The following is a 137,356-nucleotide window of genomic DNA, read 5'->3' on the forward strand; positions in this document are numbered from 1 at the left end:
TGCAGAGCATGGGCTCTAGGCGTGCGGGCTCAGTAGTTGTGGCTCTTGGGCTCTAGAGCACAGGCTCAGTAGCTGTGGTGCACGGGCTTAGTTGCTCCGCGGCATGTGGGATCTTCCCGGACCAGGGCTCAAACCCGTGTCCCCTGCATTGGCAGGCAGATTCTTAACCACTGTGCCACCAGGGAAGCCCCCAGCCCTCTTCTTTCAACTCCTTCAACCTCTCCGTTTTGGATGATACAGCTTTTTGCTTCTGAGAGCCTAGACCTTGGAAAGCAAAAGCCTCTTAACTATCCTTAGGGACAAGGGCAGCCCCGAGCATTCATTCATTCAGTAAACATTTACTGATTCAATATTTATCCACTCTGCTCCAAGCACTGTTCTAGGTACTGGGCATACAGCAGTGAACAGCAACAGTCCAAGTGGAGTTTACATTCCAGTAGGGAAGATGGACAATAAACTCGATGAATAAGGAAATTAGATAATAGAAGCAGTTTATAAGTGCTAAGGAACAAAGAGCTCGAGGAGAAGAGGGAAGGAGCCTGCAGGAGAACAAGTGCCCTGAGGCAAAGGAGTGATGGATGATCAAAGGGCCGGGACAGTAGTGAGGCTGGAAAGGAGTAAGCTGGAGGGGGACGAGCTCAAACACATCATGAGATGTCTGATGAGTTAAGCCTTTGTGGGACATGGTGAGAACTTTGGCTGGTATTTTGGGTGACGTGAGGAAACACTGGAATGTTTTGAGCAAGAAAGTGACGTGATCTGACATATTTTTAAAGGACCCCTCTGACTGTAGCAGAGGCAAGGTTGGAAGCAGGACCCATTAGTTAGGAAACTGTCACAAAATCTGGGCACAAGGAACTTCTGGGTTGGTGAGCATGTGGAGGTGCCTGGAGAGGGCAGGGAAACTCTCTCCTCACACCCTGCCCTGTGCATTTTTTCCATCTGACTGTTCCTGAACTATAGCTTTTTATAATAAGCCAGTGATCTAAATCTCCCACTTTATCATCTGTTATAACTTTGTAAAAGAAGGGAAATTTTTTTATACATCTTTATTGGAGTATAATTGCTTTACAATGTTGTGTTAGTTTCTGCTGTACAACAAAGTGAATCAGCTATACATATACATATATCCCCATATCCTCTCCTTCTTGAGCCTCCCTCCCACCCTCCCTATCCCACCCCTCTAGGTCGTCACAATGCATCGAGCTGATCTCTCTGTGCTTTGCAGCAGCTTCCCACTAGCTATCTATTTTACATTTGGTAGTGTATATATGTCAATGCCACTCTCTCACTTCGTCCCAGCCTCCCCTTCCCCCCCTTGTCCTCAAGTCCATTCTCTACATCTGCGTCTTTATTCCTGCCCTGCCACTAGGTCTATCAGAGAAGGGAAATTAAGTTAATAAGATATATATATTTACATATATGGCTTAATAGACAAAACTGGACATTACAAGGTAAACAAAGAATGTTGCCCCCCACCATTCCAGTTCTATAAGGATTAAGTTGCAACCCACTGCAGTTGCCCACCGACAGTACACCTGGAAGGGAACTCCGGAAGGAGAAAAGTAAGATGGAGCTTTCTGTGTTTTGGATGTAGATAATTAAGATGCATATCTAAGGGAGAATGTCAATGACCCCAGATTCTTGCATCTTCCCAGACATAGAAAATACTAAGATCATTGACTTGAGATATCTCGGTTTTATGATTAGATTAGTAATCTTTTACCACGATGTATGCTTGACCACATGTCTTTCCCAGCCAAAAAAATCACATATATACTGGCTCCTCCCCTACCTATTCAGAGCAATCTGAGAGGCTATCTCCCGGGCTATAGTTCTCAGTAAGGTCCCCCAATAAAACTGAAACTCACTGCTTTTATGGTGTGCAGTGTTTTTTCAGTCAACAACAACATCAAGGAAAAAAAAATGAGATATTGACAAATAAAGAAAAGGAGAATTGGTAGAATTGCCATAACTACTCTGAAAGACAATTTATTATCAGGTATTATTACATATTGTCTTTGAAGATGTGTATGCCTTATGACTTAAAATTTATCCTTGGGGTTATACCATAAGGGAATTTATAAAGAATATACAAAAAGACATATACTAGGATTTTTACTGAAACATTGCAACTCAACATCTATCAGAAAAGGAAGACTGCATATGAGCATATCCAAACAATGGAATATTATACAGCTATCAAAATGAATAAACCAGAATTATATATATTCACTTTGATCTCATAGACATAATATTGAGTTACCAAAGTGCAGAACATTTTATACAGTTTTGAAATCATTTTATGTCAATTAAAAGTCATAAATATCACACATATATAGATATATATATTGTGATACTTATACATACTAAAATATAAAAGCATCATTACCCTCAAATGATTGTAATTATTGCTTCTAGGGCATGAGGAGAAGGGAACATGGATTACAGTATTATTTACATTGATACATTTATCAAAAAATATAAAATAATCTGATGCAAAAAAAAAAATCTGGGCACAAGATGGTGATGGCTTGGACCATGGAATGAGCAGTGATGAAGATACAAAAGAGCGTGATACAAAGTCCTCTTTGCTCTCTTGAGTGGAGCAAGAGAAAATTCTCTCTCATTGTTTTCAGATGAACCTACGGAAAAATAAGACATCATTAAGATCGTTTTACCCCACAGAGGACACACAGACTTGAGGCATCCAGCCCACTGGCTCAGTCTTAGTTGCATGGATTCTGTGTAACCTGGAACTTCCCAATCTGAGATCTCATTTGTCACTCCTCTGTGACGTGCCATGTTTGAGTCCATTTTCATGACCTTGTGTGGAACAACCAAGCCATCCTGGAGAGAGCTGCATGTGTTGGGTCCAGTCTATCCGTGGCCATCTTTGCCCCAGGCATCACCTCAGGTCCAGTCAGCCATCACCACGCCAACAGAATCCGTTCCACACTGTTTATCTGATGCAGCCAATATGACATCATACAGAAACCACCTACTGAAGCTGCTTTCCTCAGAAAGGGGTGCGAGTATGGCCAACACTTTTTGTTTCATAAACTTTTTCTAGATGCTTGGTCTGTTTGTCCACTGAGGAGACATTCGGTAGGTTAGATCATGGGGCACAGAGAGGCAACAAGGCCCCTGAAAGCCATACCAAGGAGCTCGGACTCGATCTTGTGTGTGCAAAAGGGGAATCATCAGGGGTTTTAAAGCGTGAGAGACATGCTCAGGTTTCTCAAGGCTACTGTGGTAGTACCTGGGAGGTAGAACCTTCTCTAGGGGGAGGGGACTGAGGGAAAGAAGAGCTGCAGTGGCAATAAATTGTTCAGGTGAAAACTGATGGAGGTTCTAACACAAGGGATGGAATGGAGAGACAGTTCAGAGGATCTGGGCCCTCAGAGAACTGAGTCTCAGTTATGATGAAGGCAGCTGGCGAACATGACTAGGAAGAAGTTGTGTGTGTGTGTGTGTGTGTGTGTGTGTGTGTGTGTGTGTGTGTGTGTGTGTGTAAGGTGCATCCTGCCCCTCAGGCCTTCCCCGTGTGGTCCCAGCCTGAGATCTTTGCAGCCCAGCTCTTCAGGGGAATCACCTGCTCTCTCCTGCATTGGGCCCCTGACTTCCTAGAATCTTTGGGGCTTACTTGTACTTTGTAGTTCCTCAGCCTTATAAACCTTGAAAAGAAGTGGGGGGGGAAATATATATATATATATTATATATATGTATAATTCTTTTGTTTTTTTAAACTGAAAACCAGAACATGATAAATATACAAATGAGTATACCCACCTGCTGAAACATACACATAAACTAATACAATCCAAGCAGTGGAGACCCTGAGATTGTTTCCTGAATCCTTTCATCCCAGGTGTTCTATTCGTTGCTACTGATACACTTAAAGTTTCTATAAACTTAAGCCCTAACTCAAGCATCTAAAATTTAAAGCTGGTGTAAAGGAAAACCCTCACACTGGAGATGGCTAATTTGACTATTAATTCTGGATTAGATGTTCCGTGGTGAGAGGAGAATTATAATTTTTCCAAACAGATCAAACCTGTATGGTTAACTACTAGAACTAATAATTTTTTATCATGAAGAACGTATGGCTCCAAACTGGTAACCATGGTTATTCTAGAGTTTTTATCCTTTTACTTTATACACTTCTGTGATGTTTGAATTTTAAAATGTATGTTCTTTTTGTAATTTCAGAACAAAACGAAAGAATTTGGTTAGCTGTAAGTTGAAACTGCTGTACAGAGAATCAAAGAAATCAGTCTGACTTATCTGATTTTAACTGAATTTGAAAAAGACTGTTTAATATCATCTAATTATCAAGAGCCAGCTTGTCAAATTGTAACTGCCTGGCAGTAGATTATGGGTAATCTGACTGCAAAAGCCTTCTCCAGGGCAGTGACACTGTAAGTGGCCTTGCAGGTTGAGCAGGATTTCCTCACAACAGAGAGAATATGAAGTGTAACAGTATCGCTTTCCCATAAACAAATACACTTCCTCTATTCTGTTGTGTTTTTAATATTTTTATTTTTTTTAATTACCCAAGTTATACGCCCTCTTCCAGATAATGCAGAAATGTGTAATCCGTATTCTGCAGAGGTAATCACTGTTTGGAGTTTGGTTGTGTGCCCTTTCAGATTTTTTTTTTTTTACAAACACACCCATAATTTCAACTTCCATTTTTCTTTCTTTTTTTTCCAGATATAAATCACATACCATTTAGTGTTTTTTAAAAATATATTCAGAAAGTTGTGCAACCATCACCACTATCTAATTCCAGAACATTTCATCACTCCAAAAAGAGTCTCTATACCCAAGAGCAGTCACTCCACATTCTCCACTCCCCCCGTCCTGACAACCACTCATTTATTTTCTGTCTCTATAGATTTGCCTATTCTGGACATTTCATGTAAATGCAATCATACAATATCTGACCTTTTGTGCCTGACTTGTTTCACTTAGCATGGTTTTCAAGGTTTGTCCATGGACAAACATTGTAGAATGTTTGTAGAATGTACAAACATTCTACATGGACAAACATTGTAGAATGTACCAATACTTCATTCTTTTTTTAATGACTGAATAATATTCCACTGTATGAATAGACCACATTTTGTTTATCCATTCATCAGTTGGTAGACATTTGCATTGTTTCCAGTTGTTGGCTAATATGAATAATTCTGTTATGAGCACTCGTGTATAAGTTTTTTGTGAACATATTTTCAATTCTTTTGGGTCTAGACCTAGGAATTGCTAGGTCACATGGAAACTATGTTTAACTTTTTTGAGGAACTGTCAAACTGTTTTCCACAGTAGCTACACCAGCTTGAATTCCCACTGGCAAAGTACAAGAGTTCCCATTTCTCCATATTCTCACGAACACTTAGTTTCTTTCTTCCTTTTTTATTCTAGCCATCCTCGTGGGTGTGAAGTGGTATCTTTTGGTTTTGATTTGTATTTCTCTAATGACTAATAATGTTGAACATTTTCGTGTACTGAGTGGCCATTTTATATACTGTCTTTGGAGAAATGTCTATTCAAATTCTTTGCTCACTTGAAAACTGGGTTGTCTTTTTACCATTGAGTTACAGGAGTTCTTTATATATTCTGTTTTGTTTTGTCATTGTTGTTTTTTTCCTTTTTTGACCATGCTGCACGGCATGTGGGATCTTAGTTCCCTGACCAGGGATGGAACCCGCGACCCCTATAGGGGATGCGCAAAGTCTTAACCACTGGACCACCAGGGAAGTCCCACAAGAGTTCTTTATATATTCTGGATACAAGTCCCGTATCAGATGACTTGCAAATCGTATATCTCCCATTCTGTGGAAATTATTATTTTTTGTTTGTGTTTTAGACTCAAAATGAATTATTAAATATACTGTTCTGTAACTTGTTTTTTTCTTCGATGGTGAGTATTTCATGGGCATCTTTCAACATCAAGAGAAAGCTATATCATTCTTCCCCCCCACCCGATCTTATTTTTTTTCAATCCTCCTTCTTTTTTGTGGCTACATAGCATTCCATTACGGTTGTACCACAGTTCATCTGACCAATCCTCCACTGAGCTTTAACGAATCTTAAATTTGTGTGCTGGTGAAGGACTGACACACAGCAGCTCTCGGGCAGCACTACTGTGCTGCCTGCCCCTGGATGATAAGAAAATGCAAGCAGGCACAGGAAGTGTCTTTAACCTGCTTACACTTCCTCTCTGAACCCATGCGGTTTCACAACCCCTCCAGGCACAACCCTCTCTCCCCCAGTGCAGTGTCACCAGCTTGGCGCCTCTGTGAGAAAGTTCCACTGCAAGAGGCCCCGGGGCATTATCATTTCCCTCTTTCACCCTGTCTAGGTTGCCAGTAAATCCCAAGAGCCCTCTGAGACTGCACCTGGGTCGGGTCCCTCCAGCCCCTTGAAAGATGAATTCCTGCATCATGGTGATAAGGCTGCTGCTGTCTGGGCCTTTTCTCTTCGGTAGGCAAGAGGGGTGGGGAGGGGAGGGGACATGTGTCTGTGCCCAGGGAAACTGCAAGGCTTTGTGGAACCAGAGTAAATGAGCAGCTGTTTTAAGTGTGGGATTGGCCATAGGTAACGTGGGGCCCAGGAATCCTGGAGGGAGAAGGGGGAAAAGAAAGAAAGTCAAAGTATAGGCAAGGTCTGAAGGAAAAGACAGAAAAGGGAGACAAAGGTGGCAGCAGTGAGAGACGGGGCAGTGTGCCCTTAAAAAAGGGGGATGGTTAATGGGTATGGACAGCTGGTCTAGGGTCTGGTCCTACCCATGGTTCTACCTCTCTTTGCCATCTTAGGCAAGTCCCTTCCCCCTTTCTGGGCCTCAGTCTCTTCATCTGAACAAATGGCAGGGCCAGCATCTCTGACATCTTAAGGTGCTGTGAAATGAGCCTGAGGCCTGGAAGGAAAGCAAGGGCAAAAAGGACAGTTTGGGGCTTAGGTGGGGTATGTGATGGGGGAATTTGAGATCTAATGGTTATGGCAGAGACTGGTCCACGGTGGGGTGGGGAGGGAGGGAGCATTACATGAGTGAGGAGGCAGCTTCACAGGATCAGGGGATCTTGAACTTTCACGAGGAGGGAGCCTGAGGCTAATTATCTGAGTTTTCAGGGCGACAGGGCCCCAAGCCCAAGGGAGAAGTGGGTGTGTGTGGGGAGATGCACCCTGCCTTGGGGCATCCCCACCGCCTCGGGGGTTGGGGGGGGCCTTCTGACCTCTCTTAGGGGCCTCCGCCTTCTCATCCTTCCTTCTTTGCTGATGGGCCAATCGGGAAGTTGTGTGTCCTCCCCAGGCCATGGCGCTGCCAGAGCTCTCGGTAGTAGGGAATTGCTTCCACATTTCCTGGAGTCCAGGAGATGGGCTGCCAGCCCTGCCCCGGGTGTGGGCAGCCTCGGGAGAAGGAAGCGAGGTCTTTGGGGGTGAGGCCGCCCACTGGGGGCACGTGGGTTGCGGCCAATCAACGACCGCCGTTCCGGGGTGGTCGTGGGGGGGTCCCTGGCCGGAAGTGGCTGACCTGGTCCTGGTATCCCTCAGCCCCAGCCTGGAGCTACAACCTGGATGTGCGACACGTGCAAAACTTCTCCATTCCACACGCCGGGAGGCATTTTGGGTACCGCGTCTTGCAGGTTGGAAACGGGTGAGCTGTCGCCGCAGGTCCTCCCTGCCCTGGCCAGGACCCTCCTCTTTCGAGGAGTCCGTGGTGGGACCCAAGCAACAGATAGGATGAGGACCATCCATCATTAAAGCACCTTATAAGTGCCTAATAGAAGGGGATATGTATCACAACCCCTAAAACACTTTGCCACACTTCCTAGATTCCAGACTCGTTCCCAGACTAGACAGTGAGCTCCTTGATGGCAGAGATCTGGTTTTTCTCTCTAATCCCCACCCCTCCCTAGTACATACCACAGCCTAGCACATAGCAGGTAGACCATAAATGACTTTTGAATTTTTGGCTGATTGAATGAACTCATAATGTGACATTCTAGCAGATCATTCTCTGGGCCTCTGTTTTTCTGGACTGTAAATGGAAAAGATCCTTAACTTTCTAGAATTCTGTCATATTGGATTATTTATCTGGGATTCAATAGGGACGAGATGGGGGCTGAGGAGTCACCCAGAAGAGGAGTGGCTGAATTGCTTTGAGATATCTTGTGGGGGGTCTGAACCCCCTTAATAGGTAGGAGTGGGTGGTTAAAGGCCTGGGCAACTCCATCTCACAGATGCGATTTCTCATCAGGGTTGTCGTGGGAGCTCCAGGTGAGGGGAACAACATGGGAAACCTCTATCAGTGCCAGCTGGGCACTGGACACTGCCTGCCAGTCAGACTGAGTAGTGAGTAACTGATTTGGGAGCTGGGAGGAACGGTACCAAGAAATCGAGGCTGGCCCCATCACACCTGGATTGCCTAAGTTCCTCCAGACCAATCTTCTGGTGCCTGCAGGTTCCAACTATACCTCCAAGTACTTGGGAATGACCTTGGCGACAGACCCCACAAGTGACAGCCTTTTGGTAAGAGTTCTGTACAGTGTGATATCAGCGCCTGTGAAGCTTGATGCTAGGAAAGGGAGACAAAGGAAAGAAAAAAATGGATTAAAGATCCTATAGAACAGCGGTCCCCAACCTTTTTGGCACCAGTGACTGGTTTCGTGGAAGACAATTTTTCCACTGACCGGGCTGGCGGGGGGATGGGGGATGGTACAGGCGGTATTGCGAGCTATGGGAGGATGGTTCAGGCGGTGAAGGGAAGCCATGGGGAGAGGCAGATGAAGGTTTGCTTGCTTGCTTGCCGCCGCTCGCCTCCGCCTGTGAGGCCCAGTTCCTAACAGGCCCCAGAAGGGTAGCGGTCCGCGGACCGAGGGGGTGGGGACCCGTGCTATAGAAGATTATAGGCATCAGAAAGATTCAGATTCAGTCAGTGTTTATTGAGGACCATCTATCAGTCAGCTATTTTTGAGACCTTAGTTATCTCAGTGTTTTTTCCAAATGTACAATATCTGTGACCGTTAATATACAAGATGATTTGTGGTGGTACACAACTTTTAATGTTTTAATAGTCATATATTTATTTAATGGCTTATTAGAAAAAATATTCAACAGGTACATTAAATTCATGATTTCTTGGCTCGCATTGCACAGGATGAGGCTAAAGTTTAAAAAAGTAAATTTTAAACAACAAGTTCCTCTTGGGTTTTTCTTTTGTTTTTTGTTTTTGTTTTTAATTTTATTGAAGTATAATTGATTTACAACGTTGTGTCAATTTCTGCTATACAGCATAGTGACTCAGTTATACATATGTTCTTTTTCACATTCTTTTCCATTATGATTTATCACAGGATATTGAATATAGTTTCCTGTGCTGTACAGTAGGACCTTGTTGTTTATACACCCTATATATAATAGTTTGCATCTGCTAATCCCAAACTCCCAATCCTTCCCTCCTCCATCCTCCCTCCCCCAATAAGGTCCTATAGTATAGCACAGGGAACTATATTTAATATCCTGTCGTAAACCATAATGGAAAAGAAAATATGAAAAAGAATGTGTATATATATATATCTGAATCACTTTGCTGTACTCCAAAAACTAACACAACATTGTAAATCAACCATACTTCAATTTTTTTAAAAAAGTAAATTTTGGGCTTCCCTGGTGGTGCAGTGGTTGAGAATCTGCCTGCCAATGCAGGGGACACGGGTTCGAGCCCTGGTCTGGGAAGATCCCCCATGTCGCGGAGCAGCTAGGCCCGTGAGCCACAATTACTGAGCCTGCGCGTCTGGAGCCTGTGCTCCGCAACAAGAGAGGCCACGATAATGAGAGGCCCGCGCACCGCGATGAAGAGTGGCCCCCACTTGCCGCAACTAGAGAAAGCCCTTGCACAGAAACGAAGACCCAACACAGCCATAAATAAATAAATAATTTTTTTTTTAAAAAGGTAAATTTTAGTTAAATAAAATATTAAGTAAATAATAGTGTGGATGATATGCCCATATGACAGAAATTGTGAACTGGTACACAAACGCCTAAAGTTTGGGAAACACTGCCTTATCTCTTTTAATTTTTTTATTTTTTTAATGCTATTCTTGTCTGCTTACATTCTTTTTATGTATGTATGTATGTATGGCTGTGTTGGGTCTTCGTTTCTGTGCGAGGGCCTTCTCTAGTTGTGGCAAGTGGGGGCCACTCTTCATCGCGGTGCGCGGGCCTCTCACCATCACGGCCTCTCGTTGCCGAGCACAGGCTCCAGACGCGCAGGCTCAGCAATTGTGGCTCACGGGCCGAGTTGCTCCACGGCATGTGGGATCTTCCCAGACCAGGGCTCGAACCCGCGTCCCCTGCATTGGCAGGCAGATTCTCAACCACTGCGCCACCAGGGAAGCCCTGCCTTATCTCTTTTAATCCTCAAGACACTCAGGTAAGATAGGGATCAGTATACAGATTTTACACATGAGGAAACAGGACCAAAGGGGTTAAAAGACCTGGTCAAGATCACATGGTTTTAAAGAGGTAGAGCCAGAATTTGAATATAATTCCTATTTGATTACAAGTCCATTACTCTTTACAGTTCATCCCAACAGCATCCTTCTGACACAGGTATATGAGAAATAGAAAGCTAAACGAGTGAAATATTTATCCAGTATTTAATTGGAGCTTGATTACTTAGCTACTCTTACATGCCAGGCATTGTGCTGGGTTCTGATGGGGGAAGGGGAGTGAGATGCAAAGATGACCATGACATGAGCCCTGACTTTCAAGAAATTACAGTCTGGCAGGAAAGGTAGTCATAAATGAAAGAAACATCATTGTATATTCTGGGAATAGGGAGTCATTTGATTTGGCTTAAACACAGAATGTGTAATTGGAAGTAGAAGAGGATGGGTTTGGAAATGTAGGATAGTGCCCACTGTAAACTATATGAATGCCAAACTAAGGAGTTTAGACTTTGTCCTATAGGCAGCGAGCATCCGTTGGCATATAACATTGGTAGTGGGGATGGGGAGACTGATACCAGATACCTGGAGGCCGAATTACCTTGCCTTGGTAACCAGTTGGATGATGGGAATGAGGTCGGGGGATGATGACCCTGAAGGTTCTTGTTCTTGGTTGATGATGCCCAAAAGACACACAGCAAGAGGAAGCCCCAACCTTTTTAAAAATCTTTGATTCCTTCAGGCCTGTGACCCTGGACTGTCTCGGACATGTGACCAGAACATCTATCTAAGTGGCCTGTGTTACCTCTTCCGCCAGAATCTGAGGGGTCCGGTGCTGCAAGGGCACCCCGGTTATCAGGGTAAGGAACGGGGGATCCAGTGGGTAAAAATACCTCCAAGTGGTTGCCCATACATGGGAACTGGCATGGGCAGGCCAACCCTCAGAGACCCTTTACCAAGTCCCTCTGTGTCTGGCCTCTGTAGAATGTATAAAGGGCAACGTAGACTTGGTATTTCTGTTTGATGGCTCAAGGAGCTTGCAGCAAGATGAATTTCAGAAAATTCTGGACTTCATGAAGGATGTGATGAAGAAACTCAGCAACTCTTCCTACCAGGTAAATATATTAGTTAGGATTCCTGGTTGTAGGCAATAGATGCCTACCTGAGCTAGCTAAGGGCATAAAGGGAAAATTTAGTACAGAGTGTCTCTAGAACCTAAGGGCATGGCTATTACTGGACGTCTGCTTCCAGGATTCTACCTAATTCTCATTTCTGTTTCTTTTTGGCTCTTGCTTCCTTCTCTCTTTCTCTTTCTCTCTGTAGACTGGCTCTCAGCTTCTTTAGATCACATAGGCCTGTGGAAAGCTCCCAAGTTCACATGTTAAAGTTTCAGGAGGAGGTTTTTTTTTTTTCCCAATCTTCCTCTCAAGCAACCCCTCCCTCTGCAAATTCCAGTTTCTCAGAGAAGAGATTCTGACTGGCCTCACCTCAGTCCCAGCCAACTGTATCCTGTTTAGCAGGGTCACTCAGCAGAAATGTGGTTGCTGGGAGCCATCTCTATTGATGAGGTAGGCAGAACCCAGAGAACCGGAGCCCAGCAGACAGCGCTCCATAAGGGGCTCCAGGTTGATTTATTTCTGTGTTTGTTTATATACAGCCTCATTTTCAAAAGAATGATTCGAGGGACTTCCCTGGTGAATCCATGCTTCCACTGCAGGGGGCATGGGTTCCATCCTTGGGGAACCAAGATCCTGCATGCTGAGAGGTGTGGCCAAAAAAACAAAACAAAACAAAACAAAACAAAAGAATGATTCAAGGCAGGAATGTGGAGTTGGGTTGCCCAGGTCCTGGATAAGAAGTAGAGATGGGTGGGACTTCCCTGGTGGTGCAGTGGTTAAGAATCCGCCTGCCAATGCAGGGGCCATGGGTTCAAGCCCTGGTCCGGGAAGATCTCACATGCCACGGAGCAACTAAGCCCGTGCACCACAACTACTGAGTCTGCGCTCTAGAGCCCATGAGCCACAACTACTGAGCCCGCATGCCACAACTACTGAAGCCTGCGCGCCTAGAACCCGTGCTTTGCAACAGGAGAAGCCACCACAATGAGAAGCCCGTGCACCACAACGAAGAGTAGCCCCCGCTTGCCACAAGTAGAGAAAGCCTGAGCGCAGCAATGAAGACCCAACACAGCCAAAAATAAATAAATAAATTTATAAAATAAAACAAACTTATTAAAAAAAAACGTAGAGATTGGCGCAAACAAGTGGGAAGGACTATGTAACGACATTTTATGTCTTCCTTCCTTTTTCTAGTTTGCGGCTGTTCAGTTTTCCTCAGACTACAAAACAGAATTTACTTTCTTGGATTATGTTAAATGGAAGGACCCTGATATTCTGCTTGCCAAAGTCAAACACATGAGCCTGTTGACCAACACCTTTGGTGCCATCAACTATGTCGCGTGAGTTCCCTTTTGTGAGAGAGCCCATCCGTCGGTTGTTCTGTGTGTACTAGCTTCTTCAAGTTGCAAGGTGTAGGAACTCAACACATGGGTTCAGCAAGGGGCAGGTTATTGTAAGCATTCTAGTGGAGCAATTATATTCCAGGTTCTTTATTATTATTATTATTGAAGTATATAGTTGATTTACAATATTGTGTTATAGTCCAGGTTCTTTTGATTTTTTTAAATTTTTATTTATTTATTTATTTTTGGCCACGCCACGTGGCTTGTGGGATCTTAGTTCCCCGACCAGGTATTGAAGCCGGGCCCTGGGCAGTGAAAGCACAGACTACTAACAACTGGACCGCTAGGGAATTCCAGGGTTCTTTTGATTATAACAGGACTCTACACCAACTAAATCCCAAAGGGGAATTCATGAGAGGATGCAGGGATAGCTCATGAACCTTTGGGACAGAGAATATTTCCAGGCCTCATGAGGGATTAGCACCAGAACTTGAAAAGAGATTGTGAATGATGGCAGCCACGGTAGAGTCACATCTTAGTTGGGGATCAGCTTTTGAAGTCAGTGTATGAATACAAATCTCAAAGAGTCAAATTATTTTTGAATTATTCTTTGAATTGTTCATCAGAGTCAATATATCCAAGTCCCATATTGGAAATTAGCATATCCTGATTTTCTAAACCTACTTACCCAGAGTTGGATCAGATTACTGTGTTTAAATTGAGGCCTAGATGAATGTAGTTGGACTGTGTTAAAGGGCCATATTGTGTATTTTTTAAATACCTGTATTTAAACATTAGAATGGCCATGGAAACCGAGATCACTTTGGGGAATAAGAGAATTACATCTCTTATCTCATGCTCCCCCGGGGCATACGCTCAGATTGAGTGAAATAGCAGAAAGGATCTCCCGTACTATTACACTTATATTTTTCATTTATATTTCTTTGCCAAGCATGTATAGTTGGATTTGCATAAGTTAAACATGCATGTGATGTATCTCAAGACTCTGCATGTGTTTCAAGCTCTTTTCTTCTGGGACTTACTTGACTTGTCATGTCTACTTCATTCTTCTGTCTGTAGATGGCTCTGGTGGGTACATGATCAAACAATGTCCATTGAAAAAATGGCAGCCTCAGTTCCTCAGTTCAGGTGAACAACCTGAATTCTAGCTTCCAGGGGAGGAAATCTGATTGGCTGAGCCTAGATTGTGTGTCCATGGGTCAACCCAGCTAAGGCCTTGTTCTGCTTCATGGCGTAGAGTCACATGGATTCAGGGGTCCCACCTCCATTGGGAAGGGGACAGTTCTTAGAGAACTGGGTCCCCACAGGATGGGAAGATACCCCAAAAGGTGTCAGCTGTGGGAACAAAAAGAAGTGGTCATGGAAATGTATTTCATAAATAATTCTTGACCATCTGGCTGTGTGCCAGGTAGTGTTCCAGGTCAGAACTTGGCAGATTTTTTTCTATAAAGGGCCAGATAGTACTATTTTAGACTTTTGTGGCCACATAACAGTTATCTGTTGCATATTCTTCTTTGTTTTTGTAACTCTTCAAGAACAAAAATATAAAAACCATTTTTAGCCCAGAGACTGTACAAAAACAAGCTGTGGGCTGGCTCTGGTCTGCAGGTTTTTGTTTGCCATTTTCTAGGTGCTAGGAATTAACAGTGAACGAAACAAAGAAAAGTCTCTGCCCTCCTGGAGCTTAACATTCTAGTAGAGGAGAGAAATTTAAGAAATAGGATAAATAAGTAAATTGGATCATATAGTAGAAGATGTAAGTTTTACAAAGAAAAATAAAGCAATGTTCAATAGGAAGATCAGGGAAGGTTACATCTGAGCAAAGACTTGTTGGAGGTGAGGAAGCAGGCCATGTGGATACCTGAAGGAAGACCATTCCAGGCAGAGGGAACAGCAAAGGCCCTGATCCCATGCTTGGAATGTTCACAGAAAAACCAGGACACCAGTGTGGCTGGAAAGAAGTAAGTGATGAGTTCAAGTAGTAGGAGGTGAAGTCAGAGAGATCATCGAAGTCTGGATGAGGCCCTAGTGAGGACTTTGGCTTTTCCTCTGAGTGAGATGAGAATCATTGGTGGTTTTGATCAGAGGAGTGATAATCTGATTTATGTTTTTAAAAGGATCCCCCTGGCTGCAGGGTTGATATTAGACGGTGGAAGGGACAAGGGTGGAAACAGGATGCCAATTTGCAGACTATTGAAAAATCCAGACGAGAGATGATGGTGGTTTAAACCAGGGTGGAAATCCATGAACAGGATCCATGATAGGCCATGTCCAGGTGGATGGAAGTTGGGGAAACATTTGCATCCGAGATAGAACAAGACGTGGTTTTGACCCCGCCCATCAGGTTCCTCTGTCTTTGGCAGCTTCCAAGTAGCTCTCCCGCCCTCCTCTCTGTATCTCTTCACCTCCCACTGTGGCCTCTCCAGGTGAGTTTCAGCTTCTGTTCCCGGTACAGGTCATGCCATAAGTCAGGGGTTGCGGACTGGCTGCTCTTGGATTAATTGTCCATCTTTGGTTAGCTGTGGGGTGAGGAGGGGAGGATGGTTCAAATAGAGCGGCTGTCCCAGTGGAAGCTGTGGGCAGCCTGTCTTGCTTCAGAAGGAAGCTGTGGGCAGGGCAGGAATTTGGAGCCTCGGCCTGTCCAGAATTCAGTCCTTCCTTCTTTCTCTTCTGTCGCATGCACTGAACACCTACTCTGAGTCAGGAGCCAGAGATACAGCAGCAAATCTGGTTTGGGGGAAAACTGACACAGAAACAAGTCTCTTTGATTGCCTAGGAGATTTGCCGCAGCAGAGTTGTACAGGTAGCCTGGCAATGGTAGGGGAGACAGAGGGGGTGTTACCTGAGCTTTCTCTAGAAGAGTGGCCTTCCCGATTTCCTTCTGCCGTGGAGCCCATCCTTCCACTGGAGTCTCACCTAGATCACCAGCATATCTAACTGATTAAAGGGTAGTTGCCACGTGGTTGAAATGAAGAGTAGGAAGCCCAGAGTTTCCCCTCACTGCCCACAGACTCTGGGACAACCTCGTGGCTGCCCAGAATTCGGTTGAAGACCACTGGTCCAGAAGGAGGGATATGGCAACCAGGGTGAGGAAGGAAGTTCAGAAGAGAGCTTTGAAGGCCGGGAATAGCTGTCTGCGAATTGTGAGAAGGGATTTGGCATAATCAGCAGGACAGTGACTTAATGAGCAGGGTGAGGGGGAGACCTCAGGTGATTTGCGGGGAGTCTCTCACATCCCCCCCTTCCGGGACACAGGACCAAGGTGTTCCAGCAAGAGCTGGGGGCCCGGCCAGATGCCACCAAAGTGCTTATCATCATCACTGACGGGGAAGCCACTGACAAAGCCAACATTGACGTGGCCAAAGACATCATCCGCTACATCATTGGGGTATGGGCTCCAGGTCCCTGCTTCTTCTTATGACCCATCTTCCCTCTCCTATTCCTGAACCCCTCTCCCTTTCTCCCTGGGGCCAGGGTCTTGTGAAAATAACAGAAAATTGGTCTGCCATTCTGGGGATGCTAGCTCTTCACTCTTCATTTCTTCCAGATTGGAAAGTATTTTAAGACCAAGGAAAGTCAGGAGACACTCCATGAATTTGCCTCAAAACCTGCGGAGGAGTTTGTAAAGATTCTGGACACATTTGAGAAGCTGAAAGATCTATTCACCGAGCTGCAAAAAAAGATCTATGTCATTGAAGGTGAGTGGCAGACCCTGGAAGAGAGGGTTCATGGGGATGTATACAGAACCTCACCTGGGACATTAGATTAAGGACACGCGGAATAATAATCACGGGAGCTTACAGAGCATCTGCCACTGTGTTAAGAGCTCTCCGGTTAAAAGACCTCAGGTAGGAACTTAGGGGAGGGTGGTTTAGGAGCAGCCTCTATTTCCCTCTGAAAGTCTGTCTTCCTCTTGAAGCTCAGCCTGGTCCAGGATGGGTCCCCAAGCTGACCTATATCTTGTAGGCATCAGCTGAGCCCTGTAGAATGACTATAATCCCTTCCTCTCCTCACTCACCTCCCTCATTGTCACTTGTCCTGGGCCTCAAGTTATTTAAGACGGGCAAGCAGGCAGGGGCCAAGTGCAAGGAGCCCACAGGCCCTCTTCTTTGGCCCAGAATAAGAGAAGGTTTGATTGTAGTCGCCAGATGGAGGACTGCCTATGGGAGAGTATTTCCCCAGGTAGCTTAGTCTGCTGAAAGGTACCTGATTCCCCCAGGAAGTCCATTCACTAGGACACAGCCTTGGTGTTCAGTTCACTTGAAGAGGCAATGTATTATATTTAATGGGACCAGGCAAACCTGCTCAAGAATTCACTCTGCCTGTGCTGTGTGACCTCAGCCAGGTCACTTTCCCTCTCCGAGCCTCATTGTTCTCTGTTAAAGGGGGATAGTGATACCAGTCTCAGAGGGTTGTAAGGTTTAACTGCTGTATTCATTAACTAGGGCTGTTGTAACAAAGTACCAAAAACTAGGTGGCTTAAAGCAAGAGAAATGAAAAAAAAAAAAAAATAGCAAGAGAAATGTGTTGTCTTGCAGTTCTGGAGGCTAGAAGTCAGAAATCAAAGGTTTGACAGGGCCATGCTCCTTGTGATGGTTTCGGAGAGAATCCTTCCCTGCCTCTTCTAACTTCTGGTGTTTGCTAACAGTCTTTGGTGTTCCTTGACTTGTAGCTGCATCACTCTGGTCGCCTGGCCGTCTTCTCCCTGTGTGTTTACCCATCGTCTTGTCTCTGTGTCTGTCCCTCTGTGTCCAAATTGCCCCTTTTAATAAGGACACCAGTCAGATTGGATCAGGGCCCACCCTAATGACTTCATTTTAACTTGATTACCTCTGAAAAGACCCTATTTCCAAATAAGGTCACATTCTGAGGTACTAGGGGTTAGGACTTAGACATCTTTTCTTCAGGGAACACAATTCAAGCCCTAATAACTGCTTAGCAAAGTGCTTGGTACCTTGTAGACTCTTGATAAATCATAGCTCTTATCCTCTATCCTTCCCTGCCCTTACTCATCCTTCAGATTGTAGTTTAGATGTCATTCCCTCTGATAAGTTCTCGCTGATCCCAAGTCTGGGATCCCATGTGCTGCTTTAACCACAGTACATTCCCTGTCACAGCCCGTGACATACATTGTATTAAGAACTCTCTATTAGGGGACTTCCCTGGTGGTCCAGTGGTTAAGAATCCGCCTTCCAATGCAGGGGACGCGGTTTCGATCCCTGGTCAGGGAACTAAGATCCCACATGCCGCAGGGCAACTAAGCCCGAGCACCGCAACAAAAGATCCCACATGCCACAGCTAAAGACCTGACGCAGTCAAAAAAACAAATTAAAAAAAAAAAAAAAAAAAAGAGCTCTCTATTAGATGTCTGTCTCCCACACTAAACTGAGAGGTTTAGTGACAAGTATTGTGCCTGCTTTCCCACCCCTGTATCCCTGGCACCAAATATTTAGTGACTCTAAATGTTTCTTCAGTGAATGAACAAATCTTCATAATAATTGCTACGGTTCTTGAAAGCTTACAGGGAACAGGCACTTTATCTATATCATTGAATCGGTTCTTCTCAGTATCCTTGCAAGGCTGGTGGTATTATTTTCATTTTATTTATTCATGCTGGCAACAACCGTGGAGCAGGCACTGTGAATCAGACTCTCAGGGATATTGCCAACATAGAACTCATATTCAGGTTGGATAAAGAAAGACAGTAAACAAACAGGATGATTCAAGATTGTGGTAAGTGCTATAAAGAAAATGAGTAAAGTGATAAGACAGCTTTAATTGGAAGAAGCCACTTTAAATAAGCTTTTCAAGGAAGGCCTTTCTGAGATGCAATTTTTTTTTGGCCACACCGCGCAGCTTGCGGGATCTCAGTTCCCTGACCAGGGATTGAACCTGAGCCAGCAGTAAAAGCCCAGAATCCTAACCACTAGACCACCAGGGAAATCCCGTGAGGTGTTTTTTTTTAAAGTGAGGTAAAATTCACTGAGATAACTTTTGAGCTGAGGCATGAAAGATGAGAATCAGGCAGCCATGGGAGAAGTGTGGGCAAAGGGCATTATAGTCAGAGAGAAGATCAAGTGCAAAGGCCAGGAGATGGGGCAGGGCTCGGTGTGCTGGAGGAACAGGAAAAAAGGTCAGTGTAATAGCAGTGTGGGGAGTAAGGGAGACAGAAGTTTGGAGAGGAAGGCAGGGGCCTCCCAGCTCCTCATGAGTTTGGATTTTAGTCTTCAGACAAATGAGAAGTTAGGAAGGGTTTTAAGAAAGGGAAAGATGAGGTCTGATGTACATTTTTTAAAAAGAATACACAACTTGCTCTGTGAAAAAAGGCATAGAAAGAGGAAGAATGAAGTCAAAGGGGCTTCCCTGGCGGTCCAGTGGTTAGGACTCTGCACTTCCACTGTAGCGGGCACAGGTTTGATCCCTGGTCAGGGAACTAATAACCCATGTGCTGTGCAGCACAGCCAAAAAAATAATAAATTTAATTTTAAAAGAAAAGAAAAGAATGAAGTCAAAGAGACCAAATTAGCAAGCTCCTGCCTTAGTCAGGTACAAGAGGAGGATGGCTTGGGCCAGTGTGGCGGTGATACAGACGATTCACAGAAGTGGGCAGATGTGTTTTGCAGGTAGAACTATCATGATTTGGTCATGTGTTGGAGATAGAATGGAGGGAAAAGGGAAGAATCAAGGTTGTTTCCGGGGCTTTTAGCGTGAGTCACTAGGTGGGTGTGGGGTGCTATTCATTGAAGAGGGGAAGCCTGAGTAGGAGCAGAAATCAAGAGCTGCCTCTTAGACGTGCTGAGTCAGGGAATGGAATATCCACACCCGGGGCGCGTGGAGAGTCACGGGAGGCTCAGGGCATAAGTCGCTTCCCCGTCTGACGCTAAAGTTCATGCTCTTGGGAATTCCCTGGCAGTCCAGTTGTTAGGACTTGGCACTCTCACTGCCAGGGCCCCGGGTTCGATCCCTGGTCAGGGAACTAAAATCCCATAAGCTGCACAGAGCTGCCAAAAAAAAAAAAAAGTTCATGCTCTTTCTACCTTGCCTACGGGTAGATGCTGTGTTTTTTTCCTCAGTCCTTTCTTGAGCATCACAGTTTTCACTGCTCCTTGGGTCTCGGCCCATTCTCCCTACCTCGTCCCTCAGGCACAAGCAAACAGGACCTGACATCCTTCAACATGGAGCTGTCCTCCAGCGGGATCAGTGCGGACCTCAGCAGGGTGAGCGGCGAGCCTGACGCTACTGGCTGAGGGATGTGGTGGGAACGCAGCTGACCGCACTCATCTCCCTCCCTGGGCAGGGCCATGGCATTGTAGGGGCCGCTGGAGCCAAAGACTGGGCTGGGGGCTTTCTCGATCTGAAGACAGACCTGCGGGGTGATACATTTGTTGGTAATGAACCATTGACACCAGAAGTGAGGACAGGATATTTGGGTGAGTACTTCTCTTTTCTGCTGGGTTCTTTCAGCTTTGAGGAACCAGGGAGTCACTCAGATTGACTTTCAAAATAATAATGAAAGCAATTAAGCAACAACATGAACAAACTCAGTTTAACTATGGTTATAATAGTCTTCATTTTTCCCTTACTAACCCCTCACCTGTGTATTAATCATGTTTTTATTTTCTGTACCTTATGATGCTTTGACATCTTGTGGCCTTGCTAATCCTGGAGAGACTTCTCCTCCCAGGGCCAGCTAATTCCTACAGGTAGGCAACAACTTGCCTGGGAGCAGGCCTTCCATAAGCCAAATGGCCAATCCAGACACTGCATCCCAACCACCCTTTTATCTAACTTTCACACACCAGGCCAGTATCTACCCTGACATAAATCACCCCAGGCCCAGGTACTAGACAACTGAAGACCACCTCTATAGCCCAGAGCCTGCCAACATTATTCAAACCGTCCAGTCCTAAGCTTGCTCAAACTTGTCTTGCCTCCCTCATTCCTTCCCACCGAAACTGCAATAACGGCTCTGGGCCATTCTCCCCTTGCTCCTTCCACCCTGGTGCTTCTCCCATGTGGCCCTGCATGGCCTGCTGTGGCGCCTGCTTTGGGGAGCTGTGAGTGATAAACTTTTTTCTATGGCAGTGACTTCTCTGTGTCGTTACTCAGTTATACCTATAAATTAAATCCCGAGTCCATTTTAAAACAACCTGCCTCATCGGTGGGAGGACCAGCCCCTCTTCCGTGAGGCTTTCTCCCCTTGAATTGTCCAGGAACTCCAGGGTTGATTCAGTCTCAAGGGTTCTCAGATGCCAAGCACAGAGGAAACGAGGCTGGTCAATCCACAACTGCTGTTGCTTCTCTCTGCCTCGTGGTGTCTTGTCCTGCACGGTCCTGGGGATGCTGTCCATCCAAGCCGACGCCAGTCTCAGGAGCAGAACGGCCTCACCCTTGTGCTTGGGGTTATAGCTCTTCTAGTTCACATTCAAAGAGTCACCTGTCTCAAGGCACGAACTGACTCCAAGAGCCCTGGGATAGGAGTGCTTCCAGGTTCTACCTCCTCATAGATCTAGAACCACCACCCTCCACCCTGCCTCACCCATGACCCTTGGCTGGGGATGGGCTCAGTACACAAAGATTATTATTAAACTTTCAAAACACAAGATCTTATTAAATACTTTCCTCGGGAAAATTGGTGCTATTCATCATGCATCTACCCTTACCCTTCTAAGGGGGACTGCCCTCAGTGATTTTTTTCCTTGTTTTCCTTTTCTTTTTCTTTACTGAGCAAGTATTATGTGCCAGGTACTGTTCTAAGTGCATGGCACATATTAACTTATTTTTATCTCATTTTATCCTCCCAACAACCCTGTAAGTAGGTATTTTTATCATCTCTATTTTACAGATGAAGAAACTGAGCCCAGGAGACTTTAAATAACTTCCCCAGCGTCACAGACTAGTAGGTGGAACCCAGGTAGTCCAGCCCCAAAGTCTGTGCTTAGTAGCCACTGCACTTACGCTGCAGCACCTACACTACTGCCTTCAAGGTGGTTTTCTGTTCTTCAGTATCCAGTTGGCCCTCTGCAGCCGTGGTTTCCACGTTTATGATCCATGGTTGGTTGAATCCCCAGATTTGGAAGCCGGGGATACCACGGGCCAATTGTGGGACTTTGAGCATCTGTGGTGGATTTTGGTATCGGGGCAGGGCCTGGAACCAATCCCCTGCGGATACGTAGAGATGACTGTACTGCAAAATAGCTGGCAAAGTTGCTCACTGAATAAGAAGAAATAACCCAAAGTTGAATCTCTAGTTAGGCACCCATACCACTATATACACACACACAGATGTATGTGTGTGTTGTGTATATGTAGAAGTAAATATAATCTTGATTGCCTACTATGCTACTATCCTTCAGATCTTAGTTTAGATCTCACTAACATGGTGCTAAGCATTTTACATCCACGGTCTTATTTAATCCTCAAAACCCCCCTATAAGGTTGGTATTGTCCCAGTTTTTTTTTTAGACTAGAAGACTGAAGCTCAGACACATGAAGTAATTTACTCAAGATTATACAGCCAAGAAGAAGTAATACTCGGATTAAAACCTTGTCTCTCTGATTTCAAAGGGCAAGTTCTTAACCCTTGTACTTCAGGAATATACATGAAGAAACAGGAGAGTGGTTCAGCCTCTTCACCCTTCCTCTCATGGGCTATAGAGTCTCGGACATCTGTTTTTCTCATTCACTTTCAACTGCTCTGAGCAAAGAAGGTCATGCGGAGGAGGGATAAATTGGGAGATTGGGACTGACATATACACACTACTATACATAAAATAGATAACTAATAAGAACCTATTGTATAACACAGGGAACTCTACTCAGTACTCTGTAATGACCTAGATGGGAAAAGAATCTAATAAAGTGGATATATGTATATGTATAACTGATTCATTTTGCTATACAGTAGAAACTAACCTAACATTGCAAATCAACTGTACTCCAATAAAAATTAATTCAAAAAAAATAAACAAAGAAGGTCAAATTGGGTCAATGAGTCATCTTCAGAGCATTCCTGTGAGGTGGCTCCTGGCTCCCCCCCAATCCCTGGTCCAATTTCCTGCAGCATTTCCTCCAGCGTTTCATCAGTGTAGGAACAGAAGGCAGGGAACCTCAACCACAGGAGTTGTGAAGTATGTAGATAACCTCAGTGATATCTTGAAGCAGAAATGTTTTCAAGTCTCCTGCTTTTTTTTTTTCTTGAGGTATAGTTGATTTACAATAACATGTTAGTTTCAGGTGTACAAGATAGTGGTTCAAAAGTTTTATAGATTATGCTCCATTTGTAGTTATTATAAAATATTGGCTATATTCTCTGTGCTGTACAATCACCACTCCTTATGTTTTTTTTTAATTAATTAATTAACTAATTTTTGGCTGCATTGGGTCTTTGTTGCTGTGCACGGGCTTTCCCTAGTTGCGGTGAGTGGGGTCTACTCTTCGTTGTGGTGTGCAGGCTTCTCATTGCGGTGGCTTCCCTTGTTACAGAGCATGGGCTCTAGGTGCACGGGCTCAGTAGTTGTGGCACGCGGGCTCAGTAGTTGTGGTGCATGGGCTTAGTTGCTCCGCAGCATGTGGGATCTTCCTGGACCAGGGCTCGAACCCGTGTTCCCTACATTGGCAGGCGGATTCTTAACCACTGCGCCACCAGGGAAGTCCACCACTCTTTATGTTTAAATTTCAGTATTTTTATTAGGCTATGTCTCCATGCTGATTGAGTTGTACTACCTTACCAAACTTTTTCATTGAAACGCATCTTTAATCTTTTCTACCAAATTTTTCTGCAAAAATTTTCACACTTTGAGAAAAGTTAATAGTACAGTGAATATCCATATACCCTTCACCTAGATTTATCAGTTGTTAACATTTGCCACATTTGCTTTATCTCTCTTTATATATATATATACACATATATATGTAAAGAATAACATACATATGTATATATTATTTTATCAGTCAGGATTCTCCAGAGAAACAAAGCCCATAGGATATATCTATATGTATATCTGTATCTGTATCTCTATATAGATACATAATTCTTTTTCTCTCTTTTCCTATCTATCTATCTATCTATCTATCATCTATAAAGAGATTGGTTTTAAGAAGTTGGGTCATGCAATGTAGGGGCTGCCAAGTCTGAAACAGGGCAGGCTGGCAGTCTTGAGGCATCTGCTGCTTTATTTTTAATCTTCGTGCAAACTTTGCCTTCTTCTTACTAATATATTCCATTTCATTTTACTCTTTAAAAAGAAGGTAGTCTCCTTCATAAACCCTCAGGTGAACTGAGCCTCAGGAAGATGTTTACCCTGCAGTACGCGGCTGCTTCGTCCTGCGCATGCGTGTTGTCCACAGTGTGAGACATGCAGCCTTGGACCCTGACGGCAGGATCTGTACTCCTCGGAGCACGTGGCTGCTCTTCTCGGGAGAAGGCCTTCTGGCCGTCTCAGTGCATCTTTGCTGCTAACCCAGCTTCCCAGGGTCTCTGCCGCCTTTCCCCCTGGGTTTTACCTTCGTTCAGCAGCCGTTGTGTTCCTAACTCCAAGCCCCGCGCTCGCTCTCTCCTCAGGCTACACGGTGACCTGGCTGCCCTCCCGACGGACCCCGTCGCTGCTGGCAGCTGGAGCCCCCCGATACCAGCACGTGGGGCGGGTGTTGCTGTTCCAAGAGCCAAAGGGCGGAGAACCCTGGAGCCAAATCCAGAAAATAGATGGGATCCAGGTGAGCGTGATTGCAGGGGCGTCCGCCCAAGAGGGGGCTGGAGTGACACTAGTTATGCTTCCTGCTGTCTTCCGAACACGCATCCACTTGCTGAGCGCACGCCCTGTGCCGAGCACTGTCACATTTGTTCCCCTGCAAAGCCTCTGAGGTTAGCTTTGTCATCCCCGCTTGCCAACTTAAGATCCCAACTTGTCTGAATTCATACGGGCTCTAAGTGGGATCCAGGACTTGGACCTTCATTTGAGGGCTTAGAGTAGGGTGGATAGGCTGCACTTGATGGGGAGGGAGGTGTCCTGCTCTAGGTTTCTTCCTCAAACGTCTTCCTCTCCCTGCAGATTGGCTCTTATTTTGGTGGCGAGCTGTGTGGCGTTGACATGGACCAAGATGGGGAGACAGAGCTGCTGCTGGTTGGAGCCCCCCTCTTCTATGGCGAGCAGAGAGGAGGCCGGGTGTTTATCTACCAGAGAAAAAAGGTGGGGACCAGGACACTGAGCGGAGAATGTGGGAGAAGGAGACTCCCATGCCTTCTCAGGTCTCAGTTATTCTGAAAGCCTTTCCCTGCCTGATCCTGTGTTAATCAGACCTTTAGAACAACTACAAACAATAGCAAATATGCGGAGGTGGGTAAAATGTGTGCAAGGCCCAGTGCCAAACTTTTTATATATAGGACACCTCGTTTGATTCTCATAATCACCTTCTGGGATACTATGAGCTTTATTTTACAAATGGGAACGTCGCAGCTCAACAAGGCTGGGCAACTTTCCAAAGGCACAAAATCACGCAGATAACAAAGGTGGGGAATTCCCTGGTGGTCCAGTGGTTAGTGCTGAGTGACTGAGGTGGGACCTGTTGCCTTGCTCCTTCCCAGCTGGAGTTCGAAATGGTCTCAGAGCTGCAGGGGGATCCCGGCTACCCCCTTGGGCGATTTGGAGCAGTCATCGCTGCCCTGACGGACATCAATGGGGATGAGCTGACGGACGTGGCCGTGGGAGCCCCTCTGGAAGAGCAGGGGGCTGTGTACATCTTCAATGGGCAGCAAGCGGGGCTGAGCCCCTGGCCCAGTCAGGTGAGGTACCCCGCCTGCCAATCAGAACCCATGCCCAGGCACCTGGCAGCCACCAAGCCCCAACCCCACTCCTCAGACCGACTCTTCCCGCCCTTCCGCCCGTCCTCTCCCCAGCTTAGCATGAATTTCTCTCTTGGTCTCAGCGGATAGAAGGGACCCGGATGCTCCCAGGAATTCGATGGTTTGGACGTTCCATCCACGGTGTGAAGGACCTTGGCGGGGACGGCCTGGTAGATGTGGCTGTAGGGGCTGAGAGCCAGGTGATCGTGCTGAGGTAAGGTGGGACTCCTGAGTCCTACCTGGGGATGACTGCAGTCCTCATCCTTTCAGCAGTTGCGATGTACTGGGCATCGTGCTAAATGCTTATCAACATCGGCGCACTTGGTCCTTGACTCAACCCTGTGAGTTTGGTTCTCCTTTTATACCGGCTTTGTGTCTGGCTCCAGGTTAAACAGCTGCTATTCAGTGACAGACTGGGATTTGAACCCAGGCCTATCTAACACTAAAACCTCCTAGAGAGACGTGGGATGGCTTTAGAACCTGGTGACCTGGATTCAAGTTGAAGCTCTGCCGTTGACTTCTTGGGTGATCTTACCCCAGTCACTTCGCTTCTCAAGACCTCAGTTTCTTCATCTTTGAAATGGTGATGGCATTTCCTGCCTGACCCAGATCTTACAGTCACTGGAAGCCTCATGTAATGTCATCTAGTGACTAGATACTGTCTTCAATACGGAACAAGGCATTGGCTACAGTGTATGGGTGGGGGAACATATAATAAAAAAGTAAAACAAATAAATAGATCATTACAATTGTGATAAGTGCCATTAGGGACATGAACAGGGTTCTGTGAGAGAGAATAGCAGGGGAGACCTACTATAGACTGGGTGGCCAAGAAAGGCCTTTCTGAGGAACTGGGACTTGAAAGATAAGCAAGAGCCAGGCTTGCAGAAATCTGGGGTAAGAGCTTTCTATGTCGAAAGCCCAGGAGGTGCCAAGGCTGTAAGGCAGGCAAAAGTGTGATGTGTTCAAGGCACGGAAATAGGGTCAGTGTGGTAGGAGGTGAGACTGGAGAGGAGGGTCTTCCCTGGTGGTCCAGTGGGTAAGACTCCGTGCTCCCAATGCAAAGGGCCCAGGTTCAATCCCAGGCGGGGAACTAGATCCCACATGCCGCAACTAAAGATCCCCCCGCATGCGGCACCGAAGATCCCACGTGCCACAACTAAGAACCAGCGCAGCCAAAAAAAAAAAAGACTGGAGAGGCAGGTGGTGTGGCACAGACAGTGAAAAGTTTAGATTTTATTCTGAATACCATGGGGCATCCTTGAAAGGTTACTGGCATGGAAGCTCAATATCTTTGTTCCCTGACCAGGGATCGAACCTGGGCCCTCGGCAGTGAAAACTCGGAGTCCTAACCACTAGACCACCAGGGAATTCCCTGATTTTTCTTTTTATAAATTTATTCATTCATTCATTCATTCATTTTTATTTTTAGCTGCGTTGTGTCTTCGTTGCTGCGTGCCGGCTTTCTTTAGTTGTGATGAGTGGGGGCTACTCTTCATTGAGGCGTGCGGGCTTCTCATTGCGGTGGCTTCTCTTGTTGCGGAGCACGGGCTCTAGGCATGCGGGCTCAGTAGTTGTGGCGCGCGGGGTCAGTAGTTGTGGCGCACGGGCTTAGTTGCTCCACAGCATGTGGGATCTTCCCGGACCAGGGCTCGAACCCGTGTCCCCTGCATTGGCAGGCGGATTCTTAACCACTGCACCACCAGGGAAGTCCCGACTTTTCTTTTTAAAAGCTCATTCTTCTGTGTGAGAAATGGGTCAGAAGGCTGCTAGAAGAATTATCATTATGGGGAGCCCTAAGGAATTATCATTATTATTTTTGTTGCAAAGAGACAGTGACATTGAAGTTTGCTTTAGGGAAGGGGAGTCCTCTGGACTCTGCTAGCTGGAGCCCCAGGTCTGGCTGGGGATGGCAGTTGAGGCCGAGGGAGAGCGTTGGTTGTTGCCTTCCCTGCAGCTCCCGGCCTGTGGTGGATATCATCACAGCCATGTCCTTCTCCCCGGCCGAGATCCCAGTGCATGAAGTCGAGTGCTCGTATTCCACCAGCGACAAGAAGAAGGAGGGCGTTAACATCACAGTCTGTTTCCAGGTCAAGTCTCTCATCTCCCAGTTCAAAGGTCAGTGCTGTCTTCCTGCTTCCCAGCTCAGCTGCCTGCCCCAAATCCAGGCTCACGGCCCCAGGATCCGCCGTCATTCAACTCTTGCCTTTCCACCCTGCCCAGGGCACCTGGTTGCCAACCTCACTTACACTCTGCAGCTGGATGGCCATCGGAGCAGAAGCCGGGGGTTGTTCCCAGATGGGAAACATGAGCTCAGCAGGAACACAGCTGTCACCTCAGTCAAGTCCTGCACTGGGTTCTGGTTCCACTTCCCGGTAAGGAGCCAGCAAGGCTGCTCAGGGCAGGGAAGGGGCGGACGAGCTGACCGCAGCGGGAGGCAGCCCCAGTGCCAGGCTCGGCTCCATCGCTGTCCAGCACAGATCACAGGTCACCTTGATCTCCTGGTCCTACCGTTTCCTCTTCTGTACCACAGTAGTAACAATACCTTCAGCATATTTTCTTCTAGTCCTTAATCCACATCCATAGGCATTTTAAACATGACTACAATTGTAAAGTACTTACCATTTTTTCCCTACTCTTTTCACACATCATATATTAATGCTGCAGCCCAGCTTTCAGATTATTTTTAATGGCCACAGAATATTCGGGCCTATGGAATATTCAGGCGCGGTGGTGTGTCACTATTTGCCAGGTACACGTGGTCATTTATTATTATTATTATTTACATATTTATTTATTTATTTATTTGGCTGTACCAGGTCTTAGTTGCGGCACTCGGGATCTTCGTTTGCCGTGTGGGTCTTTTATTATTAACATCTATCCCAGGGCTTCCCTGGTGGCGCAGTGGTTAAGAATCCGCCTGCCCATGCAGGCGACATGGGTTCGAGCCCTGGTCCAGGAAGATCCCACATGCCGCGGAGCAACTAAGCCCGTGCGCCACAACTACTGAGCCCGAGTGCCTAGAGCCCATGCTCCGGCAACAAGAGAAGCCACCGCAATGAGAAGCCCACGCACCGCACAAAGAGTAGCCCCCCGTTCGCCACAGCTAGAGAAAGCCTGCACGCAGCCATGAGGACCCAACACAGCCAGAAATAAATAAATAAATTTATTTTTTTTAAAAATCCATCCCAGAAAGAATTTTTTTAAGTTCTTGTTAGTTTAGATAACTGCCAAAATACCCAAATTCCGTTTGCTTATACCTGTTCTGTATGAAATAAGATTGATATTAAATTTCATTCTGGCCTCAAATATTTCATAAGAGACTGAATATGTGATTGGTATATTCAGTATAAGATTTTGAAGTTTGTGTTCAAGTTTTTATTATGGGACATTTCAGACATACAAAAGTAGAAAAATAGTTTAATGAACCGCCAAATAGCCATCACCCATTTTCAACAATTATCAGCTCCTGATCTCATTTCATGCAGAACCCCTCTGCCTCCTCACACCCCTAACCCGCATTACAAGACCTGGAAATTTTAAACATAAATTTGCCAGAGAAGAGGCCCTGTGACATGATGGAAAGACTTTAGACTTGGGAGTTGGACAGGCCTGGGTTCACTTCCTAGTTCTCGTCCTTAGGAAAGTTGTGTTCCCTTTTTACACCTCACTTTCCTCGTCTCCAATGTGGGGATAATAATGCCTACCTCTTCGAGTTGGGGGAAACTTTAGGTGAGGACAAAAAGTCCTCCAAAGTGAGCGTCTCCAAAGTGTCAGGCACTGGTAATAATGTAAAAGACTGACACCCACCCCTGTTCTCAAGGAACTGGGATATTCTGCTTATTCTAGAGTATTCTTTTCCTGTGCAAACTTTGATAATGGTTGCCTAGAGGAGTTTGACAGAGATTCAGGGACTTCTGTTAGGACTCAGTGGGGAAAAGTGCCGTGGTTGATGACTGATGTCTGCCTTGGGATTGGAGCTGAGGGATGAACAATCGTACTGAGAAGCAAGCTGGGCATATTATAAACACCTGATGTATAGTAAACATATTTCCACTCCTGGTAAGGTCTCAGACAGCTAGCTACTGGAATGTCATCATTTATAAAGTATGGACAAGGTGTGCCTTTAACTGGAAGTGTGGTAAAGGTTAAACTCATGACATAGGGTGTATTCTTATTGCCCTCAGGTGTGCACTCAAGACCTCATCTCTCCTATCAATGTCTCCCTAAATTACTCTCTCTGGGAGGAAGAAGGGACACCGAGGGACCAAAGGGCGGTAAGAAGAGATCAGCTGGAGAAACTGATAGGAAATAAGGGAGAATAGAAATTCAATGTAGCAGGACTGTTACATTGGCTTCAAGCAATAGAAACGAAATATGCTTACTTAAGCAGAAAGGAGTCTATGGGAGTTTGTATTTAAGAGAAATTTGGAAAACTGGGATTGGGAAGATGGAGGACCAGGGTGGGTGGAGGCTCTGGGGGCTCTCGAGAGGAAGAAATAATGGATGGACTTCCCAGGGCACGGCCCCTTCCGTGAATCTGCTCCCCGTCCCTCTGTGCATCTGCTTCAGACCTCATTAGGGTTCTAACATGGGGCGAATTCTAACATATGCAAATTACAGGGAGAGAACACCAGAAAGCCTAGGACCATCCCTTATCTGTGGAAGGACAGGGTATCCTAATTAGCCTTCTCGCCCAAGGGTATTCCGTTGAGGGCAGGTAGTTCCCTCAAAGCCTAATTGGGGTGCCCTTGTTATGTAAAAGAGGAGGAAAACACTCTCTATCCTAGTCTCCTGGATCACACGCTCCCTACCCAGTGCCAAAAGCCTAATTTCCTCTTCTGAAATCCTTGACACTCAGCTGGTGGTTTGGCTTCTGTTGGAAGGCAGCAGGGTCTGATGGAAGGAACCTGGGCCTGGAAGCCTGAAGATGTAGATTTTTTTTTTTTTCTGGCCCTGAAGATGTAGATTTTTTTTTTTCTGGCACAAGCACGTCTGTCTTTCTTCGGGACTGTTTCTGCATCTCTGAAATGAGTCGCAACATTCTGAGGCCCCTTTCAGAGCCGGAGCACAGTGACTGATAAGCACACTCTTTCTTGTGGCTTTTGGCAGCTTGCACTGAGTGCCCCGCCCCCCAACCTGCCACCCACTCAGGATGTATAGGGACAACCAGCAGTTTCTCCCATCGGCACTAATTAAAAAAAAAAAAAAAAAAAGTCAAACTGTGTGGTGCAGCAACTCAGGCTTAAAAAGAGACCTGGGAATTCCCTGATGGTACAGTGGTTAGGACTCCAAGCTTCCACTACAAAGGGCACGAATTCGATCCCTGGTTGGGGAGCTAAGATCCCGCAAGGTGTGTCGCCCGGCCAAAAGAAATAATAATAATAAACAAATTAAAGGGTAATTTTTAAAAAAAGAGAGAGAGACCTGAGGTCACAGTTGTCAAAAAGTCTTCCTTGGGGAAGTGTCATTGGTTCCGGATCTCGCAGAATGAGTAGATTTTGGGTAGGTTGAGAGAGAAGAGGCACGATTTTAAGTTCAGGGGAAATGGGGAGGTGGGCTTAGCTTCTGGCAGCACAACTGAGCAAGACAGAGGCCCTGGATGGCCCTTTGGGGACGGGCTGTGGTCTGGTGGGTGGTGGGAATGTTGGGGTGGCTGCGAGCCGTCAGCAGAAGCTGCCAGGAGCCCCGCCCTTAGGGGAGAGTCTGGAGGCTGCTTGGCAGACGGCCTGGAAGTGGAGGAGGCTGGAGTCTCTCGAGAACATACAGTTGATCACCCATAAAACAATCCTGTGTCGCCATTACCCTCAACTGCCTAATATGGCTTGCAAGGCGGGGGGCCGAATCTGGACCCTGCTTCTCTCTCCTGCCCCTCCTGACACGTGGCGCTCCAGCCAGTCTGAGCATCTTCCTGCTCCTTACACGGGCACAATCCCTCTTGCCTCGGCCTTCACATAAACTGTTCTTTCCTCGTCTCTTGCCATTCTCTTCACCTGGCTCCCTCCTCCTCACCCTGTGGATTTCAGTTGAGATGCCGTCCCATCAGGAAGCTTCCCTGATCTCCAAGCTTAGGATAGGATCCCCTTCTATATCCTCTAAACATACCCTGTACTTGTCCCATCCTCACACTTGAGGATGCCGGGCCATTTCTCCCACCACCCTGGGAGGACGGGCAGTGTGTCTGTTTTGATCTCTGGTGGGGGGGTCTGGCCCAGAGCAGAAATTCTGGAAACGTTGAAAAAACTGGCCTTGATCTGATAAGAGATGGAGAGCTGGGGTTCACAGAGGAGAACCACAGGAGGAGCTAGTCCCAAACAGGCGAGTCTAGAGGCTGCACGGCCAGGAGTTGCTCCCAGCAGAGGCTGGGAGAACCTGGGGGAGCTGCTCGGTCAAGGCCCAGATCTCGTGGCCAGGACAGGAAGTGGACACCCTGAGCCTCCCTCAAGGAACTGCCACCAGAGGAGTGTGGCACAGACAGCCTTGGGCTGAGTCGGGAGGTTGGGGCCTGACCCGGGAAGGCATTGGCTCCTGAGAGGGCCCCGACCACAGCCAGCCCAGCTGAGCACCAAGCTCTGAGCCCCTCCAGCTCTCCTCCATCAGTTCTGCTGCCTCAACTATTCTCTCCTGTCTCCCCCTCCTCCGTGCTCAGCAGGGCAAGGACATCCAGCCCATCCTGAGACCCTCACCACACTCGGAGACCAAGGAGGTAAGAGGGGAAGAGGGGCAGACAGAGAGGCCAGGGTCCAGTCCTCCTGGGTGTGGGGATCTGAGCCTCCTGGTCCTTTCTTCTTGGCCTTTCAGATCCCTTTTGAGAAGAACTGCGGAGAGGACAAGAAATGTGAGGCTGACCTGGGGCTGACCTCCGCTGCAAGGTCTGTAAGGCCTCCTATTTCACTCAATGTTTTCCCGAGGCAGCTCCTGTGTATAGAAAGAACACGGGACTTCAGGTCGGAAGACCCCCACGGTCACTGACTCCGTTTGTCATCTGGGCCTTAGTTTCCCCCTCTGAGAAATGCTGGTGCCTTGCAGCTCTCCTATCAGGAATAGATGAGATCGCAAAACTTAAAGCCTGTGCATAGGAGCTTATTTTTGTGTATTTCTTTTTTCTGGCCTACTGGATCCCTCAGTTCTGAAAGTCCCCACCTCTGATCCTGCTTCCTTTGTTGGCCCCCATAACTTTGCCCTGATCCTCCCCCCAGATCCAGAGTCCTGCGTCTGACCCCCTCCGCCAGCCTCTCTGTGGAGCTGACACTGAGTAACTTGGGAGAAGATGCTTACTGGGTCCACCTCAGCCTGAGCTTCCCTCAGGGACTCTCTTTCCGCAAAGTGGAGACACTCAAGGTGAGCGAGAGGGTGGGGTCTGCCCGCAGACCACGTGCCAGGCTTGTCCTGCCTCTTGGAGCCCCAGGTGGTCAGGACAGCCTGAGGATGTGGGCGGAGGTCTTCGGACCACCTCTGGGTTCTCAGCCTGATGGCCACCCTCGAGCTGTGTGACCTGAGATACAAGGTTCATCCTCTGTGAGCCTCGGATCCGCGACCAAGAAATGAGGCTGGGGACATCACAGGGTTAGAGGGTCGCATGAAATGGAGAGTGTGACAGAGGCTCATGGACCTGATGACCAAGAAGGTGTGCACAGGTTCAGGGAGATCGAGCTACCTTCCTCTTAAAGGTGACCAACTTGTCTTTGAGGGATGGCCTGGGTTGTTTTATTATTTTGTTTTATTTTTTCTTCTAATTTTATTGAGATATAATTGACATACAGCACTGTATAAGTGGAAGGTGTACAGCATAATGATTTGACTTACGTATATCATGAAATGATCATCACAATAAGTTTAACGCATATGCATCATCTCGTATGGATACAAAATTAAAGAAACAGAAAAAACATTTTTGTGTGTGATGAGAACTCCTAGGATTTACTCTCTTGAGCTGGGTTATTTTAAGTACAACTTTTATTTTTTAAATTATTGTTACAAAAGTAATACATGATCACCACAGAAACTTGGAAATTACAGAGAAGTTTAAAGAAGACAAACACCCGTACTTATACAACCCACAATTATGACTTTTAATATTTTGGTGTTTATCCTTCTGTTTATCTATACACATAGGTATAAATTATTGATACATTGTATATTTATTCTGTATTTTAACTAATTGGCATTTTGCTCTCCATATGGTTATTTTTCCTCCATGTTTTTTTAAAAATTTTGAATTTTGAAATTAAAAAAAAAAATGTTGAGCCATACAATATTTGTCTTTTTGTGTCTGTCTTACATCACTTAGCATGACGTTCTTCACCTTAGCATTATGTTTTTGAGGTTCATCCCTGTGATAGCAGGTATGAATTTCATTCCTTTTTTTTTTTTAATTTATTTATTTATGGCTGTGTTGGGTCTTCATTTCTGTGTGAGGGCTTTCTCTAGTTGCGGCAAGCGGGGGCCACTCTTCATCGCGGTGCGCGGGCCTCTCACTATCGCGGCCTCTCTTGTTGCGGAGGACAGGATCCAGACGCGCAGGCTCAGTAATTGTGGCTCACGGGCCCAGTTGCTCCGTGGCATGTGGGATCTTCCCAGACCAGGGCTCGAACCCGTGTCCCCTGCATTGGCAGGCGGATTCTCAACCACTGCGCCACCAGGGAAGCCCGCATTCCTTTTTAAGGCTAATATTCCATCACATGGATATACCACATTTTGCTTGTCCATTCATCTGTTGATGAATCCTTGAATTATTCTTATACAGCAATATTAAATGCTTTCTTAAGGGGCATCTAGTAGAGTGATTGAGAACTTGAGATCAGGGGTCAAACAGACCTGTATTCAAGTTCCTACCAGATCCCTGTTGTGAGACTCGGGGGAAAGTCTCTCGACTGCTCTGAGCCTCTATTTCCTTATCTAATTTTCTTCCCAATCCGAACTGAAATCTGTCGCTCCCAGACAGTGATGAAGATGAAGAGTTTTGTCCTCCTTAGCCCAGGATCAAGTTCATTTTGTAAATGGTTGCTGAATGTGTGGATGTAGCAGCATTTTAACTCTCTCCTGTGATTGTACCATGATTCACTGAACAATTCCCACCTCTTTGGATTGTTGGATCACTTCCAGTTTTTCCCTGTGACAAACAGGATTGCAGTGAACATCTTTGTACTGAACCCCTGGCTGTACCCCTGATTCTTCGGCCCCACCTTTCTGCAAATGTGCCCTGGCGGGGGGCGGGGGCCTGAGGGTTGGTGGCCTCTGGGGAACCCTTAGCCTCGCCCACTAAAAAGCTCCTTCTCTCTCTTCTCACCCCCAGCCCCACAGCCAGATACCTGTGAGCTGCGAGGAGCTTCCCGAGGAGACCAAGCTTCAGAGCAGGGCCCTCTCTTGCAACGTGAGCTCTCCCATCTTCAAAGCGGACAGCTTGGTGAGTGCTTCCAGCCCCCAGGAGTCAAGCAGCCAAGGGGCTGTAAGCTCAGGAGGGGAGGGAGCTCCTGGCTCTGGGAAAGGTGAAGGTGATTGGAAAGGCAGGGCTTATCCCTACCCCCAAGAGAATGTGTGCAGAGGTGTCCTGTGTCGTGTTTGAGAGCCTGGACTTCGGAATCAGAGAAACCCAGGGTTGGGTCATTCATTTTGTGACCTTACACACATGACTTAACCACTCAGAGCCTCGGTATCCTCATCTCTACAATGGGGATAAAACACCCAGCCCAGAGCTTGAGATAAGGTGTCACTGTGACTATGGCAGTGGGGGGCATGGGGGCTGTGAGGGGCTAAGGTGGCCCCCTGAGGGCCAGGCGCCTTCCTTCTTCATTCCCCTCTCCTCCCCTGACAGGTTGATATCCAGGTGATGTTTCATACGCTGCTGAACGGCTCCTGGGGGGACTTTGTCGAGGTGCACGCCAATGTGAGCTGGTGAGCAGGCCCCAGGCAGGCCCCTGCCAGCATCCCCTCCCGCCCTGGCCTCAGACTGTCACACAGTCCTGGCCAAGCCGTCTCCTAACACTGCCCTCTACCTTGCCCCCTGCAGCAACAATGAGGACTCAGGCCTCCTGGAGGACAACTCGGCCACCACCAGCATACCAGTCATGTACCCCATCAACATCCTCACCAAGGAGTGAGTCCTGAGCAGCCGTCCCCCCTCTCCTCCCACCTCAGCCCCCCCACCCAGGGCCCCAGCCTTCCTCCCAGGGCTACCCCTCAAAGCCCCCCTCACCTCTTTCCTAGAGCCCCAGGGTGATTAGAACTGATTCTAGCTACAATCTCAGCAGTTTTCAACACTCAGTAGAGTGAAGGCCCTTGAAGAGCTCTGAGTCAGATCGATACTTACTGACGGAAGAAAAAGTGCACTGAATGCTGACCTGATGTGAGCTTCTGCTCCAACTGCACTGCGCAGCTGAGGGCTTTCCCTGGAGCTTCCAACACCTAGCGAGGCACCTTGCCTCTCTCTGATTTACTGATGAACAATGAGGCTCAGAGAAGGGAGGAATCTGCCCAGAGTAGTACAGCTAGGAAGTACTGACACCAGGGTCTGAACTTAAGTCTGTCTGACTCCAAACCCTAGCCAAGCGCTTGAACATTTCCAGCCATGCTAGATTCCCTCTTCCCCGGGGCCAAGAGTGCTAGAAGAGATAGAAAAGTTTTCACAATGGCCCTTGCCCACAGAGAGTTTACGGTCAGGTTGGAGAACCCAAACACACGGAGTGAGTGAGTCTCAGAATGCTGTGGCAGGAAGGACCCATGGGGATCACTAGTTGGGTTTTCTCATTTACAGAGAAGAGGATGAAGCCGGAAAAGGGAAGTGGCGTTTTTAGGTCGGCTCAGTGACATAAGGGCGGGACCGTGTCTGAGCTGGGGTCCCCGGTGCTTTTGAACATAAATGCCAAACACAATATTGTCTGAGGTGTGATATGAAATTAGAGCCAGGAGAGATGATGTGAGCTGGAGGAGACTTGAAAGGAGTCGTGCAGAACAGGGGCTTGAACTGGGGTCTGGAGGGTGAGGAGGTTCAGATAAGGGCTAGGAAGGAAGGCAGCCGTTCTCATCAGAGAGACTAGCAAAGGGGAAGGCACGGAGGCGGCAAACAGTGGGGCAGATCTGGGGAGCAGGGAGTGGGCGGGCCCAGAAGATGGTAGGTATTTGTGGGGAGCAGTGGGCAGGCAGACTAGGAAGCGGGCAGGTCTGGATATGGGGGAGCTTTGGACCTGACCCTTGTGGGCAGCAGGGAGCCATTGATGGATTCGGAGGAGGTGCGTGGCAGGATCAGAGAGTGATATTAGGAAGGTCATTAGACGGATGGGGTGGGAGAGCGAGCCAGAGGCTGGTGCACTTCTCGAGGAGATGAGCAGTGGGGCCCAAGGACAGTGGAGGCCCCGGCGAGGTGGCGTCTAGTGGGGAGAACACAGCTCCAAAAGCCATCCACTTGTGTTCCAGTCCTTGTCCCCCACTGCAGGACTTTGGGCAAGACTGACCCCTTCAGTGAGCCCTAGCTTCCAAAGGGCAAGAGCAGAGCGATGTCAGGATGACACGAGATCGTGCCTGCGCCGTCTCTAGCACAGTGGCTGGCAACTCCGAGGCTCCCCCGGGCCCAGGGCCCCCTGGGTGACTGGGTTGCCGTCTTCTCCAGCTTCTTCAGCTGCTCCTCTCTCTCCACAGCCAGGAAAACTCCACGCTCTATATCAGTTTCACCCCCAAGGGTCCCAAGATCCACGATGTCAAGCACATCTACCAGGTATGAACCTCAATGTGAAAGGGTCCTTAGAGGTTTCACGTTCAGCCCCATCCTGAGGACCAAGGATGCAGAGACCAACTGGACCCAGTCCCATCCTCAACGAGCCCAGCCCTCCACCTCGTTCTGTGATCCTTTCCCTGAAATGCTGCCAGTGGCGCATACTCACCGGCTCCTTTCCAACTCTGGATAAATTATTTCTGGAATCACAGAACTTGAGAGCCAGAAGGGCTCTGAGAGAGAACCTAGCTTTGGGGTTGTTGTTGTTTGAATTTATTTTATTGAAGTATAGTTGATTTACAGTGTCGTGGGGTGTTTTTGTTTTTTGAAGTAGAAAGTTCCCATTTATTTTAGGATTCAATTATATAGACATTTGATCTCCTAATTGTGTTCTCAGTTAGGTACAGAATCAGATTCATGTTTTCTGGAGAGAACCTAGTTTGGTTTCTTTTGCTGCACTGTGAGGCTTTTGGGATCTTAAGTTCCCCAACCAGGGATTGAACCCGGGCCAGCAGTGAAAGTGCCAAGTCCTAACCACTGGACTGCCAGGGCATTTCCGAGAACCTAGTTTTTATTCAAACATTTAATGAGCTACTATTCTAGTTCAGGTACTTTCCTAGGTGGTGGGGCAGCAATAAATAAAACAGGGTCTGCGACCACTCACCAAACCCAAGTTCTGAGCCTGGACCTCTATACATGCTAGCCCTGTAATTCACACCCAACTGTGAGAGCCTGTAAGACAGGCAGTGTCGTTTCCATTTTACAGATGAGAAATCTGAGGCATAGACAGGTCAAGTAACTTGCCCTGGTTACCCAGCTAGTAAGGGGAACAGGTCAGATTCAAGCACTTACTTGTATACAAAATCCATGTGTTTAAGTTAGTGGTCCTCATTTCTCCTGCAATGCTTGGTGCTGTAGTAGAGTCTTCATTATGGGAACTCAGAAGAGGGAGGCCGCCCCCTGAATCTAAACCTTGAGGCGTCTAGGGCTTTCTTGAGGTAACCTCAGAGAGGAGCAGGTGCTGAACAAGCCAAGAGCATTTTCATTTTACCGTGGGGGAAACAGAGGCCCCAAAGAGGCGCCATCTTCCCCAAGGCCACACTGAAGTCAGGGCCAACTGGGCAGTAGCCAGAGGGGAAGGACCCCGGGCAGTTCAAGCCCCTTCGGAACAAAGGTGGAAGCCATCTCACCTTGACACCTCAATGAGGGAGAGGGGCCTTTGGGAAGGTCAGATGCCCATTTGCATTGAGATAGAACGTTCTGAGTGACCAGTGGAGTTGGCTTCCACTGTCTTTCACTGGGGTGGCTCTGGGCTCCCTACGGGGGTCGACCAGGCCAGTCCTTTTACCACCAGAATAGTGGGAAAGAGTCCGACAAACCCCAACTCTGTCGCTTGCGCTCTGTATGACCTTGGGCCAAGGATTCACCTGTCCGTGCCTCAGTTCCCCACTGTGACAAGTGAGGTTTGGGATAAGAACTTCACAGGTGGTCGTGAGGTTTAAATGGGTCACCTGCTTCCTCTAGAGTGCTTGGCACAGTGCCTGGGGACGTGGAGGTCGTTACAGGGGTGAGGTGGGTGTCGTGCTGCAGCCCTGACCCTCCCAGCTACTTTGGAAACCTTACATTCTTGCCTCACTCAGCCTGGAACCAGCTCAACCCCTTGAGCACGCTCTCGCTCTCTCTCCGCCTCTGAATAGTCACCAGGGCTAGATGCCTGCACCACCTCACCAGCCTCCAGCATCTTCAGCCATGCATTTGCCTCGCTACTGCCTGGCTTGGCAAGCAGCCACTCTTGCTAAAGGCCCTAATGGTCTCCGTTTTAGCTAAACCCAACACGGCATGAGTGATCCTGTCCCTCCTTCCTGAAGCTGTCCCATTAGTCAGGCCCTGTTTGCCTCAAGGAGGTCAGCTCTAATAACTAAGGTTTACTGTGGGCTAAACAGGCATGGAAACCCAGTGAGAGCTGGCCAGCTGGGCCACCGGATCTCCTTCCTTGTGGTCTCCTGCTCTCCTGGCTGGTTAGGAACATAGGCTTCAGCCAGACCCGAGATCTTTTTGAAGCTCTGCCACTTAAAGCTGTGTGACCTTAGGCAGCTTACTTAACCTCTCTGAGCCTCGGTAAAACAGGGATAATAGCACCTACCTTATGGGGTTTTCAGGAGGCACAAATGAGAAAATGCAATTTAATTTTTTTTTTTTTTGGCCATGCACCCGCGCCCTCGACAGTGAAAGCGCAGAGTCCTAACCACTGGACCACCAGGGAATTCCCAGAAAATGCAGTTTAAGAGCTTAGCACAGTGCTGACACAAACGGTATCAGTCAACGTTGGCTGTTTTTAACATTATTATTTTCCCCATCATCCAAGGAAGGTGATAGAACACAGTGGTTCCAGTCTCTGGAGTCACAGCCTGGGTTAAAATGCCAGCTCTACTACTTGATAGCTTCAGACAAGTTAGTGAATCTCCCTGAGCCTCAGTTCTCTCATCTGTAAAATGGGGATGATAGTACTGCCCACCACATAGGAATATTGAAAGAACTAAATGAGATCATGCATTTAGTGAGACTCAGACGAGGCCTAGCATGCTAAGTGTTCATCAGGTGGGGATAGTTACCACCTACGTGTTCTAATCCTCCGTCCTCTGCTTTGTCACCATTGCCATTGCCTCCTAGCAGATTCGGGGCTCTGGGCTTGCGCTACTGATTGTTCTGTTGTGTCTGTTTCCACTAGGTGTGTCTCACTTCCAGGGTCAGTGTCCCCCTTCCAAATGACAACTCTGAATTGTGTCCCTCTTGTGCCTCCAATGCACCTGTGCCTGCAGCTGGTCACTGATCTCCCCTGGGGTGTCTTCCTAGCATCTTTTTTTGTTGTTGTTGTCTTTTAATGGCTTATTGAGATAGAATTCACATACCCATTTACCCATTTAAAGTGTACAATTCAATGGCTTTTAGTATATTCACAAAGCTGTGCAACCATCACCATAATCTAATTTTAGAACATTTTTATTACTCCAAAAAGAAATCCGGTACCTAGTTGCAGTCACACCCCCTTCCTCCCTCCCCCAGCACCTGGCAGCCACTACTTTTGTCTCTATAGATTTGCCTATCCCGGACGTTACATATAAAAAGAATCATACAACATGTGGTCTTTTGTTACTGGATTCTTTCACTTAGCATAGTATTTTCAAGGTTCATCCATGTTGTAGCATGGGTCAGTATTTCATTCTTTTTTTTGGGGGGGGGGGAAATAATATTCCTTTGTAAGACAGGCCACACTTGATTTATCCATTCTTCAGTCTATGGACATTTGGGTTATTTCCATTTGGGGCTATTATGGATAATGCTGCTAGAACATTCCTGTACAGGTTTTTGTGTGGACATATGTTTTGTTTCTCCTGGATATATAACTAGGAGTACAATTGCTCCTCTTGAAGCTTTGGTCTCAGGATGTTCGAAACCAAATTTATCATCTTCCTGTAAGCCAGCATCTCCTTTGGTTTGCTTAGAATCCTTTAAAAGCACCACCTTTTCCTCAAGCAAAACTTCCAAGTCTGGGTGAACGTCTCCTTCCTCTGTACTTGGTTCCACTGCCTCCTCAGGTGCTGTTGTCTATATCCTCTTCTCTCTTCTGACCTCACTACTGCTCAGACTGAGTTCCTCATCTTCTTGCAGCTGGACTATGGCACAGGCTCCCAACTTCTTTCCATTCCGTGCCTGCAGTGGGTGCAACCCCCTGGAGCCATCTTCCCCTTGGCTGCCTTCCAGGACTGCCCATTGCTTAGTCATTGGTCCCCTGACTTCTGGCCCTCCAGCCTCTGGACACCAGAATCTCATCCCAAGTCTCCTTTCCAGACTTATCTCCTATCTCTCCTTCCCAGGCACCCTACCGTCTGGCCACATCACACTCACCTGGTGCTCTCCTAATTGCCTGCATTTTCTCTTCCCGCTGGCTTCCCCCATCTTTATCTGTTAATCTCCTCTCTACCTTTCACAACTAAATTCAAATGCTGCCTTTAACATTAGGCCATTTAAATTTAACTTAACTGATGCTTTTAAAGTGTCCACAGATGTTTGTTGAATGAATAAATGGTAGAACCCCACAAACTGGATATGTATTTCCCTGCTTGACCTCCCTGCGATTCATTGGTGCTACTCCTGTGTCACTTTCTTCTACATTTCTGGGTCTTCCAGCCCTAGCACAGACAGATCTTTTTTATAAAAGGCACTTAGGAAATGCTTTTTAAAAAAAAAATCTTGGCTGCGCCGCACAGCTTGTGTGATTTCAGTTCCCCGACCAGGGATTGAACCCAGGCCACAGCAGTGAAAGCCCGGAATCCTAACCAGTAAGCTACCAGGGAACCCCCAGGAAATGTTTCTTAAATAAATTCAGTGCACTTGCCAAAATGTTTTTCCCAAATAATTTTTGCCTCTATCCTTGTTAAATGTCCTTCCTTCTTTCACTCATTCATAAAACTACTTTTTGCGAGGCTGGTTTTGTGCTGGGTAGTGTGTCAAAGCCGTAGGGAATTGCAGGTGAAATGAGCCCCAGCTCCTGCCCTCTCACAGCTCACAGTCTAGGGGGGATAAACACACACAAGCAGATGCTTTGCCATCTTGCTGGTGAACGAGGGTGCTGTGGGAGAGTCAGCCAAACTTTCAGGGATGATGTTTGAGCAGTACCTTGCAGGATGGGCAAGGGTTAGCCACATGGAGGAAGCAGAGAAGCACGTGGAACCCATGCGGTAAGGGTATGGTTGACCACTGCCCGCTGCCTAATGAAGAGTGGGCCCTTGGGTCCCAGCCAAGGAGGATTGGATCTGGGGTGGCCGTTGGGGTGGCATTCAGGGCTCTGCAGCCCCTTGTCCTCTGTACCAGGTGAGGATCCAGCCTTCTGTCTATGACCACAATGTGCCCACCCTGGAGGCCTTGGTTAGGGTACCACAGCCTCACAGCGAGGGGCCCATCATGCACAAGTGGAGCGTGCAGATGGTGAGTGTGGCCCACGGAGGGAAGGGCGCCCAGGTCTCTGGGGGTGAGCTCATGACGTGGGGTTTGGGGGGAGATGTGTGGGGACAGGAGTGAGGATGATTGAATCTGCCAGGGGCCAGTGGGGGAGAACTGGGATGCACGGTGGTATCTGAGAGTGGGGAAGAATGCCAGGTCTGGCCGCAAGGGGCTGGCGTCCCCTCTCAGCTCTGGACTAACTGAAGACCTCGCCTCATCCTTGCCAGGAGCCTCCTGTCACCTGCCACCGTGAGGATCTGGAGAGTCCATCTGATGTGGCTGAGGTGTGGGCCCGTGACCTCAGAAACTGGGGTGGGGGCTGGCCAGAGGGCAGGTGGGAAGAGACCTCCCTGACCCCCTGCTTTCCTTCTTCCCGCAGCCTTGCTCACTTGGAGCCGAGTTCCGCTGCCCAGTGGTCTTCAAGCAGGAGATCCTCGTCCAAGTGATCGGGACGGTGGAGCTGGTTGGGGAAATCAAGGTAGCTGGCAACAGACTCCAAGTGGTTCTGGGGGGCCCTCGAGGGGTGGAGGGTGGGCTTCCCCCCCAGAGAGCCTCCCTGCATTGTCTTGTTCTGTCTTGAGGAAATAGCCCCAGCGTTTACACAGTTGCAGATGAAAGAGGACCATGATTTGTTTAAAATTTGCAGGACTGTTTTCAGGGGCCTACAGATAATTCCTAGGTGTTCTTTATAGGAAAAATGTCCTCCCAATAATGGCAAACGGCACGTTAGAACGCTCCAGGAGAGAATGGGGTAGAGATGGCGCACCCACTAGGACCCATTTTCCTCTGCCTCTGCCCCTTGAGTTGCACTGGGGGGCAGAAGTCAGTGGGTTCTGGGTCCTTGTTCCCTCTGGCCTGATGCCCCACCCCCACCCCTCCCTCCCACAGGCCTCCTCCATGTTCAGCCTCTGCAGCTCCCTCTCCATCTCCTTCAACAGCAGCAAGCACTTTCACCTCTATGGCAGCAATGCCTCCCTGGCCCAGGTATCTCTCTACCTCCTCAGAAGACCCGGGAACAGAGGGCAGCAGAGGAACGGGAGGAACCCAGGACAGGGCTAGGAGAGCTGGAGCTGGGAGTGTGGGCAGCCACAGAGGAGAAGGTTTGGGCTTTAGTGCAGTAAGAACCTCCCCACAGGGCTTCCCTGGTGGCTCAGTGGTTAAGAATCCGCCTGCCAATGCAGGGGATACGGGTTCGAGCCCTGGTCCGGGAAGATCCCACATGCTGCAGAGCAGCTAAGCCCGTGCGCCACAACTACTGAGCCTGCGCTCTAGAGCCCGCGAGCCACAACTACTGAGCCCGCGTGCCACAACTACTGAGCCCGCGTGCCACAACTACTGAAGCCCGCGTACCTAGAGCCCATGCTCCGCAACAAGAGAAGCCACAGCAATGAGAAGCCCGCACACCACAATGAAGAGTAGCCCCCGCTCACCGCAACTAGAGAAAGCCCTCACGCAGCCACGAAGACACAGTGCAGCCAAAAATAAATAAATTAAAAAAAAAAAAAAAAAAAAAAGAACCTCCCCACAGCCAGAGCCATCAGCCTTGGCACAAGCAGACCACAAGGTCAAGATGGGTTTGATGGCAACTCAGCCAAGGGGCCCCCACCCCACACGCAGGGCATGACAGGAGGGGCCCAGCACATGCAGAGCCCGGCGTTGAGAGAGTGGGCGAGATGGGTTTAAGAGCAGGAAGCTCAGAGCAGGAGAAGGGAAGGGGCAGCTGAAAAAGTAAGCAGAAGCCAGATTCTGGAAGGCATTGCGTGCTGAGCTGGGGTTCTGGCATTTCATCCTGGGGCTAAGGGAAGCCTCTTAAGGGTTTAAGGGGGCCGTGGTGCATATTTGCCTGTTCATTCTGGTGGCTGCAGTGCAAGGTGTACTGGAGAGGGGGTCTGGGCCCAAGCCCCATGTCGTGCGTGACACAGTCCAGGTGGGAAATGCGGAGACCTAGGGACTGAGGCCAGATTCACAAGAAATGTCAGGGGTGGGAACGGCTTCTTCCCTGCACTCCCCACCTCTCCTCTCCCCCAGGTCATCATGAAGGTCGACGTGGTATATGAGAAGGAAATGGTCTATCTCTACGTGCTGAGCAGTATCGGGGGACTCTTGTTGCTGCTACTGATTTTCTTAGCTCTGTACAAGGTAGGAGCTTCTGCGAGGAACGGGCACCCAGCCAGGCTGGGGAAAGTGGAATTGGCAGGAGTCAGGGAGCAGAATACCAAGATGAGGGGGCTTTAAAGCCAGAAGGGGCCTCAGCCTACTCCTCCTTCTACAGATAAGGCTACTGAGGCCCAAAGGGCAGGCAAGACTTTACCCCCATCCCTCAACAAGCACTGGCAGAGCCAGACCTGGGTACCCAGGGAGAGGAAGGAGAAGGAATGTCCCACATATCGAGGGCCAGGCACTGGGATACGGAGGCACAGAACACACACATGGTCCGTGCCTTTGAGATGCTCACAGTCTATGGGGGAGACAGACACGAACATGATGGGGGCTATACTATGTGCTCTGGGCCTATAACACAGGGACCTAACTGAGGTTGGGGGGAGTCCAGGAAGGCCTCTCAAGAGAGGTGGCCTTTAAGTTGGGATTTGAAGGATGAGTAGAAGTTAGCCAGATGAAGAGTGCTGGAGGGCAGCTGTTCCACGTGAAAAACTCAAATATTCCAGAAAAGAAAACATAGAAAATCAAAGTTTCTCCCTATTGCAACCCCAGAGGTTTGTCATTAACAACCATTTTGTTTATATTCCTCCATGTTCTAATTTTATTGTTAACGTATATGTGAATGTGTGAGCATGAGAGAGAGAAAGAGAAAAGCCAGTGGATGTGCGGATGTGTACAAAACGTTACTGTATATACTGCTTGGGAGCTTGTATTTCCCCCTGGATATTATATCTTGATGTCTTTCTGTCTGAGCACAATCAGATTTGCCTCTTGCTCTTTAGTTTTGTTTTTTTAATTTTTAAAAAAACATTTATTTTTTTGGCTGTGTTGGGTCTTCATTGCTGCGTGTGGGCTTTCTCTAGTTGCGGCGAGCTGGGGTTACTCTTTGTTGTGGTGTGCGTGCTTCTCATTGCAGTGGCTTCTCTTGTTGCGGAGCACAGGCTCTAGGCGCGCAGGCTCAGTAGTTGTGGCGCACGGGCTTAGTTGCTCCTCAGCATGTGGGATCTTCCTGGACCAGGGCTCAAACCCGTGTCCCCTGCATTGGCAGACAGATTCTTAACCACTGTGCCACCAAGGAAGTCCCTGCCTCTTGCTTTTTAACCCGTGTGGTTTTCTACTGTCTGGATGCCTCACCTTTTATTTAACAAGATCCTTATTGACGAACGTTTAGATTGTTTGGAATTGACCTTTTTTTCAAACTGTGTGCCAAAAGGCTTTTATTATTATTACTTTTTTTTTTTTGGCTGCGTTGTGTCTTCATTGCTGCGCGCAGGCTTTCTCTAGTTGCGGCGAGCGGGGGCTACTCTTCATTGCGGTGCACAGGCTTCTCATTGCGGTGGCTTCTCTTGTTGTGGAGCACGGGCTCTAGGCGCACGGGCTTCAGTAGTTGTGGCACATGGGCTCAGTAGTTGTGGCGCATGGGCTTAGTTGTCCTGCGGCATGTGGGATCTTCCCGGACCAGGGCTCGAACCTGTGTCCTCTGCATTGACAGGCGGATTCTTAACCACTGTGCCACCAGGGAAGTCCCAAAACGCTCTTGTTACCAACATCTTTGCACACTTGTCCAGATATTTTTTAGAATCAATTCCTAGAGCTGGTATTACTGAGCCAAAGAATATATATGTTTTGAGCTTTCACCAGAGAGTGCATGGCCCCTACTAATAAGCCCTATATAAGTGCAGGCTCTTGCTGTTAGTATTACTGGATATTGTCAAATCACCCACCCGCAATAATGGTACGTGACATTTTGATGAGCCTCAGGAATGAACTATTAAACGTACAGCTTTTTAACATATTGCCAAGAAGCAGGTGTGGCAGATCCCCTCGCCCCATCCCCAGAGCAGATGCCACCTGTCTGTGGCATACGTGACTTATCCCTATAAACGGTACTTTCATGTTTTGCCGGGGCCAAATTGTCCAAAGGGCTCTGTGGACTCTTTGTTTACTCAAGTCTTGTCTTCTTACAGGTTGGTTTCTTCAAACGGAACCTGAAGGAGAGGATGGAGGCGACCGTAGATGCTTCAAATGAAATCACTGGAGAAGACGCTGGGCAGCCGGCGTCTGGGGAAGAAGCCAAGGACCCGGGCTGCCTGGAGCCCCTCCACGAGGAGGAGGCCCGGGACGGAGGTGGCAGGGACTGAGGTGCAGGCTGGATGCAGAAGGCCCAGGACTGGACTCGGGATGCCTGGTGTCAGCCTGTCTCTACCTGAATTTCACCATGTGTCCTTGGGCAAGTCACTGCCCCTCCGTGAGCCTCAGTTTCCCTATCTTGAACATGGGCCCATTCCTGCCTGCCTCCTTTGCAGGCTTGTGGTGAGGATCCTTTGAGGGATGGGCCAGGAAGGCCACAGAGGTGAGGCCTTGTAATTATCATGTGGTTCTGGCTCCCACCGGCCCCTGTTAGTTTCCTTCCCTGGAAGAAAACATCTGATCTAAATTTGGAGAAACGGCAATCTCAGAACCTAGAGACACTCCAGGCCCTCATACCCACCTGCCCTTGGATGTCTGCAGAGGCCTCAAGCTCCCAGAACCTTGCCTTGCATCCTCTCCTGCCTGGAATCCAGTCAGCTTTCAATTCTCCTACCAGAGAGCAAATCTCATCTGTGTCACTACATTGCTCCTCCAAACCCCTTGCCCTTTGGCTAACAGATTCCTTAATAGGCCTTCCAAAATCTGCAAAACTGAGCTGTTTCCTTCCCAGCCTTTTCTAGAGACATCCCGCCTCCCTTTCTAAGCGCCAGTTAACCAGCCTTTTCACTTGCCCAGCTCCTTCCTGGCTTACTGCCTTCACCCAGACTCTTCTCACTTCCTGGAACATTCCTCCTGCCTCGTTTTCCTGCCTAACCCTCTCTCAGCCTTCAGATCTCAGTTCACACATAACTTCCACAGGGCAACGCCCCAACCCCAACTCAGTTTGGTTCCCATATTATACATGCTTACACTAGCCCGCACTTGTCCTGCATAGCACTGATCATATTCGTTAATTGTTAAGTGATTTACTTAAATTAAACAGTGGACTCCAGGGGGGTAAGGATCATACCTTTCTTGTTCACCTTGGGACCCCTGGTGATATCACAGAGCCAGACACATAGTAGGTGCTTGAGACAATTTCACTGAATTGTGAGGGTGCCTGTGGGAAGATAGAGAAAAAAGTTTGGATGGGCCCCATGGCAACCCCATCCGACAAGGCTCAGTCTGCCCCAGGCGCCTGCCCCCTCCCTCCACAGCCCCACCCCAGGACTCCATCACTTCCCACTGTGGCCCCCACCATGAGATTGTGAGCTCAAGGATGGCAACTGTGTCCGTTTACCTGGCTCCCAGTGCCAAGCACAGCACCTGTACATAGTTACCAAATAAATGTGAAATTCTGGCCAGTTTTGTGTTGTTTTTGTGCTGGTGCAACATTCCAGCCTGGCTCAATTAAATGAAAATTTCCTGGAATTAAATGGGAATTCCAGTGGTTAGAACTTGGAGCTTTCACTGCCAAGGAGCCAGGTTCGATCCCTGATCGGGGAACTAAGATCCCACAAGCCACGTGGCGTGGCCAAAATAAAAAAGAATATTTCCTTCTCAACCCTCCCACTAAGTGGGACCAAAACAGTCAAATCTTTTTTTCTTCCCTTTCTCCCTTCTCCTTCTCCTTTTTTTATTTGCCATGATGACCCTCAGAAACTGACATGTGCTGGACGTTGTCAGTTCATTCAAAAGAAGCAGCAAGAGAGGCACAGAAATTGAGGAAAGGTTAGGGAGGCATTGACAATTTATCAAGCTGTGAGAATAGACCTTCTCTGATACCCCCACTTAAAAATTTTTTTTTTAATTGAGGTATAGTCGATTTATGCCCTCCCCCTTTTTTTAAAGAAATGGTTGTTGGGCCTTGACCCTGAAACCGCCTCCCCCCGCCCCTGCCTTAGAAGGAACAGAGGGGACTAGTCACTGCTGCCCTCTTGTGGTCAGTAGGACACCGGGGGAATATTGAGTAACTCTAAGGTCAGCTCCTGTCCAGCAGTGGGAGGTGAGAAGCAACATTTGGTCCCCCAAGCAGTGACCTTTGATGGCTCCCTTCTGCCTACAGCGGAGTAAGTGGACATTCCTGAGCCGGGCACACAGGCTTTCAAAGCCTGCCGGCCTCTCCAACCTCATCACCCCCTTCTGGTCCAGCCTCCAAGGAACCATGGGGCTGGCTCCAAAGCAAGACATCAGGAAGGAAGAAGTGAGGCTCATTTTCCTAGAAAGGGGAAAAAAATGTTTTGACCATCGGGAGTATCACTGAACTGCTAAAAGTACATGAAATGATCTGTAAGCCTCATGAAGCGTAAGTTGGGTTCTATTCATTCCTGCAGGATTTCTTGAGCACTCTGTGTCAGGCCCTGTGCTGAGTCTAAGGACCTGCTTGTGAACATGACAGACAAGTCCCTGGCCTCGGGAAGCTTCACTTCAGTGGGAAAACAGCGAAAAAGTAGAAATGTGATTCCAGGTAGTGATAGGGCCGTAAAGAAAGTGAAGCGGGACAAGGGGTAGGGGGTGATGGAGAGGGCCCTTTTACACAGGTGGTCGGGAAAGTCTCTCTGAGGAAGCGAGATTCTGTGACATGAGGAAAAAGTGAATATTTTCATCAGGCTGGCAACAAAACACAGAAAATCTGGAAGGTTCATTTCAGGAACAGACCTGCTGTCATCACGCCAAGGAATCTCTCTTCCAACTTGCTCAAGAGTACTGTCTTTGTGGTAGTTCCCCGGCGGTCCAGTGGTTAGGACTCCACGCTTCCACCGCAGGGGGCACGGGTTCAATCCTGGTCGGGGAACTAAGATCCTGCAGGCTGCGCGGTGCAGCCAAAAAAAGAAAAAAAAGAGCACTGTCTTCAAACACCTCGGCATCCTTCCTGCCTCTGTGCCTTCACACGCACTGTTCCCCTTGCCAGCCTGTCCAACTCCACCTGTGTTCTTTTCTTTTGAACTCTTCTCCATTATGGTTTATTACAGGATATCAAATATAGTTCCCTATGCTATACAGTAGGTCCTTGTTGTTTCCACCTGTTTTCTATCCTTTAAAATCTTTCTACTTCAAAGTATTGATACTTCAAAGCTTTTCTCATCCCCTTGGTTCCTGGACAAAGGACCCAATTCATCACCACTTCGTTTATGGCTCATCGGGGCACGTGACGCTGATTCTGTGGGCCCCTCTCTCAAGACTAGGAGATTCTGGAAGGCGGGAATCAGCCCTCACGTGCATTACCAACACCGACCCCTCACCAGGGCTGGCACAAAGGTATTGTTCAATAAATGTTTGATTCAGTGGCCCTAAATGTATATGGGTTAAATCTATTGGTTTTATCCAATTAGAAATTAAACCGGAGAAAATCTCAAAACATAAGAACATCCATGCCTACATTCCACACAAGCCATCAGAGTGATGACATACGTCATCACATGTCATGCAGCTTCTAGAAAACAGTTCTTTATGGGAGAAACAGAGTGAAAAAAAGTAAATAACATCTTGAGTATCGTTAGGAAAATGGTCAAAACCCAGTCAGCCCTAGGATGGAATCCAGGCTCTGCTGCTTCCTAGCTGTGTCATGTGGGGCAATTTCCTTATCCTCCCTGGGATTCATTTCTTCATCTGCTAAACAGGAATAATAGTAGTCTGTACCTCAGAGCCGCTCTGAGCGTTAAATAACACGTGTAAACTGCTTAGCATTGTTCCTAGCGTTTAAGCGCTAATGGTGGTGGACAGAAATGGTTGGTCTATTGTGCAGGAGGAGGGTGTAGTAAAAGCAGCAGGCTGACCACAAGTCAAGAGACTTGGTGCTGGAGCTCTTCCATTAGCCCTTCCACCTTGACCTTGGGGAACACACATGTCCTTTCTGGGTTTGGTCTGCTCCACCTGGCATCTGAAGGTACCTCAGGAGCTGTCATGAAGAGAGGGGTAGAGGCTGAGCAGCTGAGTCCCACCCTCATTTGAACCGATATTAAATACCAAGGCTACTGGGAATTCCCTGGCAGTCCAGTGGTTAGGACTCTGTGCTTTCGCTGCTGAGAACATGGGTTCAATCCCTGGTCAGGGAAATAAGATCCTGTAAGCCACATGGTGTGGCCAAAAAAAACCCAAATACCAAAGCTACTTTATCAGTTAAGCACCAGAGGCACTGTACCCAGGTCCTTCTAGCTTTCAAGTGCCTACAGTTGGGAGCCAAAGAAAACTTCAACTCCAAAATAAGGAGATTAGGGCTTCCCTGGTGGCCCAGTGGTTAAGAATCCGCCTGCTAATGCAGGGGACACGGGTTCGAGCCCTGGTCTGGGAAGATCCCACATGCCTCGGAGCAACTAAGCCCATGCACCACAACTACTGAGTCTGTGATCTAGAGCCCAAGAGCCACAACTACTGAGCCCGCGTGCTGCAACTACTGAAGCCCACGTGCCTAGAGCCTGTGCTCCGCAACAAGAGAAGCCACCACAATGAGAAGCCCACGCACTGCAAGGAAGACTAGCCCCTGCTCGCTGCAACTAAAAAAGCCCACACACAGCAGTGAAGACCCAACGCAGCCAAAAATAAATAAATAAAATAAATTTTAAAAAACAAAAAAACAAAATGAGATTAAATTGTATAATTGCAATAAATGTTGTAGTAAATGTCTACAAATGGAATATGTCAGGTAGTCAAATGCAGTTCTGTTCGACATATATAGTTACATATATGAACTATATTAAATGTGGGAGTTGGAGTATTTTAATATTTGAAATTATGTGTGGTAGGGTGGCTGTACAAAAATGTGCATAAAGTTTACAAAGGTCTTTAAAAGACTGTGAGATTTCCCTTGAAAAGTAGTGTTCTACATCCAAAATAATTTAATCTTTGAAAACCACTAAACACACCAAACCGTACTGAACTACATGATCTCTAGGGCCCCTTTCCGGAGTTGGTAGATCATGAGAGGCTGGATTGAAATGTGCTTAGAGAGGTCATTTGCCCTTGACAAGTTATAAGGCCTGAGGATGGGCGCGGGGCCGAGGGTGATGTCAGGATCCTGAGGCCCAGGAGGCCGTATGGAGCGATGACTCCCCACCCGCCTGTGAGGCTGAGCTGCTGGGGGCAGGTGGAGCCGGGCAGACATGGTCTGAACGTCTCCTTCACAGGGAACTTAGCAGGTGTTCCTCTCAAGATGTGCCCTGCAGCTGAGTAGTTCCCTGAGGTGTGGCCTGTCCTCCTTAGCTAAGCTCACGACAGGCCATACTCCAGAATTCCCGCAGACTCACTGATGGCACCAACTCCCCATCATTTCCTGAGGAGCCAAGTGTTAGGAGGCTGAGGCTCAGATGTGAAAGGAAAGTAGGATAAAGATGGGGTGGTAACAACACGGTCCTAAAAAGGACCAGCCTAGTGGGTCTTAAAGGCTGAAGTTGTCCAACCTTCATACTGGGTCCAGTAAGCTCCCCCTATGGGTGGGGTTGGAACTGCAGACAATCCCTGTAATTCCGGTCAGTCAGAGTGTGCACAGAGGGGTGGCTAGAGGTTCCAGCTGGGAGCGGGGAGGGGACAGCCCAGCTGGCTGCTGGGAGCCTGGGAGAGCTGGAACGCAGGCACTAGGCCTGGATATGAGAATCAGGGTCTGTTTTCTGACCCAAGGACAGACCCTCCGTGTTTGGGAATAGGGACCTCCACAAGGTTGAGGGTTTTCTCACACCTGCACTGGACCCCCTTTGTGTTTGTGCAGCATTCAAAGCACAGGACGTGAACTTGCACAGATATGGGCAAGTCATGTCTCCTGAGCCTCAGTTTATAAGATTCCAGTGAAACACCGACTATAAAAGCACTTCCCAGACAAGGGCTTACAGCTTCACTGGCTGCAGTTATGACCTAGTATCTCCCACTGCCCAGGGCGCTATCCATGCACACATTTTAAGGACAAGTCTCTTTTACCACGTAAAGGTTTTTATTGAACTCAAATTCGGGGGCTCCAAAGCCTGAGGAAGACAAGGGAGGCTGGGGTTTGCACTCAGAAGCCAGGCCAAGCTTCGGGGCCCCACTCCCCGCCCCGCCTACCCTTACCCCTTCCTGACTCAACGAGGGTCTCAGTAGCTACCAATCTAAGCTACCCACTCTAATTAAGTAACCCAACCCCCCCTCCCCCCACCCCCACCTAGCACTTTGCCAAGCCAGGCTTCCACCAAGGGGCATGCTGCTGCTGAGGCCAGCTCTCTGCTGACCTCTTTCTGGATCTCTCCCAGAGCCTCTGGCTGCCAGCTTGGCCTCCCTCCAACCCCTCTTCATAGCCCATTTCCCATAAGTCTCCGTGTCATGTCGCTTCCTCCATCCAGGCCCCCTCTCCTCCTAGAACCCTCGACTCCTCCCTCCTCCAGCGTTTCCCCTATTCTCTCTCATGGTTGCTCTAGCTCCCTGTCCCCTTCTCTTCTGCCCACCACCTCCCCACCCCGACGGGGTCCCAGGTCAGCGCCGGCCGGCTGCATGGGTCCGCTGGTGGCGGATGAGGTCGGAGCTCTGAGAGAAGGCCTTTCCACAGTCATCGCACTTGTAGGGCCGCTCCCCGCTGTGGACCCGGTGATGCTGCAGCAGCGTGGAGGAGCGGCAGAAGCCCTTGCCACACACGGCACACCTGTAGGGCCGCTCGCCCGTGTGGGAGCGCTGGTGCTGAATCAGCGTGGAGGAGCGATTGAAGGTCTTGCCGCAGTCGGGGCAGCTGTAGGTGCGACCCGGCAGGTGGGTACGGGCGTGGATGGCCAGCACCGAGCTCTGGCCAAAGCGCTTGCCGCACTCAGGGCACTTGAAGGGCTTCTCGCGGGCATGGCTGCGGGCGTGGGGGATAAGTGCCGAGCGCTGGGAGAAGCTCTTGCCACAGATGCCACAGCTGAAGGGCCTCTGCCCGGTGTGCACCCTCTGGTGACTACGCAGGGATGAGTTCTGGCTGTAGCACTTGCCACACTCGGGGCAGCTGTAGGGCCGCTCATGGCTGTGGGTGCGCTGGTGCCGCAGGAGGTAGGAGCTGTCGCCGAAGGCCTTGCCGCAGTGCGGGCACTTGTAGGGCTTCTGACCAGAGTGCGTGCGCTGGTGGCGAAGCAGGTAAGAGCTGTCAGCGAAGGCCTTGCCGCAACGGGGACACTTGTAGGGCCGCTCGCCCGTGTGCGTGCGCTGGTGTTTGATGAGGTCAGAGCTCTGGGAGAAGGCCTTGCTACAGACCTCACATTTATAGGGTTTTTCACCTGTGTGGATGCGCTGGTGCTGGATCAGGGTGGAGCCCCGCCCAAAACTCTTCCCACAGATGCCGCAGATGTTAGGCCTCGGGCCCTGCCCACCCCTGGCCCGGCCACCCCGTCGGCCTGGACCACGAAGGGTCCCCGTCAGGCCCAGGGGATTCTGGAGCATCTCAAACTGGGGTGTAGCCAGCAGGGCCCCTGTGGGCATCTCAAAAGGGGGCCCTAGGGGCAGGCCCCCAGTGGGCTGCTCCCCAAACCCCTGGGTGAAAGAGTCCAAGGGGTGGACTCCCAAGGGGATGCTCAAGGGATTCTTTTCCTCAGGATTCAGAAGAATCTCTGCACCTTCCTGGAATTTGGAACTTTGAGCTTCAAATTCAGGGCTCTGCGTTTTGAACTCAGGATTCTGGGGTTCAAATCCAGGGTTCTGCGGTTCATACCCCGGGCTCTGGGATTCATACCTGGAGCTCTGAGATTCATATCCAGGGCTCCGGGGTTCATACCCAGGGCTCCGGGGTTCATATCCAGGGCTCTTGGGTTCATACCCAGGGCTTTGGGGCTCATACCTAGGGCTTTGGGGTTCAAACTCAGGGCTCTGAGAATCTGATTCAGGGCTTCTGGGTGCAAACTCAGGGCTTGGGGGCACAAAACCAGGGCTTCGGGACTCAAAACCTGGACTCTCAGGCTCAAACCTGGGGCTTTGGGGTTCAAACTCTGGGCTTTGTGGCCCAAACCCAGGGCTCTGGGGTTCAAGCCCAAAAGGTATCTCTTCCACCTCATAGTCCCCAGTGCCTTCTTGCTGAGAAATTTCCTCTTCCTCATTCTCACTCATGTTGCCTGCAGGATCAGAGAATTACAGAAAACCCAGATTGTGTGGGGCCTGGAAGGTCACTGGGTCCCACCATTAGTTGCCACAAACCTTTCCCTCCTCCTCAAGCAGGGTCGCTGGCCCTCGGGCAAGTGCTGAAATTCCCACCTCCCCCTCAGCAAACCCAGGACACCCGGTCCCCGCCCCCGCCTCCTCCAAGTCCCAGGTGTCCAAGCCCCCGGCTCTCTTCCCCTCCCACCCACTACAGCCCCCTCTCCCGCTCCCAGTCACGCCCCTCGGAGGGGCGCTCCCTCCCTCACCTTTGAGGGACCCTTCGGGGCTCCCCATTTCGTCAGGACTTTGCACATCCCGGGGCTCGAGGCCCCACGGCGACGCCTCCCGTTCCATCCCCGCCGGCTCCCAGTGCGGCGGCAGCGGCGATGGCGGACGATCCTGCGACCCGGTCTGAGTGCCCCGAGACCCGGGCCCTCGCCGCCCGCCCGCTCAGCGCTACCCAGGGGACCCGGCTGTCCAGCCCCGGCCCCTGAGGCCGGACGTCTTGACCCTGGGCCTCTCCGGCCCGCCGGGCCCCTCCCCTACCCGCGGCCCCGCCCCCACCCACAAGGTCTCGGCTTGCCCTGGGGTCCTCGCAGGCCCCCACACGTCGTGGCCTCGGAAATGAGGGGCTTCACGACTCGCCTTGCCGCCCCCGGATACCGCTCCCCGCCCGAGACCCCGACGTCTGGCCTCCCAGCCCCGGGGTGGGCTGCGGCTGGCCGTCCCCCTCCCCTCTGCACAGGAAGTGTCCGTCCGCGGCCAGTTTCCCCCGCTGGCTAGCGCCGCGGCCTCTCTAGGAGCGGCTGGAGGTGGAAACTCGTTGGCATTAACCCTGGGCTGGATGGCCCCGGCGTCGAGGTAGGCGAGGACGGGGCGCCCTGGAGCCGGCGGGAGAAGCTGGGGCAGTTTGTGTGCCTATGTCCTAGGTCCTGTCCGCCCGGGGGCCTATATGTCCTTCTCCCGGCCCTGCGTCCGTCAGTGCCTGTGGCCAAGGGCGAGGCAACAAGCGAGACCAAGGTCAGCGAGAAGGAGCGACGCTTCCCGGTGCCAGCGGGGGCGGTGTCTACCTCCCCTCCCCTCCCGGGCCTTGGGGTCAGCTCTGGCCGCGCCTCGGGACCCCACCCCGCCACTTAGGCTCATCGAGGCTCCTGAGTCTGGAACCCCCCTCCTCGAACTCCACTCCCCCACACCGGCGTGCCCACCCGCACTCCTCCTGGCCCCCTCCGCTCGCGGCTTCTCGTAATCTCCACCCTTCCCCCTTCAGGGAGGGCTAGGATCGTTGCCAAGGAAACAGGCCTGCCTCCAGTTTCCGGAGGCACCGCCCCTCCCTCCCAGGGAGTTCACCGATTGGTCGGTGCAGCGCGTGCTTTCACCGTCCCGCCTCCTCCCACTACACCAACTGCTAGGCGTTAATGGTCGCCAGGGAACGCGAGGCACCTTTCTGATTGGTTGCATGGTGCGCAGGCCGGTTCCACCTTTTCTGTGCTTCAGAAGTGCTAGCGGGAGGAGTGGGAGGGAGGTCCCTGGCGTCTCCCTTCTTGTTGAGCCTGTGCTTTCAGACATTTTCCCGCCCCCATTTACCCTTCATTAGGTTTTATCTTTCTGAAGAATGAAAGACAAGGCATCTGAGGACAGACACCCTTGACTCCCCGGTCTCTTCTCACACTCTCTTTCCCAGCACTTTCCTTCTTCCCACAGGTTCCAGGTGCTGAAGGGGCCAGTGGGGGGGATCCTGCCGCAGAAAGAAGGTTGTTTCCTTTTCTGTTACCCTGACTCTCCCCTTCACCTTCCCCAAAGACTGAGTTTAACTCAGTCCCTTGGAGCCTTTGTCCCTGGTTCCTGGATTTTCTCAGGAGTGGAAGTGGATAGGAGAGAACCACTCTCCAGTCCTGTCTGACTTGGATAGAGGCTTGTAGAGGAAGGGAACCTGAGAAACACTGCCCTAGGTGCAGCTTTGAATCAAAGGAAAAGTGACCCTGGAAAGACAATTTAATAGGATCCAGTTCTTGTCCTTCTTCTACCCTTGCTGCTAAAACTAGTTGGTAGTGTTCTTGACAATTAATGAACCAAATTCTCTCTGTGGGAGTGATGCAGGAGCCATAGATTGTGTTTTCTTATTGCCTTACCAGACAAAGGAAAGAAGGAAACTGCTGAGGAGGAAAGATGGCATCTTCCATTCTCCTGAAAGGAGATGAGAACAAGAATTTGGAGAATTCCAAATGGGAAAAGGCTGGAGAGATGCGATCTCAGTTCTCAGTAGAGGCTTACAGACAGAATCACAGATAGAGACCTTCCTACAAATAAAGCAGGAGTCCTTTTCTGCCCTCCAGAGGATCAGCTTCCAGCTCCATGCGTCTCTCCCATCCCACTGTCTGTCCTAAAACCTTCATGAAGAATGGCTCACAGGGTCCAGCACTAGAGGGCCCACACAGGCCTACAAGTGCAGTGATTATGGGAAGATCTGGACCTGGGCCACCTCCTGGTCATCCCCAAAGCACACAAATGAGAGACAAAAGTCTCCTTCATGAGACACTTTCCTCTGACGTCCAACCTGCTTACCCACCAGAAAATTCCCACAGGAGAGCAGCCGTCCCCTGCAAAGTATGTGGTGAGTCCTCCAGCCCCAGCTCTGACATGGTCCCTGCCTGCACTCTTCATAGCGTGGGCCACAAGCCCCACGAATAGCAGAAGTTGGGCCAGGGCTTCAGTCTGCTCTGGCACCAGTATTTCCATGTGGAAATTCAGTCTCACTAGTACCTGGCCGACTTCCAGGCAGCCTCCTCCAGCACCTGTCCTCTCCATGCAATGGACCTTCGAGAGGCAGCCAGCCTCTGCCGGCCACATGCCCATAGCAGGGATAGGCTCTAAGCGCAGGGAAGACTCTGATGAGGGTTCCAACTTGACCAAGTGCATGTCCTGAGTTGGGCAGCCGCTTCGTCCACAGCATCATCCCTCGGCGTGCAGCAGCACTGGGGCAGAGCTGTTCAGTGTGCCGCCACAGTTCATGGTCCAACCAACTTGGCCCACACCCAAGAGAGTCCTGACAAAGGTTCTATGTGAGAGGGGCTTCTGTGTGACCCGCTTCCTCCCTGCATGCAAAGGACAAGCCCTCTAAGAGGCCTTCTGTCAGACGCTACAAGAGATGCCCAGGTATATTCAAGAAGCTTTGAGGTACCCAGAAAGAGACCAATCATGACACAGGCCCCTTTGGGAAGAACAAAGGAAATGGGAGTCTTTGTGTATGGCGAAGTCATCAGCTGGCCTGACACATTTAGAACGGGCCCTGACACCAACCCCTACTCTTGCAACGCTAAGAGCAGCTAGAAAATAACATTTTTATGTTCAGAGCAGTGGTTCTCTCAAACTTTAGCAGCCATAAGATTCCACCCCTGGAGATACAATAGACTAGGGACAGGGCCCAGGGAGCTAGCTGCATTTTGAAGAGATAACTGCATGTGATTCTGTGACAGAAAGGCCTTACTTTGAAAAATATTGGCCTAGAGCAGGTTTTAGCTTCTGAGTCATAAACGTCTTTGCACGTACTGTTCCTAGAAAGATACACATAAACAAATATTCCCCCCAAATTTAGGGGTCTTTGGAGCTCATATCAATACTTATCCTTTACATGGCTTGGACAAACTAGGAAGGGGCCATGTGGTCATGGCCTTGACCTCTCACTCTGGCCATGTGAATGGGGCTCATGTTTTCACTGGTGCAGACAAGCATTTCTCCTGATGCACCAATGAAGCCCTAGGAAAACCCTCTTCCTGGCTTAAATTGCTTCAGGGGCTGAGCCTCAAAAACCTGTGGTAGCGGAGAGAAAAGGGAGCCTTACCTTTAGGGCAAGTATCCATGCCAAGGAGTGAGGAGCTAAGAAGGGGGTGAGGCTGAGGCTTAAGCGTTCCATGATACTCAAATATTAAGTGGGGGGAAAATTGGGTCACGAGGGCAGGAAGCAGAGGAGTTGGTTCTGGTTTGGGGGCCCTAAGCAAGTCTTGAAAACTTCAGAGCACTCAGAGAAAGTAGTAATTATACCTTTAATTGGCAAGCTCAGACAGGGTCCAGATCTGGCTTTGAGGCTGACCTGAGAAGTGGTATTGCAGGCTGCGCTTTCCCCAGGCAGTGCTGAGGGGCAGGGGGAAGGATGGGTTGGACACTGGCTTCTCTAGGGGAATAAAAGCTGGTACAAAGGTAGCTACTACTGCCAAGGTGCCTCTCCTCACTCCCAAGGTGCCTCTCCTTACTCCCACATTCCCCCTGTGACAGGTGGCATATGAGCCAATCCTCCTGGTGAAGTTTAGTCTAAGAGAGATCTTGGTGGGGTCAGATTGGAAGATTAGGTTGGAATCAAGTCAGTTCATCACTTTACCTGAACAGTGTCTTTTCCCCAAGTTTTGTACCTCTTCCTTTAGAAGTTTCTTTAGGTTGACAAATCTGGTTTCTTCCTAAGGCCAGACACAGGGCTGAGTTCTCAGAAGGGAAGTGCACACAGGCCACCAAGGACATAAGTCCTTGCTACTCCTACTTGAGGGGAAGGGTCATCCTGACCAGAGGCAAGAAAGGGTCTACACATGGCTGGCTGCTTCCATCACCTGGACAAGGCTGGACTCTGACCAAAGGAATGAGTGGTAGATGGATGATGGAGTCACAGGGTGATGGGGGAGGGATTCTCTGCAGAGCTTGGGAATACAGAATAGTACAGTTCCCTCTGGCTACTAACCCCAAATGTTCCTGGCCTTGTCGTCCTTTGTTGGTGATGGAAGTCCTAAAGAGAATGAAGATGCAAGCTTTGATTTTGTTGGCCCTGGAACTCTCATCTAAGGCTGGTTTCTCCCTTGCCCTGTTGGCTATGTGGCTGTTTTGTCGCTCATCTTGTACCTGGGCTTCACTAACACTGTGCTGCTCTGTCCCTAGTCTAGGTCAGTGCTGGGTGTCATCTCAGGGAGTGGGAAGATGCTTCCAGAACCCTGGCTGAGACACTGGCAAGGAACTCAAGAGTGGTATGGTAAAGACAGCAGGAAACAAAGAATCCTAGCATCTCACTCCGTGTGTGACCTTGGACAGGTTGCTCAGCTTTCCCCAGTCTCAGTGTCCCCAAATGCAAAAGGATGGAAAAGCTAAGATCTCTTCCAGTTCAGAAATGTGATGAGGCCCTCCTGGCTGGGCCTAGAATAGCAAAGCCTGAGCCATAGGGCTCTCCCAGGGAGGCCCAAGGAGTACTAGAGGGGTCTCTCAGGCCCCTCCCCTTCAAAAACAGGAAGTGCAGGTCAGCTGCGTGGTGCTGAGGTGGAGACACCACTCCATTTGGGGCAAAAAATTCAGTCCTGACTGCCTCTTCCTGATAGGCTGTCCTCTCCAAGCAAGATGCTTCCTTCCATAGGCAATGATGAGGGTGAAATGAGTTGATGGACAAGACAGTAATTTGTAAACCATAAAATGCAGTATGAGCCAAGATCTAACATAAAGCCTCCTTTTACTTCTCTCCTGCCACCCTTTCACAAATATGCTCTCTACCTGAATCCCTGATTCAAGAACAATTGAATGCTGTAGACTACAGTTTGCAAACTCAAATGACTACAGGAACCCAACAGGTCATGTAAATGAGTAGAAAAATGCCAGATGGAGAGGGCCTGCTTTGCCGGAGATGTTGGCGAGCCATGATGAGTGCCAGCTGACACTGGTCAGGAGGTGATAAGGAGTGGCGGGCATGCTGGAGAGCCTGGTCTCCATCCAAAGGGGCAACTGCCCCTCAGCTCCCACCAATTGTGGTTTTGTGGGAGCTCAGGTGGAGTTGCCAAATCTTCGGATTTTTCAAGAGAGGCCAGAAACCTGGTTTTTTGTGTGAAATATCCTCGTTTTTAAATCTTAACCAATAATTCATAACATTTAAAAATGCTGGCTGGGCTAAAAACTATATATATTTTAAAAGGCTGCTACAGACCACATTCAGTCCTGAATGTGACCACATTCAGTACCCGGCCATCAGTTTTTAACTTTTGCAGTAGTCACTGGGTAAAACAAAGTTCTCCACCTCAATCCTCTTAGAAACAGCCTTTTCTTCCCCACAGTGGAAGTCTAGTGGGGGTTCTAACCTCAGCCCTAACTCAGCAAAGGGGGCTTCTAGAGTCTGGGACAGTAGGGAACAAGGTATCAGCAGATGAAGCTCGTGAGGGCCTAAGATGAAACAGTCCTCCTCCCCCAGGTCCAGCTCTGGCTGGGACTTCTGTGGCCTCCCCGGAGCTGCCGGAGTTTCAGGCCCCTGAGGCCACCCTGGGCCTCAGACAATGTCTAGATCTTCACCCTTTGCCTTGTCACCGTTGAGGCCATCACCCACACTCCTGGAATATCTCTGGGTAGTGCTGGAAGCCCACGGGTGGGTCCAGGTCCCCTCGGCCAGAGGCCAGGGTCACAGGCAACCCACTGGCACCCCGGCCCCTGCGCCGCCCCGCCCCGGGCCGATGGACCCACTGGTGCTTGGCCATGGCTGACTTCTGGCCAAAGCACCTGCCGCATTGCGGACAGGCGTAAGGGCGCTCGCCGCTGTGGGTGCGCCGGTGGGCCGCCATCTCGGAGCTCTGCCGGAAGCAGCGCCCGCAATCTGGGCACGGATAGGGCTTCTCGCCCGTGTGGGTGCGCACGTGGCGCCGGAGGTCTGAGGCGTGGGCGAAGGCGCGGCCACAGTCTGGGCACGGGAATGGGGTCTCGCCGCTGTGGACCCGCTGGTGCTGGTAGAGGGCGGAGCTCTGGCTGAAGCAGCGGCCGCAGTCAGCACAGCTGTAGGGCTTCTCGCCCGTGTGGACCCGGAGGTGGGTGGTGAGGGCGGAACGCTGGGTGAAGGCCCGGCCACAGTCCGGGCAGCGGTGGGGCCGCTCCCCTCGGTGGATGGCCCGGTGCTTGCTCAGAGAGGAGGCCTGGCTGAAGCCCTTGCCACAGTCAGGGCAACTGAAGGGCTTCTCGCCCGTGTGGGTGTACAGATGCTCCACCAGGGTGGAGCGCCAAGCGAAACTCTTCCCGCACATGTAGCAACCGTGCCTCTGGTCTGCCCTGGGGACCGGGGGATGGGCACAGAGTGGTGGGCGACCCCGGCGAGGCACCTTCGATGGCTGCTCCCAACCATAAGAAAACCCAGCAGAAAAGGGTTTGAGAGCCATCAGCCCGGGAGGCTGAGCGTCCACAGAAAGGATCTTCCCCAGTGCCTCGGTCCCTTCTCTTTGTCCTTTCTCTTCCTTGTCTCTGGAACCTGCTGGGAGATAAGGGGAGAGCTCAGACCCTGGCTTATCCTGGTCCTTGAGTCCCACAGCCCATATGGGGACAGAGAAGCCTCTTAGATACAGGCACCTTCTGGACCCACAGCTGCCTCTGGGACTCAGCTTGGTACAGGCAGGGAAGCTAGGAGTGACACCTTTTCCTCAGCTGCACAGGATGGTAAGAAAAGCTGAAGAGACAGAGAAGGAAGGAACAGGGGCACAGTACATTCTACTTCAGGGCTGGGGAAATGGGGGTCAGAGGGATGACAATTTAACTGGATCACGGAGGATGAGTGGATGGTAAGGATGCAGCACAAAGAGAGGCATGAAGGTGACTGGCATTGACAAGTTCAGAGGGGCTGGGCACGGTGCAACAGGTGGACAGGACGAAGTGGAGGAAGAAAACCGTGCAAGCCAAGAGAAAGGAGGCTGCTACAAAAATACAACAAAAAGAAAGTAAACGAAAACAGAGGAGGTGGCAGAGGAGCTAGAGAGCAGGCAAACAGCAGACGGGGTGATGCGGAGCTCCAAGGAGCTTAGAGACCGACTAGATGTGAGGGGCTCAGATACCGCGGAGCTGTAGTGGAGTGGAGAGGCAGGTATGCCTGGGTCACACTCACAGCCCCTTTCTAGGCTGAATCCAGAGCTAGGCAGGGACCAGGCATAATAACCTTAGCTGGGAAAGCAATTCAGGGAGGAAACTGATGAGCAGGTAAGGAGTTGGCAGAGGGTAGCAGGATGGGTCGGACCCAGAGGAAGTCCCCACGGGACAAAGTACCCACTACTTCACCTGTGTCTGCTTCTCTAAGACACTCTCCCGTCTCAGGATCCCGGGCATCTGGACCCCACAGTTCGGCCTCTTCCTCCACCCAGGAGATGAGGGCTGGCTTGGTGCCTCGGAAGCCTGGGAGAGAAGAATGCAAAGCCCACGCTGCTGGGGAGGCCGCCGCCCAGGGTCGCGACTTTCTGGGGCCTCCCACTCCACGTGCAGGACCCAGAGGTTGGGCGGGGTGGACGGGGTTGTGGGCGCAGGCGAGCAGGTGGAGCCTCACCGAGCGCGCCCAGGTGGCCGTAGGTCTCTCGCATCACGTCCCGGTACAGGGCCCTCTGCGCGGGCCGCAGACACCCCCACTCCTCCGGGGAGAAGTACACGGCCACGTCCGCGAAGCTCAGGGGCTCGGGTTTTCCCCCCTGGCGCCCGGCCCCGTTAGCTTCCCGCGCGGGGAGCGGGGCCGGGGGCGGCGCCATCGTAAGTGCCACCCCGGCGGCGGGCCAGCGCCACCCCTACCCGCCGGGGTCCGCGGAGCCTCCGCGATCAAGAACGCTCCCTGGCCGGGCCCGAGGGTCGGGGCGCCGTCGTGAGGCCGGGAGACCAGGAACGGCCCCTCGAGGGCCCACGGGGGTGGCTGAACACTAAGAGCGGGTGGCTGAAGGTGCACCGAGAACCAGAACTGGAAGATGCCTTCCTAAGAGATGGCGGCAACGCGGCCCCACGAACTTCCCTCCCGCGCCATCGTGCCCAGATGACGCCGCCCCGGTGTCTCCAGGTGGCTTTGTCTTCGAGCCCTCAGCCAACATGGCCGCGGCGGCTACAGGCGCCCGAGGAGGCGCTGCCACCATCCCGGAGGCGGCGTTCCCCAGAGCTTGGCGCCCGGCCCCAGAGGCGCGGCGGCCCGGCTTCCCCGCCGGGTCCCCGCGCCCGCCGCGCTGGAGGCGCAGCCGCGGCCCCGCCCAGGTTTGGAACAGCGACCTCCAGCCCAGACCCCAGGCCGCTCCGCGCTGTTAATTCAGACGTTCAGTTTCGTCGCTGGCCCATCACTGGGTGACAGCAGGCTTCCCCCAGTGTTAAGGGTAAAAAAAATGGAGCGGGTAAAAGAACCTTCTCTACTGGAAGCTTGATAGAGCCTGAAATTATGGGAGCTTCTGTTTCAGGAGGTCGTGGGGGCAACTGGGGAAGAGTAGGGTGAGGTCTGAGAAAGGTCGGAAGGACCCTCCTTCTGTAAGCTTACGCTCCCCCGACATGCCCTACAGGACGTCTCCCGAACATCTATTTACCTCTAGCTCAAGCTTGGCTCCTGAGCTCCTGATCACAGAGCCACCTGCCACCTTGCCCCGGCATGGATGGCCCACAAGCACCTCGGACTCTGCGTGGCTCAAACTGAATTCATCCCTTTCTTCCCATAACCTGCCCCTCCTGGAGTCTTTGTCTTAGCAAATGGCACTAACTCTCTCCATCATTTCTACCTCCAAACCCTCTCTCTCACCGGACGCATTTATTGACTGTCTAGTCTGTGCTTCCCACAAGCCTTCATAAATACCCTGCCCTAAGAAGCCTTGATATTTTTCCTTTGGCCACTTACATCAGTCACAGCATTTCACACACTTCATGAACATGCACTTCACATCTTCAGCAGCTCTGGGGTCTACTCTGGAGCTCTTGTCTGTTTGCCTCCTTCCAAAGGCCCCCCTGAGGCTTCCACCTGACACCCTGTATCCAGTGGCTGCTTCTCCCTACGGGAGCTGGGCAAGTAAAGAGTTGATCTCAGCAGGAGGGAAGGGGGAGACATAAACTTGGGAGGGGTCAGCCTGGCCAAGGAGAGAGGCTTGTTGTAGGGTGGTCCGTGGAGGGTAAGGACTAAGGGTGCAGAGTTGCCCAGGGGCTCAACCCCAGCAAGTTGTCTTAGCCTCTCAGGCCCCCTGAAGGACACAAAAGAAATTAGAAAATTTCCACTAAGAGTGATGGCTTTTTGTCACCTGTCAGTGCCCATCCCTATCACACACTGGAAGAGCCCTGGGTAGTGCTGAAAGCTCACAGGGGGGGTCTGGACTCTCCTGGAGAAGAACCTTGGGCAGAGTCTGCACCCCTGGGTCAGACCCTGAGGGCCATGGTACCAAGCTGGTGGGTCTACTAGTGGCCTCTGGCTGAAGCACCTCCCACTGTGGGGACAGTTGTAGGCCTGCTTGCCTGTGTGAGTCAGCAAGTAGCATGAGAGTTACTGCACTAGCTGCAAGTAAAGGGTCCCTCTCCAGAGTGCACTGGGCCGGGACTTCCCTGGAGGTCCAGTGGTTGGGACTCTGTGCTTCCACTGCAGGGGGTACGGGTTCGATCCCTGGTTGGGGAACTAGGATCCTGCACGCTGCGTGGTGTGGTCAAAAAAGAAAAAAACACAAAACAGAGCACACTGGGCCAAGTTGAAGGTAAAGGTAAAGCATGACTGCACTTGGGGTGGGGATGAGGGTGTGGTGTGAGTGCCAGGTGTTGAAGCTGGGCACAGACTGAGGGCCTGGGAAAGTCCTGACTACAGGGAGCCTTGGCCACAGGCTCCAAGACCACATCAGTGTCTCTGACTGCAGAGCCTCATGACAACTCCCAAATGGACTCCTTCTGCTGACCCCTTCCAAATGTATCATTTTTCTGAGTGAGTGTTGGGAAACACAGCAGATTCAAAACTTACCTTTTTTCCTGTTAACTCTCCAAGGCCTACTTATGTTCAGGTGATGGAATCAACCTTCACAATGACAGAAGCATTCAGATGGGTACCCAGCCCTGGAAGCCCCCTTCTAGACTGTATTGGCCAGTTGAGGGCTCCCAAGTCAGGGACATTCCCACCCACTCCAGGGCCAACCAGAAGAGATACTCTCAACCAGAAGGGCAGCTGTTATAGGAACCAGGGACCTGGAAGACTGATGAACTGCCTCCATCCTAAACTTGAATTCACACACTGCCACTGACCTACGGTCTGGATGATTCATACAGTGTGACCTAATCATGTGACCACTTGGATGCCTCAAAGCCAATTAAGTGAGAAAGAGAAGGTCAAGATTGCAGTCTCCAGTGGGTGTCATAAATTCAGGTCAGCGAAAATTAGTAACACCAGCAGTAAAGAACATATAGATGGTGTTTCTTGCTCAAACGTTTTCCCTTATACCTGACACTGGGACATCACCTCCACTTCCCATCTTTCTGGCTTTCTCTCAGGCTTCCTCCTCCAGGGGATCCTGAGCACCTGTACCCCACAGCTGGGTCTCCTGCTCCACCCATTTGATGAGGGCTGGTTTGGGGTCTGGCAAAACTGGGGAAGAACCCTAATCATCCAATAAACATTTCTTAAGACTACCTACGCGTTCATTTAATGAAAATGTATTGGGCACCGCATGTGTGCCAGGCATTGTTCTAGATGTTCCAGGTATTGGAGACATTGGTGAACCAAGATAAAGTACCTGCTCTAAGAGAGGTACCAGGTAGGGGCTTTGCTGGCACAGGTGCAGAGAAGACCTCTGGGCAGATTGTGCTCAGGGCTATAGAGATGGACACAGAGCTGCAGTTTAGAGGAGACTTCCAGCACAGGGCAGAAGAGCTCCAGGAGGAATTTCATTTCTTTTCTTTCTTTCTTTCTTTCTTTCTTTCTTTCTTTCTTTCTTTCTTTCTTTCTTTCTTCCTTTCTTTCTTCCTTTCTTTCTTCCTTCCTCCCTCTCTCTCTTTCTTTTCTTTCTTTCTAATTTTTATTAGAGTATAGTTGATTTACAATGTTGTGTTAATTTCAGGTGTACAGTGAATCAGTTACACATATACATATATCCACTCTTTTTTAGATTCTTCTCCCATATAGGCCATTACAGAGTATTGAGTAGAGTTCCCTGTGCTATATACTAGGTCCTTATTAGTTATCTATTTTATATATAGTAGTGTATACATGTCAATCTCAATTTCCCAATTTATCCCCCCCCAAGGAATTTCATGAAGATGGCATTTGAGAAGGGCATTGAAGGGTGTTAGAGTTGGAGGTCAGTGAATAACACAGCAGAATAGCAAGAACAAAGGCTTATTAAGCTAGAAGCATGTCCAAAGAACAAAGATTCTACTTAGCTGGAGTCAAGGAGATGGCTTGCCTGTAGGGAAAGATCTGGTTTGAGTCCGTGGAGGTTAGTGTGCCATGCGCCTTGAAGGCCGGTACAGGTTTTAGAAGTTTTTGCAGTGTTGAAATCTGACCGGAGAGGGTCACTTATGAATTTAGGCTGATCTGGCGAGGATGCCGGGAAACAGGGTCACCCTGACTCTGTTGGAGTCAGGCTCAGTGGATTCAGGCACCTGTCCCTGTTCGTCCCTCCCACCCCCTTCCCTTTTCAGAGATCCGGGACGCTGGATCTCACCGAGCATGGCCAGGTTAAGGTATGCCACCGCAGACATCCCCACTCCTCGGGGAAGAAATACAGGGCCACCTTCACGAAGCCCGTGGCCCTCGGCCTTCTCCCAGGTCCTTCCCGCCCGGCCTTCACCGGCACCTGCGCAGGGAGCCCAGAGCAGAGCCGGGGACGGAGTCTTGGGCTCACCACCATATCCCCGGGTTGGGACGCTGGGGATTCGGCCTGCGGTGCTGGGTGGGGGTGGGTCCCTCCGGGCCCAGACGACCGGAAGTAGCTTTGGGTGGGGCCACTCTAGGACGGCGGGAAACGGCCCGTTACGCGAACTCGTTGGTCCCAGGGCCGGGAAATGAAGAAGCCCTCAGAAGAGATGGTGGCACCCTACCGTCCTTCTACTTTAGCGAAAGGCATGTAACAGCTTCAGTGTCGGCCTGGCGTTGATGATCTGGTATACTCCCCCCTCTACTTGTCTTCTCTTGCTGTTCCGCTAGTGGCCTTGCAAGGGCCCCTTGCCCGTAGTTAAGATGGCCGCAACCGCTTCGGCGCCCGCGCTCAGGTCGGGTGGGTGAAAGGTGAGGCGCGGGTGAGGGAGGGCTGGCGGCGGCGAGAGGTTTGGGAGACGGGGACGCCGGGCTAGGAGTGAGGGCCTGTCCGGCCAAATGTCCTCTTCCCAATCCCCGCAAGAAGGCCCAGTCAGTGACCCGGTCATTAAAATATTTTTTTTTATTACTGGCAAACTAATTCATTTCTCAGGTTTTTGTTTTTTGTTTTTTTATTTACAAGGTACATAAGAATATTCAGTGAATGTCCTCTCCCCCAGCCCCCCACCATTCCTCTAACAGTTTCTTAAATGTCCCTACAGTGATTGTGCCTTATAGAGATAGTCAGTTTGTCTATAGTACTTCCACACATTTACTAGCTCTTACTGAGGACACTGGGCCGAATGCCTCTCAGTCCCTTAGAGTTCAGTCATTTTACAGAAAGGAACTGAAACCCAGTTATGACCCAAGGTCAGGCAGCCCATTAGTGACTCGGGGTTTTCAGACTCCTAATGTGAGCCTTTCCACCGCCTCCTGGCGCTGCCTCCTCCAGGCTCCCAGAAAAGTAACATGAACGCTTCAAATGTACTGGCCCCTGCTGACATTGTGAAACAAACTGGATTCTCGTTATTAAGTCATTATTGTAGTATAAAAAGTTAGACGAGGGACTTCCCTGGTGGCGCAGTGGTTAAGAATCCGCCTGCCAATGCAGGGGACACGGGTTCGAGCCCTGGTCCGGGAAGATACCACATGCCGCGGAGCAACTAAGCCTGTGCGCCACAACTACTGAGCCTGCGCTCTAGAGCCCACGAGCCACAACTTCTGAGCCCACGTGCCACAACTACTGAAGCCCGGGTGCCTGGAGCCCGTGCTCTGCAGCAAGAGAAGCCACCACAATGAGAAGCCCACGTACCTCAACGAAGCGTAGCCACAGCTCGCTGCAACGCAGCCAAAACTAAATAAATAAAAATTTTTAAATAAACTTATTTTTAAAAAAAAAGGTTAGGGACTTCCCTCGTGGTCCAGTAGTTAAGACTTCACCTTCCAATTCAGGGGGCACAGGTTCGATCCCTGGTTGGGGAAGTTCCACATGCTGTTGGGTGTGGCCAAAAAAAAAATGTTAAAAAAAAGAAAAAAGTTAGATGAGTTACTGGATGACAGGACCCGTTTGCTTTCATGCTCCATCTAAATGTGCTTCCAATTCCAAGCTCCCCTAGCAGAACAGTGGCCGACTATGCAAGAGCTGCAGTTGGTTCTGTGATGTGACTAAGACAATAATAATGTTAGCTTATCTTGATCGATCACTTACTGCATGCCAGACTCTGTTCCAAGTGCTTTTGCCTGTTAACTCAATTAACCCTCACAACACTTCAGAGATAGGTACCCTTCTGGATCAGGAAGCTGAGGCGCAGAGGAATGACCTTGCCCCAGGCCACACAGCTAGTGAGGGTTTTGACTCCAGAACCCATGCCATGATGTCTCCAATTATTGAAGGCACAATGTCAGCAACCAGAGACAGGTGGGATTTTAGGCCAGGTATGCAGTTGTAATGTGGGGTAGGGCAAGAAGCAGAGACCTAGGAAGTCAGAAGAACTGCTTCTGGTCACCTATGCAATTCCATACTGTTGTATTAAATGTAAAGAGAAAAAATTAAAATGATGCGCTCTAAGCACTAAAAGGATTGTGTTTAGGGGTCAAGTCACGGGGAAAAAAATATATCATTCGAGTGCTTGGGAGGTATGTGAAATTGCCCTGCAGGAGGGTGACAGGCTTCACAAAAGGCACCCTGTAGCAGCTCTTGCTCAGGCCGTTGCTGATTTAGGGCTGGGGTCTCCTACCTGGTCTCTGGGCATCCAGCCCTTTGCCTTTCCCATCCATCTGGCACTGCAGCCTGGTGTAGTGAAAAGATCAAGAGCATCAGCTGAGAAATCGGGAGCTTTAGGTTCCAGGCCTGCCTCTGCCACTAACTCAACTGTGTGGTCTAAGCCAGGTCCTTCCCCTCTCCGGGCCTCAGCCTTTCTCAGGGTGTATTCTGTGGAACAGTATTCCCATGAGATGGGAACCAGTGTTCTTCCCCGTGCCCCAGAGAGTCCCCTCCCGCCCTCGGCTTCCCAAACCCTGCTTCAAACATTGGACCAGACAGCTCCAAGAGCTCCCCGCCAGCTCCAAGATGCCGCAGTCCACCCTGTCATCATGCCCAGGTCCACCCCAGGAACTGCCCCTCCATCCTCCTCACTCAGCCAGAAACCTTATCACCGTCCTGGTGCCCCTCCAATGACCCAGCCCCCACGTGCAGCCCTGGACAGGCCCTGTCCCTTCATCTTCCAGTGTTTACCTCCAGCCCTTCAGCTACTCTCCGTTTCCGAGTTCTATCGCACCACTGCCGTCTACTCTCAGAGCAGCCAGAGTGGGTTTTTAAAATGCAAATCGGATTGCCTTGACCCTTGACACTCTGCTTAAACCCCCCCCACCCCAGTGGTTTATATGAGGTCCCTAAAGTAGTCAAATTCACAAAGACAGACAGTAGAATGGTGGTTGCCAGGGGCTGGGGGAAGGGGGAATAGAGCATTGTTGTTTAAGGGGTACAGAGTTTCAGTTGGGGAAGATGAAAAAGTTCTGGAGTGGGATAGTGGTGATGGTTGCCCAACATCGTGAATGTACTTAATGCCACTAAACTCTACACTTAAAAATATTTAAAATGGTAAATTTTGTTATATATATTTTACCACAAAACAAAAACAGAAATGATCCAGTGGCTTCCCAGTATATTTAGAATCAGATCCAAACTTCGCAACATGGCAAGCAAGAGCTCTGTGACCTGCCCCTTTCCCACTCCCCACCCCCCTTCCCCTGCCTCCAAACTCATTTTCGGCACCTCACCCAAACTCATCCCTACCTCAGAACTTGGCACTTGCCGGTCCCTGTTTAGAAACCCCTCTCTCCCACTCCCTGCCCCCAGCCCCCCGGCCTCTGAAACCCTGCCCTCCCCCACTCCCACATCCTGTGACCCTACGTGGTTCCCCTCGGCTCCTTTTTTTTTTTTTTTTTTTTTTTCTGGCCACGCTGAGCAGCCCTTTGGCTCCTTCTCATCCTTTGGATCTCAGCTCAAACGTCTCCTCCTCACCAAGGCCCGGCCTAGGTATCCCCCCACAGCAGGCACTTCCAGCATGTCCTCTGTTTTAGTTCCTTTGTAGTGCTTGTTATTTGCAATTACAGTACTTTGTCTTATGTATGTACTGGCTTATCACTTGTCTCTCCCCACCCTACCCGAATGTAAAGTCCAAGAGGATGCCTATGTCTGTTTTCCTTGCTATACCTTGGCACTTAGAATAGTACCTAGTACATGGTAAATGCTTAGTAGATATTTTGTTGTTGTTGTTTTTTGTTTGGTTGGTTGGTTTTTCTTTTCTTTTTTTTCAGCTGCGTTGGGTCTTCGTTGCTGGGTGCAGACTTTCTCTAGTTGCGGTGAGCAGGGGCTACTCTTCGTTGTGGAGCATGGGCTCTACGCACGTGGGCTTCAGTAGTTGCAGCATGTGGGTTCAGTAGCTGTGGTGTGCGGGCTCTAGGGCACACGGGCTTCAGTAGTTGTGGTGCACGGGCTTAGTTGCCCCACAACATGCGGGATCTTAGTTCCCTGGCCAGGGATCAAACCGGCGTCCCCTGCATTGCAAGATGGATTCTTAACCACTGGACCACCAGGGAAGTCCCGGCAAAGACATCCGATGGGACCTGTCAAACAGCCTTGCTACTGTTCAGGGATTTTCTATGGCTCCTCAGTGCCTACAGGGTGAACTTCAAGGTCCCCGCTGGGATCTGTGGTCCTCCCAGATTGGTCCCACTTCTCCGGCTGCATCTGTCATCCATTATTCTTTACTTTCAGTCTTTATGTTTCAATCAAGTGGAACTGCCAACCATTCCCTATACATGCCCATCCTGGTTGAAATCTTTCTCATCCTTCAAGGCCAGTTTGAACCACCTCCTCCAGAAAACCTTCCTCGGTCTCCTCTTGGTCCTCCTCACATATTATTTTGTGTTGTATTTGAATAATAACAATAACCAATGTTTATCAAACACTAATATGCAAGGCACTGTTCTATGTTATCTCATTTAATCGTTATGTCAGTCTTATCAGGTAGGTGCTATTATTATCTAGGTTTTATAGATGAAGAAACTAAGGCAGAGAGAGGTAACTTGCAGCAAGAAGTGATTTGCCCACGACTGCAGAGCTGTAAAGCAATTCAGTCAGGATCTGAACCCAGACAGTCTGACTCCAGAACCCATGCCCTTAACCTTTACTCCATGCTGTGTCCCTCTTTTATCCTTTTTAGGAAATAAGCCTCCTTCGCTGCTTCCTCTGCCTGAAAATCTCACTACATACCAATTCCTCTTAATGCTATGGGAAGCACAACGACTTCCTTCTCCAAGCTACACTTCCTGGCATATCACCAACCAGGATGGGTTAAATGGTGCCTCTGGACTTCCTCCATCACAGCCCAAATCACTGTCTTGAACACTGGACTTGAGTCAGTGTGTCCCTGGCGCCCTACACAGAACCCCAGAGTCTTCAGATGGTGTTTGCTGAATAAAGGAAATTAGCCTTCCTCATCTTGGGATTCCCTTATCACCTGGCAGTCTCTCCAACAGAAGCCACTCAATATATGGTCACTGAATGTTGACTGCAAAGGTCTCTGGCCTTGGCGGGGCTCTCATTTTCCTGCTGAGACTCCCCCAGACAGGTGAGACTGGCTCCCTCACTTCACCCTCACCTGAGCCCCTGACCCCTGTTCTGCCCAGATCTGACTGCTCATAGGAAGTGGTAGATATGTGTGGGCACAGTGCCAGTTTCCAGCTTTGCTGCTTTGTAGCGATGAAACTTTGATCCTCAGTTTACTCATCTGTGAAACACAGCTGTTGCTATCCATCCCTGCCTCCTTAGCAGACTTCTTTTCAAGGTCTGAAGTGTAAAATATCAACAATCATTTTCAATTGTGTTTCAACAAATGTTTATTGCACATTTACTGTGTTATACATATTATCTTGTTACAATTTCAGTCTTCACAGTAACCCTTTGAGGTAGATATTATTGATCCTCATTTTACAGATGAAGGAGCTGAGGCTCAGGGAAAGCATGTGACTTACCAGCTATGCCCTGGGGGCAAGTTGCAGAGACTAAGTCTGCACCCGGTGCTTCTGTATTCTTTCCACCCACTTCACTGCCTGAGCCTCCTGTTGATGTCAGTTACCCGGAGCTAGACCATGCCCTACATCTGAGGCCTCCTCCTTGGCCTTAGTCCCCCATAGCATTTACCTCTGCTGCAGATAAGCAGCGGGGATTTTTTTTGGAGACAGTGTTTGCACATGATCTTGGTTGCACCTGCTACTGAGATAACACTTTGAGAGAAGTCCAGCATCTCACTCTCTTCATTTTTTTAGAAAGACTAGGGAGAGAAGGCGTCAAGTTTAATCTCTTTGAATCTTTAGAGGCACTTTTGTTTTTACAAGTTTGGAAACTAGAGGGATCCTTGAGGGAAAACCAAGGGATGAATTTTGGGTCCCAAATCCCTGAGTCAGGAGCTTCCCTCAGGGCCCAGTTAGTCCTTAGCGCTGAGGTCAGGTTCAAGCCCAGCCAGCGGGAGCCACTCACCCGCACTCTTCAAAGATGTCCGGGTAGTGCCGGAACAGCACCGGCGGGTCCCGGTCACCTCGGACCGGGGCCCGAGGCACAGCCCGGATTCCGGGCCTCCGGCCCCGCCGGCCCCCAGAGCAGGAGCGGTGGATCCACTGGTGCGCTTCCACGGCAAACTTCCTCTTGAAGCGCATGCCACACTCGGGGCAGGGGAAGGGCCGCTCACCCGAGTGCATGCGCCGGTGGCTGACTAGCAACGAGGGATAGGTGAAGCGGCGGCCGCAGTCTGCACACACGTGGCGCCGCTGGCTGGCCTGAGCATCTACGCTGGGCACCAGGACCGGGGGCTGCGCACCTGCGCTCTGGTCACAGGCAGCTTTCCTGGGTGGCTGTGCTCTTGACGAGGTTTCGCTGATGGTTGAGTCAAGATTGTTTTTAACCAGCTCTTCAGGCCTCTCCTTCCCAGGAGTCTTTTTGGATTCTTTGGCTCCTGGCCCTGTCTCAGGTTCCTCTTCCTTTTTGTTTGGGACATCTCCTAGGAAACAGGAATCAAGTTACATTTTAAAACACATTCGCTTATATCGTCTTAGGTTATAGGATGCTTTTACTTAAGGAAGTGCCAGAAAAGTACTGCCCAGTAATTAACACACAGGCTCTGAAGGATGGTAAACAGGGTTCAAATCTCTTAAGAATGACTTATCTGGGCCTTGCTTCCTCATGTGTCAAATGGGAATCATAATGGTTTCTTTAGTTCACAAGTTTGTTGGGAGGATTAAATGAGTAAAAGTATCTTAAGTACTTAGTAAATGCTCAATAAGCAATAGCAGGACTTCCCTGGTGGCGCAGTGGTTAAGAATCCGCCTGCCAATGCAGGGGACACGGGTTCCATCCCTGGTCCGGGAAGATCCCACATGCCGGAACAACTAAGCCCGTGAGCTACAACTACCAAGCCTGCGCTCTAGAGCCCGCGCGCTGCAACTACTGAGCCCGCGTGCTGCAACTACTGAGCCCACATGCCCCAGCTACTGAAGCCTGCACGCCTAGAGCCTCTGCTCCACAACAAGAGAAGCCACAGCAATGAGAAGCCCACGCACCGCAAGGAAAAGTAGCCCCCGCTCGCTGCAACTAGAGAAAGCCCACGCGCAGCAATTAAAACCCAATGCAGGGCTTCCCTGGTGGCACAGTGGTTGAAAAATCTGCCTGCTAATGCAGGGGACACGGGTTCGAGCCCTGGTCTGGGAAGATCCCACATGCCGCGGAGCAACTAGGCCCGTGAGCCACAACTACTGGGCCTGCGCGTCTGGAGCCTGTGCTCCACAACAAGAGAGGCCGCGACAGTGAGAGGCCTGCGCACCGCGATGAAGAGTGGCCCCCACTTGCCGCAACTAAAGAAAGCCCTCGCACAGAAACGAAGACCCAACACAGCCATAAATAATAAATAAATAAATAAATAAATAAAGGGAAAAAGATGGTTCAATTAAAAAAAAATGCTTAAAAAAAAAAACCCAATGCAGCCAAAATAAATAAATAAGCAGTAGCTATTATTATTTGTGATTTCTCAATTTTTTGTAGGGTTAAGACATTTACAGAGGAGTAAAGATATTTGCTCAAGATCACTCTGCTGAGGGATGATGAAAAGAGAAGAGCAAAGTTGTCAATTACTGGCCAATTACTGCTTTGCCTTGTTTGAGAATGTGAAAAGCAGACCTGAAGCTGCTTTCATTCTTAGGGGATTTTAGTTGTTCCTGAAAAGGGGAGAATGAGCAGCGCTTCTACCAGAGGGAGTCTCAGACTTGGGCTCCTGATTATCTTACTCTGGTCTCGACTACTGTACCAAATTCTGAAAAATTTGTTATCAGGTCTGCCTCTTTTCCTTCTCCCGTATCCAACATCTGTTGACTCTTTCATTCCTTTAGGGATGCTGGAGGTGGCGATCTGAAAGAAAACACTGCTAGACAGGAAGCCCTGGAATACTGGGGTTGGGGGAAACTTGGGACCATCCCTCACCTCTCAGAGCTCCTCCCAGGCTTTCCCCCTCCTCAGGATCCTGGGCGGCGGGGCTCCAAGCCTCACTCTCCTGTTCCATCCAAGAGATGAGGGCTGGTTTGGGGCCTGGGAATCCTGGGAGAGAACAGGGATCACAGTGCTGGCCTGAGAGGCTGCCCTGGGAAGATGGCATCCCCCTGTCAGGGTGAGGTCACCTCCTCAGAATTTAGGCTCAACCTGGACAGGGTCTGCAGTGCTCCTGCCTGAAGGAAGCGGATGCGGGATGGAAGGACTCCCGAGAGGGTACCTGAAGCGCTGGGGATGGGAAGTGGCTGGTGGTGTTGGTGGAATAGTGCGGGATTAGGCCTCACAATCCTCTGGGTCCTTATATCATCTCCCCTGTGAACCCCAGTGAAGGAGCAGGCGGACTCTAACCCGGGGCCTCACCGAGCGCGCCCAGGTGGCCGTAGGTCTCCCGCATCACGTCCCGGTACAGGGCCCTCTGCGCGGGCCGCAGACACCCCCATTCCTCCACGGAGAAGTACACGGCCACGTCCGCGAAGCTCACGGCCGCAGGCTTCTTGCAGTCAGGCCCGGTCTCCCCCGGTCTCAGCACCAGGAGCGGGGCCGGGGGCGGCGCCATGAGGCCTCCAGCCCCGAGCAGCTGCCGCCTGCTCCCCGCGCCCGGCCTCAGCTCTCGTCGTCCACAGGAAAGGCTCCCGAGCCCGGGGCCCCGCCCAGCCTTGGCCTCCGAACTCAGCCGAGGGAACCGAAGTAGCAGGGTTGGCTGTTTGGGATTCGGGGTTCTGATGGGGACAAATAAACACCCTCGGTCTTTAGTCACTTCATGGCAGCTTGGACATAGACACCCGGGTTAAGGGACCCGTAAGGTGCCTTCAGAAAATATGGCGACATCCTGGCTTCAGTTGTCACTGGCTGCCCTTAAGGGCGCCGTCCCTTGACCGTATCAAACATGGCGCCGGTCTGGCTTCTCATTGTCCACTTGCCCTTAAATACAATGGCCGTGCAGGTGAGTTTTAATGGAGGGGGAGCCGAGGGGAGCTTTCCTGCCATCAAGAAAGATGGACGTGCCTGCGGCTTCCAGAACTCCCGCTGGCCGCGTTGCACAGCGGCCGGTGATTGGCCGCGACAGCAGGAAGCGGCTGTGCCGCGAGGCGGGACTGGCGGGGCGTTTCCGCCCGGAAGTCTCTGTAGGCGGGATCTGGAACCCACCAACGATCTCGGCGTTTGTGGAGCTCGGGACTTAGAACTCGATGGTCTCCCTCTGCGCCTCCCGGCAGCGGGATCCGCCCCTGCGGGAAGACGCACACACCTGGCCAAACCCTGGGGGCAGCCGAGGTAGAGACCAGGTACACGTTTACACTTGGGTGCACAGCTGCGGAGCCGACCCGACTCCTTGCACCGGCAATTCCGCTCGCTCATTTTCTGGACTGGAGCCGCCGGCGAAGGAAGGTGCTTGGTGAGGCTGGAATTGGAATGGGGAAGTTTTAAATTACTTTTTAAGTTTTTCCAAAATAATTAACGTACGCGGTTTTTAAAAAGTAATACAAAAGGCTTGTAATGAAAAAGGCAGCCTCCCTACCCATTCCCCCTGTTCTCTAGAGGCAACTACTTTAAACTTTTTATTAACTTTAATTATATTGTATATACAGTAAAATGCACGGATCTTCAGTGTGAAATCCGTCGAGCTTTGACAAATGTATGCCATCACCCAAAACAAGATGTAGGACATTGGTATCACCCCTGAATGGTTCCTTTCCAATCAATACATACTTTTTTATTGTGATATATGGCAGAAAATTTTAACCATTTTTAAGTTTTCAATTCAGTAGCATTAATTACATTCACAATGTTGGGCGACCATCACCAGTGTCATTTTCCAAAACATGATTTTCATCCTCACAAAAGAAAACCTGGAACCCGTTAAACAGTCCTTCCCCATTCCTTTCCTCCCACCCCCCCCAAGCCCCCTCCCCACCCCTGGTAACTTCCAATGTACTTTTTCTCTTGGAATTTACTATTCTTGGTACCTCATAAAAGTGGAATCATAGTTTTTCATCTTTTTGTGCTTGGCTTATTTCACTTAATATCATGTTTCCAAGGTTCATACATGTTGTAACGTGTATCTGAACATCATTCCTTTTTTTAAAAATTGTGATAAAATATACATAACAAAAGTTATCATTTTAACCTCTTTTAAAAAATCATTTTAACCATTTTTAAGTTAAGTGGTATTAAGTACATTCACAGTGTTATGCAACCATCACCACCATCCATTCCGGAAATTTTTCATCTTCCTAAACTGATTCAATACACTTCACTCTTAGCCATTTATTCTGGAGCTTTCATTTAAAAATACACTTTTTTAAAAAATTGCTTTTCCTTGGTATACTCATTTTAGACACTATGGGCACCCTGCTATGATACTTGATACTTAATTTCTAGCCCCATACCCTTGACCTCTTTTCCCAACATACTTAATGCAATAAATTATTATTTTTTAATTAATTAATTAATTAATTTATGGCTGTGTTGGGTCTTTGTTGCTGCATGCGGGCTTTCTCTAGTTGTGGCGAGCAGGGGCTACTCTTCATTGCGGTGCGTAGGCTTCTCATTGCGGTGGCTTCTCTTGTTGCGGAGCACGGGCTCTAGGCGCGCGGGCTTCAGTAGTTGTGGCACGTGGGCTTAGTAGTTGTGGCTTGCAGGCTCTAGAGCACAGGTTCAGTAGTTGTGGCACACGGGCTTAGTTGCTCTGTGGCATGTGGGAATCTTCCCAGACCAGGGCTCGAACCCGTGTTCCCTGCATTGGCAGGCGGATTCTTAACCACTGCACCACCAGGGAAGCCCATTGCAATAAATTATTGTAAATAACATTTCCTATATATGCTATTATTATACTTCCTTTCTTGTCAACTGTTTGCTTTTCTTCAGTTTTATAATTGTCCTTTCTCCTTGTGTTATCTGCTCTGCTTCTTTAAGTTGTTGCGAATTACCAAGGAGAGCATCAAATCTCAAATCCCCATTTTTTTTCCCGTGGGAAATCTCCCTCCTTGGGCCCTCAGTCCTCTCTCCAAAACAGACTGGGCCTCAACTGTCATCCAGGGTCTTCCCTCCCTGCCCTTGGGTTGTATCCTCTGCTTCCTAGACTCAGTGTCTTCCTATTTTTGAGTTGAGACGGGTCATCTTGATGGCTTGCACTGGACTGACTACAGGTGCTAGATGTTTTCACTCCCACCTTTGGAATATTTCTGCAGTCAGGCAGGATGCAGACTCTAGTTGCTAAGCGTGGGGCCGGTCACTGGAGATAACAGATGGATGAGATCTACCAGGTCTCTGTTGGCAGCAGCCCACAGTCTGGTCTTGGAACAATTCCTTGCTTGCCCTCCTGCCTGCCCTACATGCTGAATCTCCCCTTTGTGTTCAGAAATGTTCTTTGCTGATCATGCTAGTGCCTTTTTGGTCTTTATATTTTCTGGCCTTGTCCTTGCTGATTTTCACCTGAAATACTTTCTGGCTTTAAGTGTGACTTCTGCTGATTTTGCCTCAACAATTATGTGCTTATTTTAAAACTTTTTGAGTTCTAGAGGTACTTCACTGTGTGAACAGTGTAGAAATGGAGTAAGGAAAAAAACAGATCCTCAGAAATAAGTCTCCTTTTAAACAGGGAATCAGGGGCTTCCCTGGTGGCGCAGTGGTTAAGAATCCGCCTGCCAATGCAGGGCACACGGGTTCGAGCCCTGGTCCAGGAAGATCCCACATGTCGCGGAGCAACTAAGCCCGTGCGCCACAACTACTGAGCCGCGTGCCACAACTACTGAAGCCCGCGTGCCTAGAGCCCGTGCTCTGCAACAAGAGAAGCCACCGCAACGAGAAGCCCGCACACTGCAATGAAGAGTAGCCCCTGCTCGCCGCAACTAGAGAAAGCCCGTGCGCAGCAACGAAGACCCAATGCAGCCAAAAATAAATAAATAAATTTATTTAAAAACAAAACAGGGAATCAACTTTATGTAAAGAGAAGCTGTAAAGCATTTCACTTGGACCAAAAAATACTTCTGTTTATTCAGGTACTATGTTGTAAATCATTTCTCTTTGCACTAGGGATGGAGAAAACTTAAGAAGATGGAGCTAAGTACAGTAAACTTGGCTGTTAACCATCAGATTGCAACGTTCAAGACTAAAACTGTTTGCTCATAAGTGGTTGGTGTCATGTATTTCCTGCCAATCATTATAAAAATACAAAAACGATGCTTTCAGATTGTTTTATTGCCCACCAAACTGTAAATGTTTGTTGAAGAATCTTGATCAGATAATTATGAGAAGTTAGGAAACATGCAGGAGGTCATTATAGTTCTTAAATTTTACTTGTCAGTTTACATCTGAATAATGTAATAATATAATATGCTTAAGGCCACACAGCTAGTGGGGACTGAGCTGAACCTGGAATCCAGGTCTACCAATTCAGGAGAGGCTATGTGGTGAAGTAAAAATAACCGTCAGTTCCCATTAATAATCATCTTTGGAACCCAGGTATTTGGAGAAGCAGTCTTTTGGTCAAAAGATAATTTGAGCCACCCAGCACCACTCCTGACATGCAGACATGCTTAGTCCCCCCCACCTCCTTGCTTTTATTCCTTCAAGAGTTTCCTGTTCTAAAGTAGGGCTAGCAAATCTAAATAGGTCAGAAAGACCTCTCAACTGTTGACACATACAAACATTACAGTAAAAACTAAGGCGGAAAATAACTATGCCTTGATTTCAACTCTAATCACAAGTAATATATTCCTTCTTTAAAAAAAAAAAATTCCCCAGCATCATATTTCCAGTTGCTGTGGCCCAAGAATACATCTTTATTCAAAAGATGCAAAATCCAGGAAACATGCAAATATCTGGGAAAAAAAAAACACATTGCAATTACTAGTTCATAAAAGTTTGGAGAAAAAACCCTTTAAGCTCACTAAGTTTGATACCTTTGTGCACCATGTGCAGAGCAAGTGTGGAGCAGGAGAGTTCCTCACCTGAAGCCACTGTCCTCTTTACGGCCACCTCTAAGTCTTCAAGACCAAACAATGCCAACAGAGGCTTGACACCACATGTGTGTCTTTGCTAGCTACTTGACTTGCTCTGGCTAAAAGACAGAATCCTTGGATGAGCTTCCCCAGTGCGGACAGGCCCAAAGCGTGCCCTCTATTCCAGGGAGCACCAGCTCCTTTAATAGGCTCTTGAATCTAGGGTACTCCGTCTCTGAGGAGCGGGAGAGATACAGTCCAGAAAGCAAAATGCACTAAGGGAGAAAATAATCCAGAAAGAAAAGCCAGTTAGGTGAATGGTTTTCAGTGAAGTAACCTCAAGTGGGACTTGGAAGAGGGACCAGGAGCCTCAGCCCGAGAACTGAACACTAGTCGCGGGTGGCTGAAGGTGCACCAGAACCAGAACTGGAACGTGCCTTCCTAAGAGATGGTGGCAACGCGGCCCCAAGAGTGCTACCAGTTTCAATTTAGCTGTTCTGTTGAGCCCTTTCTGCAGATCAGGTGCAGGGAGACACGGAGGGGCTCTAGAGTGGGCAGTGTGTGCTGAGGCTCCGAGTGGGGGAGGAGGTTCTCAAAGGTCACGACCTGGGGTTTGAAGTGAAGGACCTTTCCCTCGTCTCTGCTGACAGCTGCAGGGATCTGGATCCTGGGCCTCTGGGCTCCACGCCTCCACCTCTCTTTCCACCTAAAAGATAAAAGCGGGTTTGGGGCCTGAAAATCCTCACAAAGGAAAACACTGGGCTTGGCTGAGAACCCGGGAGGAGAACTGAGGGCGCTTGCTCAGTGCTCCACACTTCCAGCCCATCGCCTCTGGGCGCATCAGTCCCAGCTTCCAACAGATTACTGGGTCCTGGCCGGGCCTCACCGAGCGCGCCCAGGAAGCCATAGGTCTCCCGCGTCACGTCCCGGTTCAGGGCACTCTGCGCAGGCCGCAGACGCCCCCACTCCTCCGGGGAGAAGTACACGGCCACATGCGACGAACCTCACGGCCCCTGGGCTGCCTTCCCTCGTCCGCCCGGTCCTGGCCTCCCCGGGCACATCCGCCACCGGGAACCGGACCGGGGGCGGCACCATGGGAAACCCTTCTGTGCTTCGCAGAGAGGCTTCCGGAAAATGTGGAAACGCAATTACCTGTTTCCGCCCTTCCTCGGAAAAAGTCCTGAAGGGCCCACAGTCCTGCCCTTAACTAAGATGGTGCCCCTCCGGCCTCAACATCCCTCGCCTTTCTTATCTGCCCTTCCATGCCAAGGGGCAAACCGGAAGGGAGGTTGGACTCCACGGCGTAACCGTGGAGAGATAGCGTGCGTTGATTGGACAGCGCCGGTCGCTAGGGGAAGAAGGAAGGCTCTGATTGGTCTTTCCGGAGCGGTCTGTTTGAAAGGCCGAGAGTGAAGTAGCTGCAGATCCGAAGGAGGCCGGCGGTGCAGGATTTCTCTTGATCTGGGTTTTCTGGGTCTGGCATCTAAGAGAGAGGTTCTAACGGAGTAAAGGTACTCATTTCTGCTACTCTCATGAGACCTCTTATGGGCAGGTCCGGGGTTTGGAGGTGAGTAAAAGCCCAAAGGCAAGACTGAGGCGGGTTCTGGAGGTAAGGGAGTGAGCTCTGGTACTCGGGCAGGGCTAGCCCTGTGAGCTGTGGAAATGGGTTCCTACCCAGTATTTGATCTGGCCCGTGCTCCAAGGTCACAGATGTCTCCCCTTTTACAGACGCTGAAACTGAGTGACGGGGCAGGTGACTGCTCACGGGGCAGCAGAGCCGGATTCAGAGTCATCTTCTGGCTCCCGTTTCGGTTGAACTTAGGTTCAGCTAAGTGCTTAGGGTAGCGCCTTGCACAAAGTACTCAATAAATAGGAGCTTATAGTTGTAATTGTAATTATAACACTATCTGGACCCTGCCTCAATCAGAAAACCTGTGTTCAAATTACAGCTCATAAATGAATAATAACACTGAGGAATGAGTCAGATCATATCTTAAGATTCTTTTCAATTCTGGGTCAAGGTGGTGGAGTAGGAAGATCCTGAGCTCACCTCCTTCCAGGACACACCAAAACTACAGCTACACATAGAACAACTACCTCTAAGAACTGACCTGAAGACTAGCACAACAGATTTTCTACAACTAAGGATATAAGGAAAAGGCCACGTCGCGAAAGGTAGGAAGGGCAGAGTCCTGGTCTAGTGAGAACCTCCCCCACTCCCGTGGGGCAACCGACAAGCAGGAGGGATATCACAACCGCAAAGGTCCCCCCTGAGGAGCAAGGGGTCCAAGTCCCACATCAGGCTCCCCAGCCTGGGAGACCTGCACCGGGAAGCCAAGCCCCCATAACATCTGGCTTTGAAAACCAGCAGGGCTTACATCTGGGAGAGCCCGAGGGCCGTGGGAAAGGGAAGAGACTCAATTATTAAAGGACTCTCGCAGAAACTCACTCGCTCCAAGTCCTAGCACAGAGGCAGCAGCTTGAAAAGCGCCTGGGTCATACAAGAAGGAGATTCATTGACTAATTTCAGGGCATGCACCGGAGGGGCAGGGATCTGGTGGAATTTTCTCTGGGGGTGGAAGCACTGGCAGACGTCATTTGTTTTCACTTTCTTTCCATGTAGCTGGCCTGGTGCTGGTGAGCACTATTTCTATCACTCTCCATCAGCCTAGCTAACACCACGTGCCCTGCCCCTGCTTTCCCCTGAGGACCCAGGGGACCAACCTCACCCACCAGCACACCTGCAACATTTGCTGCCCAACCGCAACAGGAGGGCACATGCAGCCCACACAGGGGATACCCCTGGAGCACCTGGCTCTGTTGATCAGGGGAGATTGCACCACTGAGCCCCACAGGACACCTCCTACGTAAGGCCACTCTTTCAAGACTGGGAGATGAAGGTGATTTACGTAGAAATGAACACAGAGGGTTAGGCAAAATGAAGAAACTACAGAATATCTTCAGAAGAGAAGAACAAGAGAAAACCTCAGAAAAAGAACTAAACAAAGTGGAGACAAGCAGTTTATCAGATAAAGAATTCAAAGTAACAGTCATAAAAATGCTCATCGAACTCAGGAGAAAAGTGGATGAATCCAGAGAGGTAATCTGTGAGGAAATCACCAAAGGGCTAGAAGATATGAAAGGCAAAGATTTAGAACTTTTGAATTTATTAACTGAAATGAAAAATACACTAGTGGAAAGCAGCAGGAAATCAGAGAATGCAAAAAAAACAAAACAGACCAGTGATCTCGAAGACAAATGGAATTTGCCCAATCAGAACAGCAAAAAGGGGGACTTCCCTGGTTAAGACTCTGCACTCCCAATGTAGGGGGCCCAGGTTCGATCCCTGGTCAGGGAACTAGATCCTGCATGCTGCAACTAAGACCTGGAGCAGCCAAATAAATAAATAAATATTTAAAATAAAAAAAAAAGGAATCCCCAAAAAACAAGAATAGGGTCCCCACCGCGGGTCCCAGCAGCTCCAACGCAGGGGAGAGTGGCAGCAGCTAGGCAGCCCAGCTTCGAGAAGCCTCTTGGCAGTCTGGCTGGCACACCAGGGAAGTCCCTATTCACTCTTTTTTAGATCCTTTTCCTATATAGGCCATTACGGAGTATTGAGTAGAGTTCCCTGTGCTATACAGTAGATCCTTATTAGTTACCTATTTTATATATAATAGTGTGTATATGTCCATCCCAATCTCCCAATTTATCCCTCCCCCCCATACCCCCTGGTAACCATAAGTTTGTTTTCTACATCTGTGACTCTATTTCTGTTTTGTAAATAAGTTCATTTGTACCATTTTTTTAGATTCCATATACAAGCGCTATCATATGATATTTGTGTTTCTCTGTCTGATTTACTTCACTCAGTATGATAGTCTGTAGGTCCATCCATGTTGCTGCTGTAAATGCTTTTTTTTAAGAGGTGAAGTCATTTGTTGGTTGTTTATTTTTTGGTACAACCAGAAAATAGTGGGATATTGAATATGGGAAGTTCTGATTGTCTTGGGTGTCAGCTTAACATTCCATAGATGGGGTAGCTTTTCTATCCTATAATACAAAGCATACTAAATGGCAATTTGGAGTCAGTCGTACATTTAATGTATTGAACACTTTATTTTTTTTTAATATTTATTTTATTTTATTTATTTTCCTTTTTTTTTTATTGGCTGCGTTGGGTCTTAGTTGCGGCACACGGGATCTTTGTTGAGGCATGCAGGATCTTTCTCGTTACAGCGCGCGGTCTACTTGGGCTTCTCTCTAGTTGTGGCATGTGGGTTTTCTCTCTCTAGTTGTGGAGGGTGGGCTCCAGGGCACGTGGGCCCTGTAGTTTGCGGCACGCAGGCTCTCTAGTTGAGGTGCAAGAGCTCAGTAGTTGTGGCATGCGGGCTTATTTGCCCCATGGCATGTGGGATCTTAGTTCCCCAACCAGGGATCGAACCCGCATCCCCTGCGTTGGAAGGCGGATTATTTACCACTGGACCACCAGAGAGGTCCCTTGAACACTTTACTTCCCTTCCCTTGTTGTTTTTGGTAGAATTGTTTCCTAAAGCAAACCACTCCTTGATCTTGGCTCTCTTGGTCAGAATTTTGTGCACTCTGTAACATCTTTGGTCCTGGTAGTCCAGTTTTCCTAATAACTTTGTTAATGTGCTGTGAATGATTGAAAACTTGAGTATGTAGTGTATATGATATTAAATTGTGAATTAGTGGGACTTAGGATGTAACAGCATATCAACATTTGAAGATATGGGCACTTGATATCCTGTTAAGGAAAATTTGCCTCCAAATTTTAAGCTGGAAAGGCACTGGAATAACTGTTCAGAAAAGAATCATGGGGGACTTCCCTGGTGGTCCAGTGGGTAAGACTGTGCTCCCAGTGCAGGAGGCCTGGGTTCGATTCCTGGTGGGGGAACTAGATCCTGCATACATGCCGCAACTAAGAAGTCCTCATGCCACAACTAAGAGCCCACATGCCGCAACTAAGAAGCCCGCATGCCGCAACTAAAGATCCCACATGTCACAACTAAGCCCTGGCGCAGCCTAAGTAAATTAATTAATAAATTTTAAAAAAGAAAAGAAAAGAAAAGAATCATGGGAATTTCCTGGCTGTCCAGTCAGTTAGGACTCTGTCCTTCCACTGTAGGGGGCACAGGTTCGATCCCTGGCTGGGGAACTAAGATCCCACAAGCTGCGCAGCGCAGCCAAAAAAAAAAAAAGAATCACAACTACATAATTTTTTAGGTTTTTGGTATGTATGTTAAGAACTGTGTACAGGGCTTCCCTGGTGGCGCAGTGGTTGAGAATCCACCTGCCAATGCAGGGGACACGGGTTCAATCCGTGGTCTGGGAAGATCCCACATGCCGTGGAGTAACTAAGCCCGTGCACCACAACTACTGAGCCTGTGCTCTAGAGCCCATGAGCCACAACTACTGAGCCCATGTGCCTCAACTACTGAAGCCTGCGCGCCTGGAGCCTGTGCTTTTGAAAGTTTGAAAACCGTCTTTAACTTTTGACATTTTAATTATGTGTCTTTGGTGTGGGTCTCTTTGGGTACATCTTTTTTGGGACTCAGTGCTTCCTGGACTTGGTTGTCTGGTTCCTTTGCCAGGTTAAGGAACTTTTCAGCCATTATTTCTTCAAATAGGTTTTCTGTTCCTTTCTCTCTCTCCTCCTTCTGGGACCCTACAATGCAAATGTTAGTCTGCTTCATGTCCTCTCAGTGGTCCCTTAAACTATCTTCATTTTTGTTTTGTTTTCTTTCATAATTGAGATTTTGTTGGTTGTTTTGAGGATCAGTACACAGGCATCTCAATTTGTACACAACTCTTATTTTTAAATAAATTTATTTTATTTATTTTTTGGCTGCGTTGGGTCTTCACTGCTGCGCGCGGCCTTTCTCTAGTTGCGGCGAGCAGGGGCTACTCTTCCTTGCAGTGCACGGGCTTCTCATTGCGGTGGCTTCTCTTGTTGCGGAGCATGGGCTCTAGGAGCGCGGGCTTCAGTAGTTGCGGCATGTGGGCTCAGTAGTTGTGGCTCGCGGGCTCTAGAGCGTAAGCTCAGTAGTTGTGGTGCACGGGCTTAGTTGCTCCACAGCATGTGGGATCTTCCTGGACCAGGGCTCGAACCCATGTCCCCTGCATTGGCAGGTGGATTCTTAACCACTGCGCCACCAGGGAAGTCCCTGCATTTTATTTCATAATATAACCAAATGCAAAAGAATAAATAGTCAAAAGTAAGTTTCACAAGTGTTGAACTCTTATACTACTGGTGGAGTGTCAGTTGGTACAGTCACTCTGGAAAGCTGGCAGTATATAATAAAGCTGAAAATATGCCATACCCTATGACCTAGTAATTTCATTCCTAGGTGTATACCCAACAGAAATGAATACATATGTTTACTGAAAGACATGTGCTCACAGCAACACGAGTTGCAATAGCTCAAAACTGGAAACTATCCACAACAATAGAATGAATAAACAAAGTGGGATAGTCACTAAATGGAATACCATTCAGGAATGAGAATGAATCATCTACAACCACATGCATAATACGGATGAATCTTATAGACAAATGTTGAGCAAAAGAAGCCAGACACAAAATAGTATAGATTCTATTCATATAAAGTATAAAAACAGGCAAAACTAATGCACGCTATTAAGAATCGGGATAGAGGGTTACCTTTTTTGCTTCTAGGGTGCTGATGAGATTCTGATTCCTGTTCTAGGTGCTGGTTACTCAGATGTGTTCAGTTTGTGAAAATTGAGCTGTACACTTGTGATATGTGAACTTATTTGTGTATTATGCTTCAATTTTTTACAAAAAGTCTCTCCTCTAGTCCCTTTCCCCTCCCTAGAGGCAATTTCTGTTACCAGTTTCTTATGTCCTTCCTGAGTTATTTTACTTTTTTTACTTTTTTTTTTTTTTTTTTTGGCTGCGTGGCATGTGAGATCTTAGTTCCCCAACCAGGGATTGAACCCACGCCCCCTGCATTGGAAGGCAGATTCTTAAGGCAGGTTCAGACTGGACCACCAGGGAAGTCCCCCAACTTCATTCTTTTTCATGTCCCAGCACCACTTGTTGAAAAGACTTTTTCCTTGCAGTGTCTTGGCACCTTTGTTGCAAATCAGTTGATCATAAATACAAGGGTTTATTTCTGGAAGAACATTTTATTTTGTCTTATTTAATACATTTCTCTCATTTGGATCTCTAAGAATTAGAATCCCTGAAAACTCTAGTTACTTCCCTTCTCCCATGCCCAGCCACCCTGGTAGGTGGCTGCAGGTACATTTGGAAAAGGGTAGGAAGAAGTTTTACAGTGTCTTTGCCAATGTAACATGGTCCTTCATCAAGGGGACCCAGCCTTCCCTTATTCAAGGGGCTCTAGGTCTGGAATTGGCTCAAGTCTGAGAATTTGCTGAGGGCAGAGCCTTGTGTTTTTTGGCATACTCAGCAAGATGTGTAGCAACATGAAAGACCCATGGAGGAGCATCTCCTAACACTGACTTTACGGGGTTCTCGTACCAACTATAGATTGGCATGTATATAAAATGCTTAATGCCACGGTACATGGCACATCATAAATGCTCAACAAAATAGCTAGAATACTATTGCAGTAGGCCAAAGAATAAACGGAGTGGATGTAGTGAATGTAGGCTACTGTTGTTTTAAAAAACTTAGCTGAAAATAGGAGATGGGGACTGAGGCCAAAGGGAAATTTGTTTTCAAAGACAGATTTTACCATGTTTATAGGTTGGCATGTATATATTCCAGGCAAGAGAGGGACTCTGAAACCATAAAAAACTAAGAGAGAATAATAGATGGAGCAAAGTCCCTGACAGGGCATAAGTAGATAAAATCCAGGCACACCTATACTGACAAGCTCTGCATATGAGGGACTTCCCATGAGGTGGGTCAGAAGCAAGTACGAGTGGTCACACTGGTAAATATGGAGTCACAGCAGGGAGTGGAATGTTAAGGGAGTTCCTATTTGACCTCCTGTGTTTTCTTAGTGAAGGGGAAGGCAGTCACTGGTTTGGGGCTATAAAAGACATAAACAATGTTGAAAGTTCAGCTGAGGATGGAGTGGAAAGGCTGGCCCCTCTCAGCAGCACTGTGATTTTTCTTCATAGCTCACATATAGGCATGAAGGCAGATGGGAGATATACCCATATTGGGGCTGTGGATTAGTTAATTCTTTTGGTTGCAAGTAACAGAAACTCAACTTAAACTACCTGAAGCAGAAGGGAGAATTACTTGGAAGAATACTGGGATCTCCCACTGACTACAGTTAATTGTCAAAGGGATCCTGGGACTGAAGTGCATTAGGAAACCTAAGAACTTGTCTGTCATCTCGGCCCTCCACAGACCACATACTGGGACTTGCCTACCAACGTCTCCCAAGTTTATGAGTTACAATCCAGGCCCAAAGAAATTTCTAAAATTCCTAGGTAAGGAAGTAGTTGGGTCAGCCTGGTGATAGAGGTAGGGAAAAGAGGCAGTTCTAAAACAGGAAGCTAGGCAGAATTCTAATACGTTTCTGCTAGGGAAGGGCAGGTTTCCATCAGAACTGTAAAAATGTCTACTTAGTCAAGGAACTAGATTTACATTTTATAAACAGTAATTCCACACAGAACATAATCATTCATCAGACATTTTAATGAAACCCAATCTGGTATGACCCCTGCTTTTGGGGTAGCCCATCAATCCAAGGAGAAACAAACAGTTACAATGCAACTTGCTAAATACCAGAACAGGTAATTACAAATACTGTGTGCCCCAGCTACACCCCCCTGGGGCTGATATCAGGTGGACTGAGGGAAGAAGCAACAGGGTAGGAGGATGACCCACACCAGCTGTTGGAATATGAGATACGTCATGTTTGGAAATTCAGTTTGGTACAGCTACCCAAGGCAAAGTGGTAGGCCTTGTTTACTTAATTCAGTAAAGCTTTACTGCACACCTACTTAGGAATGGGTGCCATGGAGGCATATCAAAATTAAAACACATTGCTGCTGCTGCTGCTGTCTGGAGCTTATATGAGGGAGGCAGGGCATGAACACAACTTGATGACTACGGACTCTTCCTGCTTTGTATTCAGTTACCTAACTCTTTAACCCCCTTGAATGGCCTCACTTCATTTCATGGAAAATGTTCACAGAGGACTCATGGAAGGTTCTGTGCTAGTGTCTCCTGATTCTGATGAGACTCAGGGAGGAGTGAGACCCAGTTCTCAAGAATTTTCCAGCTACTGGCTGCCTGGAACTAATCCAAATCCACCAGATAAAGTACAACAAGCTGGTCCTGGTTCTACTTCTTGCTGCCTAGACCACAGCTCCCCTGTTTTTCCTTAAAATTAATCTTCTCCCAAAACTCACTGCGCTTATGTCCCAGACCCATCTTGAACCAACTTTCCAAACACAGGGTGCAGACGACTTACTTCACAGCATGTGGTTTTAGAACAAAAGAAAGAGCTTAGGTATCTAGGTGTCTGAAACCCAATAAATTCCTGGTACACTGTTACCACCCCCAAATCCAATGCAATCTAGAGCTGTTAAAACAAGTACAGACCAAGGAGGTATAGTGTATACTGTGATGCTGGCTTACTTTGTATGATCCTTTAAAAAGAACATTGAAAAACCAGCACCTGTCTGGGGAGAGATCATGTGTGGGACTTGAAAACCTATCTTTAAGGAATGACTGACCAAATTAATGCTAATTAACCTGAAAACATGGGGGCAGAGTATTTGTGGTTAAGTTTTCTGAAGGGCTGCCATGTAGATCAAGCTTTAAACATATACTGGGCAACGCTTCCATGGAAGGAGAATGTTGTTCTTAAGGGCCTTCTAATTGTCAGAGCTGTCCCACAGTGAAATGACCTGCCTTGTGAGGTAGTGAGCTCCCTGTCAAGGGAGGTTTTAAAGGGTAGAAGACCACTTGGCAGGAATATCGTCAAAAGGGGGCTAAACCAGGTTTGTTTAAACCTGGCATGGAGGAAGAGGCAGAGGAGGAGGAGATCTTGCTCCGCATAAATGGGATCCTCCTGACTGCATGCAAGGGGACAGGTAATCCCTGCATGCACAAACTAGAAAACACAAAGCCTGTAAATCAGATGGGGAGAACTTTTAGCCTGATATCCACACACAGAAATTCTTTTAGGATAGGGTAGGTTGGAAAACTTTAACCAAATAATGTCACTTCTCCTACTGGGACTGTCTGTTCTAGACACACGTATTAAGGCAGCCAGCGTGGTAGAATAAAGTTCAGCTCTGTGTAGCAAGAGGCCTGGGTGTTAGTTCTGACTCTGCCCTGTATGACCGGGGGCCCCTTCCCTTTTCTGGGCCCCTCCACGAAAAAAAATGAACTTACACAGTCCTTCCCATTCTAAAGGGCGTTGCCTTTCTGGCTAGGCGCCCCTATAGCAGATCTAGGGCTACAGTTCTGGACCCCGGGGCTACACTTGTGGACGGCCAGAGACCACCTCTGGCGGAAGCAACGGCCACACTCGAGGCAGGGGAAGGGCTTCTCCCCAGTGTGCAGGAGCTGGTGCTGAGCCAGGTGGCTCCACTGGGCGAACCGCTTGGAGCACAGGTCGCAGGCATAGGGCCGCTCGCCCGAGTGGACGCGCCGGTGACTGGCCAGCAGTGAGGGGTAGGCGAAGCGGCGGCCACAGTCGTCACACGCGTGCAGTTTCTCCTCGGTGTGCGTGCTGCGGTGTATGGCGAGGGAACCGCTCCGCCGGAAGGCACGTCCGCAGTCCGGGCAGGGGTAGGGCTTCTCTCCCGTGTGCAAGAGCTGGTGCTGAAGCAGCGTGCTGCGCTGGGAGAAGCGGGCCTCGCAGTGCTCGCAGGCATAGGGACGCTCTCCGGAGTGCACCCGCCGGTGACTGACCAGGCGAGAAGAGGAGGAGAAGCGCCGCTCGCAGTCCGGGCACGGGTAGGGCTTCTCGCCCGTGTGGATGCGCTGGTGGATGACCAGGGCAGTGCGCTGGCGGAAGCGCCGGTTGCATTCCAGGCAGGTGTAGGGCTTCTCTCCGGTGTGTGTGCGCTGGTGGATGGCGAGCAGGGAGGGGTAGGCGAAGCGACGCCCACAGCTGGGGCACTGGTGGGGTTTTTCACCCGTGTGTGTGGTCCGGTGATTGGCCAAGGACCTGCTCCTCCGGAAGCAGCGGCCACAGTCAGGACAATGGTAGGGCTTCTCGCCTGTGTGGATAACCTGGTGCTGGGAGAGGTTCTTGCGCTGGGAGAACCGCTTGCCACACTGGTCACAAACGTAGGGACACTCCCCAGAGTGTGCCCGCCGGTGACTGACCAGCAGGGACGGGTAGGAAAAGCGGCGCCCACAGTCTGGGCAAGGGTAAGGCTTTTTCAGATTCTGGGCACACTTGTGGCTCTGCAGGGCCGGGTGATCGGGAAAGGTACAACCACAGTCAGGGCAGATGGGACCTCCGGATGTCTGCCTGGGGATCAGGCGGGGTTTGCTGGGCCGGCGGCCTCGCTTCCCCTTGCGGGGTGCCTCCTTAGGCGGGAATACTTCCTTCTCTTCATTCTTCTTTCTGGTTCTGGTTTCTACAGGTACACAAAGAAGAAATTAATTTAACAAACACTGGGCTCCTACTCTTTCCTATTACAGTGTTACAGGTTATAAAACAGACTCGGCCCGTCTTCAAGGAATGTTAGTGACAAAGACAACCAACTAAGTGTGACATACGGCTATGGAAATATGGAGGGTATTACAGGAACCCCTTATCCAGCTTGGAGAAATCAGGGAAGGTTTCTTGGAAGAGATTAAGCTGATTTTAAAAAGGGTTTGGGGGCTTCCTTGGTGGCGCAGTGGTTAAGAATCCTCCGCCAATGCAGGGGACACGGGTTTGAGTCCTGGACCGGGAAGATCCCACATGCCGTGGAGCAACTAAGCCTGTGCGCCACAACTACTGAGCCTGTGCTCTAGAGCCCACGAGCCTCAACTACTGAAGCCCGCACGTCTAGAGCCCCAGCTCTGCAACAAGAGAAGCCACTGCAATGAGAAGCCCATGCACTGCAAGGAAGAGTAGCCCCGCTCGCCACAACTAGAGAAAGCCTGCGCGCAGCAAAAGACCCAACTCAGCCAAAAATTAATTAATTAATTAATTAATTATTTTTTAAAAGTTTTGGGGGGCTTCCCTGGTGGCGCAGTGGTTTAGAATCTGCCTGCTAATACAGGGGACACGGGTTCGAGCCCTGGTCTGGGAAGATCCCACATGCCACGGAGCAGCTGGGCCCGTGAGCCACAACTACTGAGCCTGCGCGTCTGGAGCCTGTGCCCCGCAACGGGAGGGGCCGTGATAGTGAAAGGCCCGCGCACCGCGATGAAGAGCGGTCCCCGCACCGCGATGAAGAGTGGCCCCCGCTTGCCGCAACTAGAGAAAGCCCTCGCACAAACCGAAGACCCAACACAGCCAAAAATTAATAAATAAATAAATAAATAAATAAAGTAGCTATAAAAGTTTTGGGGACTTCCCTGGAGGTCAGCACTTCCACTGCAGGGGGTAGGGGTTCGATCCCTGGTCCAGGAACTAAGATCCCGCATGCCGCATAACATGGCCAAAAATAAACAAATGAATAAAATAAAAAAATTAAAATTAAAAAAAATTTTTTAAAGTTTTTGAAGAGGTAAGTGTAAGGCAGAAAGTGGAAACAAATGAGGTATGATTTGGCATTGACTAGGTCATAAGGCCCTTTAAGCCAATGCTTCTCAAATTTTATTGTGATCCGAATCATTTGGAGGGTTTAATGAAACAGACTGCTAGGCCCTACCCCCAGTTTTAGATTCAACATGTCTAGGATGGGGCCCAGGAATTTGCATTTTCTAATACATTCCCGAGTGATGCTGCTGCTGCTGCTGCTGGTCTGAGGACCACACTGTGAGAACCAAACCTAAACGTACATCCGAATCAACTGAGGCTATTAAAATATGTATATGTTCCTAGACATCCATAAGAGTAAATGAGTAGTTCTGGGATGGGGTCCAGGAATCTGTATTTTCACCAAGTTCCCCAAGTGTCTTAGATATAACTGACAGCCATTTGACAACCTGCCTTGGCAAAAACTGAAAGGTTTTAAGCAAGAAAATATCATGTCAGATCTGAATCTTAGAAAGATAGCCCTACTCTTAGAGAATCTGGCACAGAAACTCCAGCCCAGACAGTTGCATCTGCCCCTGTAGGTGGATCTGGGGGGCCCTTCTACCTGAATGGCCTTAATCAGAGCCTTGCTTGATCCTGAGGAGACTTGCAGATTCCTGCACTGATGGGGGTCATTCTGCCAGAAGGGCAAAAAGAGGCCCCTGCACCCCAGGCCACTGTTCCCCATAAGATCCCTTCACCCAAAACCTGGAAAACTCAGAGGTATAGGCTCTATCAGTCAGAGCCCAATTCAAAGCATGCTGGAGACAGAGTCCTGGGAAGGAGGCAGGAGGGCTGCAGCTCTTTTGAAAAGCTCACTGATCCATTTACACAACAGACAACTGCAGGTGGTCAGTTTACAAACTGACAAGTGAATCTTTGGTAGAGGGACTCGACACCATGAAAGAGACAAGAACCTTTAAGTTGTAAAAACGAACACGGTAAATGGAGCGTGGGTCATAGGTACCCCTAGCCACGGAAACTCTGGACTGAGTCATTAGGGGCTGCAAGCCCTCCAGAGGCATTTTTCACTTACTTCTTTGGACTGTTACCCGCCTTGGGCACTCCTGTGGATCCAGAGCAGCCGGTTCCCAACCATCGGTATTTCGTTCCAACCAGGAGATGAGGGCTGGTTTGGGACCTGCGCACCCTGGGGAAGGAGAATCAGTCAGAGGCCCAGCTCGTACATAACGCTGGGTAGACTTATCTACCCGGTGGCATCTCCTGCCAAGCCCCTGTCCTCCCGCCCGACACAACCTCTTCGCAGGCCAGGACCCTGGACACTCTGGACTCCGATCCCCAGTTCCTCCATCCCTTCGGGTCCCGCGGAAGCGGACTGGGGTGGGCCTCACCGAGCGCGCCCAGGTGGCCGTAGGTCTCCTGCATCACGTCCCGGTACAGGGCCCTCTGCGCGGGCCGCAGACACTCCCACTCCTCCGGGGAGAAGTACAAGGCCACGTCCCCGAACTTCACCGCCCTCGGCCTCCTTCCCCTTCTCCGGCCGGGTCCGGCCTCTCCTGGTCCCCGCGCGGGGAGCGGAGCCGAAGGCCGTGCCATTGGACCCGACAAGCCGGCGCCACGGCTTTCCCGGTCCCGGCCTTGGCCGCTGGGCGCTGGCGGGCCCCGGGATTTGGGAGCCCAAGCCGGACCCGGGCGGAGCGTGCCTGGGGAGACCAGGAGGGAACAGGAATCGGCCGCCGGCGGGGCTAACGGAAACCTTTCGCTGTTATTCAGGAAACTCCTGCCCGAACTTGGGTGAAAGGCACCGGAAGATGCCTTCGGGGAAAATGGCGGCGCCGCTACTGCACCGCCTTTGCCTGAAACACAGACAGCTTCTAGCTATCGATTTTATTGACCGGAGCGCCATGCCGGCTGCCTAACCTCTTTGCCCTCAAGTGTGATGGCGCTGCGATTGGGCTTCACGCCCTTTCCCCCCCCACCCCTAATTCCACGCGGTCATTGGGCGGCGGCCTAAGATCGAGTATTCTGATTGGGTGTTGCCAAAAGCGGCCTGTTTGAACGAAGCCAACGGAAGCGTAAGGGCAGAAAGCCGGATCCTCGGTGTCGGGTGACTGCCCGGGAGTCTGGAGGCGGGAAGGGGCGACCCCGCCTGGGATCAGTAATGAGCCTCTGTTTATTGGAGGCGCAGCCTAGCCGAGGGAGGGAAGGATTTGAGCGACGGAGCCACTCTGGCCAACCCGGGGCTGGAATATCCCTGGGTCTCCTTTCCTGGCTTTCTCAGAGGAGCCTTCGCTTGCGATAGTGGGTAACTCCCTCCTTGCCTTTTGGGGAAGGGAATTAATGTTAGCGTTTCCTGTGCGCAGGTACCATGCCCAACATATTACACGTTCAACGTATTTATTTTTTGCTACCATGTGTGAAATGATGATTATCATCCTGGTTCTACTGACGAGGAAAATCTCAGAGGGTACTTGCTAGTAAGGAGAACAAAGATTTTGTCCAACTGAAGAAAACGTACAACCTAAAAGTTGCGAGTTGAGTTTTTTTCCAGGACCTTACTGAGGACTATCCTCTCAGCTCTGAGGAACTGCTCCAAAGAGGTAAGGGGGGAGCCAGGATATATAGCAGTTTTTGCTGGAAAAAATATATATATATTTGAACATCAAAACATTATTGCTAATCACAAAAAAACAGACATTTCAAGTTAATGATTTTAGGGCTTTTCTATATATGGGAAGATGCAAGAGTCTGGGCTTGTTGAAATTGTTCTTTAGCTATGCAGCTTAACTATCTAGCCAGTATCCAGAACACAGAATGTTTCCTGTATTTTTCCATCTTGAATTTCCCTCAAGGCACACCTTGGTAGGGAGTAGGAGGGCCTGGTGGCTGCAGTGGCTGATAACTTGATGGCCGGCAGCATTTGTTGTTTAACAAATGGCAGGCAAGGTTCCCTTTCCACAGGGCCCCTTCTATTTTTTTTTTTTTTTTTGGCCACGCCCAGCGGCTTGTGTGATCTCAGTTCCCTGACTAAGGATTGAACCCAAGCCATGGCAGTGAAAGCCCGGAATCCTAACCACTAGGCCACCAGGGAGCTCCCACACAGGGCCCCCTCTTGGTCATAAATTCGACCAAGGTTTGGGAGGCATTTCATGGTCAATTTGTCATGGAATTCTCATTCCTAGGTCAGAGGAAGATTTTGTTGATCAGCCACCCAATGTGCTGTTTCTGTTTTTTTTTTTTTTAATTTTTAAAATTTTTATTTGGTTGTGCCAGTTGTGGCAGATGTGCTTCTTAGTTGCGGCTCACCGGCTCCTTAGTTGTGGCATGCGAACTCTTAGTTGCGGTATGCGTGTGGGATCTTAGTTCCCTGACCAGGGGTCGAACCCAGGCTCCCTGCATTGGGAACACGGAGTCTTAACCACTGTGCCACCAGGGAAGTCCCCCAATGTGCTATTTTTGGATTAGGCCCTGTTTATAACCTAAAATTCTCTGGATCGTGTGTTTTACTAGTCTGTTCCTATAATGCAGGAAATGTTTTCCCTTGCTGCTTCTCCATATCTAGAGTCTCACTGTTACAATTATTTTACATAGAGTTATGTATATGATCAATTGCCTCAAGACATTTAGCCATCATTAGTTTTGTTGGAGGCCTGGTGATACATTAGGTAATGCAAGAGGTAACAATCTTATAAAATAGACAGGATATAAGTAATATAGCTAGTAACATTAATAAGGTCATAGTACAGCAGAGAGAGACACAAAGCATAAGCAATTTGAGAACAACAAAAAGAGAACAGATTTCAATGATTAGTATAACTAGTTGTAACCTGGTCGCAAGAAGCCATCAAGTCCAGAGGGGAGCTAGCTAGAGAAGCCAAATTCTGGAGGGATCAGGCAGAGAGAAAAAGATCAATGTTTATCTTCATTTACAATACAGAGGTATACTTTATCAACTTGTTGTAGGTCATAGCATAAGAGGAAAGGTTTTCTGGAAAACAGAGATTAAAAGCGAGCCAGTAATATTTTAGACAAAAAGTCATAAAATTATAAATCATATTTATCAGTTCATTCAGTCCCATGTAATTAATTCCTGTTAATCTGGAAGAAGCCATCAGGTTTCCTGTTAGAGTTTTGTAATTTTTTATCCAGTTCAGTGGTAAGATCTAAAAGTCATCAAAAGTCTTATTTGTCAAAAAGTCCTTTATGAATCTCCTTGAAGATCTTCATTTTATAAAAGCATCAGAGTAAAACAATGTCTATAAGTGACAGAAGACTTAAAATGGCATGGTTGAGGGACTTCCCTGGTGGCGCAGTGGTTAAGAATCCAGCTGCCAATGCAGGGGACACGGGTTCGAGCCCTGGTCCGGGAAGATCCCACATGCTGCAGAGCAACTACGCCCGTGCACCACAACTACTGAGCCTGCGCTCTAGAGCCCGCGAGCCACAACTACTGGGCCCGCGTGCCACAACTACTGAAGCCTGTGCACCTAGAGCCCATGCTCCACAACAAGAGAAGCCACCGCAATGAGAAGCCCACGCACCGCAACGAAGAGTAGCCCCCGCTCGCCACAACTAGACAAAGCCCGCACACAGCAACGAAGACCCAATGCAGCCAAAAATAAAAATATAAATAAATAAATTTATTTTTAAAAATGGCATGGTTGAAATTGATATAAATGATCTCAGCTGAAACTCATCTTCAGAGTCCCTATGAGGATGATTATCCTTCCAGAGTCATTATGAGGACATTTCAGAAGGTTGAACAGCTTGCCCAGAACCTGTTAGTAAAGGCAGGGATGAGATTTGAACCTGGAATGTCCCCTGTGTTGCACTGGCAGCTCCAAATTGGGTTTTGAAAGTCTTCGAGATTAATTTCTCCTTGTTTCATGCTCAGTGAGGGGCAGTGCCTGAAAGTACAACTTCTGATTATAGTTAGTACATGTGGACTTCACCTTATAGACTGACAAACCTCACCTTTGCCTAAGATGTCATTGCACCATAAACCCAGACTTGAGCAAGCAGTGTACTTAATCCTGGGAGAGAGTAATGAGTCCTGAAGGACTTACCTTAACAGATTCATGTAGGCTAGTTCCAACCTGTCCCTTTCTTTTTTTTTTTTTTTCTTAATAAATTTATTTATTTTATTTTTGGCTGCGTTGGGTCTTCGTTGCTGCACGGGCTTTCTCTAGTTGCAGCGAGCGGGGGCTACTCTTCGTTGTGGTGCGCAGGCTTCTCACTGTGGTGGCTTCTCTTGTTGCGGAGCACGGGCTCTAGGCACGCAGGCTTCAGTAGTTGCAGCACGCAGGCTCAGTAGTTGTGGCTCGTGGGCTCTAGAGCACAGGCTCAGTAGTTGTGGCGCACAGGCTTAGTTGCTCTGCAGCATGTGGGATCTTCCCGGACCAGGGCTCGAATCCCTGTCCCCTGCCTTGGCAGGCGGATTCTTAACCAGTGCGCCACCAGGGAAGTCCCCAACCTGTCCCTTTCTAAGTAAAATAATTCACAGGCACCTTTCTGATTACTTCTATATCCTGCTCTCTGAAGGGGGACTTCAAGGCAGGCACATACCTTATCACTTAGTACATCTCCCCCTTTTTTTCCTCTCTCTCCTGCCTCTGCTCACCCTGCATGGCCAACACTCGGATGAAAAGAGATATCTTCCATCATAAGCCTTCACAGCGTGTGACCCAGGTCCCCCATACTCCTGGAATCTGTCTTAGAAATAGTGGATTTGAACTGGGGGGCCTGATCCCCAGGGATGGAGCCTGGCACAGGGACTACCCAGCTCTCCCACACCTTTGCCTCTCCCTGTTTGTCTGATGGATCCACTGGTTGGCTTTCAGGGCATACTCTCTCTTGACTCTTTCCCCACTCTCAGTGCAGGGAGAAGGCGTCTCATCAGAGTGGATGCGCCCTTGGCTGAGCAGGAGGGAGGAGTAGAAGCAGATGCCAACTGCAGGGAGAACGTTTCTCGCCTGTGTGTGCGCGCGGCTGTAAATGGCCAAGGAAGCCTCTGGCGGAAGCACCGCCCCCAGTCACAACACCAGCAGGACTTCTTTCCCGTGTGGGTGAGCTGGTGCCAGAGCACGCTTTCCTGGCAAGCACTTTGTAGGCAGTAGCGGCGGTGCTTACCCAATGCGCGAGCCCATGTTGGCTGGGGTGGGTGGGGGGGTGGGCGTATGCAAAGTGGCACCCACAGTCTGTGCACATACGTCTGCACTTGTGGATATAGAGGACCTGCTCGGGTGGAGGTGGAGGTCATAGGGCACAGGTGTGTCCTGCGTGGAGCAGCTGGTGCTAGCCCAGGTGAGCCCTCTGGGAAAAGTGGATGCCACATGACCATAAACATGGGGACGGTAACCAGAGTGGACCTACCACTCTGCGTCTAACAGTGCAGGGAAGGCAAAGAGCTGCCCACAGTCCAGACATGAATAGGACTTCTCCCTTCTGTGGGTGGCCAGTGCCCTACTCATTCAAAAGCAACAGCCACACTGGAGCCAGGGGAAGATTGCAGGGTGCTGTGAACCACATAGCTCGCTCTCTCTCTCTGGGAAGCAGGCAGTTGTGTGTGGAGATGGAGCAGCATGTGAGACTGAGTACCCATTCATCCGAGGCACAGGGGTCTGAGTGTGACCCCCTCGTCCAGAGATACCCCACCTGCCTCAGGCAGAAGTTTCCCCTTTTCAGGAAAAGTACCATCCCTTCTTCCTCACTCAGGGCCTCCAAAACTGTATAGTGTTCTCATAAGAAAGTGCTGAATTCTTTTCATAGGGAAGCTAACACCTCTCCCTGGTTAAAGACCTTAGATGTGGGCATTTCAGTGAAAACATTTCTCAAACTGAGATCTCAGTGCCTTTTAAGCACACAAAAACACCTGTTGCCATCTTAATTGGAAGGTGGCAAGTCATTAAATTCCTTATATTGAGGGGTCTAGGCAGCTTCAAATGGCAGGGTACTTCCTTAGAGGCAAGGGCGGGCCAAGAAACCTGACCAAGTGAACTGGCCCCTCTGCAAGGCCAATCAGAAATATGGTGGCATCTAGGCTTAAATTAGCTAAAAGTTAAAATTCCCTTCCTCAGGCACACTAGCCACATTTTAAGTTCTAAATAGCCACATGTGGATAGTGGCTTCTATGTTGGACAGCATAGATACAGCACATTCTCATAACTGAAGAAAGCTCTGTTGGACAGCAATGCTCTAAGTACTCTAAGCAGAAAGAAGGCAAAAGATCTCAATCCCCAACAGAGCTGCCTCACCCCAAACCCGCAGTGCGGACCAGTGGGACCAGCTTCCCTTGAAGGCAAGGAGGACGCCAGGTGTGGTAAAGAGAACTTGGGAAGAGAGGGTTCACTGGATTCGTACGAACTGGGGTTTTTAAAGAGAAGGGCTGGGGAAGGTAGGGGGAGGGGCTCCTGGGAGAAAGGGCCGCCCGGCTCACTCCCAAGAGAGGCTGACTTCCAGCTCAGCTCCGCTTTCCTCACCTGTCCCAGATCCTGGGCGCCTCGCCCCCTCCCCAGGATCCTCCGCCTCCCGGCTCCATACCTCCTTCTTTCTCTCCATCCAGGAGATGAAGGCAGGGTTGGGGGCTACAGAAACTAGGGGAGGAGAGGCCAACAGCGGACAGGGTGACAGGATGGAGCCTAGAGAAGATGCTTCCTCAGCAGGGGTGGGGTACGGCCCCTGAACCCTATGAACCCTCAAAGAGAAGACCCTCCCCAACAATAGACACACACTCAGGCGTGTCCGGACCGAAGCCGAATGGTCCCCGTGTCGTAACAAGGGAGAAAAGGAGGGGGCCGGACCTCTGATCGCGCCCAAGTAGCCGGGGGTCAACCGCATCACGTCTGTACCGCGAGCCCTCTGCAAAGCACCAGGTCCATAAACTCTTCGCCCTGAAGTGTCATGGCGCTGCTGAGCTTCACGCCCTTTTCCCTCCCGCGCACTGTGATTGGGTGACGTGCGGCAGAGGGCAAAGAGCCAGCGTCCTGATTGGGTCTGAGAGAATCGTTCCGGTTGGAAGGAAGCTGATAGTAGCATGAGGGCAGGCCTTCTTCCTAGAGCTCCAGCCAGCTACTGTTCAGCACCTGCTGCGAGCCAGGCGCCGTGCTGCTGACACTTGCCAAGGGACAACGGCGCAGCCCTGCTGCCCAAGAGCTCACAGCACAGGCCTCCTCCTGACCCCGCACTTGGCCCCGCTCTCCCCAGAGCCTCGTCTGCGTTGCTCTCGGGCTCCCTGCCTCCTCTACACCCAGACTTGGACGACGGTCAAACATTTATTGAGCGCCTACTGGGTTGAACAGAGTTATAGGCGCTGGAGAGAGGGCAGGGAGCTACTCAACGTGTCCTCAGCCGTGGAGGTTACATTCCTCTCCACAGCCTTCCTCATGCTCAGGTCTCCACTGGACTTGACTCAAGGTTTAGTCCTGGAGCACCTGAGGCTCTCCACGTCTGAAGCGATTTAACATGACATCTCCAAACATAATGCTTGGGACCAGAAAGAGGTGGCTCTAAGGGTGCCTGCTCCCAGTGGTGCTTACAACCTACTGAGGGAGACACACAAATACCCAAAGGTCTGGCTGCCTAAGCCACAGTGGTAGCACTGACAGACTCCAGGGAATTATGAGACAGTCTCCCAACTCCGAGTTGAGCACAGAAATAAGCATTGTGAGTCACTTAAGGGGAAAAAAAAGGTAATAATAGCTTCCAACTCACTGAAACATGTAAAAGTAATAGAAAATTACATTAAAAGCCATTGTTTCCAGCAATGATTATTAAGTAAGGCTGTCCTCAATATTCCAAAATCTCTACTGTGTGTGCAAAACTTGGAGGATATACAATGTGGAAAATGTTGTACTAAACAACTAATGTTGTACAGGGGTTTTTTGGTTTGTTTGTTTTGGGCTGTGCAGCAGGGCATGTGGGACCTTAGCTCAGCCCCCACCATCTCCTGGACCCAGGGAAGGCCCTGTTGTACAGTTTTGACTAAATATAATTTAATCCTCACAATCACCTTGGGGGCAGTATTATCATACCTTTTTTTTTTTTTTTTTTTTTTGGCCATGCCACGAGGCATGTGGGATCTTAGTTCCCCCACCAGAGATCGAACCCGGGCCCCCTGCAGTGGAAGGGCAGAGTCTTAACCACTGGACCTCCAGGGAAGTCCCTGTCATACTCATTTTATAGTCAGAGAGATGTTGATGAGGCAAGGGAAGAGTTAAGATTGAATATGGGATAAACTGTTTCAAAGCCTATAATCCTCTGCTTCCATTTGGCTCCAAGCTGGGTGAGTGGGTCTGAGATTTGTTTCACTGAGATCTAGAGTTAGGGGAAAACTGGGAGCTGAAACTGTCAGGAGGCAGCAGTCAGTGCCAGGAGAGGACTGGAAGGGTCTCAAGCTTTCCCTGGCAGATTATTCAATCTGGATGTGCTCCCTCTAAGCTCTGGTCTCTGCTCCCAGGTCTCTCATAGACTCCAGATGTGGCTCAGCCCCCACCGTCTTCTTTTTGATTGATTCCCTTTCTCTCTCTCCCCTCTCTTGTCCCTTGCCCTCTCTACACCTCCTTCCCAATACTTGATGAGGGAGAATCTTAAGACATTATCTCCTCCACACTGCTTAACTGGGAGACAGTGGCACTACTGGAACATATCTGGAAAACGCCAGAAGTGTACTGAGGGTTCCTGGGCCTCATGGACAGAAGTCTGAGCTGGGGGTTGTGACAGAGGTCTGTCACCCCTCCGACTTGTCCTGCCTGTACAGTGGATCCATTGGTGGGCTTTCAGAGCACTCTTTCGCCTAAAGGTTTTCCCACACTGGGGACAAAGGAAGGGCCTCTCAACAGAATGGGTGCACCTGTGGACGCAGGAAGAGGTAAATCTGTGCCCGCATTCAGGGCAGGAGTAGGGCTTCTCCCCTGTATGGTGTGCCTGTGGACGGCCAGAGAGCCACTTTGCCGGAAGCAGCGGCCGCAATCAGGGCACTTGTAGGGCTTCTCTCCCATATGGATGAGCTGATGCTGGAGCAGGTTATTTTGCTGGGCGAAGTAGGCACTGGAGTGGGCACAAGGTTAGGGACACTCACCAGAGTGGACCTGTTGGTGGTTGGTCAGGAGGGAGGGGTAGGCAAAGCCCCGACCACAGTCAGAACAGATATGGGGCTTCTGCCTAGTGCGGATGCACTGGTGGATGGCCAAGAGGGAAGGGTGGGTAAAGTGGTACCCACACTGGGTACACAGGTACAGCTTCTCCCCACCATGTCTGTGTCTGTGGATGACCAATGCTGCAGTCTGGCGGAAGCTGCGGCCACAATCTGGACATGAATAGGGCTTGTCCCCTGTGTGGAGCACGCGGTGATGGACCAGATGAGCCCTCTGGGAGGAACTGAGCCCCACAAGGCCCACAGACATAAGGACGGTCTCTAGAGTGGATTCGCCAATGTCTGACCAGCATGGAGGGGTAGGCAAAGAGCCTTCCACAGTCTGAGCAGGAGAAAGGCTTCTCCCCTGTGTGTGTGCGCATATGCACGGCCAGGTTGCCTCTTTGGGGGAAGCAACGTCCACACTGGTCACAGGGGAAGGGCTGCTCCCCAGAGTGGACCTGCTGGTGGCTGGCCAGGAGGGAGGGGTAGCTGAAAGATCAGCTACATTCCAGGCAGGGGTAGGGCCTCTTGGGAGTCTGAGTGCACCGGTGTCCCGTGTCTGTGGGGACCTGAAGCAAAGAATGGCCGCAGTCCTTAAAGGCCAATCTGGCTTTCGTTGGTGGTCCATTCCTCACAGGGGCATCCTCAAGTTCCCTGGACCCCGTTTTGTTGCTCCATTCATTCTTCTTTTTCTTGCTTTCAAAGAAACAAGAGAATTGATACTGAAGACTCAAGTGCTTGCATCACACCTGTTTTCTCTCCACATGGGTAGAGAGCAGGCCCTGTTTCAGAACCCCCAGTTTCAACCATGGCAGCGGTTCCCCATTCCATGGGTGGATGCCATGTTTTTCGCCATTCAGGGCTTGGAAGCTTGTAGTATTGTCAGAAGGTGATGGATAGTACTGCTTGACAGAAATAAGCAATTACCTGCCATGTTAAAGCCCTTAAATGTGGGCATTTCAGTAGGGACTGAGATTTCTCAAGGCACTGGAACCCACAGCAGGTCAGTGAATAAAAACAGCAGTCGCCGCCTGGGCCGACAGTCCCGGCTGCACAAGTGAAATTCTGGCCCCTTTCTGAAGGATGCAGACTCTCTGGGCACAGAGAAGGAGGCTCAGTAAGTTCTATCCCGAGCTACTCTTTCCCCTACCTCCCTATTCTTGACCCAAGGAAGGCACCAGGTCTAATAAAGGAACTTTGGAAGAAAAGGTTCAGAGGATTCTTACCAGCTGGGGCCTGTAAGAGAGGCTGTGTGTGTGGAGGGCCTCCTGGGAGAAAGGGTCGCCCGGCTCACTCCCAAGAGAGGCTGACTTCCAGCTCAGCTCGGTTTTCCTCACCTATCCCAGATCCTGGGCGCCTCGGCCCCTCCTCGGGACCCTTGGCCTCCGAGCTCCATGCCTCCTTCCTTCCCTCCATCCAGGAGATGAGGGCCGGTTTGGGGCCTGCAAAATCCTAGGGGAGAAGGGCCAACAGCGGACAGGGTGAGAGGATGGAGCCTAGAGAAGGTGCTTCCTCTGCAGGGTGGGGTGCAGCCTCCCGATCACTCGGGGAGAAGACCCTTCCCAACAACAGACACACTCTCAGGCGCGCCCGGACCGAAGTCTAAGGGTCCCCCGGTCACAAGAAAAAGGTTAAAGGGGAGGGCCGGGCCTCAGCGAGCGCGCCCAGGTGGCCGTAGGTCTCCCGCATCACGTCCCGATACAGGGCCCTCTGCGCTGGCCGCAGACACCCCCACTCCTCCGGGAAGAAGTACACGGCCACGTCCGCGAAGCTCACGGCGCCCGGCCTCCCTCGCCCGGGCCGGGCCTCCCCCTGCCCGCCGGCAAGGAGCGGGTCCGGGGGCGGCGCCGTGGGTCCAGCGATTTTCCCCGCGTTTGCCGCTGGGCGCCGGGTTCTGGACGCAGTGGGGCCGAAGCCGGACTCTGCTCGGACGCAAAGCGCCGCCGAGGAGGCCCGAAAGGCTCCGCGACCAGCCTCTCCTGGAGCCAGTGAAAACCCCTCCGATGTTATTCTCACGGGTCCTGCAAGGACCAGTGTTGGAGCTTGGGAAGATGCCTTCGGGCGCAGTGGAAGCGCCGTTGAATCTCACCCACCGCTAGGCGGCGCCGGGGCCCTAAACTCTTCGCCCTGAAGTGTCATGGCGGTGCTGAGCTTCACGCCCTTCTCCCTCCCGCGCACTGTGATTGGGTGGTGTCCGGCAGAAGGCAAAGAGCCAGCGTCCTGATTGGGTCTGAGAGAATCGTTCCGGTTGGAAGGAAGCAGGCAATAGCGTTGAGGGCAGGCCATCTTCCTGGAGCCCCAGCCAGCCACTGTTCAGCACCTGATCGGTGCTAGGCGCTGTATTGGGTGTACGTGCCAAGGGACAGCGGCGCAGCCCTGCTGCCCAAGAGCTCACAGCACCGGCCTCCTCCCTGGCCCGGCACTCGGCCCCGCTCTCGGCCCCGCTCTCGCCAGAGCCTCGTCTGCGTTGCTCTAGGATTCCCTGCCTCCTTTACACCGAGACTTGGATGATGGTCAAACATTTATTGAGCACCCACTGGGTTGAGCACAGTTGTAGGCGCTGGGGAGAGAGCAGGGAGCTACTCAAAGTGGCCTCGGCCGTGGAGGTTACATTCCTCTCCACAGCCTTCCAGATGCTCCGGTCTCCACTGGACTTGACTCAAGGTTTAGTCCTGGAGCACCTGCGGCTCTCCATGTCTGAAGTGATTTAACATGGCAAATATAATGCTTGGGACCAGAAAGAGGTGGCTCTAAGGGTGCCTTCTCCCAGTGGTGCTTACAACCTACTGAGGGAGACACAAATACACACAGGTCTAGTTGCCTAGGGCACTGGAAAAGCCCCGAGTGGAGCCAGCAGCCCCCAGGTAGTAAAGGCATCATAATGCAGTGCAGACTTCACTTCTAGCTTAGTAGTGTCTTCTATAAGCATCTGAGAGTACGACAGTAGGCCTCTTGCATATTTCACCTCGGATGATGCCCGTATTTCCAATGTATTTACCTGTTAAGATGTATATGGAATCTACCAAGAGAAGGGCACAGTGACACACCCCAGGGAATAAGATAGTCTCTCACCTCCGAGTTGAGCACAGAAAAAGATAACCATTGTGAAACAATTAAGAAGAAAGAGAGGACTTCCCTGGTGCCGCAGTGGTTAAGAATCTGCCTGCCAATGCAGGGGACACGGGTACCAGCCCTGGTCCGGGAAGATTCCACATGCCGCAGAGCAACTAAGCCCATGTGCCACAGCTACTGAGCCTGCGCTCTAGAGCCTGTGAGCTACAACTACTGCGCCCCCGTGCCACAACTACTGAAGCCTGTGCACCTAGAGCCCATGCTCCACAACAAGAGAAGCCACCACAATGAGAAGCCCGCACACCACAATGAAGAGTAGCCCCAGCTCGCCACAACTAGAGAAAGCCTGCAATGAAGACCCAACACAGTCAAAAGTAAATTAATAAATAAAATAATTAAAAAAAGAAGAAAGGGAAAAAAGCTGGCTGAAACATAAAAGAGCTAGAGAAATTGCACTAAAAGCAGTTGTTTAAAACATGATTAGATAAGCCTGTCTTCAATATTCAAAAAACTCTACTGTCCTCACACACATTAAGATGGCTACTATTATAAAAAAAAAAAAAAGAACAAGTGCAGGTGAGGATGTGGAGTAACTGGAATTCTTGTGCACTGTTGGTGGGAATGTAAAATGGTGCAGTTGCTCTGGAAAACATTATAGTGGTGCATCAAAAAGTTAAAAATAGAATTACTTTATGATACAAAAATTCCACTTTGGGTATATACCCCAAAGAATTCAAAGCAGTGTCTTGAGGAGCTATTGATGCACACACGTTTATGGCAGCATTATTCACAATAGTCAAGAGGTGGAAGCAACCCAGGTGTCCATGGACCAATGAATGGATAAAGAAAATGTGGTGTTTACATACAATTGAATATTATCCAGCCATGAAAAGTTAGGAAACATGACACGTGCTACAACTTGGAGGAAACTTGAGGACATTAAGTGAAATAAGCCAGTCACAAAATGATAAATACGTATGATTCCACTTATATGAGGTATCTAAAGTAGCCAATTTCATAGAAACAGAAAGTAGAATGGTGGTTGGGTGATTACCATGGGCTGAGGAGAGGGGAATATGGGGAGTTTTTTAATGAGTATATGTTACTGAGTCTAAGCTCGTACTGCTCGCCACAGGACAGGCCAATAATCGAGAGAGGAGTTGCTGGGGCAAGGAATAACGACTTTATTCAGAAAGCCAGCTGACCGAGAAGATGGTGGGTTTGTGCCCAAAGAACCATCTTGCCTGAGTTAGAACTCAGGCTCCTTTTATACAAAAATGGGAGGGAGTAAAGCAAAACACTTCCTGATTCCCATCTGCCTCCAGAGGGGATGTGTTAATTTTTTCCTCCGGCAGTCATTCACAGGTGGGCCTGGTCAGGATGTTTCCTGTGAGCTAAACAAAGGTATTTAGCTTAATGCTCATTACCTGGGAAGCAGGGTTCCCAGAGATGGGCCATTATGTATAATTTAAGCTTACAGGCAACATCTCTTTAGTGATTAACTTGTGATAGAATACAAAAGGTTCTTCCCTATTACATACAGAGTTCCAGTTTTGCAGGATGAGAAAGGTCTGGAGGTTGGTTGCACAACAATGTGAGTATTCTTAACATTACTGAACTGTACACTTAAAAATGGTTAAGATGATAAATTTTATGTTGTGTGAATTTTACCACAAATAAAAATAAAAACAAATACCTAACAAAATACAAGAGAAGACCAAATCCAGCAACACATAGAAAGGATTATATAGCATGATTGGATGGGAGTTAGCCCAGGAGTGCAAGGTTGGTTTAACATTTGAAAATCAATTCATGTAATACATAATATGTCAATAAAATAAGGACAAAAACCACAGGATCATCTTAACAGATGTGCAAAAAGAACTTGACGAAGTCCAACACCCCTTCATAATAAAAACACTCAGCAACTAGAAGTAAAAGGGAAAGTCCTCAACTTGATGAAAGACTGAATGCTTTTCGCATAAGATCAGGAACAAGATAAGGAGGCCCACTCTTTTCATTTCTATTCTATTCACCAGTATTAGTCTCATTATTACATACTATAATATATATATTTTTTTCTCATCACTTCCATTTTATTCTGTTACATTATACTGTTCTAGGCAAAACAATTAGGCAAGAATACGAAATAAAAGCCATCCAGATTGGAGAGATGTAAAACTCTTGCTATATGTAGGTGACATGATATACAAACTCCTAAGGAATTCATTGAAAAAAATTAGTACAGCCATTTTGTAAGACTGTCAATTTCTTAGAAAAATAAACATACTCTTATTATATGATCCAGCAATTATGCTTCTTGGTATTTACCCAAAGGAGTTGATAAATTATGTCCACACAAAAACCTGCACACAGATGTTTACAGCAACTGTATTCATAATTGCCAAAGCTTGGAAGCAACCAAGATGTCCTTCAGTAAGTGAATGGATAAATAAACTGTGGTACATCCATACAGTGAAATATTAGAGCTAAAAAGAAATGACCGGGGACTTCCCTGGTGGCGCAGTGGTTAAGAATCCGCCTGCCAATGCAGGGCACACGGGTTCGATCCCTGGTCCGGGAAGATACCACATGCCGCGGAGCAGCTAATCCCGTGCACCACAACTACTGAGCCTGTGCTCTAGCTCCTGAGAACCACAACTACTGAGCCCATGTGCCACAACTACTGAAGCCCGCGCACCTAGAGCCTGTGCTCTGCAACAAGAGAAGCCACCGCAGTGAGAAGCCCACGCACCACAACAAAGAGTAGCCCCCGCTCGTCGCAACTAGAGAAAGCCCATGCACAGCAACGAAGACCCAACGCAGCCAAAAATAAATAAATTAAATTAAATAAAAAAAGAAAAATGTTCTTCAAAAAAAAAAAAAGAAATGACCTATCAGGCCATGAAAAGATATGTAGAGACCTCAAATGCATATTACTAAGTGATTACTGTATGATTCCAACTATACGACATTCTGGAAAAGGCAAAACCATGGAGACAATAAAAAGATCAGTGGTTTCCAGGGTTTGGGAAAAGGAGGAATGAATAGTTGGAGTACAGAGGATTTTTAGGGTAATGAAACTATTGCACATGATACTATAATAATGGTGGATACACGTCATTATGCATTTGTCAAAAGTCATAGAAGTACAACACCAAAAGTGAATCTTAATGTAAACTATGGACTTTGAGTGATAATGATGAGTCAATGTAGGTTCATAGATTGTAACAAATGAGCCACTCTGGTATGGGCTGTTGATAGTGGGGGAGGCTGGGGGGAGGGCAGAGGAATATGGGAACTCCCTGTACATTCAGCTCAATTCTACTGTGAACTCTAAACTACTCTAAAAATAAAATCTATTAAAAAAAATTTAAATAATGATTCATGTTATAATACGGATGAACTTTAAAAACATGCCAAGTGAAATAAGCCGGATAAAAAGAGACCACATGTCTTATGATTCCATTTACATGAAATGTCCAGAAAAGGCAAATCTACAGAGAGATAAAGTAGATCAGTGGTTGCCAGGGGCTGGAGGAGAGGAGAATGGGGAGTGATGGCTGGGGAGTTTCTTTCTGGAGTGATGACAATGTGTTTAGTTGATTGTGGTGACGGTTTCATAACTCTAAATATACTAAAAAACATTGAATTTTACACTTTAAATGGGTGAATTACATGATATGTGAATAACATTTCAATAAAGCCGTTTAAAAAAAAAACTATGTTGTAGTCATAGACACAGCAAGATGGTCATAGTAAATTATTAAAAAAAAAAAAAAAAAAAAAAAGGCTTTCAAGAGACACTCTAGGACAGTCCCTCCCCAAGCCTCAGCCCACTATCCCCTCTGTTCCCCTCTGCTCCAGGCATTTTGCCCTGTCTGAGTAGTCCGCATCTGCAGTTCTAGCCCAAGAATTGGCTTGGGTACATCGTGAATAGATGAATAAAGAGTGAGCAAAAATGGGCAAAGGGAGGAGACCACTAAAGGGCCTCACGGAGCGCCCCCAGGTGGCCATAGGTCTCTAGTATCACTTTCGGTAAAGGACCTTCTGCGCCTCGGATTTCACCACTTCTCCAAGAAGAAATACTCCGCCACGCGGCAAAGCTACACAGCTTACAGCCTCCGCGGCTCGGATCCAGGCTCTGGGCTGCAGATGGGGAACGGGACTAGGGCGGCCCTTGAATTCTTCCAGTCCCCAGGTCCTAGATGCCCCAATCCAAAGGCCACTCTCTTTTCCGGACCAAGGAGACACTGCCCTGCTAGACCCGGTGTCTGAGTCAGCCCGGATTTGGCTTTGCGTGGGGCCAAGCTGCGGCCCAAACAGAGGAACCACAACGTCATGGGTCACTCTGGTACTCAGAGTGGACAACGGTACCGGAAAACGCCCTAAGAGAATATGGCGGCGATCTGCCTTCACAACCATCATTCAGATGCAGTCGGAGGCTGGTCATTCTTTCCCCCCAGTTGGTCTTATCAAATAAGAGCCAGCTCCGAATACTCAGCTCCGGCTCTTAAAATTCTTAACCCCTCATTGGTGCTTGCGGAGATTAGCTTGAGGAGGTGGCTTTTGACAGCGCCCGGTGACTGGACTGTTCCCATCACTGAAATAACTAAGTACGCACTGATTGGCCTCTTGGGCCAGACTCTAGGACGCTGTTGCTAGGTAACGCCTGACAGGAGGCCGGGTTCCCAAGAACAGGATCAGGAGTCCCCGGAGGTTACCATGTAGCGAGCCCGCATTGGTCAGCGTCCTCTGGGCTATTCCACCTCAGCTCCTTCTGTTCTGCTGACCCACAAGGCCTCGGAGAGTGCGTCCTGGCCGCAAAATTAACTGGGTTCCTGTCCTGAGAGAAGCCAGTAGGGAGCTGAGCACCTTTGTGGAATTTCTACATTGCCCCAGGTGCACAACAACCTTCTTACAATCATCTAACCCTGATCAACGCTCCATGTGAGGGTAGGGAGTGTGGTCCCTACTTAAGAATAAGAACATTGCGGGGTTGCGGGGGGAGAATAAGAACACTGAGACTGGGTGACTGGTACCCAGGTCTCTCTGGCTCCAAGTCCAGTGGTCCTTCTGACCTAATCACTAGGGCTTTTCCTTCTGAGCCATCTTGGCACTTAAGCAGCTCAGACACACTCCTGGCATAGAGTCCCTGACCACCAGCTGGACTTCAGTGACTTACAGAAGCACCCTCTTCCCTTTTCTCCATCGCTCTGAGGGCTGAGTGGGCAAAGTCATAATCTTATTCTCTGTTGCTCCTAAGCATCTAATAACTGTAGTGTAACAAGAAAAACAACCCACACCATGTGCCAGGAACAGTGTGAAACACTTCAAATACATTCTCTCATTTAATCCTTTAAACAACCCCACGAGGCTGATCATCTCACTTTCCGAATGGGGGTGCTCAAGCTCAATCCAGTAAGAAACTCTCCGCTGTAACATGAACACCACTAAATTAAGGAGCCAGCAATAGAATCCAATGTATCTGACTTTGAAGCCCATGTATCCTAACCGTTGTGCTATACAGCTACTGCTGGCAGAGCAATTTTTCAAAAATATTGAAGTAACGAAAAAAAGTTGTCTTTGCTTTCCTCTTGTTACTGGCTACTGGACTGCATCTACATTTTCATCACCTGTCCCACCTAGGACACGTACGTGTGCACACAAACACACACATAAACCCATGCCAACCAGGCTCTTGTCCTGCTGTTCCGCTAAAACAATTCTCTCCAAGACCTGCTAACCTCCTTGTTAAATCTCTCTGCTACTTTCTTCCAGTGGCTTCTGAATCCCTTTTTGTTTTGTTTTTTGGCTCATCTTTGTCTTCTTTGTTACATTCCCCATTTTTAAAGTACATTTTCCCGGGGACTTCCCTGGTGGTGCAGTGGTTAAGAATCCGACTGCCAGTGCCGAAGATCCCACGTGCCACAGAGCAACTAAGCCCGTGCGCCACAACTCCTGAGCCTGCGCGCCTACAGCCCGTGCTCCGCAACAAGAGAAGCCACCGCAAGAAGCCCGTGCGCTGCAACGAAGAGTAGCTCCCGCTCACCGCAACTAAAGAAAGCCCGCGCGCACCAACGAAAACCCAACGCAGCCAAAAATAAATAAAATAAGTTTTTTTTTAATTAAAAAAAAAAAAGTACATTTTCCCAAGGTTCAGGCATCCAACCTCTTTCCCTTGGTTCCAACTGTCATTATATCCTCTAGGCCAGTGATTCCCCACTTTGGGGAGGTGACTCCCCACTACCGCATCCCTCAGGGGGTGTTTGGCAATGTATAGAGACATTTTTGGGTTGTCCAGCATAGGGGTGGAGGGTGGGGGAAGGGAGGGTCCAGGGAGGGGTATGTGTGCGCTACTGACATCTAGTGGGTAGAGGCTAGGGATGCTTCCACTAAGCATCCTCCCATGCACAGGACAGCCCCTCACAACGAAGAATTCTCTGGCTCAAAATATTACTAGTGCTGCGATTGAGAAATCCTCCTCCAGGCCTGCACATCTAACTGGCTGCTAAACATTTTCACATGGTTGTTGAGCCAAGAGCTTATTTGTTTCTAGATATTTTAGTTGACTATTCAACTACACTTTACTCCTGTTGCTAGCATATGACCTAAAATCCTGTTACCCGAGTCCTTCCTTCTCATGGTTTTCCCATGTCAGTCCCGAGTCTATTATGTACCAATAGTTTAGGACAAATCCATGGGGGAAAAACAGGCAAAGGTTCTCTCCTCAAGGAGCTTGCCTTCCAAAGCGGGAGAATGGACAATTTCTAATCGACATAGATAAGGGATCCCTCCGTTTAATGGGTGGGCCCAGGGGTATCAGCTGTCTTGCTCAAAACCAGAAAGCCCTGCTCAGTGAAAGTGTCCCTTGTCCTCTACCATGCTCAGAATGCCCCGTGGACATTCGTGTAGGTGAAAACAGGTTTGTAATTATCTGAGTACAGAACCTAAATTTATTTTATATAGAAGCACAAACTTACAAGTACAGTTTTAATCCTGACTTTTCCAGAAAGGCCTGTATAAATGGAGGAAAGACTGTATTTTGTTTCGTTTGGAACTTTGCCAAGAGTGATTTGCCGTTTTGGAAAATCACTGCACAGATGGCCACACTTGAATTTGAATCAGCAATACAACCCATCTGTGACAGCCTGAGTTTGCACCTGCTGTGTTCATAGAAATCCTATATGTAGTGCAAGCATACTTCCAGATGATCGCTTCACTAAATCCTTTGGCAAAGCCCTGCCCAAGCATTTACATATTGAGATATACATTACTTTTTTTAAAGAATAATATAATACACGAAAGTGCACAAATCTTAAGTATCAGCTCAATGAATTTTCATCAAGTGAACACACCCACATAACCAGTACCCAGATGCAGAAACCAAAACATTTCCAGCACCCTAACCCTAGATACCCCTCACGCACCTTCCAGTCACCACCCTTCCCAAAGATAACCACTAGTCCAAGTTCTAACATTACGGATTAGCTTTGCCTCTTTTTGAACATAATACAAATGGAATCACTGTATATATATACACACATTTTTTGGTGCCTGTCTTCTTTTGCGTCTAAAATTCACTCATATTGTTGCCTATAGTTGTAATTTTTATTCTAAGTTACTTATAGGTTACCACTGGATATACATTTTTTAAAAAATGACTTTATTTGTCCTTTAAATTATAGTAAGGGTTATAGTGATTTTCAAAAAGTAGGACTGTAGATGGCTTATTTCTCTATTTATTTATTTCACTGTAATAAAAGGAGCATTCAACATATTTATTCTATTAATTAATTAATTTATTTATTTTTGGCTGCATTGGGTCTTCGTTGCTGCGCGTGGGCTTTCTTTTTAGTTGCGGTGAGCGGGGGCCACTCTTCATTGCGGTGCGCCGGCTTCTCATGGCAGTGGCTTCTGTTGTTGTGGAGCACAGGCTCTAGGTGCACGGAGGCTGTGGCTCGCAGGCCCTAGAGCGCAGGCTCAGTAGCTGTGGCGCATGGGCCCAGCTGCTCTGCAGCATGTGGGATCTTCCCGGACCAGGGCTCGAACCCGTGTCCCCAGCATCGGCAGGCAGATTCTTAACCACTGCGCCACCAGGGAAGCCCCAACGTATGTATTCTAAAAGGCATGCATTAGTTCTGAGAGGCTGACACCCAGTTATTTGCAGCCTCCTGAGTTTTGTCCTCTGGTCCTTTGCACAGTTGTGATGACCCATGCACAGTCTCCCCACCGACCCCCTTTCCCTCAGTTCTTAGATGATTCATCACCTTCTCTGAGGTTTCTCTAGTTCTGCTTATGTGCTCTTTTGGGAACCTGCATATAAGCTGAGTTTAGCATCTATCTCACTATGCCCTGGTCTGTTTACTTGTCTCTCTGCGGACAAGGACTCTCACTGTCTTGCTCACCATAGTATTTTTTGTGTCTGGCACGTGGTTTGAGTTTTAAAAATGTGTTGAACAAATAAATGGACATGTCATCCCATATTTATAGCCTTCTTTTTTTTTATTGATTTATTTATTTTTGGCTGCGTTGGGTCTTCGTTGCTGCGCACAGGTTTTCTCTAGTTGCGGTGAGCAGGGGCTACTCTTCGTTGCGGTGCGCGGGCTTCTCATTGCGGTGGCTTCTCTTGTTGTGGAGCACGGGCTCTAGGAGTGTGGGCTTCAGTAGTTGTGGCTCGCGGGCTCCAGAGCGCAGGCTTAGCAGTTGTGGCGCATGGGCCCAGTTGCTCCGCAGCACGTGGGATCCTCCCGGGCCAGGGCTCGAACCCGTGTCCCCTGCCTTGGCAGGCGGATTCTTAACCACTGTGCCACCAGGGAAGCCCTAGAGCCTTCTTGACCAGCCAGGGCCCTTGCCTCCCATGTCTAGGCCTCTTTCTCTGGAGAAAAGGTCATAGCCAGGTGAATGTGTTTTGTGTGTGTCATGGACCTCCCTGCCCCAGCATTGCCACTGATACCACTGTCCCTCTGCCTTCTCAGCCTATAGTATCAGGTACAGTCATTTCTAGAAACCTCTACCTGGACTTGTTTTCTGAGTGTTGTCTAGAGCTGGCCTCCACCTGAAACCACAGGATGTCAGGAATGGCCTTTAGATAACATGGCAGCTGTCTAGCCCAACTTTCTCCGCTTCGGTTGAGCCAGCTGTCCTCACAGGCACCATCTGCTCTCAATTTTTATTTTTTTCTCAGGTGCAATAGGAGCATTCAAAATGCATTTAAGGAATATGTCTGCAATGCAGATTTTAAACCTCTCTCAATAATGGCCTACTCTCTGAAATATCTGCATAGTAATTGCAGTAGGAACTTTCAAGATTCGGATATTCCATTTTCTTTAGTGCTAAAACACTAGTATTTTTGTTGGTGATGGTATAAGTGTGGGTGCAATTGGGAGAATCCACATAGCAATTTCAACAAGCAGAAGTTTATTAAACAGAATTATGGGGAGTTCCCAATAATTGGGGTGGCCTAGTGGTTAGGATTCTTAGCTTTCACTGCTGTGGCCCAGGTTCAATCCCTGGTCAGGGAACTGAGATCCCGCAAGCCATGCAGCGCAGCCAAAAAAAAAAAAAAAGAATTATCGGGACTTTTCGGGTGGTCCAGTGGTTAAGAATCTGCCTCCCAATGCAGGGGACACGGGTTCAGCCTCTGGTTGGGGAACTGGGATCCCACATGCCACGGGGCAACTAAGCCCCCGCGCTCTGGAGCAACCAAGCCTCTACGCTCTGGAGCCCGCGCACCACAACTAGAGAAAAGCCCACGCGCTGCAACGAAGATCCCGTGTGCTGGAACTAGGACCTGATTCAGCCAAATAAATTAAAAAATAATTTTAAAAAATACTTAAAAAAATAGACTGATCAACTATAAAAGGGAATTAGAGAAATGAGAGATTGGATTATGTATTAGTTTCCTAGAGCTGCCATGACAAATTACCACAAATTGCAGGCCTTAAGACAACATAAATCTATTCTCTCGTAGTTCTGGAGACTAGAATCCTGAAATCAAGGCATCAGCAGGGTCATACTCCCTTTGAGACCCTAGGGGGGATCTTTCCTTGCCTCTTCCTAGCTTCTGGTGGTTTGCTGGTGATCTCTGGCATTCCTTAGATTTGTAGATGCATCACTCTAATCTCTGCCTCTGTTACCACATGGCATTCTTCCTGCGTCTCTTTGTGTGTCTTCACATGGCCTTCTCCTTTCCATGAGTTTGTGTCCAAATTTCCTTCTTCTTACAAGGACACCAGTCATTGGATTGAGGCCCAACCAAATACAGTACGATTTCAATGATTATGTCTGCAAAGACTCTATTTCCAAATAAGGTCACAGTCACAGGAACTGGGACACAATTCTGAGGGACACAATTCTGCCTGCTATAGATAGTAAGAAGTAAAGAGAATTCTAAAGAATGCAGGAATAGCAGCTATAAGAGCAGCCACTACCCCTCAGCTGGAGATACTGCACCTAAGAAAGAGCCTCTACCTGGGCCTCCCTGGGGCTGAGATCCAGAATTTTGGGGGGAGAACACAGAAGTCACTGGAGTGCCACTCTGGTGGAACATGATGGAAATCTTCCCTCTAGGGTGCCAGGGAAAACTGTTCATGGGAAGGTGTCTCACCAGAGGCACTCTACCACTTAACTGTCCGAGGGGTGTACCAGGGGAAGCTGCTGGCCTTTGGGTGCCGCTGGCCACTACGTACTTCAGGAGCCTGCCAATAGGGCTCATGGGAACCAGGAAGCAAGGCCCTTCCTTCCTGCAATGTCTCCCCAGCTCTCTACTGACAAAACGTTAATTGTGCCAGCTGGCAAAGAAAAAGTAGTTAAAGGGCCCAGATCCATTTTCACAGAGCAGGCAAAAAGAATGAATTTTTTTCCAAGAGGTAATAAATGAATAACTGGCACAGTGACATACATCTGTTTCAGATACTAATAGGTAGCTCCCTTTACACTTCTTGACTCTCTCTCTAATCCTCCCAACCTTCTTCCTTCCCCTGACATCCTCACCATAAGCCCTATCACTTTTTTTCTGGCCGCACTGTGGGGTAAGTGGCATCTTAGTTCCCTGATCAGGCATTGAACCCGTGCCCCCTGCAGGGGAAGTGCGAAGTCTTAACCACTGGACCGCCGGGGAAGTCCAGGTCCTATCACTTTACCATTCAGTTCCTCCAAACTTGACACCTGCCTATCATATCCACCTAAAAAAAAAGGAGGTGAGGATGGTAGTGGTGGCAGATGGTTCTAGACTGGGGAAGATAAGTTAGACCATGGGCAGGACCAGTTTCCCCAGATAAATAAAAATTCTAGCAAGTAGCTGACCAGAGTGGAAGAGCCCCCAGAGGTGGTCTTGAAAGCTCCTCTCCAGGGGAACTAAATTGGACAGGAGTGTGCTGGCACCTGGTGGACTAAATACTTCAGGGTGGAGGGGACTGAGGCTGAGGGAAGCAGCGGAGGCAACGGCAATCTTGTACACAGGCATATAAACTCCAAACTCCTAGGGACAGGCACCTGTCTGTTCCCACAGCATGGCACACAAGTAATGAAATTTTGTTGAATGGTTGATGCGAACCAGAGTAGCAACCCAAACCCAAGACTTCCTGTCATTTCTCAGGGGTGGTTCTTGGCAAAGGGCTATAACTGAACATCCCTCCCATCTCAACACCCTGCAGCCACAACCCAACCCAAACCTCCCTGGCTGATCTAGAGCTCAGGCTAGAGGCTTCTACAGAGAAACATACTGAGCAGAGTAGCTGGCTTGAGGACCAGAAGGGACAGAGCACTCTGAGAGAAAGAGGCAGTTTTTATCATCCTCTTTTTACCTGCAGCCTGAGACTTAACTTACTTATCAGGCGCTTTCAGATGTGCCTTCTCACTTGATCTTCTAAGTCTATTTTGAGGCAGGCACGGCAGGGTTTATTGTTCCCATTTTACAAATGAGACCACTAAGGTCAGGAATACTTAGGCAGATGCGAGCCCAGAGCCTAAAGGGGTCCGGAGTTTCTGAAGAATAGATACACGGATGTGCCAATCTCCAGCCACATCACCTGTCCCGTAGGAGGCTGGGTGAGGCCTCTTGCCACTGGATCAGCACACATTGGCCATGCCTGGGGTGTGTACACAGGTGTTGGATAAGGTAAGAGTTTTTGATATGGTAGTCACAAAGAGGTGACTGGAAATCTTCCCCCTGGGGTTATTTCCAGAGGCAAGGCCGTGAGGGTATGAAGGCTCGTCACTGCTGGCCTGGGCTGAGGGCCAAGAAACCACAGTCTACCTTATTCAATTTGATGAACTCCAGCGCCCCAAGTTAAGGTCGTAGGGCTGGGCCCTCCCCGCCAGATTCTCAGGCCCTTTCTTTAGGCTACTTCCTTTGCCCTCAAAACTCAGATCAGGTTTGCTCGGCCCTTGAAAGGTTTTCATTGCCCTGGAGTCTGGGAAACATCTGTGTATTTAAGCAGGAAAGTGAAAGCCTACAGGGGCCCTCTCAACTCACCAAAGTTGAGAGGGATCTCTACTCACAGCTGGAAGCATCACCATACCATCAGGGAACATCCTCAGGCACCTCTGTAGCCGGCCCTGCTCCAGGGCAGAGAGAGAACACTTCTAGTTGGAAGAGCTGCTGCTTATTCGCACCAGAAGTCTCACCATGCATTTCCAGAGGACCCAGCAGGCCTTGTGCTACAGAGAGTCACTGTAGTCCCAGAGACCTACCTGGATGAGTCCTTAGTTAGAGTTGGGGAGTCTTCATTTTCCACACCAGCTCTTACCGATGCTGTTCTTTCCATATCTTCCTTTCTGGATCATTACTCTTATCACTCAGTCCCATAAAAGAGAATTATGCTGGGCTGAGTAGGTCACTCTGCACCTTCATCTCAGACCCAGGATTCTAGGCTTCAGGCTTTTTTGTTCTATCAAGAAAATAAATACTAGGGAATCCCCTGGCGGTCTAGTGGTTAGGACTCCCAGCTTCCACTGTAGGGAGCAGGGGTTCGATTCCTGGTCGGGGAATTAAGATCCCGCATGCCCTGGGGGCGCGGCCAAAAATAAATAAATTTTTCTTTTTTTTTAAATAAAGAAAAAAAAGAAGAGTACTAGTTTGGACCAGGGAATCCTGGGGAAGGAGAACTAGTGGAGGCATGGGCTTTGGTTAGGTAGTGAGGGCGCCTTCACAGTACAAGAAGCCAGTACATGCCCACTACCTCCCCACCAACAGCAGTCTCCTGGTATAAAAGTTCCGTGACGCAGCCTCTCTAAGCAGCAGGATTCCATCCCCGATCCCCTACTACTAAGGACTATTTACACACCCCATCAGCCAGGCCCCTCTTGAAAGAGGGCTCGTGGGAGCCCCACAGAAAAGCGGGCCCATCAAGCACGCCAAGGTGGTTACTGGTCTCCCGCAATGACGCCTCTGTACTGAGCCCTCTATAGAAACCCCTGCTCCTCCAGGAAGAGGTACACAACACTCGGGTAAAGTGAACCTCAATGCCCCACCCTCTTCCCCACTTTGACTGAGCCCAGTCTCTCCAGAACACCGTGCGAGCAAAGGAGCCTGAGGCGGCACCAGCCCTAGCCAAACTCTTCCCTGCAACGTGGGAACCCGGTTCAGGAGCCTACGATGGTACTGGAAACGGGCTCCATGGGGCCTCTCTAGGAAATTGGGAATTTCACATATCGTTAGCACTCAGTTCACGTTTATTGGCCTAAAAACGAAAGAACCGGAAGATGCCCTTAAAAAACGTGGCGGTAACCTAGCTTCACGACAGTTGCCTCAATAGCTCAAGAAACTTGCCATAGTCTTCGGCCACTCACTGACCGGAGAAGATGACGCCGTCCGGTCTACTTCGGTTCATCGAGTTCAGCGCAATCTGCCCTCAATTATAATGGCGGCGCTGCCGAATTTGGCTTCTTGCCCCTAGGGATGATGGCCGCCAGGAGGCTTCACTTAGTTTCTCACCACCCCGGAAGACGGGGACCGGCGATTGGGCGGTGCCCCAAGGCTTCGAGAAGAAGGCCCTCGGCGGTTGGGCAGTGCTGGGTAAGGCTAGTTTTAAAGGAGCCGGAGGTGGGAGCCGTCGAAGACCCGGGATCCGCGGGAGGCGGCGGTGAGCGGCGCGCGGGGGAGGGCACCGAGCGGCTGGAGAGAGGGCGGGAGGAGGGAGGGAAAGAAACTTTTGAACCATCTGGTCCCGGGTTGGGGAGAGCGCTGGGCGGGGATCAGGGGAGGGCGGAGGGAGGGGGTCTGTGGGCGGGACCTCCCGGGATTGGAGTGAAGGGGGTATCTGCTTGACAGTGGATCCCCAGGGATCCGGACTGAGTTCGTGATGCTCAAGCTCGGGCCGCCCCTGTCTGAGTGGAGCTTTGCGGAGCCGAAGCTCACAGGGAGAGGAGGATCCTCGCGCGGCGTCTGTTTGGAGGAACCGCGCTGTAGGATTCTTTCCGCGGGGATCCAGTCTAGGGGATCTGGTGGGAGGGGGGGACCGTCGGCGTGTGGGAGTATTGCTTCGGAGTCCTCGGCCACTCGCTGGGGGTGGATGAGAATTGAAGAGGGATCCGGTGGAAACTGAGCCTCCGAGGACCGGGATCCCAGCTGATCCCGGGGGAATCTCAGGGCGGAATCTGCAGGGACAAAGGCCCCAGGAGGCTCGGGCCGTGGGAGAACGGGGGCCGCAGCAATCCAGGTTCTCGCGGCCTAGGCAGGGCGCGAGTGATCCGCTGGTCGCTGCGGCGGCAGCGGGAAGACACCCGTTCCCGGCAGCCAGGCGGGGGCGCCCTTACGCGCCCCAGGGCTCCGGCCCGTGGGCTACCGGGAGCCGCGGGCGGACCATGAAGGGCGGAGCCCCACGGGAGGGGCTGGCCTTCACTCCCGGCTCCCCCGCTCCCCCCCAACCCCAGGCTGGAGCCTGGGATCCCCCAGGGACTCCCCGGAGCCGCCGCTTCCCCCATGGACTTGCCCGGGGACTCCAGGTGAGAGCGCACCCCGCCCGCCTGTCTTGAGCCCGGGAAACGGGGAGCCTGGTGGCCGTACCGGGGAAACCACAGAGCCAACAACAGGCTCAGGCGACCGTCCTCTGCTTCTCTCATCCTCCAGCCCGCCTGGCCGGCAGGGTCTGTGCCGCCAGCCCCTGGCTCGAGCGTTATGGGGAGCCAGGAGCCCCAAACGGCCGAAGCTGCAGCCCCTCGGGGCCCCTTCGCCCTTGGAAAAAGCCTCTCGGCGGGTCCTGGCCGTGGTCCTGGAAGATGTCATGGCTGCCCACATGGTGAGCCCCTTGAACTGAGAGGCCCCCTTCTCCCTCAGGTCCCCTCAGTACCAAAGTCAAACTAGATCACTAGTGAGGATAACTGAGGTCCAAACATCTCACACTCACACTCGTCCATCAGGCAGCCTCCCTAATGCTAGAGTTTTTTTCGTTTTTTGTTTTTCCTTGGCTCTCAGTCCAGCCTGGAATTGGGCAGGGTCTCCAGTGCCCATTCCCCACTACCAACTCTGTTGGGCTGAAACCACATCCCTACAACTCTTAAGTATGAGAAACCTTTCTGCTTTCTTCCCAGCCCAACTTCTAGGCAATCCTTGGGAAGCAGGCTGAGGACTTTGACTCCATTGCACAGATTAGAAAAACTGAGGCCCCAAATAGGGCAGTGACGCACTCCAGGTCACCCTCTCCTTTTCATTTCTTCAAATAGCCTAGGTGACGTTATCCAGCTCCCACACCAGCAGCTCAGGACACTGTCATATCTGGCCCTTAATTGAGGGCCATCACTGACCTCTTCTTTGGGGATCTTGAATGAATTCTAGCCACGATTTCTGTCATTTTTGTGGCATAGGGCACTGTTAGGCACAGGGAGGCCCTGTCCAGCCTCATTCCGTCACCTTGCTTTTGACACTTCCTCCTCCCCTAGGTCCCCCTGGTGCCCCAAGAGGAGATCTCCACCCCACGGCACCGCAGCAACCGTCGGGATTCTGTCCACAGCCATCCATCTGCCTCACCACCCCAACAGGCCACGTGGTCCCCACAAGCCAGGTGAGCATGGCAGGATTGGGGGTAAGCTGGGGACACAGCTGAGCCCCACTGATATTCTTGGTCCCTCTCTAGGCCTCCCGACCCACTGCACTTATGCCGAGAGCCCTTGAGCCGTGTGCATCGGCCCCCTTCCACACTGAGGTGGCGATCAAGGACAACACCTGGCCTAGAGGAGGGCCCTTCACAAAAGGTGGACCAGGCCCCCCAGCCCACTCTGGTGGTGATGCTAGAGGACATTGCCAGCTCCAGACCCCCAGCGGAGGTATGGAAACTTCAGGGAAAGATGTCAGGAGTTCAGCTGGGGGCAGGCATGCCAGTGGGCATAGAAGACAGGGGTAGGAGGGCTGAGTCTGGGGTGGATTTTGCTCAGAGCGAGGAGGACAGCGTTTTAGGGTGGAAGACACTGTCTGAGCAAAGACCTATATGAAAAAGTCTTTAGTGTAAACCCAGGCAGGAATCTGGAGACCGAGAGAGTCGGGATGTGGGAAGCTACGGAGACCACAGGGGGCTTCCCTGCCTCCTCACAACCATCCCCTGTTTATATCCAGGGCTTTGCCGATGAGACTCCCAACTTCACCGTCCCAGCGAGAAGGTGAGATGGCTGGGGAAGGGATTATCAAGATGTGCAGGCAACAGCCATTATCCAGGCAGCCAGAGCTAGGGGCATCAGAATTTACATGTCCAATCCTTCCTTGTAGCACTTTCAGAAGCCTTAAGGGACAGGGGAGGTGCTGGCTCAGGTGGGATCTGAATCTGGAAGCTTCCTCAGCCTTTAACTTGCCCCTTCACCCCAGAGCTGAGCCAAGGATGATGGTTCACCAGCCAAAGCCTCCACCCAGGGATGTGGAACCCCCATTCCAGCCATCTGCCCTGTCTGCAAACCCTCTGGAGAGCCCACCACCAGGTAAGGACTCAGATGGATGAGACTTGGGGTTCTGGAACATTCTAGCTGAGCTTAGAAATGTGAGGTGACGAGTTGGGGATGGGGCTTAACCCCCTCCCAGGGCAGAGCTTGGTGTATGAAGATGGGGTTTAGACTTCAGAGACCTGAAGCTTAACTTCTAAATTTAGAGCTTGGTATTTTAGGGATGGGCTTATTCCTCTGTGGGCAAAGATTAGTGTTTGGGGAGGGACTAAGGCTACTGAAGTGGGGCTTAGACACCTGCAGCTGAGGAATACCCACCTGACCCTCTCGTTTCCTCAGCCCCAGATCCTGTTCTGGAGCTCCCATCGACCCCACCGCCATCCAGCCTTTTACGCCCCCGCCTCAGTCCCTGGGGCTTGGCCCCCCTCTTCCATTCCGTCCGCTCCAAGCTGGAGAGCTTTGCTGACATCTTCCTCACACCCAACAAAGCCCCACGGCCCCCGCCCCCATCACCCCCCATGAAGTTGGAGTTGAAGATTGCCATCTCAGAGGCCGAGCAGTCTGGGGCTGCTGAGGGCACTGCATCTGTCAGTCCCCGGCCCCCTATCCGCCAATGGCGGGCCCAGGACCAGAATCCCCCAGCACCTCTCCCTAAGCCCTCTCTGGGCCGAAGCCAATCCTGCCCTGATCTGGGGCCCCCTGGCCCAGATACCTGCAGCTGGCCCCCTGCTCCACCCCACCCAAGCCGGCCACGGCCTCGGCGGCACACTGTGGGTGGTGGAGAGATGGCCCGAGCCCCGCCACCCCCTCGGCCCTGTCTCCGGAAAGAGGTCTTCCCTCTTGGAGGAGTGGGAGGCTCTCCTCCCCTCGTCACATCTTGCTCGTCTACCACGTCCACTTCTTCCTTCTCTGAACCTGCAGAACCCAGGTAGTGCTCTTGATAAACCCTCCTTAAAGCTCTGGCCACAGTCTGGGCCCAGCCTCCTTCCCTAGTATCCAGTGGGCAGGAGATGGGGATGTTGCTGTGAATGCTCTTTGGCCCTGAGCCTTGACCTTCTCTGCAGGTTGAGCTCAACCAAGAGGAAGGAGCCAAGGGCCTCAGAAGACCAGGTGCTTTCAGACCCCAAGACCAAGGTAGAGGTACAGATGAAGGGGGAGGAGACAAGTGGGAGCCTGAGCCCATGCTGCACTTTTACACTCTGCCCCGTTTTTGCAGACCATGGGAAAGGTTTCTCGATTCAGAATACGCAGGACACCGGCCCGTTCTCAACCAAACCTTACACCAATGGGGCTGCCTCGACCAATCAGGTGAGAGGCTTGTTGTGCATGGAGCTGCCTTGGCCAAACAGGTGTAGGCTCAGATCCCCTGAGTGTGGCTTCATCTCCTCTCAGGGAGCACAGTCCAGCTTGGAGGAGTCAATTTGGTCTGGACATGGTTTGTGCTTAGAACCATTTGTCTGCCTCAGGCAGCACTCCTGGCATGTCCTAGAAACTGAAATACAGACCAGGCCTTGATTATCCCTTCTCCAGGCCCACTGGCCCCAGGTTTCTCAGAGGCCTCTGCTCCTCTTTGCTTGCAGGTTGAACAAGAAGGAGTTCAGCTTGGAAGAAATTTACACCAACAAGAATTACCAGTCACCCACAACCAGGAGGTGAGAAACTTTGAAGGCTTGGGGGTGACAGAGGGAAATGTGGAACCAGGGGGCGTGCTGGTAACCAGCACTCCTCCCTGCCTGGTCCAGGACCTTTGAGACCATCTTTGAGGAACCCCGGGAGCGCAACGGGACTCTGATTTTCACCAGCTCAAGGAAGCTCCGGCGAACTGTAGAATTTCGGGACAGTAGTCTTCCTCGATCCCGGCGGCCATCTCGCGGGGCCCGGGTTGCAGCTGGCAGGACCCTTACTCCCAGTCTGGCCCCCAGCCCAGATGTAGGACCCCTGCTGCAGCAGCGACTGCAGGAGCTGGATGCCTTGCTCCTGGAGGAGGAGGAAGGGGATCGAGAGCGGCCCCATCGGACTTAGAAGCTCCATCTGTTTGTCCACCCATCCTGGAGGGAGGGGAAGTCTCTGAGACAGTTATATTTTTTTCTCTGTGTTTCTAGTAAAGTTTTCGATATGTTTCTGATTCTTTTGTATGTCTCTAGCTGAGTTTGAGATTAACTGGTAGTACTGGCTCATGTTTCTTCTTTGGCACCCGAAACTGGGAAACGGGAGGGACCAGGGAAGATGATGAAGGTTGGATGTAGGGAGGGGGGTAGAGGAATGGTCATTGGAGATACCCTCTTGATTTGAGAATTTTCCTATGTGGAGGGATACTTCTGAATATGCTCCAGAAGATAATGTGACCCTGGACCCTGGTCAGGGTTCTCTCAGTTCACTTACATCAAGGAGGAGACCGAGGGAATTTCCTGGCAGTCCAGTGGTTAGGACTTCGTGCTTCCACTGCAGGGGGCACGGGTTTGATCCCTGGTCGGGGGACTAATATCCCACATGCCGCGCAGCGCGGCAAAAAAAAAAAGGAGACAAAGTCCCAGAGTGGACTAAGGCCTTGTTCAAGATGGCCCTGAGTTCCTCCTAACACGCAGGCCAGGAACCTGCTGCTGGATTCAAGAGCTAAGAGTAATCAGCTGTAATTAAGCACCTACAACAACCTGTCACAGGTAATTGACCTACACATAGCCCTGTGAGAATTATACCCATTTTATACATAAGAAAGCAAGTTGACTCTCAGTGTAATGTCCACATTAAAAGGGTAACCAAAAAAAAAAAAAAGAGTAACCCAGGCAACCAGAGGACACAAGCAGCACTCTACATCTTTCATAACTTAGAGGCAGAACAGAGCAGTGGTAAAGAGCACAGACTGGAGCTAAGCTTCTTGAGTCCAAATCTTGGTTAGGAAACTAAATGTGCGTCAATTCCCCTCTCCATCTGTAAAATGGGGCCGATAGCAGTACTTTCCTAAGATACTTCTCATTGTCAAATGAGTTAATATGTGAGAAGGTACCCGGCACTGTTTTTTTCTTGTTAGCACGAGGAGACCACAGGCCAGCACTCTCCCACTGCACCGAGCGATAACGGGATGCGGTTTCCTTCCCGCGCGACTAGCGCTCTCAAAGCACGCCGCGTGCTCTAGCCACCACGCACGGCGGGGGATCCCGCTGAGCTGCCAGCCGGATGGTGGTATCACCACGCGCGTGCGCGAGAAGCCAGGCTGCCGGTGGGCTAAGCCAAGCAGCGGAAAGGGAGAGAAGACGTTGCTGGCTGTCGACTGGGACCTTCCGCGGCCGCGCGCCGCCCAGCGGCCAACAGTTCCCTAGGCCTCGCGCACTACATCCAGATCCTCGCCTTGACGCCGTCAGAAGACGGGCCAATGAACGAAGAGCAGGAAGAGGCGGGGTCATCTGGAGAACGGCCCCAAGCACCTACTTCTAACCAGTCGAGTCACAAGATTTGATGAAGGGCGGAGCTAATCTGACGTATACCCAATCCAAGATTTGAGGGCGGTTACATATTACTCACTCCCCCGAGTTTGACTCCGCCCTTCGCCTTGACGTACACTTCTCAACCTATCAACGACTAAGGCTGTAGAGGGGTGAGGGGGAAGGGGGTGGAGAGTGGGAGGAGGCCGAGAGAGGAAGGAGGCGTAGGCTGAGAAGGAAGAGGGAGGAGGGGCAGGGAAGTCCTGGCGGAGAAGAGGCCCAAGACTCCAAGGAGACGACAGGAGGGTGAGCTGGGGTTCCCTCGCTGCCCAACAGCCGTTCCGGATCCCTTAAGACGCAAGTCAGACGGAGACGGAGGAAAGGAGGAAGAGACTTTTATGTCGGCAGACAGACAAGCTTTACCCGTCACCGTTGCCTCACATCCGGGGCTTTGGAGGGCTGGCCCCCGCGGCCCCGCCCCCCACCTCGCGCCTTTCATGGCGACCGGAGGCGGAGGCTGGAAGAGCTGGGCCTGGAAGAGGCCCCTTTAAATCTCCTTAAAGGGGTGGCCACTGATCTCGGCAGACTACAACGCCAACCTTTAAAGGGGAAGCCACCGAACAGACGCTGACAAATTGAGAACTGTACTGTTGGGAGAAGTGGAGCTAGTGGGAATTCTCACCGCCACTTCTCCCCCACGCAAGAAGTCTTTTAAATTCAACTTAAAGGGGAAGTGGCTGCTTGTGGAGGACTAGAAACTAACTCCCGAGCCCTTAAAGGGGCGGCCTGCTGTTTGGAGAACCCTGGACTCTTTAAAGGGGTGGCCTCTTTTAGCCGGCGGACTTGAGGCACTTTTAAAGGGGAGGTCTGCGTTTCGGGGCGAGCTTTCGGCCCCTGGTAAAGGGGTGGCCCTTCCTCTTCCTCGGGGAGAGTTGTCTCGACCCCTGGCAGGGGGCGGCCACCGAACTAGGCCGGTCGGACACCGTCGGGTCGTCTTAAAGGGGCCAGGGGCTGGACAGCTTGAGGCTTTGCCTTAAAGGGACGACCGCCCCGTTTTCGCCGTCTTGGCCCCGCCGGCCCCACAGGGGGGGCTCTCAGGCTTGTCGCCCCGGGGGCGGCGCCGGCTCCCCGGGCCTTGGCCTTGGGGCAAGCTCGGGGCCAGCAGATCCTGCTTTAAAGGGGAAGCCGTGGCCCTCTCGTCCCTGTGCAGCCGCCAGCGCCGCGCCTGCGACCCCGGGCCTGCGGACAGGCCATTTCGGGGCCCGCCGCCTCCGGATGCGGCGCTGAGGGCGGTCGCCATGGAGACGGCAGCGGCCGCGGCTCCGGGCCCTGGCTGGGCCGCTGAGGGGGAGCGGCGGCGGCGGCGCTGCTCGCGCCGAGACCGAGACCGGGAGCAGCGGCGCCGCCGAGGTCCCGGCGGCGACGCGCCCCGGGCCCTGTTGGCCGCCCCGCGCGGCTCCTCGTCGTCGTCGTCGCCGCCGCCGCCCGCCAGGCCCTGGTCGTCAGCTTCGTCTGGAGAGCGGCCCGGAGGCCCGAGACGGCGGCGGCCGCGTCCTAGGCCTCGGCCCCCGCGACCCCGAGCTCGGAAGCGGCCTGCTGGCTCGGGCAGCCGCGGGGAGGAAGAGGAGGAGGAGGAGGAGGGGGGCGCAGACGATGGGGAGGCTGAGGAGGAGCCTGAGGAGGAAGAAGAAGAGGAGGAGGACTTGATCGATGGTTTCGCCATCGCCAGCTTCGCCAGCCTCGAGGCCTTGCAGGTGGGGCCTGGTGGGGCCGGGGACCTTTTCAGAGGGCCAGAGAGAAGGGTACGGTGCCTGGAGGGGGTGGAGTTGAGGGGGGAATGCTGGCACCCCAAACCAGAGCAACCGGCTCCTCTGGCCAGACCGCTGCCCCACCCTGGGGTGGGAGGAGGTAGAGCTAGTCTCCAGGGACCAACCAGGTTACCTGGCCTGAGAGCCACTTTGGTAGCTTGGTCACCCTTAGAGAGGTCGGAGCTTTCCTTTCTCCATCTACTGTCGTTCCACCTTCTCCTCCACAGAAGGATGCGTCTCTTCAGCCCCCAGAGCGACTGGAGCATCGGCTGAAGCATTCTGGGAAGCGGAAGAGGGGGGGCTCCAGTGGGGCAACTGGGGAGCCAGGGGACAGCTCTGATCGAGAGCCTGGCCGGCCCTCTGGGGATCGGACCCGAAAATGGCCCAATAAGCGGAGAAGGAAAGAGGTGAGCTTGTCCCAAATCCCTGTCCTTTAAAACTCTCTGTTGAATGTTCTTCACATAGACCCATTTTCTGTCAGCAGTTCTGCTACCCATGGTAAACGGTGACCCCAGTCTCTAAGGGCAAAGAGAAAGGCAGAGCAAATTTGAGGTTCCACTGCCCCATCCAAGTCTGACAAAGACATGTCCATAGTCAGACTTGCCTGCTTTTGGCTGACACTACGTCTGCCTTAAACATATTGGTAATTCAGAGATGTAGCAAAGGGACTTAGTTGAATCATAAGTTAGATATGGTCTCTGCACAACTTTTCAAGTCGGTGTCATTGTAGCAGGAAAGAAGCAGTCTTTGAGCAAATACCTAGACGAAAACCTGAGAAGCAACAGAAGGCAGAGATCTGGGAGAGATGCTGCAGAAACCCACATGAGGAAGCCACTCATTCTGTCTGGGGGATGGGAGGAGGGTTGTGGTTAGGGAAAGCCCCCTGGGATGTCTTAGTCAGGCCTTGAAGGATAGTCATAAGTTTGCTAAGAAGAGAAACAGGGCTAAGTTGTTTTGGGCGAAAACACAGAGATGTGAGAATCTGGTATATTTGAAAAATTGCCAGAGCATTGAGAACAAGGGCTGGGCAGTAGAAAGAGATTGAGAATAAGTCATGAGGAGCCTTGAGTGCTTTGCCGGGCAGTTTAGACTTTATCCAAAGGTCTCGGCCAGTCAGCCTCCCTTACCTCTGGACTCTGGTCTTTCTCAGGCCTCCTCCCGTCATTCTCTGGAAGCTGGATACATAGTAAGTGCCTTCCACCTGTACCAGCCCCTCCCCTTTCGCTCCCTGTCTGAAACTCCCCTCTCGACCTTTGCCCCGACTCCTCTTCCCTCTTGTGACACCTCTGTCTTTCCTTCTCCCCAGTGTGACGCGGAAAGCGATCTGGACGAGAGGGTGAGTGGGGCTAGAACTTGTTGGGTGGGCAGTATTACAGCTCATAAAATGAACTGCAGCTTAAAGGTTTCCTTGTGCAGCAGACAGAGTCTCTCCTTAAGTGGGGAACGTGTGTTAGGTTGAGCCAGAATTAGATTTTTGGGGAGGAAGTATGGGGCGGGGGATTGAGAAAGTAAGTGACAGGTTATATTTGGTAACTAGAGCCAGTTGACCAAAGAATCAAAGGCCCATGCCTTGCTGTGCCATCCTTTCCAAAGCCCTTGGAGACACCAGTGGTTCTCCACGGAAACCAGGGGTGGCTGTGGAATCCAGTTGGTCCTTCCTGCTGGCCATTAGTCTGTTCCTGTAGATTAGAGTCTGAGTTGAGACCATGGCCATGGCAGTGAGGACGCTAAACCGTTGTAGTCAGTTTAAGAACATATCCTGTAAAGGTGTATTTCATTTTATCCTTAGGGCTGATGTGCTAATTTTGAAAGTGTGTTCTAACGGTTGGTGCTATACTCCTGTAACTAACTAAATTTGTACTCCCTGATGTGTGTCTTGCAGTAGTTTAAAAAGTTGGCTGGACAGGAACTGTGGTGAAACAAATAGTACTTGTCTATCCGAACGGGGCAGCCGCTATTGGGAGAATAGGGGCCCATTCTCAAGAGAACCTGCAAGTCTGAGTTTTTATGAGGAATCTCCGGATTTCTAAATATCAGCAATTAGTTTAAAAATTTTGCTAACATTTATGGATCAAACAAATCTGTAAGCCAGGTAGGCATCTGAGCCAGCAGTTAGTGATATCTGACATTTTTGATTTGCTTGTTTTTCTGCTACTTCCGTGCTGCCTCAGTTCAGTCTTCCCAGCCTATCAGATTCTCAGGCTCAGTTGCTCTGCCCTTTTCCCCAAGCACAGGGCCCCCTAGAGCTCACAATCTTTGGTGGATTTCAGCTAAGTTGGTGGAATAGACTTGTCACCACTACCAGTTCCTAGCAGACTCCATAGGTTGTTGGCCTTCCTGAGTGAGGGCCTGACCTGACCAGAACCTGACCCTGTCCCTGTCTTTCTTCCCCAGGTCTCCGATGATGACCTTGACCCGTCCTTTACTGTCTCAACCAGCAAAGGTTGGTCCCAAGGGCTGGGGTTGGAGACAAGGGAGGGAAATTGGGTGAGCATGGACCTCAACTGAATATATCTGCCGTCCTGCCTTCACAGCCTCGGGCCCCCACGGCGCCTTCAATGGGAACTGTGAAGCAAAACTCTCCGTAGTCCCTAAAGTGTCGGGCCTGGAGCGGAGCCAGGAACAGCCCCCAGGGCCCGACCCGCTGCTAGTGCCTTTCCCCCCAAAGGAACCACCGCCTCCACCGGCCCCTCGGCCTCCTGTCTCACCCCCTGCACCCTTGCCGGCCACCCCCAGTCTGCCACCCCCACCCCAGCCCCAGCTGCAGCTTCGGGTCTCGCCTTTCGGCCTCCGCACTTCCCCCTATGGCAGCAGCCTGGACCTCAGCACTGGCAGGTGAGTGGTCCAGGGGTTTGGCCTGGTCTGGAAAGGCCTGGTTGTTTTGGTGTCAACCCCTGCATTCTGTGGCTGGGACATGGGATGGTACCTGTGGGATATGACTTGAAAAGGGATTCGGAGGCTAAAAAGTTTGAGAGACGCTGGGTGGAACAAATCTGAAGAGATTACTACAGGACTTATCAGAACCCTTTATACATTCACATACAGGGGAATCCAGTTTGTGCCGTTTCCCAATCTTATTTGCTGGTGAGACATTTTCGCAAGGCACATCTGTTAGGAACAGTGTTCTTTGGAACATACTTTGGGAAATGCTGACATGATGATTAAGAGTGCTGGCTTTGGTGTCAGTCAGACCTGGATTCAAATTCTTGCTCTGCCACTTAATGGCTGTGTGATTTTCGACAAGTCACTTAACCTCTCTGAGCCTCGATTTCTTCTTTATGTGAAGTGAAATAATAGTACCTTCATTGTAAAGCTGTTGTGAGGATTAATTATGAGTTAATGCAGTGTTTCCCAAAGTGTGTACGCTCTTTGTTAGTGGTATGTGAGCGCATTTTAGATGTTATGTGAGTAAAATTTTTTCAATTCTGATGTGCTTTAAAAAAACATGAGTAGTTCCTCAATCCCTTTATTTCACGTGTTACTGCTTGGTGAGGCTAAGTAAAAACAAACTGAGTTAAGTTAAAGAAGTAAATGGTACAGGGGGTTCCATGGATGCGGCAGCAATTGGGAAGGTGATGTGGAATGTTGGAGACTTGGATTAGCATATAAAGCAGGTGACAGCACTTGGCCTACAGTAAGTGCTCACTAAAGGGTAAGAATCACTGACACTATTATTATCATCGATGCTGTCTTTGTTATTATTGTTATCATCATTATCATTTTCTTATTATTGGGAAAACTAAGGCTCAGAGAGGGGCAGTGACTTGCTCAAGGTCACCCAGGGTGTTAATGGCAAGATGGGCCTAGAATTCAGGTCTCCTGACTCCTAGGCCAGGCCAGGGCGGTGCTGCTTCCACTGTCTTAGGGTGGGAACCCAGGTGGCCTGTCGTAATTAAGCGTCAAAGTGAACGATATGTTTTGTGCTGTGGTCGAGTCAGAAAAGGGAAAGTCACATGGCCAGAGGTGTCAGAGGCAGCTGTGTGGAAAAAGAGACCTAGAGAGGGAGAGAGGGGGCTGTTGGGTGTGGGAGGTACCTCAGTCTGAGGATGGGTTCCCCGGGTCGGTGGGTGGGGGTCCTGGGGGCCAGGTTCTACCACCTTCCATGTTGGAGAACCAGGGTCAAGGTATCGCCCAGGCTTCTGACCTCCTCCCGTCAGAGCTGGCACCTCCCAACCCCTCACTCATCTCCCCACTTCTCTCCCCAGCTCTTCACGGCCGCCCCCCAAGGCCCCGGCCCCTCCCGTGGCTCAGCCTCCCCCCTCATCATCCTCTTCGTCCTCTTCCTCCTCATCTGCCTCCTCCTCGTCCGCGCAGCTCACCCACCGGCCCCCGACGCCCTCACTGCCCCTGCCTTTGTCCACCCACAGCTTCCCCCCACCCGGGCTGCGGCCCGCACCCCCACCCCCCCACCCCTCCTTATTCTCCCCTGGCCCTGCCCTGCCCCCGCCCCCACCCCTGCTGCAGGTGCCAGGGCACCCTGGGGCCTCAGCCGCTAACGCCCTTTCTGGTGAGTTTGGGGTCCTGGCCGGGGGGTGGGGGGCCATGGCCCCGGGCTTGGGCCCAGTTGGCTTCGGGACATCTGGACCTTAGCAAGCAGCAGGGCGTGAGGAGGGAGTGGCCCAAGGCCAGAAGGGAAGGCCAGTCACCCGGGCCCAAGGAGGCTGACACGGTGACTACAGATGTTAAAGCCTTCTCCCCCTCCCCTCCCACAGAGCAGGACCTGATCGGCCAGGACCTGAACTCTCGCTACCTGAATGCCCAGGGTGGCCCCGAGGTGGTGGGGGCAGGGGGCTCCGCCCGGCCCCTGGCCTTCCAGTTCCACCAGCACAACCACCAGCACCAGCACACCCACCAGCACACCCACCAGCACTTCACCCCTTACCCCCCGGGCCTGCTGCCACCCCACGGCCCCCACATGGTGAGCTCCTCATTGGGCCGGTGATGAGGCTCAGAGGCCTGGGGGGAGGGTATGGCTTCCAGGGGAAGGCCCTGGGTTCCTGGCTGGCAGCTTACTCTTCCCTTCTCTTCCCTAGTTTGAGAAATATCCAGGAAAGATGGAAGGCCTTTTCCGGCATAATGTGAGTGTGTGTGTGAGTGTGCGTGTGTGTGTGCGTGTGTGTGTGTGTGTGTGTGTGTGTGTGGTGTGTGTGGTGTGTGGGCATGGATGCATCAATGCGTGTGGCCCTGATTGTTGGGGTCCAGTCTTCAGCTTCAAAAGCAAGAGCCTTGAGCCTGGGAGAGCTCCCTGGGGGGGGATTTAGGGTGGAGGCCAGAGGACTGATGGGCAGACCACAGATGGGCTGCACCTCCACCCCCAGCTTGGACTAGTCCCCTTCTCTCCACAGCCGTACACGGCCTTCCCTCCCGCAGTGCCCGGCCTACCTCCGGGCCTCCCGCCGGCTGTCTCCTTTGGCTCCCTGCAGGGGGCCTTCCAGCCCAAGGTGAGCTCCCAATCCAGACGACACCACCACCTCCCACCCCTTACGAACCCAGATACTCCTGGATCCACTTACCTTCCCATTCCCCAAAACCATGCCCATCCTCCTGCCCTCCTCTTATGGACCCAGGTTTCTCCAAAGCCATGCTCCCTCCCTGTCCCAGCCCCCAGCTTGGTTTTAGACCCCTTTTATGCCTGGTGTCAGCTCTCCTGACTGATCCCTCCACTCCCCTTTCCCAGAGCACGAACCCCGAGCTGCCACCACGACTGGGGCCAGTGCCGAGCGGGCTTCCCCAAAAGGGGACACAGGTGAGGGGGGCCAAGGCAGGTCCTCAGGGAGCTGGAAGATCTGTTGAGGGAGAGCAGGGTTGACTTGAGAGTGAACCACTGATTCCTCCCTTTAATATATATGGTCAGGGGTGTCCCTGAGAATCTGAGAAGAGGGAATTTCTGTAAATGAAGGATTTCTCAGGCATGAGAGATAGGAATTTCATGAAGTCGCCCCAGAAATAAGATTCCTAGGACGGTGGTTTTTGTAGGGGTTTTCGAATTTTTTAAGTCACAGCGCTCTGTTTTTCAAATGACATCATACCAGGAAGTTTTGTCCATAAAACAATGAAAAGATAAGCTGCTTCTCTGTGAAGTGACGTGGGGAGCAGCCTTAAAGCCCAGGGCTTTGGGAACATCATGAAAAGCACAGGATCTGTTTCCTAAAGGAGAGACTAGACCAGAGGTTTTCCAGCTTCTTTTAACAATAGTAAAGGCTTTTTTCTAAAGAAATCTTAAGCAAATCTTCATTATATAAAGCTGTTTATCAGATAGCTACTCTTTTTCTCTGAGAAACCTGTCCTGCCTGCCCACTGACCCACTCTGCAGCCTTCCAAGCAGGGCACCTCCTTGGAGCCAGGTTCAGTAACTTGGTGCTGGAGGGGAGGTGCCCGGAGTGGGAGAGATAGGGAAAGGAAAGGTTTGAGGGAGCTGCATACAGTCTCAGGGAGGTGTTTGGGGGGGCATTGGGGACTGTGGAGATGAGGTGCCCAGGTCAGTAAACAGGTCTGAACTGCTGCCAATCTCTGCTTTGCTATTCCCAGATCCCTGACCATTTCCGGCCACCTTTGAGGGTGAGTTTGGTGAGGACCTCAGGCTGCATGAGGCTGGGGGCTGGCGTCAGGGTGTTTGTGTGAGGGGAGGGTCTTGCTTGGGAATAAGCAAGAAGCCCAAGACGTGGAGGCAGCCAGATGTGGAACAGCAGGAAGCGAAAGGCTTGCAAACTGCAGACCTGGGTTCAGACACAGCTGGCCGTGGGACCTTGGGCAAGACAGTTTATCTCTCTGAGCCTCAGTTTCCTAGGCTGTGAAATGAACCTAGTCATCCCTCAGGTGTAGGGGTGATGAGTGGGGACGTTGTGTGGCAAGGCTGGGCCCAGGGCCAGGTCTGGAGTGGGTGATGAGTGAACATTCTTTCCTTCCCTTTCCCTTTGGTCATCCTTCTGGGGCGGCAGAAACCAGGGAAGTGGTGTGCCATGCACGTGCGCGTGGCTTACATGATCCTGAGACACCAGGAAAAGATGAAGGTACTGGGGCCGGAGGGCTGGGGAGAGCGGGCCTGCCAGAGCTCTGGGCGTCTACCTTCAGCAGAGCTTGGCAGAATCTTGGCCAGAAATGTTCCCTCCTGTCCCTGGTCACTGCCTGAGCAATTCCAAAGTTAGCACTAGGTTCTCTTGCTAACTGGGGGGTGGTCAGAGAAGGCTCTGAGAGAGACAGAGGCCCACCCAAGCCCTGTCTTGGCGCCAGGCAGCCCTCGGAGGGGGCCTCGGGGTGGAAGAGCAAGAGCGGGACCACACCTGGCTCCTCACTCACTGCCCCTCTCCCTGTCCCATGCAGGGCGACTCCCACAAGCTTGACTTTCGGAACGACCTCCTGCCCTGCCTTCCGGGGCCCTATGGGGCCCTGCCCCCTGGGCAGGAGCTCTCCCACCCGGCCGCCTCCCTCTTCACTGCGACTGGTGAGTCTGGCCAGCCCTCTCTGGGCCTGAGGTTGCCCACCTGTAGCCCGAGGCCCACCTTGCGTCCACTCAGCCTCATCAGAATCTCCCGCCTCTCTGCCCCAGGTGCCGTCCACGCTGCAGCCAATCCTTTCACAGCAGCTCCCGGGGCCCACGGACCCTTTCTGAGCCCCAGCACCCACATTGGTAAGAGCCAAAGGCATGTTGGGCAACCTAAGCCTTGTCCCTGAGTTCCAGGAGGTGTTAAGCTGGGGATAGAAGTTAGACCTGAGAGGCAGCTGGAATGGAGGGTAGACCTGGTTCCACTTGCTTTGTGACCTTGGGCAGGTTACTCTACCCCCTCTGAGCCTTGATCTCATCCTCTGTAAAATGGGATAGGGAAGGGCAGAGTAATTGCCAATCTCTGACAGCTCAGTCACTGTCTCTAACTAGCCAGTGGTAGTGGGGAGTGTGCCACCTGGGAGAGTGGGGTGGAGGAAAGTTGTGCAGGCCCAGCAGAGAGCATGGTCACTGGCTCCCAGTGATCTTGGCAGGCTTCTTGGGGAGATTTATCCTGGGTTTGGATGGACGAGGAGGAGTTGAGCCGGCTGGCCTAGGGAAAGGTGTTCCTAGAAGAGGAAATTGTGAGGTTCCCATAGCTTGCCAGTTACATGTTCTGACTGGCTATGTGATGTATATACAAAGTTAGGGTCAGGTTGAGAGCAGCCCTGCATGCAGGTGGGAGGAAGCTAGCAGAGGCTTTCAGGCGAGTGGCTTGCTGTAGAGCTGGTCTGGGTGGCTGGTGTCGGGGGTTGTGGGGTAAGAGCCTGACCTCTGGAGTCAGAGGCCCTGGATTGGGGGTTCCACTCACTGGTTAGATGACCATTGATTGGCAAGTCACTTCACCTTTCTGAGCCTGTTTAATCATCTTTAAGTGGAAATGTTTCCGCCTGCCTCATGGAGCTTGTGAGGTTAAACAACACGTTGCACCTTAAAGCTCAGTGCTTTTCTGGGGCCTGCTTGGTGATCAGCCTCTTCCCTGCCAGTCCTTGATGCCTGCTCAGAGCTGGCCACCCAGTGCTCTGACCATCCCCCTTTCTCCTACAGATCCCTTTGGGCGTCCCACAAGCTTCGCCTCCTTGGCTGCCCTCTCCAACGGGGCCTTTGGAGGCCTGGGCAGCCCCACATTCAGTGAGTGCTGGACGGGGTGGGGTGGGGGCAGTGGGCTCCTGTGCTCAGGCAGGGGGCTGGGAGGACGCCTGAGTGAGACATCCCACTCCTGGCTCCCATCACTTTCTACTTTGTCTTCTGTCTAGACTCCGGCGCCGTCTTTGCCCAGAAAGAAAGCCCAGGGGCCCCACCAGCCTTCGCCTCCCCCCCAGACCCATGGGGCCGCCTGCACCGCAGTCCTCTGGCCTTTCCTGCCTGGGTCCGGCCCCCTGAGGCCGCCCGGACACCAGGCTCAGACAAGGAGCGGCCTGTGGAGCGGAGGGAGCCCTCTCTCACTAAGGAGGAGAAAGACAGGTGTGCTTCCCCGCCAGCACCCCCCTGCCCTGCCCTCCGCCCTCCCTTACCTCGGTCCGACCTCCGGAGTACCTTCATCCTCTCCTCCCTCACCTGCCCCCAGGGACCTCCCCTTCTCACGGCCCCAGCTCCGAGTTTCTCCTGCTACTCCCAAGGCGCGGGCTGGCGAGGAAGGGGCCAGGCCAGCCAAGGAATCGGTGCGGGTA

General features: G+C 50.2%; 7 protein-coding genes and 5 long non-coding RNA genes across 31 annotated transcripts in view; 6 read left to right on the plus strand and 6 right to left on the minus strand.

The window, feature by feature from the left end:
• Positions 1-3,531: 3,531 nt before the first annotated feature.
• On the plus strand, positions 3,532-48,015 carry ITGAL (integrin subunit alpha L). Of its 2 annotated transcripts, none has more exons than XM_082360120.1 (31): positions 3,532-6,489; positions 7,558-7,660; positions 8,264-8,358; positions 8,468-8,535; positions 11,197-11,314; positions 11,439-11,569; positions 12,767-12,912; positions 16,192-16,324; positions 16,484-16,634; positions 20,080-20,153; positions 20,234-20,366; positions 24,500-24,651; positions 24,987-25,124; positions 25,520-25,717; positions 25,861-25,991; positions 27,735-27,895; positions 28,001-28,152; positions 29,965-30,054; positions 32,427-32,483; positions 32,579-32,649; positions 32,977-33,118; positions 35,073-35,183; positions 35,592-35,671; positions 35,787-35,873; positions 37,412-37,487; positions 42,357-42,470; positions 42,713-42,769; positions 42,865-42,963; positions 43,374-43,469; positions 44,514-44,624; positions 46,613-48,015. In XM_082360120.1, the coding sequence occupies exons 1-31, from the start codon at positions 6,435-6,437 to the stop codon at positions 46,784-46,786; spliced, it is 3,504 nt and encodes a 1,167-aa protein (XP_082216246.1). In that variant the 5' UTR covers positions 3,532-6,434; the 3' UTR covers positions 46,787-48,015. The 2 variants fall into 2 exon arrangements, with proteins under 2 accessions (XP_082216246.1, XP_082216247.1); XM_082360121.1 differs by having other exon boundaries at positions 32,430-32,483.
• Positions 48,016-52,556: 4,541 nt separating this feature from the next.
• Positions 52,557-55,252, minus strand: ZNF768 (zinc finger protein 768). Its single transcript, XM_082360132.1, has 2 exons — positions 54,980-55,252; positions 52,557-54,688 (listed from the first exon to the last, which is right to left on the minus strand). Exons 1-2 carry the CDS (start codon positions 55,065-55,067, stop codon positions 53,091-53,093), a joined length of 1,686 nt encoding a protein of 561 aa, XP_082216258.1. The 5' UTR covers positions 55,068-55,252; the 3' UTR covers positions 52,557-53,090.
• A 3,484-nt stretch (positions 55,253-58,736) lies between these two features.
• Positions 58,737-67,321, minus strand: LOC309613375 (zinc finger protein 764-like). Of its 8 annotated transcripts, none has more exons than XM_082360137.1 (5): positions 67,247-67,295; positions 65,419-65,472; positions 63,016-64,483; positions 62,754-62,867; positions 58,737-61,959 (listed from the first exon to the last, which is right to left on the minus strand). In XM_082360137.1, the coding sequence occupies exons 3-5, from the start codon at positions 63,209-63,211 to the stop codon at positions 61,043-61,045; spliced, it is 1,227 nt and encodes a 408-aa protein (XP_082216263.1). In that variant the 5' UTR covers positions 63,212-64,483; positions 65,419-65,472; positions 67,247-67,295; the 3' UTR covers positions 58,737-61,042. The 8 variants fall into 8 exon arrangements, with proteins under 8 accessions (XP_082216263.1, XP_082216260.1, XP_082216264.1 ...); XM_082360134.1 differs by lacking the exon at positions 67,247-67,295 and adding an exon at positions 67,115-67,208 and having other exon boundaries at positions 63,016-64,660; XM_082360138.1 differs by lacking the exon at positions 67,247-67,295 and adding an exon at positions 66,086-67,082.
• Positions 67,322-72,623: 5,302 nt separating this feature from the next.
• On the minus strand, positions 72,624-76,162 carry ZNF688 (zinc finger protein 688). Of its 2 annotated transcripts, XM_082360141.1 has the most exons (3): positions 75,704-76,162; positions 75,278-75,391; positions 72,624-73,805 (listed from the first exon to the last, which is right to left on the minus strand). In XM_082360141.1, the coding sequence occupies exons 1-3, from the start codon at positions 75,897-75,899 to the stop codon at positions 73,285-73,287; spliced, it is 831 nt and encodes a 276-aa protein (XP_082216267.1). In that variant the 5' UTR covers positions 75,900-76,162; the 3' UTR covers positions 72,624-73,284. The 2 variants fall into 2 exon arrangements, with proteins under 2 accessions (XP_082216267.1, XP_082216268.1); XM_082360142.1 differs by lacking the exon at positions 75,278-75,391 and having other exon boundaries at positions 75,704-76,158.
• Positions 76,163-76,314: 152 nt separating this feature from the next.
• Positions 76,315-79,471, plus strand: LOC309613379. Its single transcript, XR_014235692.1, has 2 exons — positions 76,315-76,736; positions 78,942-79,471. It is a non-coding gene; the product is annotated as an uncharacterized lncRNA (long non-coding RNA).
• A 51-nt stretch (positions 79,472-79,522) lies between these two features.
• Positions 79,523-81,428, minus strand: LOC309613378. The gene is made up of 2 exons (XR_014235691.1): positions 81,170-81,428; positions 79,523-80,989 (listed from the first exon to the last, which is right to left on the minus strand). It is a non-coding gene; the product is annotated as an uncharacterized lncRNA (long non-coding RNA).
• An 8-nt stretch (positions 81,429-81,436) lies between these two features.
• On the plus strand, positions 81,437-85,572 carry LOC309613381. The gene is made up of 2 exons (XR_014235695.1): positions 81,437-81,794; positions 82,305-85,572. It is a non-coding gene; the product is annotated as an uncharacterized lncRNA (long non-coding RNA).
• Positions 85,573-88,921: 3,349 nt separating this feature from the next.
• On the minus strand, positions 88,922-106,141 carry ZNF689 (zinc finger protein 689; the record flags this gene model as incomplete). The annotated part of the gene is made up of 10 exons (XM_082359726.1): positions 88,922-91,851; positions 93,982-94,095; positions 94,298-94,784; positions 94,886-94,956; positions 100,385-100,498; positions 102,754-102,950; positions 103,119-103,233; positions 104,376-104,490; positions 104,659-105,122; positions 106,111-106,141. 10 exons carry the CDS (start codon positions 106,139-106,141, stop codon positions 90,668-90,670), a joined length of 2,892 nt encoding a protein of 963 aa, XP_082215852.1. The 3' UTR covers positions 88,922-90,667.
• LOC309613380 lies at positions 94,902-101,775 on the plus strand. Of its 2 annotated transcripts, none has more exons than XR_014235693.1 (3): positions 94,902-95,506; positions 98,782-98,971; positions 100,468-101,775. It is a non-coding gene; the product is annotated as an uncharacterized lncRNA (long non-coding RNA). The 2 variants fall into 2 exon arrangements; XR_014235694.1 differs by having other exon boundaries at positions 98,782-98,967.
• An 8,455-nt stretch (positions 106,142-114,596) lies between the features above and the next one.
• Positions 114,597-118,718, minus strand: LOC309613382. Its single transcript, XR_014235696.1, has 2 exons — positions 118,589-118,718; positions 114,597-114,988 (listed from the first exon to the last, which is right to left on the minus strand). It is a non-coding gene; the product is annotated as an uncharacterized lncRNA (long non-coding RNA).
• A 1,304-nt stretch (positions 118,719-120,022) lies between these two features.
• Positions 120,023-125,104, plus strand: PRR14 (proline rich 14). Of its 5 annotated transcripts, none has more exons than XM_082360130.1 (12): positions 120,102-120,197; positions 120,988-121,059; positions 121,184-121,352; positions 121,993-122,114; positions 122,187-122,376; positions 122,663-122,706; positions 122,813-123,018; positions 123,319-123,907; positions 124,044-124,119; positions 124,196-124,287; positions 124,560-124,631; positions 124,722-125,104. In XM_082360130.1, the coding sequence occupies exons 2-12, from the start codon at positions 121,037-121,039 to the stop codon at positions 124,999-125,001; spliced, it is 1,863 nt and encodes a 620-aa protein (XP_082216256.1). In that variant the 5' UTR covers positions 120,102-120,197; positions 120,988-121,036; the 3' UTR covers positions 125,002-125,104. The 5 variants fall into 5 exon arrangements, with proteins under 5 accessions (XP_082216255.1, XP_082216256.1, XP_082216257.1 ...); XM_082360131.1 differs by having other exon boundaries at positions 122,909-123,018; positions 124,044-124,113; XM_082360129.1 differs by lacking the exon at positions 120,988-121,059 and having other exon boundaries at positions 120,023-120,130.
• Positions 125,105-126,583: 1,479 nt separating this feature from the next.
• FBRS (fibrosin) overlaps positions 126,584-137,356 on the plus strand; it is a 12,466-nt gene continuing 1,693 nt past the window's right edge. The window contains exons 1-18 of one of the 6 annotated variants that reach the window (XM_082360216.1): positions 126,585-128,152; positions 128,434-128,613; positions 129,357-129,392; positions 129,513-129,542; positions 130,601-130,649; positions 130,741-131,041; positions 132,412-132,713; positions 132,919-133,124; positions 133,240-133,284; positions 133,552-133,647; positions 133,884-133,952; positions 134,735-134,773; positions 135,145-135,216; positions 135,527-135,647; positions 135,753-135,833; positions 136,734-136,817; positions 136,943-137,150; positions 137,254-137,356. The exon at positions 137,254-137,356 is cut by the window's right edge and continues 1,693 nt beyond it. In XM_082360216.1, the coding sequence (XP_082216342.1) occupies positions 127,697-128,152; positions 128,434-128,613; positions 129,357-129,392; positions 129,513-129,542; positions 130,601-130,649; positions 130,741-131,041; positions 132,412-132,713; positions 132,919-133,124; positions 133,240-133,284; positions 133,552-133,647; positions 133,884-133,952; positions 134,735-134,773; positions 135,145-135,216; positions 135,527-135,647; positions 135,753-135,833; positions 136,734-136,817; positions 136,943-137,150; positions 137,254-137,356 (2,478 nt within the window). In that variant the 5' untranslated portion in view covers positions 126,585-127,696. Of the gene's footprint in view, positions 128,153-128,433; positions 128,614-129,356; positions 129,393-129,512; positions 129,543-130,600; positions 130,650-130,740; positions 131,042-132,411; positions 132,714-132,918; positions 133,125-133,239; positions 133,285-133,551; positions 133,648-133,883; positions 133,953-134,734; positions 134,774-135,144; positions 135,217-135,526; positions 135,648-135,752; positions 135,834-136,733; positions 136,818-136,942; positions 137,151-137,253 lie in introns of all 6 variants that reach the window. The other 5 variants (XM_082360217.1, XM_082360220.1, XM_082360219.1 and 2 more) reach the window with 5 other exon arrangements.

This window comes from Balaenoptera borealis, assembly GCF_965194805.1.
Source record: "Balaenoptera borealis genome assembly, chromosome: 16".
NCBI classification, from domain to species: domain Eukaryota; kingdom Metazoa; phylum Chordata; class Mammalia; order Artiodactyla; family Balaenopteridae; genus Balaenoptera; species Balaenoptera borealis.

Excerpts from the sequence above, each read along its gene's own strand:
- ITGAL (XM_082360120.1), top strand. The coding sequence starts at position 6,435 with ATGAATTCCTGCATCATGGTGATAAGGCTGCTGCTGTCTGGGCCTTTT. Across the intron at positions 6,490-7,557 it reads GTCTGGGCCTTTTCTCTTCG|CCCCAGCCTGGAGCTACAAC; the intron begins GTAGGCAAGAGG and ends GGTATCCCTCAG. Across the intron at positions 12,913-16,191 it reads GGTGCCATCAACTATGTCGC|GACCAAGGTGTTCCAGCAAG; the intron begins GTGAGTTCCCTT and ends TCCGGGACACAG.
- ZNF768 (XM_082360132.1), bottom strand. The coding sequence starts at position 55,067 with ATGGAACGGGAGGCGTCGCCGTGGGGCCTCGAGCCCCGGGATGTGCAA. Across the intron at positions 54,689-54,979 it reads CCCCGAAGGGTCCCTCAAAG|GCAACATGAGTGAGAATGAG; the intron begins GTGAGGGAGGGA and ends CTGATCCTGCAG.
- LOC309613375 (XM_082360137.1), bottom strand. The coding sequence starts at position 63,211 with ATGGCGCCGCCCCCGGCCCCGCTCCCCGCGCGGGAAGCTAACGGGGCC. Across the intron at positions 62,868-63,015 it reads CGGCCACCTGGGCGCGCTCG|GCTTCCGAGGCACCAAGCCA; the intron begins GTGAGGCTCCAC and ends CTTCTCTCCCAG. Across the intron at positions 61,960-62,753 it reads TCTTAGAGAAGCAGACACAG|CAGGTTCCAGAGACAAGGAA; the intron begins GTGAAGTAGTGG and ends CTTATCTCCCAG.
- ZNF688 (XM_082360141.1), bottom strand. The coding sequence starts at position 75,899 with ATGGCGCCGCCCCCGGCCCCGCTCCTGGTGCTGAGACCGGGGGAGACC. Across the intron at positions 75,392-75,703 it reads CGGCCACCTGGGCGCGCTCG|GATTCCCAGGCCCCAAACCA; the intron begins GTGAGGCCCCGG and ends GTTCTCTCCCAG. Across the intron at positions 73,806-75,277 it reads CCTGGGAGGAGCTCTGAGAG|GAGATGTCCCAAACAAAAAG; the intron begins GTGAGGGATGGT and ends CCTGTTTCCTAG.
- PRR14 (XM_082360130.1), top strand. The coding sequence starts at position 121,037 with ATGGACTTGCCCGGGGACTCCAG. Across the intron at positions 122,377-122,662 it reads GCTCCAGACCCCCAGCGGAG|GGCTTTGCCGATGAGACTCC; the intron begins GTATGGAAACTT and ends GTTTATATCCAG. Across the intron at positions 123,019-123,318 it reads TCTGGAGAGCCCACCACCAG|CCCCAGATCCTGTTCTGGAG; the intron begins GTAAGGACTCAG and ends TCGTTTCCTCAG.